The 144,179-nt window shown below is 39.3% G+C and overlaps 1 protein-coding gene across 1 annotated transcript; it reads left to right on the plus strand.

Moving 5' to 3' along the window:
* Nucleotides 1-10,405: 10,405 nt before the first annotated feature.
* Nucleotides 10,406-113,055, plus strand: CNTN6 (contactin 6). Its single transcript, XM_085235563.1, has 22 exons — nucleotides 10,406-10,460; nucleotides 33,492-33,618; nucleotides 41,086-41,261; nucleotides 55,535-55,630; nucleotides 62,194-62,397; nucleotides 63,738-63,840; nucleotides 70,401-70,585; nucleotides 73,010-73,146; nucleotides 76,431-76,560; nucleotides 77,547-77,697; nucleotides 92,063-92,190; nucleotides 97,235-97,410; nucleotides 97,751-97,868; nucleotides 98,391-98,549; nucleotides 98,636-98,785; nucleotides 102,900-102,970; nucleotides 105,332-105,566; nucleotides 106,111-106,226; nucleotides 107,181-107,367; nucleotides 110,826-110,938; nucleotides 112,171-112,339; nucleotides 112,955-113,055. The coding sequence occupies exons 1-22, from the start codon at nucleotides 10,406-10,408 to the stop codon at nucleotides 113,053-113,055; spliced, it is 3,087 nt and encodes a 1,028-aa protein (XP_085091689.1).
* The last annotated feature ends 31,124 nt before the right edge of the window (nucleotides 113,056-144,179 follow it).

Genomic DNA, 144,179 nt, shown 5'->3' on the forward strand with positions numbered 1-144,179 from the left:
TTTCTCCCTTGATGTGTTATCTGACTTCTCTCTCTTTTCCTTCTTCCCTATTCCACCAGCATCCAGATTTGCTATTCAAGCAAAACAGGTGAATAATTTGGATGTTTGTTCCTGTCTCCAGACCTTGTCTAGACACTAATACAATAACACTACTAATTCTACTTGGATGTATTCCCTATCTCAAAATACATAGATTATGCTGAATCAAGTCCAATTTCACATAGAAACCCACTTGATTATTTTCTTCTTTTCCTCTTTATCAAAGAGATTCTAAATGATAGTGATAAACAGAAATAACATCATCAGGGAGGAAGGGAATGGTAAGGATCATCATTTCATGCTGAATCATTTACTTGTTAAACACTAAGCCCTGAAATTAACTTTCCCTTCTGACACACGTGCACATATGCATGCAAATAAAATGATTAGAGACTTCATCTTAGGCAAAAATAATGGCCGTGTATGGTTCAGCTAATCTTAAAGTCACCCTGGCATTACAGTCCTGCCTGGTTCCTATTTACATTATTTAGTATTCAACATAGTCTCATTGCCAGCTGGTCTAAATCTATCTAGCCTATGGGTATTTGTATCCTCCTAGGTCAGCAGAGAAATAGTCCTAGTCTCCTTACTTATTGCTGTACAGCAACTTACAGCTATTACAAAATCTGAAGTATTTCCTGACAACTCTCTAAGGAAATCTAAGGTTAATAATTTACATTCATAGTGCCATTAATACTTTCTGCCAGGCTGAAGACTAGTTGCTAATAAGTTGGCAGTTTCCATGTTCTTGTCTAAAATCAGCTTTGGTTTCATTTTTTGCTTTGTTTACAAATAAAAACTCTCATCCATGAATGCCCAAGGCAGAAGTGATGGGCATCCCTGTTCCCCTTCTAGTATCCTTGTTCTTCTGAAGGACTGTGTCCAAGCCCCTGCTTTAAAAGGACTTTTCTCCCTCACTTCCAAAAGGACTGAGTTCCACTGGCGTTTACCTGACTGCACACTTGCTTTACGAATAGGTTTTAGTGGACTTATGGGAGACTCTGGGAATGGTGTGCAACCACATTGCTCTGGTCATGTGAACCCCATTGAGTCCACAAAACAAACTTATCATTTCAAGTGTAGCATTTAATATTTATTCAGTACCACTCGCTGCATGTCATGTCCTGCATTCTTTCATACTTTGTGCCTGGCATGTTTTGCATGCAAAACGCATCATTCCTCCCTTTTCTTCTCCAGAATGGAGAATATGAAAATGAATAGTTTCTTAATAAACTGTCCATAACAGTATTTTTTTTTAAGTGGGAGAAGATGCTAACCAGGTGGTGCTGCTATGATGAGAAGCTGGTGCCTGTGCTGGGTTTGGGAGCCTGGCATTCGGTTCTGGCTGACTATAATTGTGGGGAATAACAAACAATGAGCAACAATGAAATGAGAAAGAGAGATCATTTCAGATGTTAGAGCAATAAACTGCAAATGAGATCCCATGCCTGTAAATATACAATATATCAAGAAGCCAAGAACGGTAAAAAAAAAAAAAAAAAATGGGACTCCCTCAGTGAGCAGTAAATTCCTGCTACCTGCTGATCAAAGGAGGTTTGTGAGCCATTGCGTGGAAGTCCTGTGTGCCAGGCTCCAGGTAAAGGCACCAGCAGGGTGTCTGTCATTGAGGATGGTGTAGGCTTGTTGCTGTATTTCTGTCTAGCAGTAGTTTGACCGTAGCTGGAAAAATGGGAACCAAATGAGGTGATGTGACTGCATCTCAGAATTGTCATCCCCTCCAAAGCCGCCAGTTGGAGGTGTAGAGGTGTAAGAAATGCAGGAGGAAGAGCTTTCCTACCTGAAGGATATTATTTTGTTTGAAAGGAGAGCACCATAAAGATATCACAATACCTTTAATATGGATTTTAATAAAAAGATCTGGGATATTAAATATGAGGCAAGCGAAAGATAAAAATGAGAACTCTGAATAGCGGACTTCACAGTGGCACAAATTAAAGCATTCCTCTGATACTGGCTCATATTGAAACAACCGCAGTGTGAGATCTTGAAAGAGGTGAAGTCTTCAAGATAGCATTGTAAAGGTTTATCAGCAGTTCATTTAATAACATCCCTATCCTTGAAGAAACCTGCATAGTATCTTTTGATGACGTTCTAATTTTGATCTTATTTTACTGAAGAAATGGGAATTTTTCTATTGACTTCAGTTGGAATAGAATCATAGTTTTTATCATTATTACACTGATCATATTCGGAAGGCAGTTTTCTTGAGTTCAGAGCCTTCGCTCACAAACATTAAGTAGATATTAAACTTTTTATTTGTGAAGAATATCCGCTCTTAGTTTATGAGTAACATTTAGACATTTCGTGTTTGTGACCATGTTAAAAAATGTGGTAATTAATTCACAAATTATTCTTTTAGGTTTGGTGAATTTAATGCTTTCAGATCTCTCACTTTATTTCATAATGTATTGCATTGAAAATTGGTCTACACCTCAACCAAACCTTTCAAGTCTTTCTTATCAGACCTCTTGTATCTCAGTGTTTGTTCAGTAATTACTATAGACTGTATTGAGTGATTGGTATTGAAACTTCTAATTGTTGGAAATTACTTATATGTTGGTAACTTCTAACCTGTAATTCATGTGGACATTGTTCTCTTCTGTGGCTTGCAGAAATATCTGAAGTTTAGACTGAGGTTCCCATGTCATCTTGATGCCTTCTGGACATAGGCTGTGACTGAGTTACACACCTGGACCAGGAATATAACATATTCTTAGGTCTAGCAACATATTTCATGCATTTTGCTTTTTCTGTTTTTATTTATACTGCCTATTATGCAGTGGAAGACTTAAATTGCACACAAACATAGAAGTGAAGTGGAAAATTGTATATGAGTTTAATTCTTCCAGCATGCCTGCAGGACCTGTGTTTCTGCAAATGCAAAGAGATCAGGTCAGTAGCACATAATCTTTTGGCAAACCACTGTAAATATTGCCTACAGAAACTTCTAAGGTTAAATTAGTTTTGCCTTCCTTCAGTCGCTGGAAACATGGCAGACATTGCTAAATGCTGCTATCATCTGCTGCAAATCTCTCTTTAAGGTTATCCATTTTGCCCCAGGAAGCTTTTGTGGCTGACATTTTTCTTACTATCAAGCAAGATAAGATAAATAATTACTCTGCTTTGCTTCACTCTGCTTTTGCCTCACTTCTGTTAGTTTATGAAAGGAGTTACAGGGCTAGCAAGGCAGTGTCAAAAGCACCTATGCTCATCCTACTACAAAATCACTGTAAAAAACACATTTTCCTGAAATCAGAAGCAATAATTTCTGCTAGGAGCAGAGAACACCGAGCAGATAACCGGAACTGAAGCACAACTGTGGAGGGGTAGGAGACCTTGTGTTTCTTGATATCACATTTCAGGATCGTGAAGATGAGGAGCTTACCCATTGTAAATGGATGCTGATCCTCACTGCCCCCAGGAATATCAGTAATGAATACTGATCTTCATGACTTGTATTTCTAAACTACTTCAACTGATACAATTGCTTTTTACATTATGGAGGGCAAAGGGAAGTGGCTAACTAACAGAAAGCAATTGTTCGCTGAATATTTTAAGAGACACATACAATGTTTTGCCTCACTTAAGTGCTAAATATTTTATGCTGTCGTCAATTTGGGCAGTCTTACATATCAATGACATTCCAGCAGGTAATCTTTCATGTGCTGTAGAGACTGTAGGAGTGCAGAATATAAGTTGGTTTTGTAACCATACATTGTCTTCCATTGACTTGAGCCCAAGAGTGTCTATATACAACTCCAGTTAACTGGAAATGGAAATTATGGAGAGTGACTTATAAAGGGGAATGCAATTACTGGAATTTTATTTATAATGAATTCAGGGCTCATGGCTCCAGTAGTGGGTTAAGCAGTTTATTTGAATGCCATTTAGTGTTCTGGGCGGTGTTAGCCTGAATTGATAGAGTATTTTAATTTCATCATTTCCCTGAAAGATATTTGGAGATGCATCTGGACTGAGGCCAGCAACTGGCACAGCCCAGCGTCGTTCTTGAAAGGCTGCAGGTGTGAAGATGTACCCTGAAAGGAGGTATATTGCCTGCTAACATTACCCACACTGACTAATATGTCTCAAAGTAAGAGACCAGTACAGGAGACAGAGCTGGTAATGAATAGAAAAGCCTTCACCACTCTTCAAGTGAAACCAATTTCTGTGCTGGTTTTATCCCACGGCACCACAATGAGATATTTCTGTCTGTATTTATCATACGTATCACTGCAGAGAATACCAATAGCACTGTAATCTCATATGTCAAAAAACTGACTACAGTAGAGTTGATTGAATCAAATTATACCTTTATTTGTGCTGTGTGTATATACACAGACCTACGTACATATATACATATGGACACATGCATATATAAAAACCTAATACATCTACATCTTGTAAGTTACAAGGAAACATGACCAGCAATGCTGAAATGTGAGAATGTGCAGCAAAACTTTATACTGCCCAATAGACAATGCTTTCAAAATGATTACTGGTATTGCATACAGTATAAACTGAAAGAAAAAAAATCAAAGTACTAGTAAGTAATCTTCATGGTTCACATGAGGTAACTGCACCTTTAGTGTGCTTTTTTAAGACTTGGCTAAACACAAGGGCTGTAGTTGTATTACAATGGTTACATTCCTTATGACTTAAGCAGTTTACTGTTGAAAGACGTTTTTATGCCAGTTTGTCAGCCACGCACTAGGGTTTATATCTTTCAGTCTTCATGTTTGGGTTAAATACAACAAATTCCTGCATTGCCTCTTTCCTACAGAGGCACAGTTACTTGCAGATGTGAACGTCCATGCAAATGGCTGTGCTATTGCATTACATCAGTGCACATACCCCCAGTGTTCCAGTGAAAGTGGACTCACTGACATCTTCCCAGGGCATTGCCTCAGTGATGCTCGTGGGACAGAGCACTACTGCAGTGCATTGCTGGGAAAGGAGTGTGTCTGTTTCCAAGCACATCCAGGTAGTTTATGATTCCACTGCAGTCCTCGTTGGACAGTATTCAAAGACATGGTGTAAAGCTTTATAATTGTTGAAGAAATCCTGCTGCATCTTGTATTCATGTGTTAGAAGAAGGGGTGAATTCTCTGAAGTATCCTTCATTGTGGGATGATGAATAGGTTCATCTGATGGAGGGCTGGTGGATCCTTTTTGGCAGCTTGCTCAGCCCAAGCCTTTTGCCCATACACTTCACAGGACTACCAGCATGCCTTTATTCAGTAAGCCAGTTGTGGCCATCACATCTGCTTCTTTTAATACCAGTGAATCTATCTGAGGAGCTGAGATGAGCCATCACAGATACCAGTGTATAGTCCAGTCCATTGCACCTCTTAGACCAATGTGATGCCTTAAGGCAGAGATAAGGAACCAGAACATCCATACCATCACATGGTATATTGATCTCAGTATCACCTGAAATACAATGAGCTGGTTTAGGAAGATGTTTTGAAGATCCAAGATTTGAAGCCCCCAAAAGGTTTTATGTTCTGAATTTGAATTAAAAATAAGCTTCAGTATTTTCTGTTTCCCTAGGAAAAGTAAGCAATAGCTGTGAGAAGTGAAAAACAAATGACAATTCCTGTCCTTCTGTGAGAAAAGGCACATGGAAGTCATCAGTATCAAACGCCTCAGTTAAATACAGTGGGGTACTTTTCTCCTTTGAAATACAGTTCAGTAATTTTAAATAAGTAGTAAGCACTACAACAGCACAGGTAAATCTTGCTGGAGCCTGTAAAACTGGTCTCTTCTCCTTCTGCTCTGGTAGATACACGTATTTGCTATTCAGTCTGTTACGGATATCTGGAAAATAGTTTGAGTGCAGAAAGTGCCTCAGGGATAAAAAGTTTGAAAAGAAAAATGTAGCTGTATATCATTGGCATTCATGAGAAAATTCACATTAGATGACTTCAAATCAGGTGCTCTGGAGACAATATAGAGATCAGGAGCTACGGTGTGCCAAGAATGCAAGCCTAGCTGGGACAGACTCAGCTTATTTCCTGGCAGATGAAGAGTACAAAAGTCTGTAAGACCAAATTCAAAAGATAATATAGATGTGTTGAAGCTGGTAGGAGGGAAAGCTGGAGCTGCAGAATAAAAAGTCTGCTTGCACTGTAGTATAGCCTCTTATCTTCACGTTTTTGTACCTTTCCTCCTACATGCATTTGCATACATGTTTCTATAGCTATTTACACCAATACACCAGTCCTGGAATGAAGTTCTACTGAGCACCACCGTTACATTTGGCCCCAACTCCCTGTTGTTAAACACTGCTGCTTTCACCAGGTCAAGAAGTTACTCCTCCTGCAAACACAGATACATTTTGCCACAGGTAAAAATGTCAATTTGTTTGAATTTAGCTAAGAGCAAAATCTCATCTTTCCCACTGCCTGACAACCTCAGAAAGATGTCAGTTTGCCACCTGAACTGACTCCTTTTTGCTTTTACGAAAGCAGCAGACAGCTGTGGCAGAAATGTGAAATGTTGCATGTTTGCATGAAAACTCCGGTGATGCCAGAAGTGTGTTTTCCTCTTCATCACGGACTTGATCTTCTGAATGTTTTGTTACTCAAAAATGAGCAGTAGAAGAAAGTCTAGATCTCAAAATCTAATGCCAAGGCAATACTTTAAACCTTGACTCCAACACTGAAAGAATGGACAGCATATTGGCACTTATGTCAATGTGTTAAATATGTCAGACAACTTCGTTAATAAATGAATTTTCACCTTAGCTCTTCTGGATCACATTTTCAGGGAAAAAAAAGCAATAAAATTGCAAGCTTAGGACACATGCTATAAAAGCTTTCCCTCTGTGTGCTAAGTGCAGTGCCACCAAGTCAATGCATGTACTCATATCCCATGTTTTGACTGCAGTTGTCAATCTTCCAGACATCCTCAAAGGAATGTTTGCTGTATGCAATATTTTTGTGCCATTTCTTTCCAATAACGTTAGCTGTGGCATTTGCAATGGGAAGTGGCTGCTGCATGACCCCAGCAGGCAGCGTGGTAGCCAGCCAGTGGTTTTCCCTGAAACTCATTGCAGCCACCTTATTTCCATCTGTTCATCTCAAACATGCATCTGTATGTCCCACACTTCACACGTGGATGTCTCAGGAATATGTATGTTTCTTTCCCCTGCAAATAAGAGGAAGAAATCACAGCCAAAATATATCTGAGACTTGATTCCTTTCCTACCGACTTGTTTTCCCTAATGGAAAACCAACAACAAATGATGCTGTAACGACCATTTTTGTGTAAATTACACACTGTTGACAAGCGGATGTGCAATCAGTATTTTTAGGGGAAAATGTAATATTTCCCCTATGATAATATTTAACATACTTTGTGTTCCATCTATCTATCTAGACCGACGGTTCAAACTGTGGCATAACAATTATAATAAGTGATAGTGTTACATCCAGCAAACAAAGAGTATGATGGCACAATTTATCTTGTTACATTTCTTGATTTAATGCCAGTCTGGGGTTTCTAGTCTGAACCAGATTTTTCTTGTGTCATAAATATTTCAGTTTTTTCATTTGTTCTTGATTTAGTTTGACAGTAAATAATCCCATGGAAGCTGCTGTTGGAAAGGCGCTGTAAAAATTATTAAGTGCCTACTTGCCAGTTAGGTCCTTGTGTTTGTCAGGGTGAAATAAGTAAAATAGTTGAGTTACTTAAAGGACATGTAAATATATATACATACATACTTATATATTTATATATCTGCAATAATGCCCAAAAATTTGTGACCTTAGTAGAAGGGAAATTGCGATTCTGGGGATTAATCAATAGCTTATATGAATACAACGATTTTTGGAAATATATTCTGGATACTGTCAGCAGGAGGTATTTGCTTCTTGGTTTCAAAAAACTAATGTATAATTCAGAGAGAGGACAAGAGCAAACAAGGAGCTTTTTGGAAGGAACTGTTCTTGTAAGAAGGGTCAAGTGTCTTGGAAGAGGACACTTGTGATCGATCAGTTGGGTTCCACTGGTGATTTCTTTGTGGTTCAGGATATTCAGAAAGCATGTGTGACATTGAAGAGTTTAAGTCTTTTTTTCTTTTGAACATAATTAGTACCTTTGGTACCATTGCTTGGGGTGTCTTCTGACAGATAACAGACTCTTCCTGCCACTCTAGATAAAACTGGGAGGCCGGGGAAGGTGGGGACTTAAGGACTTACATGGGAAGAATTAACATGAAATCCTGGTAAAAAACTCTCCCTTAACTGGCAAACAAAAACAGATAACTGAATTGCCATGTCTACAGTATTGATCGGAAGGAGTACATTCTCTTTAGGAAGGACAAGGGAAAAAAAGATAAGAATTTTTTCTAGCCTTAAATATCAGTGATGTGTACACCAATTTTGAGATAAATATTGACAAACAGAAGAAAGCGTGTGAAAAAAATATGATGCAATTCAATAAGGAAAAGTACAAGGTTTCACACTTAGGTAGAAATAATCAATACACACCTTCAGCATAGGCAGGAGGTTTAAAGAAGAGGTTAGAGTGGAGCCTGAACTGAATGCAAGTATAAAAAGCTAGCGATCCTCATTTGGGACTGTGGGAATAGCAAACAGCAGATTGGCACAGGTTGTCTCAGCCTGAGGGCTGAGCACAGCTCTGGGCAGTGTGCTGGAAGAAAAGGACCTGCAGTGCCAGAGGGCTCCAGCAGAGACAAGGATGAAAAGCAGTGCTCTAACTAGGATGGACGATATACAGATTGGGAATCCTCTCTTCCAAGACAGAATCGTACTTTTCAAACATGGAAAGGTATGCAGAGGAATCCATGTCTATTGAGAGTAGATAAATACAGGCACTTCAAACTGAAGTTAGGAATAACGTCTAAACTGACTGAGAATATTATCAGGGTTTTCTAAGGAAGTCATGGAAAGCCTTGCATTACTTTAAGTCTTAAAAGGTAGTAAATATTTGCTGAGGACTTTTTAGGTACAGTTAATATTACTTGGGGCAGGATTATCTGATACATAAAGGTACCATCCAGCTCCATTTCTACTTCTGTAGAATTATCCAAACTTGGATTTCATTTTTTTTTTTAAAGAGTTCAAGCCATTTACACTTTTAAATGACACTAAAGTGGTTCTGTAGACCCCAGGTGTGTGTGAAGTAGGACCTTACAAAAGATTAAAAGAAAGATTAAAAAGAAACAGCTTTTTTCATCCTTTTTTTTTTCCCCAAAAACTTAGAAGCTTGTCAAGGTTTGATCATTCCCCATCTGAAATGGAAACTGGCAACAGTGCACCAGGTTGATCCGTGTCTCCTTTGAGACCACCTACGACTGTTAGGTGAAGCTTATAAAAACCTGTGAACAGAATGAGATTCCTTATAAAAGTGGGATGATTTCCACAAGGGCTGAATTTCTTCATTATCTAAAAAACATCTTTCCCATTCACATCAGCCAGAAGTTCCAAGGCAACCCTGTATGATTTTATTTTTTTTCATACTGGTATGAAAAATGAGACAAGAGGAAAGAGGATATGGTTCCATGAGCATGACTCATAAAGATAATTTCTCAGTGGAAATTTTTTAGCACTTAAAAGGTTTAGAATGATTTTATGATTTTGTAAACCCATTTTATTAAGTGACTTCTGGTTTCGGCTGTTTTATGAACTGATTCCCAACAGTAAATTACAAACTTACCCTTTGGGAGTAAAGGCCAAACACGTATTTTTTTCTTGGTTTAATTCATCATACGTTGACTGAAATGTCAAAGGAAATTAAAGCAAATTGTTATGTAAATCCTTGTGGGTACACGTTTCATTTCTGAAAAACAAACTTTATGACAAAAAAATGTATGTTTTCTTGTTTGATTTTTGTTGTTTTTATTAGTGCATGTAAAACATTATATTGCTTTTTCCTTGCATACAACAGCTACCATTCTGCTATTTACCTGTTAACACCATTCCTCCTAACCCAGCTGTGCTTGGTGAATGGACCATGGACAGGTTTTGCTTTCTTGCTTTTAGAAGCTCACCCCTTTGCCACATGGAGAGGATGAATGAGTCTCAGCTATTACATATGCTTACCACCAACCTCCTTTCCAGCTTTGTGTCATTTTGGGATTACTTTCACGTTGGGATGATCCTGATTAGATCATTTATTGCATCTTATGTTTCTAAGTCTTCAGTGGTGCAGTAGAACGTCGTTTTACATAGAGAAAATTGGGGCATTTATTTTGAATCTATACTTCAGTTACTCAATATCTCTTCCTGTTTTTACAGAATATCAAGGTAGTCACAGGAAGACACACTTTACTTTCCACTGATTGGATGGGAGGAATTTTTGACCTTGGAAAGTGGAGATGGTGTTGCTATGGAAACTAATAATTCTGCTGCCATTCATGAGCTGCAGCACAGGTAAAATGTTCTACTGTTTGTGTTTGTGATTGATAAATCTGTATCAGTATCATAATTCTTCTAGAAAGGCGAAGCAATTACCAAAACTAACAGTACTTATTCGCATGAACAAGTGATTAAGGAGCTTTTCATTAGGACATCCTTTAATTTTAAGCAACACCAGTTGCTGCCTTTGAACCAGGAAAGCATGTTTCAAGATCATAAGAAAAGTGTACTTCAGGTAATAGCTTTTAAAGTGAGGAAAAATTACAATTGTCGCTTTGCTAACAACATGCATGTGAAAGGCATTTCCTAGCCAAAGCACAATCAGGTCCCAAACCAGCAAGTTTAAAGAGCAGAACACCATTATGAGGTATATGGAAGTTTGGTGTCTACACTTAAAAAAAATACCACACCTTTATGTCTCATCTGCACTCATAAAGTGTCTTAAATCACATTTAAATTCATTGATGTATTCAAAAACTGGTGAGAATCACAGGACTGTCAAAACATAAATGCCAGAAATGAAGGGAAATCTTGCTTCTTGCTTACAGCAAATGCAGACATTTCTTCTTTCTTTGTCTCCAGTTGGCATGGTGATAGACCCTTGCACAACCCTTGTGGTCAGTGATCTAAAATCCAGGTTATCATCTCTATCCTCAGGTGGTATTCAGAGAAGAAAGTATGGTTGGAGGAGACATTCTCCTCCTTAAATATATCTTGTACTTAACTAAGTGAGTAACTTGTTGCTGATGTATTGTAAGGCAAAGCCTTCTTTTCTTCCTGGATGGCCATTGCTCACCACAAAGGTTCTCTATTCTGAGTTCATTTGGTTTTTTTTGAACCTTTCTTCTAATTTGAAACATGTAACTGGAAAATTCTGTTTCATAAAATCCTGTAAGTGGAATTAATACTTATGATTCATTACAGACCCATTTGAGACCAGGCTCCAAATGGTAACGTTGAGGTTATAATGAATTTGGGGCTGAACTGACCTTTCACACTGTCTGTGATAAAAACCATGACAACTGACTTTTCCCTGTAATTAATGTATTGAACTCTAAATAGCTGGTGTGTTACTCGTGTGCTTATGAAGAAATTGTGTTAAAGTAACCTCGAATGATACTGAAATTAATTATGTACTGCATGAGTCAGCAACTGTTTGAAATGAAGAAGCTACAGAAGCAGACTGCAGACTGCAGTGGTATTTTAAAATACTATTTAAATTAAACTGCACAGTATTTTCTCTATTAATAGATTCCAGGTGAAAATGTAAATCTCAGGACCTGACATTCTGTCAAATCAGTACTAAGTGCCTGTTCCAGTAACAAACAGCCAACATTTTGAGGACTTCGTAATACACAATTTGCAGATTTCAAATAAGCAGTCACTCATTTAATCCCAGATATGCTGAAGAAAACATAGTGGCAAGTTTATGAGCCCAATCTTCCCTTTAATTGCCTGCAATTGTAAGTACATTTGGAGCCCACTGCACTGCCACAGAGTTTACCTGCCCTACTTGGCTGCTTCTTACAGATTGCTTCCTTCTTTTCTCATCTAATTAAAGGTCTTATAGTGATTTTTTAGAGTGTAGGGCACCCCTATGATTCCTTGATTGCTTTTACCGTTGTGAAATAGATAGCAATCCTGAAATTTAAAACAGTGATGAGGCACAATATACCTTAGTGATGAACAAGATATTTAATACTCTCGTTTTATACTTCCAAATATAACCTTTCCCTTGGCTTTTTTTTCACAAAGCTTTCATTTTTAAACTTTTTGTCATCTTCATCTTTCTTGCTAGAGGATCATCTTTTAATGAGACCAGTATCCTGGGCCAACGGATCTAAAAGATATTAGGAGCTCTCATTTACGTTAATGTGTTCAGGTTTTTGAAGACTTAATAGCTAAAAATGTAAATGATCTATATTCCTAAGCACAACGAGCAGATCATGATGGCACCTGTGTCCTGATTTAGCTGTCAACTGAAGGAACTGCAAAGTGTCGACTGACTTCACGTAGATAAGTTAATTTGTACCTGAGTGTAAATTACTAATGTGGGCTTATGCTGATTTTTACTAGGTGGCACTCTGAAATATGCTTGATGGTAATAGTCAAAGTTGCAGTTATGGGTAAAACTTCTTTGATTTATTATATGGATGGTTCACATCAATGTAGTAGTGAGAGAACTGAGTGTGAAAATTTGAAACTAGTCACAGTGCCAGAGAGTCTTGTGGGCTGGGGCTTGAAGGTTAATTCAGGTTGTTAGATGACATTGGTCAGCCATTTCTTTCTTGTCTCTACCTCAGTTATACCAAACGTGTAGAATGAAAATGAAATTGACCCATCAATGAATTTTAAATCTAAGGATTGCATTCGCTGCACAGTAAAGCTAGATATTATTACCCCCCAGAATGGCAATTCAGCTACTCAGAAATCAAATTGCTCTCTCTATTTCTCAAATCTTTGGAAAGCTTGTAGAAAAAGTAATATTCCTTCCAACTTTTGTTTTCCAGCAGTACTTTATTATGTGACTCAACAAGGGTCTTGGGGGTTTTCTTGCAAGTGCCTTAAGGGATAAAATAAAACAAAGTAATGTATGCATGCCCAGTGACGCAGTGAGGGAACAGATTATACTTTTTTCACAACCCACTGCAATTTAAATGAGATAATCTGATCTAAGTGAAGGACCAGAAGCAAAAGGGTGCTGAAGATAAACACAGAGATCATTACTTTAAATTCTGTGTATTTGCTGAATGACAGCCATCTCCATACAACGTTGTTGAAATTTAAACATTGCTTGATACTAATGTGCTAAACAAGGGCGCTCACTTTATGTATTAAAGATGTAGACGGAATTGTGAGATGTTGATCTGAACAGAAGAGTGGCCTAAGCTTTCAAGAAAGAAAATAATTGAAGAGAAACAGGTGCTATTTGGTTTTCCCAGTGGATGATCTGAATACATGATACTGGGCGAATAAACAAGTCTGTTGGTAGCTCTCTGCACAGCACCGTATGTACAGTCCCACTTTGGCACCAATTTCACTGCAACTATCTCAGCTTCCCTGCTTCCTTCCTGCACTTCTCTGTGGCTCTTTACTGTTCGGGAAGAGGAGGAGAGCTATCTTATAATTATTTCTGCAGTTTCTCTCTTCTTCCTGGACTGCTTTTACAAAATTTGCTTGTATTTCCCATTCCCAAGGGCTACTGTGGTTCCCCTTTTCTCTGATTTCTGGTGGCTTCTGTGTTTGAAAAGCACACACTTCAGTGCAGAGATTGCTTTGTAACCATCCTTTGGTCTGCTAGTCATCTGGACTCCATCATGGAAGCAAGTAGATTTTCCAAGGTTAAAGATGAAGAAAACAGAAAGTGTCAGGCACTTAAAAATAGCTGTGGACAACATACGTATGAAAAGCCAACCAATTATTCTGAAGTTTTATTTGTTAATGAAGCAGTAATTATGTTTTTACAGTCTGTTGGCTTCTTAGACGAAATTCAATTGAAGATGCAACTACAACCTCCTGGGCTCTGTTTTGGCCCATCATTTTGAAACTGCTAAATTAGAGAGAGAAATTTCCTGATGTAAAGTATCCTGACGCTCCTTTGGGTCACAGCATGATGAATATTGAATACATCGCATCCCACGCTCTGCCTGCAGTCTCTTGCAGATTTATTGTTAGCATAACAGCACCTTTAGGAATGGAACAGCAGACCATATATTTTAAGACAAGTGACATCTTTGCTATTTTTAACAGCAAACTGTGGAGAAGAACTAGTCTAGCCCGAAAATGTTAGGGCGTTTCTGAACAACCCGAGGCATTCAGAGACCCACTGATGAGTCAGAGAAAGATAATAATTAGGTTTCCCTTGGACAGCATGGAAGTTCTGATGACTTTGGCAAGCAGTGACCCTGAAAGCTGTGTTTCTGTAAATGACTTCCAAGCATCTGGCAAGAGATGATGTCTGGTAATGCAGTGACCTTCTCAGGGGAGTGAAAAGTGACATTTAAAGAAAAACCTTTATTTCCATTTTATGGGATGCCATTTGGTTCAGCTTGTTTCCTGATTGCAGTGAACAGTAAACATACTCCGTTAGAACAAAGCCAGAAAATGAGAGCACCTAATGGCCCTGGAGCTGCAGAGACTGGGAGGGTGACAGACAGGTAGAGAGCCTGAGGAAGGTGACTAGTTCTTCCCTTGCTAGCATCGTCCCAGCTGAAATCCAGTATTCTGAGATCCACCACATGTGATGCAAAAGTAGGACATACTACTCTTTGAACTAGTAGAAAAAAAAAATAGACTCTTAAAAAAAAAAAAAAAAAGATATGAAAACGTGCAAGATAAAGGGAAAACATGACAGATAGGAAGGGAAAATAAGTTATTTTTCTAATCCATCGCCTGGTTTTGCAGACATAGCGTTTAGAAAATCTTACCGTAAATATTGCCTTAAGCTAGAGAGCAGGTGATTTGTGGAGAGTGAGCCGCTGTGCCTCTGTTCATTTCTAGAAGGGCTTACACGGAGCTGGTCTTTAATTTTAGGAATGAGAATGAACAATGTTATTATTTCCATTTCCTGTCTCTTATCAGAACTGCAAACTGCTACTAACTTGAGGGCAAAAAGGAGACAAAATAAGCCAGTATGTAAGAAAAGTGAATGTCTTCCTTCAACACAAGGCAATGTAAAGGATGAATCCTCTTGTGACTAAGAGGAGTGGTGCTCAGGAAGCCCGTGAGCAATTTCTAGCTCTACCATTTACTGGCTACAGGAGCAGGAGGATGTTATCATGCACCATGGAGTTATTTCCTTCATTGCTCAATTCCAAGAGAGATATATTCACAACAGTGTGTGGTTTCAGCTGCCATAATAACGAAGCACATGTAGAAAGGAATGATGATGCAGCAGTGATGGTAACATCAGTAAAGAAATGGCAACCGACATTAGCAGAGCTGAGGACACAGCTTTGGTATTTTTACGCTTCCACAGTTTGCACTGGAAATCTTATCTCTTGTTTTGAAAAGGGAAGGATTAGAGTAAGGCTGAGAACTTCTGAAAGCCTCGCCTATTATGTTTAAGGATTTTAAACATAGTTTTCATAGCTTTGCAGTAAAAAAACAGAAGCCCTCTTCCCAGGCAGCCTTTCTGAATGGACAACAAAGTGCATCACCATGATGCTTCCTGCGTGCACCGCGTTGTGTCAACCTGACTTGATGGATACAAGGGATGATATCATCTAATGTTACATAACGTGGGCTAGATTCGCGTTTTAGAAGCACCTTCCTTATTACATTTCCTTTCCAAGAAAAAATGTCTTTCTTGAATTCCCTCGAGTGCACACACGTATGGTGAAAAAGAGGTTAGAGCTCAGATGCTTCTTTGAGGGTCAATACACTTTCAAATTTTAGGTTGCATTGATTTAGCTGTCAGAAAGATGTTATTTACAGTTCCTGAAGTTAAGTGGAGCGTGCTAGAATTCATGGAAGCCATTACTGGAGGTTTATGTTTTCTCCAGTACAGAAGTTTTTCCTATAGCGTGAAAGGACTAACAGATTCTTATAGGGGTTTAAATAATTACTGCTTCCTAATCTCCTCAATTAGTTACTTTACATTAAAAAGAAATGTAATTTTTCTATATTGTGAATTTTACACGTTTTCTTTCTGTTTTATACCAAGTCATTTCATCTCTTCTTAAGAAAGGCTCATTAACTTCATACTGGTACTTTAGAAATACTTCTTCTTTTCACTGCCAAGAAGTTAGCAGGTAATTAAGCACTTAAAATATTTTAAGCACTGTCTTCACAAGCAATAGAAAATTTAAGTGAAGAAAAAAAAAAACCACCTTAAAATGACATGATAATATATCACTGTAGCAGTTGACTTACGTTAGAGACACATCACTGTTTTCAAGAGCAAATGAATATAGTTTGTATATTTAATATAAATCTTACTATCTATTTCAGAGGTGAAGGTGTGAATTTTCCTTCTGAAACTCCATACCAGCTCATATAAGCTCAAAACCAACAGCAATTGTGGATATGTTGTATTCTCCCATATTGCCCAAGACTTCTTCCTGGCATGAGGGTCATCCATTGCCTTTGTTCAAACCTAGAGACCTTTAGGAAGAAGGGGACAGTGGATTACTGGCCTCTTGCTTCTGTAACAATCTCACCATTAACGTAGCATATAAGACATTCTTTTGCTGAGGTTCATTATTTGAGCTGGGTGCTTTATTAAGGAATGTTCTGCTAAAACCCAGAGCTGGATTTTGAGATTCCCCATTTCGGAGTCGAAGTGGTGGCATCTTTCTCTGATATATAGTTACTGTAATCAAATCGTGGATTAATAATCAAATACTTTCTATTGTTGAAACCCATTCCTCAACTGGAATGAGTTCCAACTGGCGTGTGCAAGGTTAAATTTTAATATGCTCAGAGTGACAAATGTTCTTTATGAAATGAAGAGAACCGATTGTATTCTGTAACTTTCCACTAGTAGAAAAGTGCAGTAAATGGATAGTAAATACTGGAAGGATTTATTCAACTTTCGGAAAACAGACCTTGGAAGTGCAAAAAATGACTCAACATAGACATAGAAACCCTGATCTAATTTCCATGTGTCTTAGTATTCCCATCCAGCAGGTCTGCACAAGCTGACATGGATGAAGCCTTGCTCACCAGCTTTTAAGGGCTGTAACCATATCTGCTACTTCCACATAATCACAGGCTGATCATCCCTTCCATTGTTTGCAGAAGCTTGAAAATAAAATGTCTCTAGTTATTGATTTGCTACTTCTTTTTCATTTAGTGACTATTGATTGCTGTTTATGTGTGTGTGTTTCTTGTTGAGCAGAAATTAACACTGAAAACTCCTTGGAATTCACTGCACTAGGAATACCTGCTTGGCATTCCTAGGCAAAGCTTGCTCCTACAATCACTGTAACTGGGGTTTTCAAAAACCTGTTTCATTTTCTCCTCCGATCTCTGGCAGCAAAGAGAGATTTATATAAACAAATTTATTTTTTTAACTATTATTATTTTTGGTACTTGTCTGGGGCAGCAAATGAGATTGTCACAGAGTTTGAATCTGCAGAGTCATTTCAGATAATACAGTTTTATCTTGGCTGTGGTTCTCATGCCTGTGTTACCAACATAAACCTCCTAGGGTGTGTGGCATTTTTTTCATAACTATCTGGATGAGAAACTCCTGTGATTACCACTAAAATTGCTTGCTGTGTATGCATGGGAAGCCAACTCTGAGTCACATGCTGATCTGTAATTTGGGAAAAATATGGATGGATTAGTCTAGCAGGGCCATGTGTAAGAATGAAAATGTCTGAGATAGAGATGAGCCGTTGTTGACTGAAGCTATTACTTCTGTACCATCTGTAATGCAGTCCTCTCAATGGTCTTATTATATTCAGATCCTGTACTCTTTCTAGTTTTGTGCTATTAACTCAAAACACAATCAAAATCTCAAGCCACATTTGTATTTTCCATGGATTATACTCCTGAACCTTAAAATAATAATGCACGTAGATTCTTTTTATTTACCTTATGCTTGTTTTTAATTCTCCAGAACTCCCCTTTTCCATCTTCTCTCACCACATATAAGGAGTGGAATCTTTTTAAAACAAACCAAAAACCCTGAAACAAAGAAAGTGAAAGGCAGCTTTTCCCTCTCATGGCATTGGACAGATTCGAGAATGGTGTAAAAGAAGCACACTATTCAGGATCTGTGTTAACAATATAGTTATCATCATTAGCATCCATAGGTAAGGCTTTCTCAACAGGAGACCAGCAACCCCCACTTCTGCTTCCCAAGGTCTGTGTAAGGGCACTCCATGTGACAATCCTTGTCCCAATAGGTTGGCTGAAAGAGGAAAGAGTCAGGTCAGCTTTGCTGTAGGAGGTGAATCTGTGGATGTTCATACCAATATCTATACTTTTACTTTTATAAGCTTGATTTTTAGACTCATTTGGGATTTTGGCAATAGGATTCTTTTTCTCCAGTATAGTGTAATACCATGGTATTTTGTCCTTTGTTCAATATTAATATATGCTTTATTGTTCTACCCTAATTATGTTCTCATTATTAAAGGGGCAATATGTTTTCCTCTGACAGATATTGCATCTCATTGTTACTGGATATTGGTTATTCTGTGCCATTGTTATTAATAATTTGTAGCAATTGAATCAGTATTATAATATTACTCTTCTAAATCTCTTTTGCTGCTAATTAAGGCACTATCTGTGAAATTGTTTAGCTCCAAACACCATGCTCCTGCTTTTCAACCCACTATAATTGCCTGAAAGTCATTCATTTCTACTTACGTAAGTCAGATCTTTTAATCAAGGCTCCTGTGAGCTTTGCTATGGTGTGAGCTGCTGTCAGTAGGAATGGAAAGTTCTCATGGACAAAGATATTTTTGTAGTGACAAATGCACCTTTCACTGTAGTCCTGGAAGGCCTTAGAAATAGAATAATAGTACTTGATGGTTCCAAACTGGGCACAAAAGAAGACTGAGGGCTTAGAGGGAAAAGTGAAAGATTACTGAAGTAATCCAACTATAGGAGATATCAGCAAGGAATGTCACCGTAGCTTTGGGACATCTTCAAATATGTATATAAGATCACATCTATCAGACTGCGTTCTTAGGAACAGGGAACATCTCTGCTGTTCCCAAGCAGAAGACACAGATGGTATTCTTGAGCCACTAGGGAAAGTTCATTAATAGTTACGGGATTTATTGATGTACATCTAAAGTGAGCGGGACTCCCTTCTTGTGGTAGAACATCTGGCATTATCTGTATATTACAAACATTTTACACACATCCTTGAAAATCAAAACCACTGTGTCCAGTTCCTTCTGAAATCTTTTTGTCAGGGTGCAAAAAGACAGCAGACAGTGCTCCTGAAACCCGTGTGCCAGAGCAGTTCTGCAGGCACTTGCAGGTGTTACTTGTGCACACCAGTGCCATTGTTAGACGAAATTTGATTTCTGCATCTTCTTCAGTGCAGTGGCATTTCTGCACTGAGCAGCAGTGCTGTAGCTCCAGGCAGAGGCAGGCTGGGCTGTCCCATCTCACCTGCTGGCAGTGCCACCCTGACACGGAGAGGTGCACTGTTTGCTACGTGATCTCCTTAAAAACTAACTGATGCAAAGCTCGTTATCATTTGGGAGAATCATCTCCAAAAATAGGAGCATGTTATAAATGTAGAGAACAAACCCTTTCCATCAGAATGAGCTTTTGCTGGATTGCTGTGTGCTCTTGGACAGACCTTTGTTTCTGTTTCTTTATGGCCCTAGCAGACATTCAGGCTGCCATTCCTCCCAAACAGCAGCTTTGTCTCCATCTAATAGACTGTGCCCTGAACTCAACCTTAAAATGGCTTTGTAGTTTAGAGTAAAATCCATCCAAACTTTGATTCGTGCTTAGATGGCCTCTCCACCAACAGAGAAGTGATTTATGGAACACAATTTCTTCATCCTCTCATATTGTCTCACTTCATACACTTATGCCAAATAGTTTGTGATGATTGATTACTTTTCCTACAGCATATATTAAAAATGTATGCTGGAACAGGCAATGTGAAAAAAATCAGGGTTTAATCTCCACTAACATCTTGATGAGCATTAATCAGATTTATATTTCACTCATATTAGTCGAATGGTATTGAAATCACTGACGATAATGTAACTTAGACCAGAATATAACGTTATACCTCCAACTGCTGTTTCTAATTAGATTTATTCTATTTTATACAGAATGTAGTGGAAATAAAGGAGTTTTCTCAGTGTCTTTCTTGTAAACATTTGTAGTCTTCCAAAAAAAGTAATTGTTTGCTGCAGGGCAGAGTAAATACAGTCATTTCTGCAATAGATATTGAATTCATATTTGCCTGACGAGTGACCTTAGCAGCTATTACTTGTCATCTTCTAATTAGTGTACACTTATTTTTTTCACTAAATTAACCCCCAGCCTCTCTTAAAGATAAGCTGATGGTATACCAAATCCTGTGTGGTGTTGCAATTAAAATGGTGCTGCACATGTACTCCTCCAATTTGCCTTAAGAAAAGTACACCTCTATATAGAATTGATTATGAATTTGATAGGCAGTTAAAAAATAACCTCATAATGCTGAAAATAAATCGTGAAAGCTGGGGAATAGGAACACTTCCATGTTATTAAAAAAAATGTCTCGAAGTACAGAGAGCAAACAAGAAGCCAGGTCCTACTATTACTCCTGGATGTTTGCTTTTGAAAGAAATAAATATATATACTTCTCATAAAATCCAAAGCCACATGAAGTCTATGTGGGTTGCAAGTTCATTTTTGTTTCCATATGTATTTTCAAGACTTTCTATGACAAAATGTTTAAATTCCCAAATATTGAAGCGTTTATCCTCACTAAACCTCTGAGGGTGTTTCGTAGTGATATTTACTTTTACAAAGCTTTCTCAATTCAAAAGCAGTACAGTGGCTTAAGTAAGTAAGAAACAAAGGATAACACTCTGCTCTTGGTCAGCAACATGACAGCATCAAAATGGCCCTTTCTCAGTCAGATACTAAATGCAGTGTAAAATTGCGTCAGCTGCCAGTGCTTCCCATAACATCTGTATGACATGTAAGATCTATATGAAAGAAAGACTGAAACTCTAGGGACAATATCCAGCCCAGTTCCCATTTTGTCCCTTAAGACAGCTTGTCACTGCTTTTTTAACTAGAATACTAAAACGTATGATTTGAAAATCAGGCTGAAATTCACAAGTATTATAAGAAAACTTAACCTGAGCTAAGATTTCGTGTTGCAGTCTAATGAATACAAAACATACATAGCTATTTTATGGGTAAAGGATGAGAAAAGAGCACTTTGCCAGCCCAAAGTTGGATAGCACTTTTGCAGGCCAAGATAATAAACCAACAATATTTTATAATGCACTGACATTTAACTAAAATGTCCATACAGTTTCCAAGATGATAGAGATGTGAAAATACTACCAAGCAAAAAATAAACTCTTTTAAACAAGGTGGAATTCAATTGGCTGTAAATAGGAAGGAGAGGAAACAAAAGCACTATGCTTTGTTTCCTTTAAAACTCTGCACTGTAAACCTGCCTAAATAGACTGGTATCTATTGTTGATTGTATCACTCCCCAGAAATACAGCTTTCAGATGTTTTGTCATAACTCCATAGGTGATACCACATCACAGACACGTTAAGCATTAGTCAGGATCATACGATTTTCCAGCTACTACATGTCAAAAAATATATTCTCAGCCTGCTGGGACAACTGTGCCTGCAGATGGATGACACCAGGCTGTGATGGATGGGCTGCAGCACAGCAACCCCTCACACACCTTTGCAATGCTTCACCCTTATGGGGCAGACAGGTATTCCAAGGCCAAAACTCATAGAATTTGGGGGATCAAGAGCCTGAACTCAGTTCTGTCATTGCAGACTGGAATCCTCCACCTGCTCTCTCTCTTCTGATCACACAATCACAGAATCACAGAATGGCCAGGGTTGCAAGGGACCTCAAGGATCATGAAGCTCCAACCCCCCTGCCACATGCAGGGCCACCAACCTCCACATTTCGTAGCAGCCCAGGCTGCCCAGGGCCCCATCCAACTTGGCCTTGAACACGTCCAGGGATGGACGGGCCATCCACAGCCTCTCTGGGCAGCTGTTCCAGCATCTCAGCACTCTCTCTGTAAAGAACTTCCCCCTGACATCCAACCTAAATCTCCCCTCCTTCAGCTTAAAACCATTTCCCCTTATCCTGCTGTTATCAACCCTTTCAAAGAGTTGATTCCCCTCCCCTCTGTAGGCTCCCTTTAGGAATTGATGGCTGCAATGAGGTCACCCTGCAGCCTTCTTTTCTCAAAGCTGAACAAGCCCAGCTCCCTCAGCCTGTCTTCATAGGGGAGATGCTCCAGTCCCCTGATCATTTTCGTTTGGTTTGACAATGTTTTAATTTCATGTTACTTAATTCTTTCTGCTTTTGTGCCCCTGCATCATGACTGGTTTTTGCATTGCGTGTTAATGCTCGTATTATCCCTGTGATGGAATCCTCTCCACCCCACTTGTGTTGGTGGTGAGGAGGGACAACCCCTGCGCTGAGTGCACTCCTTCCTTTGGTGCATTACAAATCAAACTACTTTCCCCTTTTTTCGCATCTGCTTCAATTTGAATTTCACCACTGGCAGAGATGAAATGACTAATTTCTGTCTATGCAGAGAGTCCTCCTGCAGTTCTTTCTGCACATCTACTTTTTCCCTGAATAGTTGTCATTTAATGCCCCGTTATCTTAGATGGCACTCATTTAGTGGTTTATTAAGCAGTAATTTAGCAGCCTGTTATCAGTTCCTACTGTAGCTAGGAAAAATATGCAATCCAAGTCCACAAGATTTGTACAGAATTACAGCATTTTTGTGATTTTTGGATTAGAGAAAAATTACAGTAAAGGCATACATCTGAAATGTTTAGCCTGCATTTCGTTATTGTCTCTCCACTGAGGCCTCCAGCAGAATGTGGATTGCCCTGTCTTTATTTCTGCTTCCAGCCTGGGCAGTGACATTGTACAAAATTGTGCAGGTCTCGATGGACTGTGTTAAGCAGAAGGAGGCCCTAAGCCTGGCTTCTTCCCCCTGTGTTCTGACGTTTTTGGAATGTTTTCAGATGGGGAGAAAGCATAGGGCTTACATTAGTTTTTATGAGCTTCTTAAAAGAAAAAGGAAAATAGGAAGTTTAAATGAAAGCAAGGGCTAGAGCAGCAATCAGAGTGTGCCCTGGGCATTAATTGCAGAGGGATCAGTGTAACTCACAGCAGGAAAAAATTCAGTTTTGCAAAATAGTGTTGAGGGTAACAAAGCCTTGATTTGAAACTATAGCTTTCAAGATCTGGATAAAATAGAAATATTAATAATTTCTGATTCTTAAAATTGCCGGATTACAACAAGTATTTAAGTTAAAGATCAAATGAAGCAAGAACAAAGATAAAGAGGTGCCAGCCTGCTAAAATGAAAATGGTAATCAAGTAGATAGAAGTATAGATATAGATGTATTCTTTTATAGAAAAGCATTTCTGGTTGTGGTTTCCCCCTGGAAACATGCATCAGAGGCACAGAGGACAAATCTTACAAACTCTCCCCAAGTGGCAGAGCATCCCACGCTCCACCGGCTTGCACTTGGAAAAATGAACAGGGACACCCAGGAAAGATGGTTGGGCTCCCGTTTGTAAGAGCACAGCCCTGAAATGAAGCCATCGGGAGGGAAAAGGTGTAACAGAAGGCTTCTCCAGTTGACCACTTTTTCCCCAGGTTTTTCAGCCTGCTTACATCACCGGCTCTGTTTCCCCTTCATGCTCCTGGCCCGCAGCCTAGCAGTGGCTGGCATGGTTCCCCTGAGCCCTTCCCTTCCCATCTCTGCTCCACAGCAGAGTTTCAGGGCAGCCCTATCAGCCCATGTATATTTTCTCCATTCCGTTGTGTTTTGTTTTGCTATTTGTGCTGTCATTTTGTTGAGAATAGATTAGAGAAAGGTCATATTTTTTTTTCTTGAATGGAAGAGAACAGTAATTTGACAATGAAACATCCTTGGCTTTCCACACATCAAAAATGTTGATACTAGCCTCTTTAAAACAGAGACTAAGGACAAAAATTGTCCGAGAACTCCACTGCTAGCTATTCCTTTCCCAAACATGAGCATTTACGAAGTTACGTTTGTTGCTGCTGCTAAATTTTAGGATGCCGTTACTGGAATGGCTTTAACTTCATTTGTATTTGCTCAGAGAAAGATCATCATGAAGATACTAAATAGTCACAGAAGATGATGGCTTCAAATAGTGTCTTTTGGTTGATCTATAATCATTTGCTTTGGCAATTTTATTCAGGAACATTAGCACTGATCACTTATGCTGTGTTCCTAATTATTTCTGAAATATTGTGCTGTTGCTCATGCTGAAATGCATAACGAGCAAAGCAGTAGGTTAGTTTGGAATGCAATGTTCTAACCAGTTTTTAATCAATGAGTGATAATGATAGCTTGTGTTTTGACTTTTACTGTTTAATTGCCAGTAATAAAGCAAATCTTCATTGATGATATTTAGCAGAGTTCAGTTTCATTTATCTCTGTTTATCCTATTTATTGTAAAAGTGCCTGAAAGCTTTCAGTGCTTGACATAATAGCAAAATGCACAGTGCAATTTTTTTTTTTTTAGGTTGCCCAATATTTTCCACAATAGATGCGTTATGATACCCTTTTGTGGGGAAATACTGCACCTTCCTGTTATCAGCTGGTTTTCAGAATGCACTGAATGTCTCATGGTGGAGCTGCGTCCCATGAAATCCCAACCAGTTTTTTTTTCTGAGATAGAGGCTTTTTACATCACTATTTCTTTTCTGCTGTTTATGATACTCAGGATTTGTGTTTGTTTGTTTTTTCCTAGAATGCCAAAGTAATAATAATTAAATATAAGCGACCTAAGGATGAACCAGATCTGCAGGTGATTCTACAGAATACTGGTTCAATCAAAGGTGCATCCAACCCATCAAATGGCACTCAGACAAAAGCAGATACCTAGAAAAGAGTGAGAGAGCAGAGATGCTCTATAGCTGGAATACTGCATTACTTTCACACTACATACAAAGCAGCACAGAAGCAGAATGATTTTATTTGGGACTGTGAACACAGAGCAGAGGAGCATGTCATGCCCTTGCCCTGCACAGCCTGCAGCTGTTCTCAATCTGCATAGGAATACGAGGAGCTAGGAGCAACGTGGAGATAGTTCTGCTTGAGCCCTGAGTGTTTTGACCAGCCACTTAGAGTATTGAAATAAAAAAGACCTGATACCTAGTTTAATTTTAAGTTCCACGTTTAGTTTCAGTCTGCTAAAGTAGTGTCAATTCTGTGACAACACGCTTATGAGAACCAGTCATCACAGCCTATGTGAGATAATACCTTCCTTGATAAATGTAATTTAAATTAGGATCTTCCTTTGGTTTAGAAATGTTATAAACACCTCTTGTATTCCCCTTCAATTACATGTAAGAAAATAAAAACCCTTTTAATCTTGTCTGGCTTGACACTACCTTGATTGCTTAAGATGATTTTTTTCCCCAAGATTTTATTCCCCAATTATCAGTCGTTGGCCAACAGGGAGTGGCAGTCTGGGATTCCTTTCTCCTCTGTTCTAAAGAGTTCTGCCATGGTGATAATTTGTGCCAGACTTATAAATTCTCTCTGTATGGCTTTCTTTTATTCTCTTCATGATCTCTATTAAGTATTATTCCAGAATATGAACCTTCCTATATGCATACAGAATTGTTTCTGATGTCAAGTTCTTACAGCTAGTTCCTGCCTCATTCATGCCTGCTATTTAAGCCTTGGTGGGAAAAGCTAACATCTATGAAGCAGCCTCTTAGTTCCAGTTATTTAAAGTAAATAAGCAGAATTTAAATAACATGTACACACAGCTTAAACATCCACCTCCAATTCAGGTCCCCTATAATAGTGATTGTATCTAGCTTTGAACAAGGTCTGGGAGTCATAATACTGCAAAAAACAAAACACTGCTTCACATTACGACATGTTTCTTATTGAACATAAATGGGAATTACAAAGCATGCCCTCTGGAAACAAAAGAGGAATTGTTGTTTGCTTTAGTACATTCAGGCTACTTGCAAACTCGCCCTTTTCATCATTTCTTTTTCATTCTAATGTGGCTGGATTTTTGCTGCTAAGTATCTGCGTGAAAATAACGCAGCTGTCATTGATATCCAATAGCTCTTGGACACAGAATTGGTACTGCTTTTAAACACAAAAGTATTTAGTGAACCAATCATCATTTACTGCACATGATAAAGTCAGTACCAATAGAAGAGCAAAGATATATTCTTCCCTCTTTCCTTACAGTGTGCTTTTTTTTTTTCTTGTGAGACTCTGTGTACTATGTATGCATTTAAGTATAGGCTAAATGTAAGTTACGTAGCACAGTGTTTTCACACACACAGAGGACTGGAGCTTCAGTTGCACCTCTTCTGTTCATTAGGGATTGATTCACTGCCCACTGAAGTTCATGAAAGGCTTTCACTGACTTCAAAGCACTTTGGCTCGTAAGTTGACTCTCTAAATAGGAAAAGAAAAAGCTTGATGGGGCATGAAACTATATCTACTGCCAGCCATAAAACCGTTAGCCAAACTTAGCACCCATCAGGCTGCTGAGTGTTTTCTATGCTGGAATTACAGTCATGCTGGAGGAAAAAAAAAAAAGAAAAAAAAAAAAAAGACATTCTTATAAATGCAGTTGTATTTGATTTGTATTTTCCCAATAGATTACCCAAGTCTTTCTGCCATAGGGTGGGAAAGAAGAAAGGTGCCAGGAAAGATTTGTGTAAATGATCTTGAAGGTTTAAAGACTTGGTTGTCTCGGATACTTCAGCCAAGAACGTGGAGAGGGCGGGGAGCAGGGTAATAAAGCATTTCATTCCAAGTCCTTGAAACTGCTCATACAGTTTATCCTTACATAGAAAAAGGAGAAAAGAGAGACAGGACTATGCCTTCCCCAACACACGCTCAGGAGCTGCAGGAAGGAGTGGAGGAGCAATTCCTTTTTGTCTCTGTCTCCAGAGCCACTGGATGGGAATTAGGGATGCAAGGCAAGATGCTTAATGAAAAGACTGAAACGACTCTGAGCATAAAGTTTGGAAGCAATTTTTCACAAAGCAGTTGGGGTTTTTTGTTTGTTTTTCATGTTGAGCGTAAGAACTCTGTAGCTTGCTGAGTTGTTATGTACTCTTTGAAGCCAGTGATTCTTTCTCTTACAGTTTATACTGTGCATCTGTCAATAGGGGCAATGGAGCTTTGGGGTCATCACCAAAAAAAAGTGGAGCTGACCAACACTAGCAGTGGTTGGTAGTGGCTCACTGTCTGAGCTTAATTAAGACAGTAAATCATAGTTAAATTTTACACCAAAAAAAACAGTTGCAGAAAAACAAAGCGTTGGATTTGTTTAACAGGCAAGATAGTACACGATATAGCTGTTATCTTTTCCTGTATTGTGAATTATTGAATTAAGCCTTCAGTCAGTTTGGCAACAGTGCCAAATGAATATCACAGCAGTACAATGCAGCAAACAGTATCTGTCATTGAATCTAAGTCTCACTTATAACCGAAATTACAGTGAACAAAGTGCTTGTGCAGTAGATTGGAAAAGGTTCGTTATTATTTATTCATCTTGCCTAGTAACACAAAAACTAATGAAATTTCATTGAGAAGAGTGCACGTCAAGATTACTATACATCATAAAGACACATCCCTCTAACTTCATTGTGGATATTTGTCTCTGTAATTAGATGTCTGTTCCACAATAGTTCTGTATCTGAAGGACATGGCCAAGTTCATGACATAAAACAAATCACCTGCACAGATGAAAAGGCTTCCTTTATCTTGTCTACATCTTGCACGGTAGCACAAAAGCCTTCAGAAAATCTTTCCACAAAGGCCACAAAGTCATGCGTGGTTAGCAATTCTAACATTGTTCTTACCTGCTTGTTATTTTTAATTAAATATTGCGTTAAGATGGTTTCATACATTGTGGTATTTATATTCCCTATAACCCTATAATTTGGAGCACAGTGTTTTTACACATATCTAAATCTGTGTTCATCTCTAGCCAAGAGTAGAAATCAGCAAAACACCATTCAGAGTGCATCAGTTATGAGCAATTGTACAACACTGTATCTTAAACTTATGGAATAGAATATTTTGGGAATATTTTGCTTTTGAATTGAATGCGGTTAACATCATGTAAATGTGGGGTCAGGTTTGACTGCAGTACTCAGTAGGATATTATGAGAGACATCAAATTTGGCATTGTAGAGATCTATCATTAATTAATTTGAAATTAGAAGGCATTCATCTATTAAACCAAAATGCAGGTGGATAGTAAATTCACTGATACCCAATTATATTCAAAAAAAGTCTGCTTAAAAGTTAAATATGGTTATCATAATAAAACTGTAAAAAGTGTTTGAAGCTTTAGTTTTGGACAAAACTTTTGTCACTTGTGTATGGACAAGGCTCATAATTCAAGACTATAGTCATTTTTGCATAATAATTATTAGCTGCGATATATTACAGTCTCATTTCATATGTAAGGTTCTGGCAAATCTGTCAGCTGGCTGTTAGTAATTAATGTCATTTTTGCACATTTATTGTTTGTTTTCACACCCAAGTAACTAAGGAAAATGCAGAGTTGGAATATAACCTGAGAAAGGAGTCGGTGAATATTTTTCAAAGAATAAAGGTCAGGGGTATAGGATTGCTTTTAATGTTTCTGTACCATTTGCCAGGGCTGGAGGAGCTGCACGGCTCCTTTCACCTGCTTACATTCACTGTTTGTCTGCTGGCCCACAGAGCTTGTATCCCAGATGAAAGGGATGCCTTGCACCACTGGCTGTCATTTTATAGATGGCTTCATAAAGAAAACCTGGGCTCGAGCACCAAGCTTCAATTCATTACTGAGTTTTTCAGACTTCAGCAGGGCCAGGACTTCACCCCGCGTGCCACCCTGACGCCCACCTTTCTCCCCACATCACAGACAGATAAGTGTCTTTCTGGTTTGGGTGTCTGATAACAGAGACAATGTGGAATTTCACCACTACTCCCAGTTTGACTTTTTCAATAGAAGCTGCAACTTGAAAGGAACCCAATGTCTCTAGAGCTCTGCACATCAGTGTCTGAAAGGAGAAAACACATGAAAGTTGAAGGCCCTTTGGGAAAATCCTACAGGTTTTAGGTTGCTTCTGCCTGCTCAAACCTGTAACATCTCTTCTAATCTCATTTCTCTGTATATAAGTCTCCTGCTTCACTCTCTGATTAAGAAGTGAATGAGAGGGAAAGGAGAGTAGCCTGCTTCCCATTACCTGTAATACTGACAAGCTTTTTTCCTTTTTCTAGGAAAGCTTCCATGGCCCTTTTGTTCTTCTCATTTGTTTTCCCATCTTCTCTTTCAGTGCTGATATGATTCCTTGCACTGATGTACGTTATTTAAGTTCACGCTTTCCTGCTAACAAACAGCATCTCATCCATTACCTCTCATTTTGCATCAGTCATCCTCCTTAAAGTCCTTGAGCTACCAGATCCAAGCTTTGGATGACAAAAATAATCATTCCATTCAGCTTCTGTCAAGATTCAATCAAAAGCCCCAATGTTATTTGCCAGTAAAGAGTCAATCATATTTAAAGACCTGTGAGCTCTAAAAATTCCCCCCTCTTCCAATTAAAACTTATTGATGTCTTAAGTTTTGAAGAAAATTAGACAGATTTTGAAGTCATTTTGATTTTTCCTAGTTTTCTCTACTTATGCTGTCATTACAAGGAAGTCTCTAACTCACTCGCCCCATCCTTTATACTAGAACTGACAGGTGTTTTACTATCAAGCTGATTTAAAAGAGGCCTCTTAATCAGTTGTCAGCCTTGGCCCATAAAGTCATATTAATGTTTTGGATCAGATATGAGGCTCTATCTAAGGCACATTAAGAAAGATTCATTAGAAACTCACTACCCCTGGAATTTACAGCCTTCCTGGAACTTAATAGCCTGGATAAATTTCTCCTTATCTGGTTTGCTTATGTGAATTATGGCAGTTTTGCATTTAGAAGCTTTTTAGTCTACAAGTTTTACTGTTATTCTGGCCTCTTTTTTCTTACGATCTTCAGTAAGTATACACTAATATATCTGCCTAGGCAGCAGCACAACCCCTCCAAGCCTACTGCGTGGCTCCAAGCAAACAGTACTACAGAGATTCGTTTGTCATGCGTATCTTTGGAGAAATCATGGTGGCTTTCAGTGATTCTGGAGAATAGAGGGGAAATATATGGCCATTCTCTACACCAAATGCAAAAGGATGCATCAGGAAATTAGATATGACCGATCTGACCTTTCATATAAATAAGAGATGGACTTAAAGTACACCATTGGCTCTGAAAGTGCACATCATTTCTCACAAACTTGGTGGTATTCTCTGTTACGGATTAGGCAGCAAGAAAAGGATATTAAAAAGAAAACAGAATAATAGCATGAAGCCACCTTCACAGAAAGTCATAGACAATAATTCTGTGACAGATGCTGCAGCATGTCTGCCAAAAAGGAGCTGTCTGTTAGGGTAGATGGAAACCATGGTTCCTCATTCAGTACTGTGTTGCATTAAGGACTCTTAAAGGAGATAGACGAACTAAGATGTTCCAAAATGTGCAAAAACAGACAATAAAAAGACTTAGTGAGAAATAAAAGAAATTCTGGTTTGCTTTACAACCATTTGATTGGGAATTTGCAAAGCAGAGAAAAAATTGGAGTCTTGAATACATACTGGGAGATGTATAATCTTTCTGAACAACTTGTAGATACTGTGAGATATAAAACATTAATTTTTCCTGCAGAAACTTTCTCTAATACCATAGACTCCTGGAAGAAGAATATAAAGAAGTGTGAATTTAAACTCTAGGCTGAGCTAAGGGCTGAAATACAAGGCTGAAATTCTTATCTTTAGGTATTGAGTGACCCCATCATTTGCTAACAGCAAGGTAATATAGTGCCTTGAATATAGTTGAGTTAAAGCTTCTTTAATTGGGTTTGCTTCAAACTCTCCGAATGTCCAGTAGTTACAGATAAGTCAGAAAATATTTGGAGCCTACATTAAATTCACATATAGCCTACAAAGTTCAGTGGAATGAGAAAGTTATGGAAATGAATACTTTTTATGTGATTTAGTGCACTTTATGGTCTGTTATGTCACTTATAACATCACATATAATATTCAGCCTTCAAACCACTAGCTCATTTCAGATCTTTTACTAGCCAGACTTTATATCCTAAACAGAAAGGATGTATTTTCTCTTTCTGGCATGTCCATGCTATTTCCTATATAACATGAGATATTCTTAAAAAGAGATGTGCCCAGCCAAACAGCTATTGTATGGTATAAAACAAATCAATCTTTCTTGACTGCTACTTTGAATTTTACTTCAATTATTTTGAAGGATATTTCTCACAGATAGTGCTCATAAAATCACAGAACAGTGTTGACTTTCTGAGTTTCTGAAGGATACACATAGTAAATTGGGTAACGGGCATGTGGAAGTGGGTATGAATGTTAAAATGTGTAGAAAACATTGTGGTTATAAGGTGCCACTCTTAAAGAGGTCAAAAAAGCTTAGGTGCAAAAATTTTTTTGATCATCATTCAATATTTTTGCAAGATGTTCCTTCTTAGAGATCCAGTTTGACCACATTCATCAGTAGAAAACTATTTTACTTTTAGAAAAATGCCAGTGTTAACTTTTCAGTTTAGTTGAAAATATTTCAGAGATGAAATAAATATATTATAAAAAAAAAATTACATTTTGAAAGTAAAACTTCAGATGAATCCAATTATTCATACAATTCCAGGATTAGGACTCTCAGAAAAGCACTTAGTGTCAGAAAACGATGACAGCTGACAACAGTGCTGATCTGGCTTTTTTTTTTCAGATCTAGAGAAAATACATGGAAGTGGTTGAAAACTACAAAAGCGCTTGAATATGTATACAGCTGAAAGCTGATACAGAGGATCTGATTTTTGACGTGCAGTGTGTGCAGTCACTCCTGGCCCTGAAGAAGGCGCTTGGGTTGACGTGGTGCCAGTGATGAGCTGACCTGGCTGGGGTGAAGCTTGGAGAACTGCCTGGGGCACAAGCTGAGTTAATGCATCAGGACAGCTGCTGGTCTTCAGGGATGCAGGAAGAAACTCTGCTAGTGTCAGCTGAATAAGAGCTATTTGCAGCAGCTTAGAAAATCCTTTAGGGGTTACAGGGCTATAGAGCAAGAAGGTTGCAGTTGGCAAACCATGCTTGCAGTGAATCCAGAAGGTGGGGCGAAGCAGTGGCTGTGAGGAAATACGTTGTATGTTCCTTCTCTTGTTAGTGACAAACAGATAAAATAGGTGAATAAAACCAGACATGATTACTGCCAACATTTACGTTGCTTGCGGAACACAACTGAAGAGCTACCAATCTTTAGGTTCACGTCTCTCCCAGGGGACCTGCATAACTGTACTACAAACTTTCTGGGTTTCTTCAATTTGTGAAAACTGAGAAATAGAGGATGATCCAGTTGCTAAGCTTTACTCAAAGATTAGGGACCATTTCTTTGTTCTCTCACAAATCACTTCACCTCTGTGCAAGTTTTTCTGCAGGAACTGCTGAGACAAACAGGCCTTGCTGCAGGCCACGTCTGCTGTCCCTTTGTGATTTCAAACCCTAATTAGATTCTCTAGGTCAGCAACAGGAAGAGGTTCTAGTGGAAATGCATGATGAATGATCCAACTTTATTTTATGCTACCATTCTTCTAAAAGAGCCCAAAATTGAGGAAAAAAAAGTGTAGACCTGAAACGAAGGCAGATATATTATACAAAAATACTATTCAACCAAGACTAAGGAGAAGGAAATGATCTCACGGCCCCACTAACAGGAAGAGGCCAGAGATGGAAAGCCAGGGCCAGCACCACATGACATACTTCCATCCCAGAAGCTCTGCCACTCTGCAAGAGGTCCTGAGTATCCTTCCCTGTGTTCTCACAGAGCACAAGAACCTTAAACAAGGAGCAGCCTGCCTTTTGAAGCACTTCTTTGAAGCACTATTTGAGCAGAGAGATACAAGCTGCAAACACATAGAACACCATCCACTCCTGCTTCCAGTCTCAATCTAAGCCATATGTATGAGGTAGATGCAGAAGATTTAGTACATGGCTGTATAATTTCCATAGAAGACATGCAGAGAAGGTGGTTTTCACTGTCACTTGCTTAATAAATCACCTACACCTGGGATATGTGATTTTATTATCAATCAAGCTTGAAATATTTCCTCCTTAATGGCAAAATGTCTGGAGGTGCTCTCTCTGCTGAATATAATAGCAGATCTTAACTTTTGACCAAAAGGAAAAGACACCAAAGGACACTTTTATGTGTAAGGACATGCTAAAGTTGTCTAATCTTAAATTATTGTTTTTGTTTTGCAGGGGAAGAAACACTATATGGTCCTATTTTCATCCAAGAGCCATATGATATCACTTATTCCATGGGCTCAGTGAATCCAGAAGTCCTACTGAACTGTACAGCTAAAGGATATCCCCTCCCCAACTACAGGTGAAGTCAACTTTGGTAAAGTGTCATCTCACTGTAAATCTTTTAACCGTGTTTTTAATCAGAAGTAGACTTCATTGCGTGGCAAATTCTCAAGGCAAGCCAGGTGGTAGCAGGAAATCTTGACCCCGCAGCCACGTTTTGAGGCTGGGCTTGCTGCTTTTCCTTGGGACTGCTCATTTGCACTTGCAATTGAAATAAGCTCACATTTGTTGCTTTTATTTCAGAAAGTAATGTATATATATAAAATTATATAGGCACGACATCACATAATTTGAAGCCTACTTCGAAAGAACATCTGAGGGGAAGAGGAGGAAAATGGTGAAAATTTAACAGCTACTAGGGTAAAGAAAATGAAAGGAAAATATTTTTGCTAGTCTACTGTTAAGAAAATTGACAGAGGAAAATAAAGCCTAGCACTGAAAATTGTCCCCAAAGTATTTTAAAACCTACAAAATTACTTCTGAATCCACAGAATAGCTGTGAAAAATGGGAAAATGGAGATGCTGTGCATCTATATTTGCTAAAACTTGCTGCACATCTATAAATGCTATGAAAGCAAAAGAGCAACATCCTTGCCCATTCCTAATTCTAAGATTTCATGTATATATTTATAGTGTTTATCTAGAGAAACAGCAAGGCACAGCTCTGATATCTTGCTTACAACACTCCCTAGATTCACTTAATATAACCTTGGTACATAGGAATGTTTGTTTATTCAATAACTATGGACTCATCTTTTAAAATGTAGCTTGATGTACTTAGGGTTTGCAAGCCTGAGTCTAATAAGAAGAAAATGTGGATGTATGGAAAAGAAAGGACAGTGCTTTCTTCAGAAAAGAAGAGTAAACTAATGGACTGGGAAAAGGAAAGTGAAAAACAAGAACTAATTCATCCAGGATGTGAGAGAAAATTGTATGTCCTACCAAATATACTTAGACACTACTCCACTACTCCTTCTACAGCTTTTAATTGCTCACCGAAGAGTTTTCCCTGTACAGTACCACTACTAATTATGAACTTTTGTGCTTCATGTACTGGGTTGTTTCCAAGTATTGTGCCAGTAGAGAAATACTTTATCACCTTTTCCCAATGCTGCTTCTCTTTGTATGAGAAGAAATCCTCGTCCACATTCATTTTTGCAGTTTTCAACACTATCATCCATTGTTTCATGTCATCTGTCCATTTCATATCCAGTTATATAGGCAGCTTCCTCAGTGACATGTAGAAATTATTAATTTGTGCACTTCACCCACAGACTTTATGCATCCACAGTCAGTAGTAACAGTAGATTTCATTAAGTGGGTGAGCTGTGATGTCTCCTCTCATCAGGCATCCAATATTCCTGTTTCCCTTCCATTTTCTTATGCTCTCTATCAGTCCTCAAATTAATTCATTTTTTTCCTTTGCCTCAGTTGCTCTGGTAAGACCAGATCAACCTCTGGGGACGGATCCTGACCCATCTAGGTCAATTAGAAGTTATCAGACCATTACTGCTGTTACAACAGCTTGGGAGTTTTTTTACCAGGACTTGAAAGGAACAGGAAGTCTTCAGCACATTTCTTTGATTTCAGCAGAGCTAATGTCAGTTTTATCAGATAAGGATTGAGCCCATATATTTGAAGTTCCAACAATTTTAGATAAATCAAGCACAGTATGAAATTTTAATAATATCCTTTGCTGAGTGATAGAAAAGAACAGCAAGGACTACAGCAAGACTTTTCCTTGATTCATAAATATAAAAGCACTACAATAGGAATAAAGTTAAGCCCAAACTGATTTGCTATTTAGGAACTATTTGCACAAATAAACATTCTGATTAGAACCTTTCCTTTAAAGAAAAATGCTTAGCATTTCCTGAAAATCTTATTTTTTATGGACTGTATTACATTCTTCTTAAAGACTCATTAAATATATTGATGACCTTTTGCAACTTCGTTTCAAAATCCCACAAAATCACAATGCAAGAATCACATAGGGTTGAATCAGGCCTAAGGACAAAAAGAAAAGAGACACTGATTGCCTCTCCTGGAAATAACAGCAAATACAGATCAGATTACTAAGGAAACAAAAATAGAGAAACGTCTGAATTTTTTTGTGCATAGGTTGGGAAATCTAGATAAATATCCCGTTAAATACCATATAATCTATTATGATGTCTTCTGTGCCAAGTGTTTCTAATATCAGGTACATTATTTCAGCTCTTTCTCTGTGTGATACCAGTGGTAAATACAATCTTTCAAACTGGATTTATAATTTTGTGTACTGGAGCTGTTTTATTACAGTTGATCGAAAGCTTATCAGCTACCTTAAAAAATGAATTTTACCTTTTTTTTTCTGCTTACAGGCTATCCATGAACATTTCACCGCTGTTCCACATTTTTGTTCCATTCAGTCATTCCATTTAATAGGGCTAGCTTTCCTCTAATATGCTGCAGAAAAAGAGAGCTGGTGCCTAGAGCTCATGTTTTCTGTAATATTTTAACATTTCCTGTTTGTGTTCAGGTGATTAGTTTTAACTCCTCACGTTTTTTCTGAACTTAGGTTCAGAAGTAACTGAGTTCAGGTTCTGAGTAACGTAAACTAATATTTTCACAAAAGTTTGAAACCAAGTTTTTGGGTTTTCCTCCTCCAGATCTACACAGACAGCAATCAGTTGTACAAGAAAATTAAAAATCCAAGGATGGCTTGGATTAATTATAGAACAGTATTTGAATATTGAAGTGTAACTTTGAACAAGGCAGTAAAATAAGATAAAGAGTTTCAAATTCAATCCAAGTCACAGCGCCCCACAACAGAACTGTAACAGGCAAATAAAAGCAAAGAAGCATAACAGAAAGACTACAGTGATTGCAAATATCATAAAAGATATTTATAAAAATTGCATAGGATTGTAGAGTTATTCCTAGTAACTCAGGGCTTATTTTTTATCTCACTCATAACCTTGAAGAACCAATGCCAACCCTGTGGTGTGCTTGTTGAGCCAAATGCTGTCCCTTGACTCACTGTAGACTCTGCTTCAACACTGAAGTAGAACTAAAAATTTCTACAACCTCTATTTTCTGATTCAGCCAATAGTTTTTAAACTGTATATTATATATTTGGCCTCTATGGAAACAATATAAAAATCCAACTACTTTTCAGGAGACTTGGCAAGGCACTTTCTGTTAGAATGGAATTAGCTTTAGGAACATAGAACACTTCATGAATACTTTAAAAATATGTACTTTTGTTATAACAGTATCCTGAAAAGATTATTAGAAAATCATGCATGCATATTTCCATGCTGTATATGTGTTTTTATTTCAGTTTTACATTATTTTATGCAAACTAATATTGAGTACTGTCAATTTATTTTTATATTGATTACTTAATTGTTTTCACTAGTTCTCAGTTGAGAAAGGCACGTAAGATCCACTCAGTAATGAGTCAAGTGGTAATAGAGGGAAATAACTCTGAAGTGGGGATAAATTGAAAGTCCCAAATAACCTTTGTGACTCGAGGGGAAGATGCTGCTAAGGCTTCAGGATAGGCAAAGATTGGATTAAATAGAACAGAGTAGAGATAAGGACAGGGAGCTTGCAACCCTACCCAAAGCTCACTGAAATGAATGGAAGTACCATTGATTCTAAAATTCAGGTATTTTGAAGTTCTGTAAGAACAGAGGGCAGAGTAATGGAGCAATCAGTCAGGAGATTGATTCTATCCCACTCCATGTTCCTCTTTTGAAGACAAGGTTCTCATACTTTGGGGATCTTGGTTGTTGTCTGCTTACTATAGAAACTCTCTTCGGTTGGAAAAACAAAGTCTTTTAAGCCCACATAGAAGGATTTTCCTTTATTAAGTACTACTCTCAACAATCTTTCTTGATTTCCAAAAGCCCTGATGTGCTTTCCTCTCCCTTATTTTTACCAGAAATAATTCTGTTTGAAACAATCAGGTCAGAAATGATCTTTCTATTGTTCCTAGGGAGACAATGAGCTATGCCTCCCAAATGTCAATCAGCCTAAGGTAAATATTTCTTCCTCAAAGTAGAGCTCCACCAAGCATTAAAATAATAATTTGAGGGATCTGATTTAACAATCCCCATAGAGATTACTCTATCAAAGGAGTATTTCCACCTCAATAAATATCTGAATTAGATATCTGTTTTTGTTGATCCGCACAAAGCAGCAGTGGAGATGTAATGATCAGAAGAAATATGTGATGGTTCACACATTGCCCTGTTTTGTTTTGTTTTTTATTGATGAAAATAATGTTTCTTCCTTCCAATGGCTTACGTTTCTGAGAATTGTGAGAAAGAAAAATATCTTCTTCTCTATATCATAGAGAAGGCAGTTCAAAATTAGGGAAAGGTACAAATATGAACTTCCTGCTGTGATTGGTACAAAATCATGGCACGACCATGCATGCTTTGCAAAACATCTAGAATTTTACATGTAGAGCTGGAGAAAGCATTTTGTCTTTCAGCAGCAAATTCTTATAGTCCTATCTTTATGATATCTTATAGTCCTATCTTTATGATATCTTATAGTCCTATGTGCCTGACAAGAAAAGCAGATTAATGAAAGATTATATTTGAATATTTGCGCATTGTCTAAAAAGAATCTTATACCAATTCCTTAATTGCTTCAACAAGCCCACATTGATTGTTTTACCAAAACTGGTGCACCTTGAAATTTCATTTTCATGACATAGAATTCCATTTCCATTGCATAGAATTGTATTTCTCAGAAAACATAATCTCATGTCAAAAACCATTTTTTTTTACAACTAAAATAACAAAGATCATAGGTTACCAAATTTATGTCACTGAAGCAGATTTCATACTCTGAAGAATGTTGGCATTGTGGTACATTCAAATATCAGAATAAATTGATAATGGAACAATTTAAGAAAGGAGAACAAGAGAAATCAAACTATCACCTGAGGTCTTTAAATCAAAATGGGATGAATGTGGTGGTGCTCCACTTATATGCTTCTGAAACAGTTAATTCAATGAGGGATTTATTGGGAATATTTTATGACTGTTTCAAAAAGTGGGATTTTAAAACAGAGAGAACATAACAATCAATTCTATTAATTCATAAAACACATAGAGCATATTTTTACTGTTGTTTTTTAATACCTAGACTGGGGTTTGAGAAGTCATATATTCCCAGAGAACTACAGAACTGAATTCAAAACAGAGCACATTTTTAAAAGTTTGGATTCTGTAATGATTGGTCTAGGATGCATTTCCTGTAATTGATTAAAAGTATTTTGCAATGGTAGCATGAAGAATCTCAAGAAAATACATAGGCAACATGTGCCTTAACATGAACCTGTTAAAATTCTCTTCAAATAATTCTTCAAAGAATTTTTTTTTTCTGTCTTTTAGACCCCATACTGCGGAACGCAGAAAGTCATTAAATCGTTGCCTATCACATGAATTCATTAATTCTGTTCTTTTAGTGATGTAAACATATTAATTAGGAAAAAGCCCACTCCGGGAGATGAACCCCTGATCTATATGCACAGTTTAATAATCATTGTACCATGGTGATTAGAATGATTATTGGGATACTGTGAAGAATTCATTTGCGACAACTAAGCCAACAACTTTGCATGTGTTTTGAAAAACAATTATAGAGCTTAATTGGGAGCCATGTAATGATGACAGCAGTTATTTCAGTGATTGATTCAGAAATTAAAGAGAAATGGCAAACTAAATACCAGAATATCCCATCTTAGAGAACTGAAAACAGAGAGAGCATGCATTGTATGCAAATTGTGAAATGCTGCAAAATCCTCCCACTGCTTTATAAAAGAGGCACACAGAGGGGCACTGGCTGAGATTTTTCTCTTCTTGGGGAGAAAAATAAATAAATAAAAGGAGACACAAATAAAAGAAACCAAAACAGCAACAATAACACAGGCCAAGTAGAGGAAAACATTAACAAAAAAAAAAAAACAAACAAACCAAAAAGTAAATTAATAAATAAAAGGAGTAGAGCAGTGGTACACAAGGGTCAGAAATCAGCTGCAGTTGGTAGAAAGAATTACCCATACTCCACTGCTGCTTCTAAATTTCTTAATGCGTTCATGAAAGAGGAAGCAGTAATTGGGAGACCTGGAAAAATTTTTTAATTAGAATTTCTTCGTTTAGAATTTGTTTCGTTAGAATTTGTAAACAGAAGTCAACTGATATCCCATTTTAATTAGTTATTTTTTGGTCTTTGGAAACAAGTGCCCACTTCAAAGGTCAAGATCTTTGCTTCCTCTATACAAGTTCATCAAGATTTCCCTTGGAACACAGCACTGTTTTTCCATCTGATGAAGTGGCCACCTGCACAGTCTGGCTGTTGAGAAAGGTCTCTGATTGTGAGAAGCAAAGCACTGTGCTGTGTACCCAGGTCAGATCTTCCAGGACTATAGTTATAATGCAGGTTTGCTTCAAGTTGTTAACTCTGCAAACAAGTCTGCCGTGCTTCCCTCTCTGTCTGTAAGTTCATCTCTGTACAGAAAAAGAAATAAACATACATTTTTTCCACTATGATCCTTCTGACAGCTAACAAGGAGACAATTCTGCTCCTCTGTGGACTCTTCTGTGGTCTTTGCATCCTACAGAGGGGTCAGCATCACACTCTTGTAGGCCAACAGCACTGACATGGGCTGAAGACATGCTATCAAATTGGGAGAAAAAAATACTTGGTTATGGAGCATTAAGGCTGCTCACAACATAAAACGTGGCACAAACATGCTCAAAGCTTGCAGACATCGGTGACTGAGGACCTTTATTTTTCCTTTGGGCCTCACTTGGGCAAGGAGAGGTCAGCCCTTGCATAAATAATGGTAAAGCCACATTTTTTTCCAATTTAAAACAGATAATGATTATTTTCTTTGTAATATAAACATCATTTTTACATCTGTAATGTTGCAGACACCATCCATTTTCTACTTAACGCTGAGACAAATCAAGTTTTGTAATCATCATTAAACTATCTATCTTAAATTTGCAGCAAGAAAACTTCTGCTTGTTTTCCTCTGTCCTCTGAAGTATAATCCTTCCTGACTTATATCTTCACATCGTTTCTGTAACCAAATTTATGACATCATTTGTAAAGACTGTAAAACATATTTGGGTATCATTTATGTCCTAAAAAATATGGTAGCTTCAGTGAAGGAATATGCCATAATATCAGTCTGATGGGTAACTTAGTTTCTATAATTGAGTTATAATTACTTTTTGTAGACATTTGGATGAACACTGGTGACTAGCACAAAAGCAGTAAAGATTTTTTCTCAAAGGACAGAATTATTGACATGATCAAGATTGATATAAGCAGCAGTCTTGTGTGAAAAATGATATAATTTTCTGATATTTAACTACATTTTTATCATTACAGGTGTGCTACAGCACGCTACTTAAGATAAATATGAATAGGCTCTGTAAATTATAAGCATAATTTGATTTTTTTCCCCTCAAAGGTGGAAGCAAAATGGCACAGATATTGATCTTACCATGAGTTATCACTACAGGTTGGTTGGAGGCAGCTTGGCAATCAATAACCCACGTAAAAAACAGGATATTGGAACATACCAGTGTTTGGCCACAAATTCATTTGGAACAATTCTGAGCAGGAAGGCAAAGCTTCAATTTGCATGTAAGTTGGGAAGATCATATTTATTAGAGCATTGTTTTCTGATTAATTTTGTGCATGAATGGTAATATATTGGATAATTAAAGAATCGTTGACGATTCTGTTCAAAAGGTTTGGCCTGGTTCAGCAGTGCTTATTCTTTAAAAAAAATCATTTCTAGTAAATGTTATTAACAAAACCAGACATCTGATAGCTGCTAGCCCTCAGGAACAAGAGTAACTTTTAGAAAATTGAAAGCTAAAGAAAGATGAATGCAGTTATTTTCACTTAGTAGAGGTGTTTCCACGTTTTAAAGACTAGTTTCTGTGCTGCATTGCAGGTAAGAACAGTTGTGTGGGGGGAATGTGTCTGAAAGTTAGGCTTAGCATGAGGAGGTCCGTAAGGAAGGGTACAAAACACTGTTCCCCTAATTGCCACACTGACATTTTGTTATATTAACAGAGTAAAACTCTGTTACACCGCATGCAAAATGATGCTGCTAGGCTCTGCAGCTCAGTTGGTCAGAGCACGTATGCTGTCTTGAGCCAGTTTACATCTTATTTCAGCCTTGCTCCCCATTTCACTTCCTCACGACTTCACAACCTTTTCTGCACCACTTACATGTGGCAACTGAGTTGTGTTGATGCCCTGGGGAAACAAAACTGAAGAAAACAACAGATAAATAAATAAATAACCCACCTCTGAAAAACTGATATTGCTTCCACTCCGATTTCTTCAGTATCAAAGTCTGAGCTATCTGTTGCTGGGAGAAAGCAATTGTTGTCAACCTCATTAATAAAACATGTGCCGAAAGCCAACCTTGTTGCCGCTATTTCAGACACCAGAAAATGTATTAATTATTAATCTTCTTCCATTACTCATAGCAAATCTCGTGTCACAGGGGTTATACAAAGGAGACATTAGAGGTCAGGGTGGTTCACAGACTCTCTTTTAGTAGAGCAGATCAAATGGTATATCACTGGTGTCTTGTCTAATAATGCTTTACCCTGAATTTCTCGAAGAGCTTTTGATTCCCAGAAGCTGGTCAGATGGAAAGCAAAATTTTGATTCATTATTTTTCCACTTTTTCTGAAGCATCTTTGTAAGCCACTTCTCTATATGGGAAATGATTTCGAGGCCCGAAGATAAGAAGTGTTTAGTGACAGAACAAATCCTGTTTTAGTTCTAAAGAAGAATGGGTGGCCTCAGGATTAACTGTGGAATCTGTAACCCACAAGGAAGCATGAGAGGTCAGGAAGGAGTGGGGAAAAGACTTAAAGAGAATGAACACCTTCACATGAAGACTCAGAGAAGAAAAAAGAAGAAAAAAAAAAATCTTAAGAAAAAAAAAAAAAAAAGGAATATCCATGAAAAGTGGAAGATGAGAAGGTTCTGGTCATTATTCAGCATCTCACATTCCTCACTAATTTCAACTTCTTCTGGAAAAATCTGTCCCTGACTCAAACGCCCAGAAGCACTTTGGTTTACCTGTGGATTTCTAGCCATCCTGAGGCAAAGTGTATTCCAACATCATTCAATCAATGCTCCTGAGCAACTAGAGAAACTCTTTGCTAGAAAATGGACTTTGTCAGTGGCCTGAAGTATTTTCAGCTGTTAAAGACCATTTCTTTAATACTCCATGCTGGTGAAGCATTCCCTCTGAAGCACGTAACTCCCCAGTATCTCAGTGTCTCACGCCAATACAGGACAGTCAAATGGGCTAAATATCAAGTAGTTCCTTTTCTTAGGCTCCATGTTCCCACCAAGACTCTTCCCAAAGTTATTGCAGGGAGCAGTTCACAACAAAATGGGGTCTCGTTTGTCCATGGCAGCAGACAAACCTACAGCTCCCATCCTGCTTTGATCCTCTAGCTGCATAGCAGTAAAAATATCCCATTTCCAAGAAGTATGCAATTTTTCCATTGCCAGAGACTGAAGTGTTCATCCTTTCCCATATCAAAGAGATTGGACAGATGAATTGAAATGTCATTTACATTTGCAAACCAAAGTATACAGAAAAATGCTTCAGTTCAGTGATACCACTTTGAAAGTATGAGTCTTTACTTGTCTTACAAGAGAAAAAAAAACACAGTACATAGAAAATGCTAAAGTGACCTGATAACAATAGTGGAACAAATTACCTTGAAAGAGTTATTTCACAGTTAACATTTCCTTGTTTCTTATTTTCATGTTGACATCCAATTTACATGTTTGCTTCACCCAGTACTACAGATTACATCTTAAAATCTGGGCAGGCAGGCATGTTGTTATTATGACACTTCTATTCAGTACCAAACAAAATGGGACTTTTCCCTGAATGGGACTGGCATGTTACAGCAGTCACCATGATAAATAATTGAATCAAGCCTATTATCTGGGTAACAGCATTTATGCATTTGTCTTCTTATTACAAGGTAACTTTGAGTTGGAGTTTGAATTAATGATACCCTTGGAAACCTATTGTACGTCTCAATATGTGAAAAATACTTTTTCCTTTCTTCAAGATAGCAAGCTCTCTGAGAAGCAAAATAAATGCTATATGAGATTAGAAATATGTCTTGAGATTCAGCTAGAGTTTCATGCTTATCCTCTATTAAAAACAGAGCTGTCAAATGAAAGCTGCAGGAGGAATATTGTACAGAAGGAAGTGGCATAGATTATTAAAGCTACAGGCTGAAAATGAGAGACAGCACCAGCAAGAGAGAGCAGAGCAGGAGCACATAAATGCATTTGCAGGATGCATAGCATGGCAGCCCTGTGTTACTCGTACTTCCCGGTGAAGGTTTGTTTTGTCATAAATAAAGTTGAAAGCTCCCTATAAATCCTGTGCATCTCCAGCTACCCAAGCAGTACATTTTGAAAAGCTAATGTGTGTCCCGCCAGCAATGAAGTTGGTGATCTAGATCTGCAGGTTGGATAAGAAACATGGATGTCAAACCTTGTGAAGCCAGAACCTGGCACTGAAGCCTCACCCAAATGTGCTCCCAAGTCACAACCACCACCTGCACTGTGCTTTTCCATCTCCACACTTGTTACTGGAATCCAGCACAAGGGCACCAGTGGAGCTTCAACTCAGAGTAAAAGAGAGGGCAAAGACAACCAAGCTGTACCTGCATGTATATTGATGAGGTGTTTTGCATAAATCTGTTCTTATTAATGTAGGTCTTCTAAATTGCATTTCACACCTTAATAAAAAGACAAACAAACCTGTTACAGAGAACTGCTTAAATACTGCTGCAACCAGAATTGTATTGCAGGCACACAGGGGACTTGTTTTAATTATTTCATCAGTTTTAAGTAAAAGTAACTGTATGCAAGCAATTGGTCTTGAGGGAAATCTCCATAACTAGTTGCAGTAAAACAGGCTGTCCTGGCCAGTTAGTAACTCTTTTAGTTCTCATATGTGTCTGTGATAGAGACATTAAGAGATGGATAGCAGGAATAAGAAGTGCAGTTGAACAAACTAGAAAAACAGTACTCTCCCATGAGAAAGAATCATATGTGAACCTGATCCATAAGCATTCAGGACATAAGCCCAGAAAATTCAGTACTTATTGAAAACATTTGGTTGGCTGGGGATCTTAAATGAGATTCTCGGTCCCATTGTTCTAGTATTGCTGGTAGACTGTCGTGATGATTGTAGCTTTCTCAGACCTCGGGTCTCATTAATTAAACATGAATTCTGAGAAACAATGACAACAATTTAAATTCAAGAATAGGTTTAGTCATTTTGTCCTGAACAATACAGGACAATAGAGCTCTTATAAACATAGTTTTTTTTCCCCAGTGCTATGGAGTAAGGAAGGACTGTTCCTTGGCATTTTTGGGATGCAGTCATACTCTCATGGCTTTCAGTGGAGTGGTCAGGGGTTTTGCTTTTGCCTTTTTCTAAGTAGTGTTTTTCTAAGTACATACATCCTCCCTCCTCTTGGCCAGTGAGGATGTGCTCAGGGCAGCATGAATGAGAATGATGGTTTTGGAGCACTTGGAAGAAACCTGGAGATCCCAAGTGGCTTTTATCACATAGACAAATGATGACACAGTTTTGCTGAAATCACAAATTGAAGAGGCAATAATTCCTCCTGGACAGAGTTTTTCCATTCTGAGAAGAAAAATAATAATCTGTTGGTAGTATTTAACCATTTTAGGGGAAAGATTAAAAGCAATCAAGTCCATTTAGTCTTTGCTAGGTTATGACAGTCTGAGGCATTTGCAAAGCCCTTTTAGAATGACTATCTGTGAGATGCTCAGCTAGCATGAAAGCTCACTTTTCATCTGATTACTTCATCATGTTATTTACCTTTGACTGCACACAAATTACACAAACATCACAAAGCAATACAGCATGCCTCAAAATGTCATAACCCTTTTTACTTGTAGCATATGCTTTGAAATAGAAAATGGAAAAATCAATGCACTTAAATCAGATCAGATAGTCTGAATTTGCAAAGTCTGCACAAGCATGGATTCTAGTCTAAATAGCACATACTTTTCTGCATTGGCTGTACCTCAGTGTTGTGTGTGCCCAGACATCCCCCTGTAACAATTGTATTTGCTTAGAAGGTGTGCAAGATGTTGTAACTACCACCCTGAGCAAAGCTGTCTCAATCCTTAACCTGAGTGTTAATTCATCAGCCCAAGCAGAGCTGCCATGCTGATCGGGCTGCCTCGCAGCTCGTGCTGAAGAGTGAGCACTGCAACTTCTTGCTGATTCAAAAGTGCTCCTCAACGTAGCACCGAGAAGTGCTGCAGGGATGGCAAACTGCTCACTGAACAACTTCTTCCTGATGTACTGCATTCCCTTGTCCTCTCTAGGGACACTGCAAATGCACAGTAATACAGCTTACCTCTCAGTCTTGAAAGTCTGCCTTACACATAGTGCAGAAGCACATCTCGACGTGCAGATGCGTGGACAATCAGAGAGAGAGCAGTGGCTCACACAGCCCTGCCAATGGCCCCGGCAACACCTCACAATCTGCATCTTTCTGTGGGTAGGTGAGAATAAAATGCAGCTTGCAGTAGCAGCAATCCTGTCTGGAGGATGGAAATGCTACTGTCATCCCTCCTGTGTAAATAGGCTTACAGCTCAAAATTGCCTTCTGGGCTCCTAACCAGTCAAACAGTGCAACACAGCTACAGCAGCAGCATTTGCTTTTCCCTTTGTACAGCAGGTGGAGAGCAAGCTTCTGAATAAAATGAATCATACTTAGTATACCATCAGATTATTACTTGGAAATACATCCCATATTTTCTCAGAACTCAGCCTGGAGTAAAAACAAACTGAACTTTCATTTATCAGCTCTGATTGCTATGGACACTTTGTGCCAGTTCTCCAACATTCATTGCAGCAGCTCTGCACCAAGGCCTTTGACTTAATGGATGCTCTCCATGGAGCAGACCAAGCAACCTCAGGCTTTCTTTTATCTTTTTTTTTTTTTTTTTCCCCTCCTCCTCCTCAAGTCTGCACAAAATTAGGAAAGACATGATGGGATCCTGCCATGCTTTGCTTCAAAATGGGCCAATGCACTGCTCCAACCACCTTGAATCTGGGCATTGTGTTTCCTTAAAAGGTTGCTTTAAGCAAAATTCTTGCGGAGAACTGACTATAACTGATGCAGCATCCTTGCACAAAGACCAAAAACCATGCCAGAACTCGCTGTGTTCATCTGTTTGTCTGCTAAGATTTCCAGCGTTTATTCTTCACAGCATTCTATGCACACTCAGGCTCAAAGAGTCATCAGCCACCCTTCAGCAGTGATGAAGTAGGAGGCTGGGACAGGTTCCCCGGCTTGCTGACAGGATCAGGCAGGCTAATGATAGCATTTCTGTTCTAAAGCTCAGCTACTACAAGAATAGCATTATGCAAACATCCGGATGTTCCTGAAGACGCAAAGAACACCTTGAAATCTTAAAACCAGAAGATAAGGGGATGTCTACATAGTAGAGAGCTTTTATTTTGTCAGATGTTTCCCTAAAGGTTTGAGTCCTATGTGTTCCCGGAGCCCATCTCAAGGGAATCAACATCACACACAGTCACATCCTCCCCTTTCTCATTAAACACTTGAACCAGAGCTGATAGCAGCAACATTCTGCTTTCGTTTGATGGCACCAGACCAGGCAGCATCACAGACCCGAGATGCATTTTTCTCTCTCAAATGCTTTTAAACTCATCTCTCTCAGTGACTCTAACCACCATTCAAGGCTGTGCTGCATCAGCACTCTTTGTGAAAGCTCTTTCATCCTATCAGGTTGAGATGCACCGGTGTCTAATTTTTAGTTGCTTAAACTTCTATTATACCTGTATCTCACTCCTTTCATACAGGAATTTTTTTATCTTTAAAATGGAGACATCCATTACAGAGATGTTGGAAGGAGCTTTACAGGCAGAAAGCTACTCAGATAAAGTAGTATTATGGAATGCATAGGTATTTGAAGATTATCTTTTAGTTATATATTACTCACTATTCTGCGGTTCCTATAAAAGTGGTTATCCTAAATCAGCCCACTGGAAATTGTATTGGAAAAGCAATATATGTGATTGAGATGTGGTAGGGAAAAAAAGCAGTGGCAGGTCCGAAAGATGTTAGATTCTGATTAATAAAATTTAATATTTTTGAAGGATGAAACCAGTCTGTACTTGCAGTCTGGGTGATTTTCTTTTTATCTGCCCTACTTCCATTGCAGACAATATGACTTAAATTCCAGTAAGTTATTGAATGAAACATTCATAGTGTCCACATCAACTCCCTCATTCTTCAGTCTGATAAAAAACCCCAAAAATTAGAGATTGAAGCTCGAGAGAACAAGAACATACGTATTAAATTGATTGGAATCACTGACTAAAAGTAATGCAATAAACTAGTTATTTTTGTGATGAAGGTTGATCCTAAACAAAAGTTTTGAGGCATGTGATGAAAGAAGCCAACGTTGGATATCGTCAGCACCTCTGCCATAAGGTGGATGAACACAGGGGGCCCAGGCAACCCCCAGTGTGGGTCAGTCAAAGCAGCACAGCTCTGTCAGGGAGAAATCTGGCCCATGAGATTTACACTGGAGAGAGAAATCTGTTTTTAAGAGCACTCCAATCTGGAGAAAACTCACACAGACGGCGAAGTGACTCTGTGATGACAGGTGACAAATGAACTCTGCTGTGACAAGTGAGTAAACTGTTTGGGAATAAAATATTAAAAAATGAATTTCTTATGTCCCCCTCCCTGTGAGAGGGCCGGATCCTTCACTGTGCCTCCGGGCTGCAGCTGGAGTTTAGCGTAAGAGCCCTAAGGCTGCAGCAACACTTACTGCTCTGTGCGATGCCTGTGTTCGGATCAAAAGAAAGCTTGAATATTTTATGCTGCTAAATCTCTAAAAGGGGGAAAAAATAACAAAAAGCAGATGTAGACCAGCAGCACAGCTTCACGGCATATGTTTCTTCGCCCTGGATTCTTGGTGCCTGAACAAAAACCAAGTTGGGATTTTTCCCCCTCATTCTCTCCGTTTAATTTAATTGTGACCTTCCATTTTTTCCTCTAGAGAAGCTTGATATTACTTTGTAAAGGGCATTTTCACTCTTTAATTGAAAAAGACAATCAGGCTGTGGCAGAAATTATTGTTCTCCACCTTGAAAATTAGTGCCTGGATTGGCTATTCATACCATTTAAGCTGAATTGAAGACCTGGGGCCAGCGTGCATCCTAATGCGTAAATTACAGCTCCGCTCCCCTTAGAAGCTCCAAAGCAATTTAACTAAATAAAGAAGCCCTGATGAAGGTCCTTGGTCGATTATGCAGCATTGGAAAAGGACAAGACCTGGTGACTGCACATTTCATTCTGCGTTTGGCAGCAGGGCTCTGCTGGTGGCCTTCTCTTCTCAGCAGAATGGGATGCACAGGGGAACAGCTAAAAAGAAAAGAGTGAATTATGGCTGAATTTTAACCTGTCCTGATGAAAGGGGACATTCAGGTCCTTCAAGTCCTGCAGTCCCTGCGATGCTTCAGCACTGACAGAGCAGAGGTTTTCACACGTTTCAGTAGGAAGGAACTGAACTTATTACGTGTTTAGTGGAAAACACAAGTATTTAAAAATCAGGAAATGGGAAATGCTAAGCAGCTTTCAGACACCTTAATTAGAGATAACACAGCTCTTAATTGTAGAATTGAATTCATGGAAAATCAATTAGAACATATAAAAATTGAGATTAGATGGTAGAGGGAAATGATTAATAGTATTGACACTATTATCAGGACAAAGGAATTGTTGGAGGATTTGTTTAGCAAGTTTACTACAGATCTAAAAGCTGAGAAGAGAGTTTACTTAACAGTGAAAGTTGCAGAAAGTGAGAGTGACCGTTCCCTTGGGAAGCATTTGGAGAAAGATTTCCTTAACACACTCTACTGGTAACTAAATTAACAGAGATTTGTGCTAATCTCCTAACGAGCTATTCAGTACCACAGGACTGAGCAGAAACAAGGGACTTCTGAATGCAGAAGTTCTCCTGGAGAGATCTGAGAAAGATTATCACAATCTTTTGGTAAAGAGCACAGTTTGTATCTAAAGCATTTTAGTTCATTGTATGCAAAAGAAAATAACAACACAAAAACAAAATATGTCCAAATATGAGATAGCCTAGAAGTTGAGATAAGGATGCAAGAAGGATTTCTACTTGCACCTACAGCAGACCTTATGCCTCTGAATCAGGCCTGGAGTTCAAGCCAAGAATTACCAACGGGCCCCTTAATTTATTACAGTCAAGGGAAAGTGAAGGTAACTAATTGTCAGCCCATAACACAGGTGTTAGAAATGCTTATAGCAAATCATAACAATGAGCTTCTTTTAAAAACTGCTGAGGTCATAATTTTATCCCATTTCGCTGCAAGAGAATTTCTATTGTGATACATCACATCCAGTAACACCGATCCTATTGCAATATATCACAGCCAATAGGAGAAGCAGAAGAAATAGGAATAGAAGCAATACATCACAATTTGACAGAGCCCCACCGAAACGTGGAAAAGTCTATTGATTCATCCTCAGGAGCAGAGCTGATTTATAAAGTGTTCTTGCATCTAGTGCCTTAGCATTCATTGCACATTTCAATAACAAGCAGTTCCAACTATAATAGTTGGGATTATGTAATGACAAAACACTTATGGAAAAAAAATCAAAAATTCAAGAAAGCATGAAATTACAATAATTCAGATGAATTGTTAGTAATTATGTAAGATGATGAATTGAACTTTTTCTAATTGTCTGTAACAATTTTATATATTAAAATATCCCACCTTCCTTGTTTATTATTCAGTGAAATGAAGATGTCCTATGCCCATCCTTAAGCCAGACCAATCAAGAAGGGTTACACCAATCCCTGAGCAAACTGAGGAACTTGAAACACACAGCGAAGATGCTGAAAGGAATGAGCTGTTACTTGCAATTACTTTTTGTTCCTGTGATAGAAGTTTAAAAAGTGATTCTCAAATGCCAGGAAAACCATTCCTGCTTTTACACATGCTGGTGTACAAGTTGAACTCTTTAAAGATAGTTTTATATTAAGAAAAAAAATGCAGACATGTGAGTGTATGGTAACTGTTGAGTCTACCTGAACCACTGATTGAACATCTGGGAAAAGGACCCAGTCAGGCTCCCAGTCAGCCCTGGGAGCACAGCTGAAGGCAATTCAGCTCTGTGAGCAGAAGGGGTGCAGCCTGGCTGCATATCTCTTAGACCTCATTTAAGAGCTGACTGCCACTAGGGAAAGCTATCTGGTTGGAGATCCCTCCCTTGTGGAGTTCCCCTTGTGAACCTAGATCTTCAGAGACAGGTGACCGCTTTTCCTTTGTAACACCTTTCCATCACAGCAGTCTTTTTATTGTTACCCCATCTGTATTGCCATTCCACTGCACTGATCTTTCTGGCTGTTATAATGAATAATAGTTGGGGAGAAATTAGAAGAGCGATCTTTTCACTACCCAAGCAGCAATTAGCTCAGTGTTCATCAGTGCTGAGTTTTAAGATTAAATAAAGAAAATTCACATTTTCCAGGTATGGCTGAACCTACCAATTAACCTACTAACAGAAATACTTGAACAGGAAATATTTCTGTTTATCTGTTACACTGATGCCTAGCAGTCCCTGCAGATCAGCATCCTTCACTTGAGGGAAGCACCACACCATACTTGTGCAGGTGCTTGGCCTCTCATTGCAGCTCAGTGCTCACTAGAGCTGTGGTGATGGTCAGCCTTGCCTATAAGCAGTGTTCCTGTCGCTTCCTGGTTTTATTGTAATTGAGTACCTACAGTGAAAACTTGCAAGCCATACCCTCTGCTAGCATAAATCAGCATCGTTTCCCTCACCTCAGTGGGGTTCTAATGATTTACACCAGCTGAAACAAGCTGTGGCCCATTACTCCTCCCTACCCCTGCATTCATATCAGGTGAGGAGCTGCATGCCTCCACCCCAACTATTCCCACCTCCATCAGAGGAAGCCTTGTCATTCTCTGATCCACATTCCACAAAATAACAGATGTTTCCCATGCTCCAGGCACGTACCTTTCCTGCTTAGGTCTGCAAATGTTCCCAGCTGAAGATGATGACTCTTTGCCACACACAGCTGAGTTCATATATTTCCACTCCTCCTGTGAAGAATCATTTGTTCACCTGAGCATTTTGCTTAGCCTACATGACCTCGTTATCGCATCCAACTGATTAATTGTGCTACACTGATAGTAATCTGCCAACATGTGCTGTGCTGAACAAAGTTTTGTTTGTTAAGCTTGTAGCTGATAGAGCAGTGAGGACACTCATTGTTCATAAAGTGAGATAAATGCAAAGAATAGAGGAACTAGGTGATAATTTATTTATAGATCTCTGCAGAAACACTGAAGTTAGCAAGTATACCATCTGTTAAGTAGTCACACTATTCCTAAGTGCATATTAGCAATCTAAATGTGTGCCAAACACCTGATCTTAGCTATCTTTTGATAGTCTTTTTGACAAGCAGCATTATGCTTTATTAGGTTATGTCATGTTACGTTACAGAGCTATGCTAGGTAACAGTAACAGGGAGGATGGGGTGGTTGTGCACTGTTGGTGTAACCCTGCACTTGGGGCAAAGATGTGGTTTTGGGAAGCAGCCAGATATTCAGAATAACAAGAGCAAATATAAATATTGCATTTTTATTCATCTTCAAGTTCTTTTCTTTGCTTAGCACACTTTAGGCTGCTATTAATCATTGCAAATACACACATACACAAAGAGGGGAAATAGATGCAAAAATCTTTTGAGCAAAAAGACCGCTTCCAGCCAAAAGAAATGTTTTTCCTGATGGTCTGTCTCGTTCCTGGTTGTCACCCTGGGCTACGTATTGAAGACAGACAATTCTGTAACTCATTACTGAGAACTTTCTGAATGAGGTGTCGCAGTATTTCATGGGAGATGAAGAAGGTCCCTTAAAGATGAAGAATGAAAGAAGAATGACTCCTATAATGAGTCATTTTTACTTTTGTTTTGTTTTGCTCTTTCAGGGATTTTTTATATGCAATGATTCCTTATTAGACAGACATTGATTATTTTGTACAATTATCTATCAAAAATGACCTGAGGTAGAGGAAGAAAAGGATCATTCCTGTTTAGATTTATTACAAGTCTGGGAGTGAGAGCTGCTTGTAATGTGATGAGTCCAGAGCCAAGCACTGGAATGGATCATCTAAAGGAAATGTCTGTCCCTAGGAGTCTAATAGGCTAGATAATCTGAGGTTAGATATCTGTTTGGAAGGATATATGCGTATTCAAACCTGTGATGGACTTGATGAGTGGATTAAATGATCACTAGTGTGTCCCCATAACATGTTTTATACCTGCCATTTGCTATTGACCATAAGAGGACAAAAATCTCTCCAGCAGCAGGAAAAGATGGGCTGCTGTGTATAACCAAAGTATAAGCATGCTATGGAAGTGATAGTGCTCCTGCATGCAGAATTGGGTGCTTCAGAGATTAAAAAGACAAAGTCAAATTTTTCACCACATATAATCTGAATTAGTCCTGCTAATTATAAAATAACACAACCCGTGAGCCATCTAGTACTTCTACTGATTCAGTGCTTAAACCAGGAATACTTGCCATTATCTTAATGGGTGAACATGGACAGGTGACAGTTTCTTAAATGGGCAAAATGATACCTTGACATATTGTGTCATTAAACTAAGAATTGCTACTAGCAACTTATTACTTTCCAGAAACTATGCCAGTTTCAGACTAAAGTATCCCATAGTTAATTCTGAACTGTCATGAAAACCTTTTGTTAACTGCAGCACCGGACTTCCTTTTTCATTCTTTCTTTCCCAGTAAAATTTTGTTCTCAGCAGAAATGTAGATCTGATTAACCGTAATGAACACCCCTGGTTGTGCTACATATATTTGTCATACGAGTGTAGAGATTTGCAATTATTTTTAATCTGTTTTTTCTGTAGGAACTGCACAACGTGTTACATTAGCAAATCAAGGAAAGGAATGTGATAGGAACGGGAGATGCAACTGTTTTCATTGCTAGCTTCTGAATGTTCTGACTTTTCCCCATCTTTTTTCTAACTCCTCTAACACATATGGAGCTGACTTCTTTTCCCACAGCACACGTGCCTTGGGCAGTTCCCCTGTGCTGACTTGCCATTAGGTCCAGGGACCAATATTTGTTCCGGTCTTTTCCTTCTCAGAAATAATTTAACCCGCAGGAAAGAAAAGAAAAAGAAATACGATCAGTTTTTCTCAGAGTGAATTTTCAGAACAGGTAAATAAATCAATCCACACATTCAGAGGTTGGATAAGTATATTTTAGATACGAATCAAAACTCTTACAAAGGCATGCTATTGTTTTCTTTCCCAATTAGTATTAAAGGGAGGCAGAAAAATGTTTATAGTTTCACTCCATTCATCTCTCTCTTTTTTGGTGTCCCTCTGGATTACCTGGACTGCAAGGCCAGTCTAGCTAGCGGGCAATTAAAAGAACATGAGAGTTTAAAACACTTTCCTGTGTATTGACAGGTACCATCTATTGTGGCTATGACAGTGTGAGGAGGTGCCACCACTGCCTAATTCAATTCAGTCACCTCTGAGTAGACAGCGTCTTCATAGGAGACGAATATATAGGAGATGAAGAGGAGAAAAAGAAAAACTTACTCTATTAGGTTCAACTAAGGGAGAGAAAATTGATATATTGACATAAATAGCTGAGGCTGGACAGGTAGTAATCATGATGGCTTTGACCAATGAGAACTGTTTCTTTCTATTGAACTTTGGATCAGGTAGTTGTTCAGTTGATGAAAAACGGAACAATTGTTTGAAACAAGAACCTGCAGCACACCACCTTGACTTAAGATTTAAGGGGAAGCTGCTGCTGTTTATTTTATTAAAACATTTTGAATTTATTTCAAACAATTGCTTCCCAAAGTGCTCTGAGTGAGTCAGCTCATCAGGGTGAGAACTGGATCAAAAAGGAATCTGTTTTTAAAGAACATCTGTTACATCATGTCCTGAAACTGAACTGTTTTTCTTTTTTTTTTTTTAAACAATGAGGCTGAGAGACTTCCACATTTTAGTGAAATGGGAGAAAGTAGAAAATACTGTATTAGATTAGTAAAAATAATTTAAAAATTGACAAGCATACATGAAAATCATCCATGGGAGTCCAGGCATCAGTGTTTTTGCACCAATTTCCCTGGGGCATCATGTGATTTTTCTCATTGAAAGTGTTCTCATCCTCCCCTTTGAAACCAGTGCTAAGGTTCATTCAAGTCAATTGAAAACATGCCTGCTTACCACAGACAGCTTTAGGAAAGAATGTGCTCATTGAAAATATGGCACACTTTTATCACTTAAACACACACCCTGTGGGAGTTCTGATGAGGTTTAATTATCATTTATACTTACAGAAACACACACCTGTGTTTAATTGATATAAAAAGGAAACAACCCAAAATGTTTTTTTTGCATTCATGCAGATTAAGACTAATTCTGATGTATCACTAGAAAAACTCACAGAATACACTAGCTTTACAAAGAGGATTGTAATTAATATAAAAATCACTTGTTAAGATTTAAGTGCTTCATAAATAATTATTTTGTAATTGCTGAAGGACCAGGTAGGAGGCTGGGTGAGCTATTTGTCCATACAGTACTTCAGTTCACATAGTGAGATTTTATACCACTGAAATATATATTCTTGAGTTATCTATGAGCTCTGCATATTTTGGGATATAGCTCGGAGTAAATCTGACTATAACACAGTTTTGTTTTCTCCTTCTCTCTTCAGATCTTGAGAATTTTGAAATGAAAACCAGAAGCACAGTGTCAGTCAGAGAAGGACAAGGAGTGGTTCTGCTCTGTGGTCCTCCACCACATCATGGAGGTAGGTGGAGTAGCTCTGAGTCAGGTGCAGCCCAAACAAAGAATGGATTTGGGCTGTTCTTCTGTTACCATTGCTGCTATTGCTCTGGACAAGGTAGAGTTCTGGGGACATGCAATGAGCTAATAGTGCCTTTCACGTGATGTTTCTGATTTCTTTAATGTAAGCTATCCTTAAACCAAGGGCACATTATTCGTATCCTCTCCTATGTAGCTACAATCCACCTACAACATCAGTGTTTTCAGAGCAATACAAAGGCTTGAGCATGTATGTGGACTATCGTTGGAGCAGTACCATTTCTCATTAACCCCACCTTTTGCATCTGATAGAAGCAAGAAGCTCTCGAGAGCTATTTTTTGAGATTTTTTTTTTTCCCCCAACAGTGATTTTTACAAGTTCTGAGCCACCTGCATTTTCAAATTCTATTTTGGAGGTGCCAGAACTCACAATGTAACTGCTTGTCTTGTGAGGTTCAGAGCAATGACTATAGTTTTCTAACATAACCAGCTGAAGATGATTAGAAATCTTATCCTGGAAAAATAGATCCTCGTTAAAGAGGTGTAAATCATCAACAGTACGGTTTACTGGATTGAGGGAATCAGCAGTTCTTGTAACACTCACCTCCTGTTTTCAGCTATAACCACACACCCACAGGAGAAGGAGCATGCTGTGAGCCAGCACCAACGTCCTGCTCTCAGTACTGTTTTCTCAATCCTTCTTAAGAAATAGCTGTTCCCATAAGAAGGTGGTAAACTGTGATCTATAAGGAGGATGCAGTATATCAAAGAAGTAGAGAAACCCATCAGTCAATTTAAAACCCACAAGTCTTGAACGGAAAGGAAACATCAGTTCACTTAGTGCTTGCGGCTGTATGAAAGAGGTATGTAATCAAGGAGATGAAGTGAAACGTGGCTCTTAAGGGCAGAGAAAGCTTCAAAGAGTTCCTGAAGTGTATCAATGGGACAAAGACAATACATCCATCCTTGAGCGAGTAAACTGTATGTCTTCTTCCTGCTGATAGATAAAATTATGATTTGGCAAAGCAAGAATGAGTATGTCAATAGTAAGTGAGCTTACTTCAGGTTAATTGCATGAAAAAAAAAAAAAACAGCACCCTGTCCATAAACAACACCTCTGTCACTAGGTTTAAGCTAGAGGTGGGATCTGTTGACTAACAGACCAAAATAAATAAATAGAACAGTAATTTAAACAATCACACACCCCAGCTCTTATTTCCTGCACACCTCCCCTCTTGCCCATTTATGCACCTGCTGCTCTTCAGCCTCAGCTGTTGTTATTTATGAGGCTCATTAACACACCTTATAGAGTTCAGCATCTGACCCTTCTCTGCTTGTTAGTGAGGCTCTAGGGTGTAAGGGTGGGGGAGGTAAGCTGTATTTCCCTCTTTGGGATACATCTACAGCTAAAGTTCTTTAGGTCAGCATTTTTTTTTTCCTCTGTATCATCAACATATGCTGTTTCTTTATTACTTACAAGAAAGAGAGAAGCATCTTATACAGAGTTAAGTGTTGAAATGCACCTGTGAGGGAGGAAGAAAGCTTGAAGAAGCTTTCAGTTCTGTAGCTGAGTATGAGCCTGACCTGCCTGTGATAGAGGAGTTGTTCCCTAAGTGGTAATACTTGACACAGAACTATGGGCTGGGCTGTTCTTCATTTATTTTGTTAGAGGTGAAGTGTGATATAAGGCTTGTTTCCTCCAAGCTGGATCCCTGCAGAGCCTTAAGAAAGTTGCTAATCTTGTTAGAAGCAGCAGGATCACTTGTGCATTTGCATTTACTCATGCATGAGGGCTGCTGGGGCTCAAAGCTGGGATGCTGACTCAGTGGGCTTTTTCTGTACTGCTGTAACAACAGCAGAGCTGGATTAAAAAACCAAAAAGGCTCTTAAAGAAGTGAGAGCTCTGAAGCCTGCTCAGTGGAGACAAATGTTGAGTCCTCAGCTGGCAGAAGGGCATAGGGGACAGGGGAGTGGGTATGTGGAGATGAGATGAGCAGTGCTTTTCTGTGTAAAAGGCTCTTTGACTGCTCCCTCATGTTGTTTCTGCATTTTGTATTAAACAACCATCTGATAACGTGCATAATTTCCAAGTGATGGATTGATGTGTATCTCCCTTTACAAAGCTGAGTGCCTTAATCACTGCTTTAGAGCAGCTTTCCCTCTGCTCCTGTTTCTGAGCTCTCCTATGAATCTTTAATCCTTCCCTGAGACCATCCTGTGCTCTCCTCCTGCAGAACCAGCAATATTGATCTGAATTTGGTTGGGCTGAGGAGGAGAGCTCTGAAATGTTATATTCCCCAGACTGATAAATCAGAGATGGTTATCAGCTGCCCCCCTTCCCAGCTGTGCCCTGAGCTGGCAGCTGAGCTGGGCTCACTGCTTGGGGCCTGGGTGAGGAGTGAGACAAACCCTGCACAGTCACCTGTCTTCAATTAAGGTCCAAACAATTAGGGTTGCAGCACTAATAAAAAAGCCTATGAGCAGGCATGTGCATAATGAAGTCTACTTTGCTGTAATTATCCCTTGGCTGCCACACGGCCCCTTTGAAGTAAATGCAGTTCTGTGCACTCAAGGCACCTTCTTCCCACAGAGTCAATAATGGCACCAGGATTACTTTAGAGAGCAAATATCATTTTCCAGTGTTCAGAGCTCAAACGTGTTAATTTGGGCTAAGGCCAATCAGCTGCACAAGTGAAAAAGGAGCTGTAGTGCAGTATTTATTAGGCAGTAGCTGGGCAGAATTAAGAAATTAATTACATGAAGGTGATTGATGTTTTCTAAGCTTTTCTGTGAGACCAACACAAGTGTTAAATTAAAAAATTGAGGATAGAAATGGTATAAATTTTACTTAATTCTCTCTCTTGTTGGAGTTTTTCTGAACTAAATCTTGAAATTTGTATAGTGCTATGAATGCTGTATTCTGTCATTATTTGTAGGAAGTGGGATCATTTCTGGCTGTAAGGCTGCCATAAGGTTAGCAGAGTTCTTGTCCAACCCAGGAGGGGATGATACTCATTTTTCCTGACTTTAGAACAGGTCTGACATTACTGTATGTGATTTCCTTCAGAAGATTGAAACAAAACTGTGATCAACTTCTGCTGTTTTGGTCCTTACCTAAAGCACTCCTGAACAGAGACTGCCCAAATGTGCTTCAGCTTGTTTCTCTCTGCACATGGTGACAGAGTGCTCAGGGTAACATTTTGCTGATTTTGGTACAAACAATTTCAGGATGCAGCAAAACAAGGGGAGGAGATGTTTGCCTGCTGGTAGTAGCATCATCTAACCCACGTTCCAGGTTTTGGAAGTTATGTATTCATTTCAGGATAGCAAAAGGCATTTCTAAAGATGCTTTTATATTTATATAAAACTTGGCTAACTTTCATAGAATCATAGAATGGCCTGGGTTGAAAAGGACCACAATGCTCATCCAGTCCCATACCCGACCCTGCTATGTGCAGGTTGCCAGCCAGCAGCCCAGGCTGCCCAGAGCCACATCCAGGCTGGCCTTGAATGCCTCCAGGGATGGGGCATCCACAACCTCCTTGGGCAACCTGTTCCAGTGCCTCACCACCCTCTGAGTGAAAAACTTCCTCCTAATATCCAACCTAAAGCTCCCCTGTCTCCCCTTTGGGGCACTGGTGGATGTTTATCTATGCAGTCTTAGCACGTGAGGAAAGGACTAGTTAGTTGTAAGGTCCTGGGATTTCCTGCTTTTTGTGAAGTGGAAGAATCAACCTCATAGACTGTAGAAGGAGCTAACCCTATGCAGGGGCCTCCAGAAGATCTCTCTTCCCCAGCCTTTTTTCTCCTTCCTGTACATCCATATAGTTTACTGTTCTAAAGCATCACAGGTTAACCACAGTGAAAAGAGAATTAAAAAAAATTGGACTAATTGGTCTCCTACAAAAAATTTTCTGCTCCCTTACTTTGAAGCATGTTGATTTGTTTTCAGCATCATATAAGTAGTCAAGCTAGAGGCAAAGTGGCAGATATACGAGGCTCTGTGCAAGGGGAAAATGAATTGGGAACAAAAAAATAATTGGTGCTGATAACGGTGAAGGCTTGTGTAAGACCCTTACTGAAGCCTTTTCATAGCAGCCTCTGAAATTCAACAGCTCTGGATTTGTGCTGGGGATGTGAAGCCAGCAGCTCTTATTTTCAGAAATTCTATGGCTAAATGGAAAGCAAAATAAACTTTAGAAAGGTAACTTCTTATTCCTCACTTAAATAGCTGGTGGCAGCAATTTTCAAGTCTATTTTAGCTAGACTTCATTAGCAGGTTACTACATTTTTTTTACATAATTTCCCTTCTATGTCTCTGCTACCTTCTGTTCACCATTACTTTCACCAGAGCCTTCCCAGCTGCTGATTTACTCATGTAAATGAGTATAACCCAAAAGTGATGGCATGGGCCTTGTATCAGAGCCATTAAATGAGGAAAAAGAAAGGAGCACAAATCAGATCTATTCCAAGTGACCCCAAATGGAAACATTTAAGTAAAAGTAACTCCTTCTTTAATGTAATATTACATTTTCCAGTCTATTAAATCTATTAATATTTTTTGCTTATCATAGCTTTCTGTGAAAAGACGCTGTGTGAGGGAGTATCCTGCTGGGGCTGTGCTTTAGAAGAGGAAAAAAGTTTGATCTCCAAAGTTTGGATCTTTTTCTTGAGATTTCATTCAGCTCCCACTGAAGTCAATTAAAATTAGAGCTTCTACAAAGTTTAGTGGATCTGAATTAGGCTCTAGACAAGTAAGGTCTGGGAGCTGGTGATGATGAGCCTGCAGTGAGGAGAGTGGCAATGTTTATACGCCTCGTTCTAGGGAGAGAGGGAATTGAAATTTGAAAAGAAGAGGCCTGAACTCATTCCTAGTTAATGGGAATATTAATAGACACTGAGGCAATGGTTCAGTACAGACAGAACGTAATGGAGACTGCAAGATCGTCAGGTGGAAACCCCTGTGCTGAAATCATAAGAGATGAGAACTGGCTGTTCTACCTACTGATACATAGATTGAACAAGCTCTGTGCAGCATAAAGCTACTTTTAATAGGTTTGCATTAAGGTTTGTACACCCTGTTGTACGTGGAGAAGCTTGCTGCACCTCTGGGTGGTGCAGCAGCCACCAGCAGGGTTTGGATGGTGTGCCATAGGATGACCTAGAAGTCTTCCATGGTGCCTTGTTCATAGGTCAGGGTTCTCATCAGCCCTGTAACTGCTAGCACTAGAACTGGAGTCTAGGAAGTGAACCATCAAACCCATTTTTCCTATTTAACTCACTTTTGGGTTACTTGTCTTGTCATGGAAAGCCTGATGGGTGTCCAGCAACGCTGTTCAATCATGTACACACATGTATTACACTGCTTTATGACCTGTTGCATCTTCTGGGCTAACTGTATGTCAAAAATAATAATAATTAAAAAAGAATACTGTAATAAAACAGAGCCTATTACAGAATTTAGCCAAGGATACAAAGTGTCATTGATTGCTCCCTGGAGACGTGTCATTTCTAATGAGAGTTCTAAAATGTTAGAAGATGATAGCATAAAACTCCACAAAACTACTGGAGTTTGCAGAATTATTATCATCCTGTACCTATGCTGCAACTGAGGGAGGGGAAAGAAATGTAAATAATCTTTTTCAAATGCTATATTTGATAGGGGAAATGTGCAAAAATGAAGCTGTTGGCAGAGCTCTGTTAGCTTATGAATTATACATTTAATTAGAGGGAGCTAAACTAGTAGATTTTTGGAAGTTCTGATTTACTGGGCCTTGTTAATGACAGAATTTCTGTCCTGCTGCTGCCACTGCAGAGCTGAATACTGCAGCCCAGTATTGGGCATGGGGTGGGCATGAAATGTCTGGCATTGATGGAAACACGGGGTTGGGGTAGCAGGGTCTTTGGACGGCAGGCTCATAGAGCTCTGTCCTGCTGGTCAAATAAACTAGTTTTAAAGTGGCTAGGCCATGGATGTATCGTTTTATAGCGTGAAATGCTATGGAAGAAGGCAGCAGAGTAGGGTTAGGAAGTCAGAACAGGACAAGAAGTATGGAGCAGTTGCAAGTATGGAAGATAAGGAGAAAAGCAGAGAAGGAGTGATGTGATCTCCCAGATGTTTGGATGCAGCAGAGTTCTTTCCCTCAATGAGAATCTGATGATGTTCTGTTACCTGTTTCTCCATGTGTGGAGTGGAGAAAGGAGCAGTAGTGCTGCATGATCGGCAATTGGCTCTCAGTATTGAGAGGGAAGTTGCTATAGATAGGAATTATTTACTAAGCCAGCTTTCTCATGGCATTGCAGCACTGCCATTTCTACCTAAAAATTGGCTGAAACATGAAAATGAAAAGCAGCAAGGGACAGAAACTTCTGTGACCTTCTGAAGTGGCTCAAAGTAAGTTTAGAACTGAAGCAGTGCTTATCCTGCCTGTGCTAATTTGTGCATCCCCAGTGGTCTGCCCTGTAACTGGCTCGTTCTTTCAACCAGCAAAAGCATTACCAAGAAGCAAGCAAATCTGAGGACGCATGATGTATATTGCTCTTTCCTAGGCTTGTCTTTTGCATGGACCTTCAACAAGAACACCTTATACGTTCAGGAGGACAGACGGCGTTTTGTTTCACAAGAAACGGGGAATCTGTACATTGCCAAAGTAGAGCCGTGGGATGTGGGCAATTACACCTGTGTGGTGACCAACTCCAAGGCTGGGCAGAGTGTTCAGGGGCCGCCCACTCCCCTCACCCTGCGCAGTGATGGTAAGCTCTCTTGGCACGCTCAGTATTATTAGGTACAGCTCAACTATCAGATCTAGAAAGCTGTTCTGAGTGAATTCCTGAGGTGAGAGACTCACCTGCACGTATACAAATACCTTTTCAGCGATGCCTCTAAATAAATGTTTGCATGGAGAAGTTTGCACACCTGGGAGATCTTCACACAAAGTTGGTTTTTGTAAGTTTGCTCGCCTACATTTCAATGTATTTGTGCTGCTTGCAAAGCAGCAGTGACAAGTTGTTACTGAAGTCAGTACAGTGTTATATTTCTGGTATAAATAAAACTCAACTGTGCATCATTGCATAATACTCTCACTGAGAGACTATGCTGCTCTATAACATTCCATCTGATCACGCTAAATGAAGTTATAATTCCCAAAATCGAAAGTTAATAATTTGGTATCGCATGTAAATGCTTTAGATCTTTTATGCCTATTTTCTTCTGTCTCATCATTGTGCTTTATTCCTTTTCTCAGTCTCATCAGTCTCTTAATCTTTTCCTACTCTCTTTGGTAGCCTCTGGATTGAGTCCTAAGCAGGCAGTCTCAAGGGAACCGTACAAAATAGCACATGCAGCGTTAGCTGGGCCCCCATTCAATGTAAAATAAGAACCAGTTCATTTTTCTGTGTAAGATCTGGGCTAAGACTCTATCTGAGGGAGACTGATATTCATCATTCCTGATTCAATGAGTTATACTGAAAGATTAATGCATTTTTTAAGAATTTCAGCTAAAAATTTTCTAAAGCAATCCCAAACCTGCTGCAAGGTCAAATGCCCTTAAACTGATACTGGATTATCTGGTTTATCAGATGCTTGATGAGATCTGGGGATGTGATCACTGTATCCAATTACATCAGCCTTTCTCAAGCCCGGAGTTCACATCTGGTTATTTTTAAGAAGCTTTAAGTGTTTTGTAATTGGTTTGGACGAAGAACCCCTTAATTTTCTCTTGTGTTCAGAACTACCTGGTGTCCTTAGAAGTGGCAACTTAGTGGCAAATGTCATAGACATTGCTTACTAGCAGCTAAAAAGAGGTGTGAACCCTGAATTCTCCCTAAAATCCTAATGCACATAGATACTGCACTTGCACATGCTTCACCACTCACATGTAAAGAATTTGCACATTTCGCATTAACTTTTCAGCATAGATTTGGATTTCACCCAGACACTCAAAACTAGTCTTCAGACATCACATGTGGATGTCCATGGGTGGAGCATAAGGCTCTAACACTATTAATGCCATCCTTTCTTTTACACTGAAATTCTGTTGTGCTAGACAGGTCTGAAGCTCAACTGGAGTGCTAGCTGTTTTGATGTTCAACAGGTGTGATGGGAGAGTATGAACCAAAGATTGAAGCACGTTTTCCAGAAACAACATACGCAGCAAAGGGCTCATCTGTTAAACTGGAATGTTTTGCCCTTGGAAAGTAAGATTCCTGTTTTTTATTAATTGCGGTTTCTAACATAGTTGTACAGTGAGAAATTGCTTCTTTGTAAGTGGCATAGCAGATTTTTTGTCAGAACATGAAAATGTAAAGTGTTTTTTAACCTCATCTTGGTTTGTTTCTGTGCGATGTGTTCCCAAGACTTTCTGGAATGGGTCCCACATGGCTCTCATCACCCTTTTCTACAAAGAGATGCTGAGGAGCCTGGGAAGCTACAATCTAGCATGCATTGTGCCTGAGCTCCTTACATGGGTGAACTCCTTTGCAGAAGCAGTAGAGTGCTCAAAGGAAAGAGATGCTCTGTATTCTGAGAGCAGATGGTTAGCTGAATGTGTAACTCGCCTTTCCAATGTGTCCCTTTTTCCATGGAAGAGCTAAAATAGCCTTAAATTGCTGACCTCTAGCTTAAGTTCGCTTTGACAATCCTTTTTAAGGCTTTTAAAGTGTTTAGAGTTTTTCCAGAGGTTAAAAGCCTAACTTGCAGGCAGCGCAAATTAATCAAAAGTTCCTGTGGAACCTATGCTGAGAAGTAGAAAAATGAAGAAAATAAAGCTAGTAAGATGAGATATGGCCTTGCCTTATGGATGAGGTTTTTATAGAAATGAAAATTAGCCCCCAAGTCAGTTGGACAAAAAATATTTCTGAAGTCATATTCAAAAGCATATGAATTTCTTGGCCCTAAACAAGTCCCAGACTGGAACATTCCTTCTAAATCTGGTTTTCCTTTCCAAACAATCAAGCTACTTCTCTTTAAATACCTCTTTAATTCAGCGTGAGTCAGTGCAGGCTTTACACCACAAGTTGTCACTATAGATTTCCATCTGTTGCACGGGAAGCATTTAGCAGTGGTATATTGACTACACAAAGTCATTTCAAAACCAGAAAATAATACGTACAAAACAGAGCCTTCCCAATGAAGGGATAAAGACAGGTCATGTTAGCTTTGCTGTTTTAACAACATTATAAGTATGGGCAATGTGTGTAAAGGATATGGATAATGAAATATCTCAGCCAACACATCACCTCTTGTCTGTGTAGGTGCACCTGCTGTATGGACGGAAAGGCTCTTGCTAGAGTGCTGGAGAATTTCTCCTTTCCAGCCTTTTCTAGCAGATTAGATGTCTCCAGTTTTTCATCTGAGTTTTTTCTCTGAACAGAGCTTTGAAGTACATTTTCAGTCAGTGGGGAAAAAGCGTTATTTCAGAGCTGAAATTTGTATGTGAATAAAGCAAGAAAAACAGATTACAGGTGAAATACTCTTAACTCATTAGTGAGGCCAGCTTTTTAAAGGTATGTAGGTAATTAGTGGTGGTGTTCAATCTCTAAGCTTCCTACCTCCAGCTGTTTGCAATTGTAGTCAGGCACTCACAAGTGCAGCGATGCGGTCATCTGCACCTTTACATGCCTCAATTCCACCAAAACTCTAGCCTCTACTATTGTCTGTTTATGTTAAAATCAATTCAGCTCAGCATTTGTTGAACTATACCTCTGATCTGCCACAAGCACTAACGGTTATTATCTCTCTTGGATTTCAGAACTGCTTTCCCATTATCCATAATTTTCTATATTCATACTGTTAGTCCACTGGTTCAGACAAAGCTGGCAGCTGCTGCTGCCTTGCACTTTGAATAACAGAAATCTTTCACATCTAAGGCAGATTATAGGCAACCTGCTGCGGTTTTGGTCTCCAAAAGTCTTAAATGAAAGTACTTTCACGGTATTTAGAGAAATAGCATCTCTTTTCTATACGGAACAGCAAATCATACCTCTTGGATGTTGCTTAAAAAGCACTTCTGCATTTAAAACACAAGTAGAGGAGGCCAGACCGAAGGCTGAGTTTTATGCCCTTTTTACCTGAGGGAGCTCCAAGTCAACCAACTAAGCACAACCAGACCATAGGGTGCCCAGAGGTAGTGCATTCCATGCACCTCTTGAGGATGCTTTTGGGGAGCTCAACACTTACTGCACCCTACTGGCACGAAGCATTTGTGGTCCTCCCCACTGCAATCTGTTGCAAAGCTCTGTTCATGCATTTTGCATGGAAATGCGGATGTCACACAGCCCTTGCCTGTTTGATGAAAATAAATATAGGGAGGCCAAAGAGATGCTGTTTATTCCTGGAGAGACAGTTTGGAGGAATGGATCTCAAATGGACAAAACGCTTGGGCAAGTTCTTCTTGTAGTACAGACACTGTGAATAGCAGCTTTGGAGAAGTAAATTATTCCTCACTGTGATGCTATGTGGCTGCACAAAAGGAGTGTGAGTAGCATGCATCTCTATGGTGATTGGCATGGAAAACTCAAACAGAACACAAATCCATTTTATAGCTTAATTCTTTGAAGAGGGAAAACTGAAATATGAAATACTAATGTGACCATCTCAGATGCTGCGATCTGTGGCAATTTATTAGAAGAGATGAGACTTTGTGTTCTGCAATAAGATTCATTATGTTGACAGTGTTTAATACTATGCCAGTATTAAAAGTCATGTTTTGGATCAAGCTATATTAATCATGCCATATATCTAAATTATGGCTCACTGTCTGAGTGGACTGATGCCATGGAAGGAGTTGCTCACAGATTAGCTCAGCTGACTTACTGTGCTTTTCTATAGATTTCTTCTCAAGTAACTTTTTTCTCGTGTACTAATAGAAAAAGTTTCAGTGTTGGCTGTGCACAGTTATTAAATTGTGCCTGCATTTAATTTGTTAAGATAAGGAGATAATCTGTTCAGAATCCTTGCAGATGGGTCATTGGTAGCTGAGGTTGTAGAAAGCATACTGAATAATACAAAACAGGATTTCTTTTAACCCAAAATACTCTATTTTTTTCTTTCCAGGGGAAGATGCCACATCTTCCTATTGTTTAGATATTCAGAGCTGAGCTTTTCGTGAGGCTGTTAGTACAGATATACAACGCAGCCACAAGTGGGTTCCAAATAACCATCTTTACTAAATTGACATCACAACTCCAGGCTTCACTTCTTTTATAAACATCTTTAAGATTTTATGCAAGAGGCTGTAGAGGGATCAAGCACAGAATTCTAAAAACCATATATCATATGAAGCAGTTTTTCTACTACAAGTGAAATTTGCTACTTTCAGCCCGCATTCCTGATAGAATAAATACCAGAGAATTTGTACCTTAAGAGAAGAGTGGACAGCTCTGCAAGAGCCAATCTCACAGGAGTTAATGTGAATGGCCTGTGACCGCAGGAGAAGGAAAGATGATATCAGATTTCAGAGAACGTGGATTCTTCGTTGTTTCCAAAGTAATACATCAAGTCAAATAGAAGCATTTGTTTAACGAGGCATTGTCTTCATTACTGAAGCTGGAGATTTCATTATTGAAGCCAGTTGGTGGCCTTGCCTGTGGCAGAGGGTTGGAACTTGATGATCCTTGGGGTCCCTTCCAACCCAAGCCATTCTGTGATTTAATGTTTTTGTGAAGTGCCCTCAGATGCACAGGGCTAAAGCTGTGGCCCAGGTGCCATGCAAGAGCTGACTGCTGAGCCTCTGCCACAGGACAGTGGGACTGTCCTCTTGGTGTGGGGCGTATTGCTATGGAGGGATTAATCTGATGTTCAGTATGACAAGACTTGTCACTAACCAAAAAATATTTTCCATCTCCTTTTCTTTCAAAGTTAGTAACTTATGGTTTTGTGATCCCGCCGTCTGTATGGTAGAGTATAAATTAAACTAGTAGCTGAGCTCAGTACTTCTGGATGCTCTGAAGACTTCAAATATACTATAGATTTATGTACAGAGACACTCGAATATTTATGCACTGTTTTCTTATTTACTCAGGTGAAAGCAAGACTTGCCTGTGAAGTGTAATAAATAAGTACACTCATTATTTCTTTACACATTCAGAAACTTCCTAGCCCCAAGCAATTACTTAATTCTCCATCTAATTTGGTTGTTAGTAACCACTACAAAAAGCAGACACCCCAAATCTGCACGGGAAAGTACCTACCAGTCTGTGTTGGAATATCAGATCATGACCTTCAATAGAGTAGTTATGAGAAGTACAATCATAAAATGCCTTGGGTTGGAAGAGACCTTAAATATCATCTACTTCCAACCTCCATGCATCATCCTGCAGAAGCTCACAAGGGTGTATTTCTGAAGCTAGGCAAAATCATTGAAGTAAATTCTACATTCATTCTTTTTAAAGCCATTCAGATTTTCTCAGCTTGAAAGGTTTCAAACACCCTGTAATACCAGTGCTGGTATATATATATTTAAATAAAGTATATACTGACTTTGGAAGAAGGTGAAACCACCCCAAACCCTGCCTTTTGCAAAACAGTGATTAAAGCTCCTGGAAGCCCTAAGGTGAGGAGGGATGTATTGCAGAGGCAGCGAAGAAATGCAGACCTCCTCCAGCCCCATGGTACCAAAGGCCCAGCCATGACTCCTCCTGCAGCTGCTTTGCTGAAGCTTTAGTTTGGTGAGGAGCTGCTCTCCTGACAAATGTCTTCCTTATTCTGACAAAACTAGGCCGCTCAGCACACACTTTCCCAGAAGAAAAAAGCGCAGTAAAGTATTTATTGCAATTATGCATTTAAAGACAGTCAAGTTGCTAACCCAAACTCGGCTTTCTATGTCATCTTGCTGCAGCTGGCATCAGAGGCAGCCTTGTTAGGAAGGATGGGGCTGACAAGGAGGAGAGTTTGTCTTGAATCATCCCCAAGGATGTCATTATAAGTATCTGGTGTGGAGAAGGAAAACAGGACAACATTTTCAGTGCCAGCTCTGGTAAACTTGAGTTGACAAGTTGACGGAGGGGCCTTTTTCCACAGAGCCCTGCCTCTGGCTTTCGTGTCAGTGCAGGCTTCCCTTCATTCATGGTCATGCTATGGAAAATAAACTCATAGAATAGGGAATATTTAGATGAGGGATTTTCAGATAGCAGGATATAAATGAATATCTAATTGTTTTTCCTTCTCCTGCATAAACATTAGCTTCTTTTAATCTGGGAAAAAATTATGGGGGAAAAAAAGATATCCAGAAGAGGTGCTTTTAAAGTAAGCTGTTAAGATTCTGGCATTCAGAGTACTGCAGGATTCCATTATACAGCAGCTATTCACCCATTGTTTAATATGCAGTAGTGTTTTAAAGCCAACAACGCTCTCCTTCATGTTGTCAGTGGTCTGTGTCAGTCCATCACGAGGCTGCAGAGTACCTGTGGCTGTTTTCCTGGCTTGATCATGGCAGCAATGGGATGGGCCTGTTCTACACGAGAGTTTTCTTTTAAATGACTAAAAAAACTCTTTTTAGAGAAATTTTGCATGAGAAACATCACACAAAGGTTGATGGGGGAGATGGCACTTTCTACCACGCTGACCGGTGTGTTTGACAAACAGTCAATCCCTTCAGAGTTCCTAGTAGGGAATAATGCTAAGCAAATTTGCGTTTGCTATGGGCTCTAGTCTCAAAGCACAGGAGCTAGACCTGAGTTTACAGCGTTTAAGTACTTTTTCCATTACATATTGGTGACTTGATTTCCTTGGTCAATAAAAAAGAGTTTGAGCCAGGGACCTAAATAATTCAAAATATGAGCAGTTATGGTCTCTGTTAAAAATGCTTTGTACATCAGTGCTGCAGGCCAGAAACCTCAGGGACTGATAGGTGAGGGCAGCGTGAGCTTCTGATTTCTATGGACGTCATGCTTTAAAGTTCAGCACCAAGTGTTTGTTGTTGATGTTACTTCCGATGGAATAGATGGAGCCTTAATCAAAACCACTGGAAGAAGCTGTTCAAAATGTCACTGCTTGTTTGCTTAGAAAAAAGCAGCTTACTTTGGTTTGCTGTAACAGAAGGCAACTGTGAAATCCAACACTATTAATATTTCAAAGTGTTCTGGTGACATAATAGATCACGATAGCGAGGCTTGTATGGTGTATAATATTATCAGGAATCCAAGAATTATTTGTAGCCTTCTTTACACTTGCCTGTTTTTATCATGTAGAATACATTGATCTAAATGTAAATGAAAATGAAAACATGAAACAAGAAATATTCTCTTTAGACTCTATCTCCTTTCAGCCTCTCATGCTTCCCACTTCCTTGCTCAACTGTCTTCCTGTCCTCCTATACTTCAGATCCCATTTTTTATACCTAGATTTATTGGTCTTTTTAGCTTCTTTGAATTCTTGTGCAATGTTTCCTACTTTGAGGAGTGAAAATACCTCTATTGCCAGAGGGAATTTGTTTTCTCCAAAACAAGTCAATTATTCTGTGTTTCTGTGGTGTTTTTTTGGATCTCTAGAATTGTCCCTTCACCGAACTCTCACAGTTACTGTGGGGAAAATAAAAATTGGCTTTACAAGCAATCATTGAGGGCTTCACATCACAGTTAGGTTGTGCCCCTAAATTGGTTGGGTGAGTTATAAAACCTCAATCTTATGAACCTCTGCAAATCACTCTTAGAAACTGAAATGATTTCTTTTCTGAAATATGATTCTACAAAGGGATTTCACATTATCTTTTCTTCTATAACGAACGCTCACTCTTTCTCTAACAAATATAATTATTTAGCCCGGTCCCTAATATCAGCTGGAGGAGGTCTGATGGAAGCTCACTGACAAAGAAAATCGAACGTGACAAAAACAAAGGAGTTCTTGAAATCCCAGATGTTCAGCAAGAAGATGAAGGCTCTTATGAGTGCATTGCAGAAAACATTCAAGGCAGAAACATTGCAAGAGGTCAATTATTCGTCTATGGTAAGCAGATTGATTAATTTCTTCTTCTTCTTCTTTTTTTTTTTCTCTACAGGGCCTGATAACATTCAGATGTATTTTGTAGATGAAGTCTATTAGCCCCTTACTGGAGATATGAAATGTAGTTCAGGTTAAGCTGATTAAAAAATGATTGCAGGTCTGCAGTGACCTTCACTGAATTATATCCTCAGCAAATAAAGATATTTTGCATTAAAACTCAGATTGAAAATGTGGGCTGTGCCATGATGAAGTTGTAAAGGTTAATACCAAGCAGAAAAAAAAAATCCCTGGTACATTTACATGAAACATTAAGGGCAGGCAAAAAGATTTACTCTCAGTAGCTCACAGCAGCAGAAAACTGTGCTGCCCCTGATGCAGATTAGGGAAGGATTCATGAGATTTTGGTTCATATGAATTCTAGCTGAACAATGTTTCTCCAGAAACTGATGAGGGCAAAGCAGGGGAAACTCATCTTGTTGCCTCCCTCTCCTTCCTCCTTGTGTAAAAGCAGGCAATAATATTTCTCTGAAACTGTTCTCCCATTTCCCTTCCCATCCTACGCATTAATTTCCTGTGGTCCAAGTTATGCATGATGTTCCACTGTATCCAAAGCAAATTATATACTGTTTAGTCCCGTTTTTAATACTCGAGGAAAAAAGCAATGTTTGTGCGTGAGTAAGAGATATGAGGTCTTTTCCTTACCTTATGGGTCTTTGAAAATAAGAGAAAAAATAAAACTTCTTAATAAAAAAGGAATTACAGAAAAGCTAGACTATGTGCCTACAATTAATATCTGGTGAGAAGACCTTGGCGAAAAAAGCAATGCAAGCTTTGCTAATAAGCTACCACTCCTGCTGCCATGGCTAATATCAAGATCTATGCTGGGAATAGAGCAGTCTGCTGCTGCTTTGAATATTTAATTATTTCTTTGCTTTTAATGTACACATTGTAATGTGCTTTTAATGCACGCATTGCTCACTAATTTTCACAGAATATCAAAGAATTCCAGTAAAAGTAAGTTCACTAAACTACCTGGACGTGACTGTTAAGAACATAGGCAACTACAAAATTTTAATCAATTACAATTTGAAAGAATATACTCATTAATTGTGCTTTGTAAATTAATGGCTGTTCATAGTAAATATGTAAACAGAAAGTGTGAATAATTTGCACAAGAATTTGTATCGTGTTAGGAGTGCACTTGCATATTATCTACATAATTGACTTCCTCTTAGTTTATGTGCTGCTGTGTTTTACTCACTCTGTGAGCAGCTCATCTTTAGGAAATAGGGTTTCTTTGTTGGGCACTGGATGCTGCTTTGTGCATGTGTCTTAGGCTTTGAGAGCAATAAAGAAAACATGTAATTAGAGTAACTTTGGAGCGTGGAGAGGTCTGTCTTTAGTAGACTTTCATGCCCTGTGAAATGTTGGCATTGTAGTAATGTCAGGGTGATTCGTTGGGGCACAGCCATGGGATATCCCCATAGGGTTGTGCTATGGAGGTAGGTTTATTTAATGATTATTTTTTAGAAGCTTGTTCTGCTCATCTTAAAAGATAACAAATCTCTTCCTGAAATGAAATTACTGTATATAAGAAATTGGAGTATACGCACACAAAAGTCTGCAGATTTATGACTTAACCTAGCCAAGAATCTTTCATGGGATGCTGAGACATCAGCCACTCACCTGAGACACAGGGGGATGCAATGTAGAACCACACTTGCCAGTGACTTTGGTGTATCTCAGAGCCTGCTGGGCATTGGTCATTCTCCCTGGCTCTCATATTCACCAATATATTACAACTGTTTTGTATGTCAGCCTCGTGCTAACTCCTCCTCAGCTCCATCCTTCTGTGTTTATTTACAGAGCTTCTTTGTGATTCTTGCATATTCTGTTTGCTTGTTTGTTTGTTTTTATAAAGTAATACCTTTATGTCAGTGCATCACAAGTGTTCAGAAGCTCTTAGAATAACCTTAATTCCTTTATAGTGTCTGTTGTAAGTTATACCTGAAGAACCTATGATGTAAAACCATCATCTCAGGTACCTGTGTAAAACACAGTGGGTAGCACTTACATCTGTGAATTTGATTAGCTACTGACTCATAGTTTGGATTTTTCTACTTTTGGTACACAGATTATAGAACCTGGAGAGGAGCGTCCAGACTTCTGGGTATCTAAAATAACCATTTCTGCAAATTTTGGCCATAAAAAACAATGTCTAAACTGAATCTCTTGACTACTTAATTTCTAACATCTTCTAACTGAAGTTCAATGCCAGGAGATCTGTTGTGCAGAATTTACTTGTAAGGCAACGTGAATGTTTTGCTCAAATACTAATTAGCTTAGCTCAGTTCATTAATTAACAGCAGCATATTTCCAGCAAAATCATTTTTTCTCCTGCTTAAATGGTTTGCATGTTCTTTTCAGCACTCCCTGAATGGGATAAAAAAATCGAAAATGCCTTTCTGTCTCTCTATGACAGTTTGTTTTGGGAATGCAAGGCAAAAGGAAAACCAACCCCTTCCTACAGCTGGTTAAAAAATGGCCAGCCTCTCATGTCAGAGGTAAGGTTCTGTCTTTTTAACTTCTTGTCTTATTTTTACAGGGTTTAGTTATGACGTTCATTGTAAAATATGTTACTAGTTTCATAAATGTAATAAGTTTCAGAAAGGATAATTAGTGTAACATCATAAACCTTGCAACATAAAGCCTCAGTACTTTGAGTTCATATATATTGAAAATGTCAGTTATAATTTATCTTGCAAAGCATCTGAGTGCTACAAGGTATGACACTAAGTATAGATGGGTTAATAAATCACCATTATAACTGTTGAAATAAGGGTCTGTCCATAAATACTGAATGCATGTGGAGGCCACGTGTAGTTTGGGAAGCCTGCAGGATGCCTGTCCTAATTGCTGGCTGTGGAAGAGTATTTCAGAGCAATATGATCAGCCCAATAACTACTTGGTTCGGTGGCTTCTGCTCTTAACCTGGAGGCTGGATGGACCTTTGGTCTGAAGCAGTATGGCTGTTCTTGTGCATATTAATCCTTTAACTGAATTAGCCATGAAAATCAGTTATTAACTGATTGAGTTTAGTATACAGCTGACACCCAGTAGTGGAATAGCAGACCAAAGAAGACCATATGAAGTTATAAGCATCATAGAATGATAGGTTGGAAAAGACCTTAAAGATCATTGAGTCCAACCACAACGTAACTAGAAAAAGGGGAATAAATGAAAAATCTCACTTAAAGGACATAGAAGGACCAAAGGGGAGAAGGAAGCAGTAGAGTGGTAGGAGTGGGGGATGAGAGAGGAAATCAATCGAAGTTCAGGCATTTAAAAGAGCTGATCAGTTACTTGTGCAGTTTGGTTTCTGAGAACTCAGCTTTGGCTCTTTCAGAGCAGTATAATTATTCTTTTGTGGCGGCCAAGCTTTGGTACATCCATCTTCCAGTCTTCTGACTTCTGTGACAAGAGATTCTTTGCTGCATTTGTGTTCTGCTGAGGCCAAGTTTCCCTTTTCGTTAGCATCCGTGCAGCAGCTATTGAGCGTGAAATGGCGTGGCTCATTTGTAATGCATTTTTTACTTGATAGGAAAAAAAATAATACTGTGATTAGTTTCTGTCTAACAAGAGCAGATACAGAAGCACTTCCAAAATAAATGTGTTCTGTACCTGCTAGGGTGCAGAACTTACACTTGTTTGATTTACTGGTGCTTATTTGAAAGAATTGGAAGGGGGTCCCATCTTCCATGTGATCTTCTTTTGGATTAGTCCTAAACAGAGCTCAACCAGCACCTGAAAAGGCTTGCCAGAATTTACTTGGATTGCAGTTTTTCAGAACCCAGTAATTTCACTCATATTGTTGCCTGTTCCTACACAAGATTATCTAGTTTCTCTCTTTGAAGACAGTGATATTTAAAGCCTGCCACTCTACAATTGCATCGTTTCAGTAAAAAAAAAAAAAAAAAGGATAAAACTCTACAGAAACATTTTCACAGTGCTTACAGTATATTGTAAATGGAATACTTCAGGCAACAAAATACTGAATGTTATTGCTCAATGGACAAAATGGATAGTTTGAAGGTGAAAGTACAAGAGATGTGTAATAAAATATTCAGACCATCACAGCACCCTGCTTGTTGGAAATACGATGCTTTCCATCTCGGGACTGATTCTGTGGGTATCGTCTGCTTTCTGTAAAACCCTTTCCCCTGACCACCTGGTTGGTCATCTCTGCAGTATTCCTGCTTGTGTACATGGTGTGCTTTATTTTTCTCTTTGTCTGTGTAGTTCAAAAGAGCCAGCTGAGAATGGAGGGGGATTCAGCATGTGTATGAAATGCAAGTGTTGCTTCAGAAGGGGGTTTTGTATTCAAAGGATGTTTGTAAAAATAGAATGCGCCAAGAGGATAGCAAACAGCCTGAAGGTAAAACTAAGTACGCAGAAGATATTTGTAGCAAGAGCCTAAAAAATTAACAGTAGATAAGTAATGTAATGTTGTTAATTAGCTTGCAATACACCAACCATACAGCCGCAGGCTGTGATCACATCAAATTTCTGAGCTGAGCAAGGTTGGACTCAGTCAGTTCTTGGTTGGGAGACCTCCAAAGAAAAGACAGAGCACTGAAACACAGAGCTCCCTGGCTCAGTAGGTGGCACCCTCCTCACTGCAAGCACAGAGAGAAATCTCCCCGCAGGGATGCAAAGGGCTAATCTGTTCTGTGCTTCACAGAGAGGTTGTAGATGCTTCTAGCTGTTCAGCAAAGGACTGTACTGCTTAACAACGTATGTTCCCATTACTGTTTCAGAGGCAGTGGAGCCAGACTAAAGAAGAGGCATAATAATAATAGCAATATCTGTTATTTCAGATTTGCACTTGGTGATGGAATTTATATTCCCTGTTGTGGGCTTCTTCCTTACAGATCAGTTTTGGAGAACATACTTTCTCTTCCTTCTCAGTGTTACACTTTGCAATGGAGCCGGAGCTCTCCCGAGGCTAGTAATAGTTAAATCACAGAATATTTGGCTTTGTATCACGAAACAGGCTTTTTAATTTGCCAAAATAACTTAGTACACAAAAATCAACCTCTTGTCCGAATTTACCTACTGTGCAGTTTCCACTATTTCAGCAGAATTACGCCAAAGCAGTGTGCTGTAAATAGAAATTCAAGCCATGAGAAACATGTTGCTCCTCTGAGCTGAACAGCTGCCTATGGGCTCCAATAGGAATTTAGGAGTCGGCTTTCAGCAGAGAGCTTTTTCACACAGAGGGTGGTGATGCACTGGAACAGGTTGCCCAAGGAGGTTGTGGATGCCCCATCCCTGCAGGCATTCAAGGCCAGGCTGGATGTGGCTCTGGGCAGCCTGGGCTGCTGGTTGGTGACCTGCACACAGCAGGGGGTTGGAACTGGATGAGCATTGTGGGCCTTTTCAACCCAGGCCATTCTATGATTCAGAACATTTTCAATGGACCGTATTTTTTTTCCATGACATATAGATCCAATGATACTTCAGACTTTTTGGCTATTTGAATACCACTGTCATCTGGAGAGGTTTTCTGATCACCTTCAATTATGATCATTGGATTAATAGAACAGGGGGGTTTAGACAGTGAGTTAGGAGGTCTGGAAAGATAACAACTATTGTAACTGATGTATGCATCACTTGTCCATGCAATTTTAAAAGAAAATAACATCTCTACTCCTGAATTATGATCAGGTGCAACAGTGTGATACCAAAAATGTTTGGGATTGTATGCTTATTAGCTCTGTTAATCTTTTTTTCTTTTTCTTTTTTCTTTTTTTTTTTTTCTTTTTTTGATTGTTTTTCCCTTTATCAGGAGAGAATTCAAGTGGAAAATGGAACTCTTATCATACCGATGGTGAATATGTCAGACTCTGGCCTCTATCAATGTGTGGCAGAAAACAAGTACGATACTATTTATGCCAGTGCTGAATTGAGGGTCATAGGTGAGTAAATGGCATTAAAATGGCATGTAATGGGACACTCCCTTTAAAGATCTGAGATCAAGAAATGACTAAATTTTACCAGGCAATTCAAGGTTATTCATATTTTTTTGCTACTTGAATTTCATGAACTGTATGTAAATGTTTATTGGTTTCATGGATGTTTTGGGGGAAATTTCTAATCCCATGTGTGATCTTTTCCAAGTTTAAATAATGCTTCTCACTTTGTATTTTGAGCTATTCATAGCTATTTTGCAGCTTTAAAAATAATTTCATAAAGTGGGAAAAGTTTTAATATTACCTAAAGAACATATGGCATATGTGTATATAAAAAAATAACACAACAAATAATGTCATGGAGAATTACCAGAGATGCACATAAAATGGGATTCTTTGATTCTTTCACAAACTGTGCAAAGTATTCCAGTGTAGATATCAAAACATAAAGGCTGTTCTACAGCTAAGTGCCACTGAAAGCAGTGAAACGCTGATTTTGGGAGCACCTTACTGTTGTACAGGACTCGTTTTCTCTTCCTCTGAGAGAATTTCCCCATAGATTACTGGATGGATCTGTGCATAATGCTTTCAGAAAACAGATGAACTGACTGAAAGTCACTGAAAAATGGCATTTGTAGTTGAGTCCTCTAAACATCATGGATGAAGAGCAGTGACTGGGATGAGGAGTGAGCTCTGTCCCTACTGCTGATGTGGCTCAGGAGCCTCCCTTACCACAGACAGACATGTTGTCCCAGTCTACAGAGAATCCCAAGGAGAGATGTCACACTAGAGAGTTCAGAACAGCAGTGTAAATAAGACTCAACGAATTCCATGCTTTTTTACTCAGATATATTCCTCATGTTTGACACATCTGCTTTTCAGAAACCCAAAAAGCAAAGCAATTACTGAATTCACCTACTGTGTCACTCAAAAAGAATTCAGCAAGTTCGTTTAATACTCATCAGCTGCATTCTGCTCTTCTTCATTCTTAGCGGCAGCCCCCGATTTTTCCAAAAATCCCGTGAAAAAAACATCTGTTGTTCAAGTTGGTGGTGAAGTCACCATTGCTTGTAGACCAAGTGCTTCTCCCAGAGCAGCTATTGACTGGAGAAAGGGCCCCGAGGTGCTGCGCCTGAACAAAAGGTACTGTAATAAAGCAGCTGCTGGATTGTTGGGTGTTCTCTGTTTTAATATCATTTAAACATCACCGCAACATGGCTGAGTTAGTATTGCTTTTGACAGCTTAGTGATGGAAAGCTTTGATGCCAGAGGCCTATTCTTCTTTAGCAGTAGCCATACAGTCCTGCAGATAGAAAGCTGATTGAGAACAAAGACAAACTGAATACACTGGGGTAATTGTATGATACATACGTTTGTGTTCATCAGCAGTTAACTCGCTGCAACGCTATTAAAGCCAACTGTTTGCCACGTGCAAAAGCCTGAGTGAATCAGCTTCATGTAGGAGACATCAGTGGAGGCTTCAGGGAAGTGGAACGTACCCCCAGGCTGCAGCATAATTGCTTGGCATCTGTACAGGTTGTACAACAACCCATGCCTAAATCATCCTCCATATCCTCTGTGCTGTTCAGGCAGGACTGAGCCACTGGATCAGGATGCCAGAGTGCTCCCTTACACACTGATATGTGGCAACATGGTCTTGTGCAGGGCTTTGCTGACGTGGGGGCTGCCCTGGCTAATAGCTGGCTTGTGAGTTGCCACAAACTCACTACAGTATTACCTGCTGATATCAATTAAACACTAAAGTATCAAAACTAAATGTAACTTACAGACCTGAGTAAGTTGTGAATAGCAGACATGGTGTAAAACAATACTATCCCCATATATTTCTATTCTATTATAAATATAATAGATATTCCTATTATATAGAAATGAAGGCAAACAGGCAGAATAGGCATTGGTGTCTAAGAAGTGAAATCTTCCTCAGCAGCTCCTTCAGTTCACAAATGTAACAGCAACACCATTCTATCACATCATCACTTTCGAAGGCTAAAACCAGAGCTAGTAATTCATAAAGTTCTGGGCATCAAACACCAAGTTTTGCAGACAGTACCAGTGTTCAAAGATGCTACTTTGGGTCACACATGGAATATCACTTCAGTTCTTTAAAACAACTTTATCTCAAACTGTGATGCAAAGAAGTATTTTCCTATCCCATACTGCTGTGGTGTACAATGCTGATAAAAGTAAATTTAAGCTGTGTGCAAGAAAGTGCAAAGTTGAGGAGAGATTTCACTCAGGCACTTGCAGCGAAACAGAAAAAACTGGGCAAGCAATCTGTGCTAGAGAATGTAGAGAAATTTCCAGTGGTTTTTCCATCTCTTCAGTAATGTCAGTTTTATTTTCCATTTAACTACTCAGCTATTAACTAAGAACACTTTTCTAACTAGTGCTCCCTCAGATATTCCTATTTGCATTTTGATTGCATGGTCTATCTGACAAAAATGCCTATTCTTTCCTATTGGATGTGGTCTACCACAGTATATACTGCATGCTCAGTTATGTAGTTTGCCGTGAGTAAGCTCTGAATTTTCTGATATCAGGCAACAGGAGTGAGGAGAGCATCTAAAACTTGCAATTCAAATCACTGAATTAAGCCTAGACCTTGAAGTTCCAGCACCGTGATATTCCCCATCTGATCTACTCATAAAAAATATTCACATACTGTGTACAGTATTTACTTCTAACTCCTGTATTTATTTACTAACAATAATTATAAGCACGCTGTAATTTTTAAGCATCCCATAAGGCCTTTGCTGCTGAGCAAAAGTAAACAAAAGGAGCAGGATTTGCACTGAAGTGAATGGGAGGATTTTAGAACGCTCCATGTGCAAAGCATTATTGCCTGTGTGTCCACTGGTGCGGGGTAGAATTTGAGGCTTTGGGATTATTAAATGACAAAATAGATAATGCCACAGCTTTAGAGAAGGTAAAGTAAATCATCTGTATGGTGTTTTTCACAGACATCTTTGTGATAGAAAGCAGAAATGAAAAGAGGTTTTGTATGGCTGTAACTCCTCTTCACAGCTAATTAAAGTACTAAAATCACACATTTTTACTCATAAAAACAGAGAGAACCTGCTTTGACTTACTTGTGTGTATGATTAAATCCTGCCATGTCAGACACACTGTTTTAACTAAACCTTTGCTTATATCAGTTCTCATGTTATTATGCAGCGCTTGTAATCTCTGTGGATTCCTCTTCTAGCATTTTTTTATTTTTTTAAGTCAGGTTGGGCTATGTATGCTGGAGGAAAAAAGAAAGAAAATACAAGAAAATACCAATCCCACGTGGTTCTGACAGCAGAACTGTGATGGACACGTTGCAAAATAAGTCAAACCCCATAGCTTCCTGGGAATGACTTGGACAAATTTGATCTTTTGTTACAGAAATACTGCAACTAGGCTTGTTTCACCCTAAGAGGAAAAGGATATTCTTTCTTTTTCACCTTCCTCCTTCCACTCCTAACAGTTTATTTGTGATGGTTTTGGCATATATGATCACTGCTGTGTTTGATCCTATGAGCTCTTCAAGCAGTGTTACCTTGCGATATTATATTAATGTCAGTTTAAGTACATAAGTAGAAGTGTGCTAACTAGGAAGAGTTAAAAAAACCCATCCATCATATGAATATAAGCACTGTGAAATATTTTATACTTGATTTCCTCTTTGTTGGCCAAGCAGCAGAGCTTGGTGAAGGTCCTCAGCCTACAGCCCTCTTCCCAGGGCACAGATAGCTTTCTTCAGCCCCACTTCTCTTTCCCAACTTCTCTGTAGCTCAAAAACATTCTTGCCAGGTCGTCTTTTGTGCTCTTGCTTATACAGAATACTTTATTACCTTTGAATCATGTACAAAAATCCTTCAAAACATTCCCACATTAATAAATTTTCACGTTAGATGGCAAAGCAAACTAACTGTACCTCTATCAGATCTGCTTCCTGATCCTTATCTGATTAAGTACTCTATTTCAAGATTCTCTAACATAATTGAAATCCACTGTCAGGAGTCACTCCCTGAATGGTGGGGTTTATCCTTGCCTCATGCAGCTGGCTGCTTTAGAGACAGAACTTGAGGTTATCAAATACGGGAATCAAAAGGAAATCCTGCAGCTGACTAATCCAAGCTCTTTCTACGCGCTCTCGCCTTCCTGTGATCCCCAACCTGCTCCTCTGGATCATGCCAAGCTGTGGAGTTTGACACAGCGTGAGCTGTTTTGATGTTAGCTATTCTCAGTAAGTCCAAAGGGAGTTTTCTTCATCTCACACCTCACTGCTATCATCTCACGTGCCCTCAGAGGAAAAGTAGAGAGAAAGTACGTAAAGGGAGAGCAATTAATGTCTTAAACACAGCAAATTTTCTATCTAGATACCGATCTCATCATGAATGCTTGTCTTATTAGTGCCGTTGGTGGGAGCCTCATGGCAAACATATTCCTGAAAAATTCTTTTTGATTGGAGCATTTTAATAAACGGGAATTGGAACCCTACGTACTTACCAGGGAGAGGTGCTATTCCCTCAGCATGAGATGAGGATCCCCAAACACTGTAGTGAATGCATATAAACATATGATTCACTCCACTCAGAATTTAAATGAAGACTGCTTAGGGAAAACAGAGAAATGAGGTAGGCTGAAAAAATGCATTAGTCATATACAGCACTTTCCATGCATTAATAATCAGTAATAAGTAAATATTCATAATTTAAATCCTTTCCTGAGGACCGGGCAAGAAGTACGTCAATAAAACATGCTCAATACTTGTAGGCTCCAGGTCTTGCATGCAGGACCGTGTTCAGCCCTATCTCAATGAAGGATGGTAATTGATTCTTGGCCATAAGAAAAGCTGCTCTACCCTGGCATATTCTCTCTCCCATGCAACACTTGCTGCTGGTATTTTGTATTCAAGTTATTGCCATTTCTCAAAGGAAATATGGAAGAACGGTTGAAACAGCTGAAATGAAAAGCTGTGTTGCAAGAATTTTATGTGATTCTGAGCAGATGTTGTGGCTGGAGCCAACCATTATGAGGGCAGAAAGATGATCTGCTAATTGCTAAGGTCTTACAGCTGCCTCTTGGAGGTTCAAGCTGGGGGGATTCTCCTGCTCTCAGGTGAGATGCAGCAACCTAGCAGGTTGCATTAGCTGAAGGGTTGGCTCCTCTCATAGCCACGTGCTGCATCTGAGCTGCTTGTGGGTCTCTTGAGCACAATTGCTCTTCTTCAGCCTTTCCAGTGTGCCCAGCTGCTGCCTGCTGCTGCTCTTTTTCTGCTGCTCTACTGTTGAGAGTCAGATCCCCATCTCAAAAATACGTGTGTATATACATATTTTTAAAACTTCTTTGGTTATTTGCAAGAAAGAAAATAAATAAAGGCTGTCTTCTTGTGGGCTACTGGTGGAATTAGAGAAATGAGGATTTAAAAAAAAATGAGGAAAACTAATTGGTAAACATGAGAAGTCCTCAATCTACTGCTCAAATACTACACAGAAAGCATATTGTACTGTGAAATAGCATTTCAGCTTGAACCAATTTGAGAAGAAATGTGTCAGGGCAGTTCAACAAACTGCAATGAAACATTTCAATTACCAGAATGTCAGCATTGTTTGTTTAGCTTGCATCGAAACCTTCCAGAATATCCATTATTTAAAAAAAATAAATAAATAAAAATCCTGCTTGGGGAGGGATCATGACAAAACAGACTGAAAATTCCAAGTTTTGCTCTACTAACAAAGGAGGAGATTGATGTTACTTAACTTTTATTTAGTTGAAGTCAATATGCAGTGTAAGGTAGTTATTTACTTTTTCTTGGCAGGCACCTCCATCTCAAATGAGATGCCAAACTTTCAGATGAACAAAGCTGGGGAATGAAACATCCACAGTGTTTGAAAAAAGAGCGTGTACTGAAGTCACACCAGTTGCACAGTACAGACAAAGAGAAGCTTTGCTTGTCGTGCTGCTTAGTGCCACAAACTGCCCTGATTTATGCATTCATTGTTTGCAGATAAAGGTAGTGCAGACATTTGTATGCTAGTAGCAAGTTTTACATGCACCACATTTTCTTATACTATTCCAGCACTTAGCATTCTATTCCCAGCTTTCTACATCGATGTGGCTAGATGAATAGGAATGGGATATGAATGTTGCTATTATTTTATTTTTAAGTCCACTTTTTGAAGCCTGGATTAGGTGTATTCCATTTTATCCCTTTTGCTTTTCCATCACAAGAGGCTTTGCATAGCTTTGATGATATGCCTTAACCCCTCTATCTTATCGTCGTGTGCTTGTAAAGAAGTTCATTTCCTATTTTAGCTTTAAAATAGAGCACTTGAAGTGTGGGCATCAGCAATCAGAGCAATTCTAGATATCTTAGACACTATCGCTGTAAGTCAACATGAATACAAATTAAGCTTCTCTCTTGATGAAATTCTAATTTTGCTTAGGGACCCAATGAAATTGATTCCACATCTGCTAAATTTGATTAATCACTTCAGTTCCATTCCTTGCTAACAACTAGACTGACAGAAATCAAAGGCGTGAATTTACCTGCCTACTTTCACTGTGTTTGGTCTGAACTTGCATATTAAGATATGAAAACTCCTGCAAAACCTGAGATTGCTGTGTAGAATGCTTTGGATTTTCAACTCTCTAGCTGTGCTACTGCTACGTATTCAGTGGCAACCAGACAAAACCCATTGTTACACCCTTCCCAAGGGAGAGTGAAAGTTTCAGGGAGTGTTCTACATTCTGGCTAAAAATATCTTATTCTCAGATTATAATGGTTTCTGTTTCTACATGAATGGTTGAAAAGATATTGTGAAAGACCAGTAAAAGTAGGAAAAATATAGTTCTAGGATATTTGTTTGCTAACAGCCATGCTATTTTTCTGTTTCCATTGCTGGGTGGAAACGTAAGCATGCAAGCTTTTTCCCATCTTTTTCCCAATTCTTGATAATGTCGTCAAATCTATCAGGACCATAAAACATTGCAATACACGCTGATGAGTGAGTAAACACGAGCAGAAACTTTTGGTGATCTGGCAAAAATGATAAGAAAAATTCTACCATCACAGGAATGCTAGAAAATGTCTGACTGACCTGCAGTACCTTCACATTTCCTTCATGTTTTTTGTGTTTACAGTTATTTCTGCCTTCACCTTGAGATGAGAGGAAAGGCCGGGGAGTAGAAAGCATATGACTGAGTGAAAGATGAGGAAGGAGATACAGAGAGAAGGAAGAATGAGCACAGAGGAGGGGAAGAAAAAGACAGTATTTTAATTTTCTTCTTAATCTTATCTTGCTTTGTTTTTCCCCTTTCTTCTTTCTCTGTTATCTTTTCATTTGAAGTCGATCCACTGTAAAATAATGAGAAGACAAAAGGGGCCCCCCGTTGCTGCTTGACCCAATGGAACTCTGTCGGGCAGCAGGCAGAATATTAGTGCAGTGGAAGACAGAGGAAAAGAGCTTTTCTTTCCTTTTCTCTTCTCTCTCCTTAGGGAGTTCCATAATGGAACAAGCCAATAAACTTAATTTCATCATGTATTACTTACTACTTAATGCAATAGAGTTTAGCACATCAGATAGCATGAGCATCAAGTAAGCAAATGAACCATATGTTCTCACATTCAACCAAGAATGACAACCTGCACAATACTGGATTTATTACAATTTCCCTCCTGTATGACATCTCTGTAATACAATTTTAAATCGTTCCTAGACCGCTCCTGGGAACCTTGTTAAGGTGAGCCTTTCTGAGGGGCTGTTCCTACATGCTGAGATGTCCCAAGCAATCTGTCACTCTTCTATGTCATATGGAGTTGTAATAAACTAAGCCCCAGTGAGTGTCAGTGTTGTGCCCTCTCTCCCTTTCAGTTCATGTTCTATCCCTGCTTCATGCACATATTCTGATTGATGTTTAGGATTTGATCCAGAGCCAGCTCATCTCACTGGAGCTTTTCCATTGACTTCAATAGGCTCTGAATCAAGGTTCCTAATTAGGAGTTTGCAAAAAAAATAATAATGAGAGAATGCAACCTTCTGTGCTCCTCTCCTAGTCCAAGTTGTACTGCCATGTGCATCATTACTGCTGCACTTATTCTTGTGCATATTGCCGTTGCATACAGAAATAATAGTAATGGGTGGAAAACATGCTGTGCCACACTGCGCAAGGATCAAATAAAAGATTCCTGATTGAAAAAGTTTTGCCATAAAAATAATGTTAAGAAGCAACAGATAGATCGTGGTATGGTTGGAGATGTTGAAAGATGCAATAGAGTGATACTGATTAGCATGACAGGCAAGTGGTGCACAGAGTTAAGATGGGTCATTGGTGTGGAGGCTGAGATCAACAAAGATGAATGCAGTCAGGCTGAGTAGAGCAGAGGGATTCAGGGGATGAGCTCAGAGAGAAAGTCAGTGGTAAAGCAGCAGCCAGAGCTCCTCAGTGGAGGAGAACATGGTTTTGGGGCTTTCTCTTTTTGCCGTCTTAGGAATAGTTCACCTGTTCACTAGGGATTTAGAACAACTCATTCCAAAACCCCTTTCCTGATTTGATTGTTAAAAATTAATCGCTTCAACATTAGAGCATGCTGCAGCAAGAGCATCCCCAGCCACTGCAGATCTATTATGTTTGAGCGTGCACACAAACATGCTGCTTCAGGATCTGTAAAAGCCAGCACCACATTGTGTACCTGGTGTCACTTGCCACTCCTATATACAAAACAATTTAAAGTTAACTGCAGGTTTTATTGTACTTTTATTTTTGAAATACATTCTGACAAGCAGAGAGGGAAGAAGATTCCTCTAAGTGAATTAAACTCCCACACAGAGGGTAATTCAGGGCCTTATGTACTGTTTAAATTCTACTTAAGTCCCACATTAAGGGCTTAGTTTTACATCTGGAGTGAATTTGGTTGTATGAATGACTGTCTATGATAAGATCTGAATCATAAAAATAATGATTAATGGTGGGATTAGATAGATACTATTAGTGTGGGCATACCATCCTGTGCTGGAAGAACTTTTCTCTGATGTAAAGGTCTCTTAAAAGCAACAGAACTTGCCGGCAAATAGAAAATATGGCAATCTTTTTTCTCTGATAATTCAGTTTAATTTCTACGTGGATTCTCACCACAGAATTTCTGAAAGTCTGGTTCCTGGTCCTTTCCTTTCTACTGTATTTCTTTATCACTATATTTTTGTCAGCTATGACTGTCAGGTCGATGTACAGCTATGTAAATGCTACGTTTCATGACGCCCTGCCCACGAGGTAGACCTATATCCAAGAAATATCTCTTCTTGGCTGTGCTTGCTGGGGTGCAGCTCGTGTCTCAGTCAGGTTTATCTGACATCTCATGGCACTTTAGATGCAAATTTCAAACAGGACAAGGACAGACATAGGAGAGAAGAGCCATAAATGAGCCATATCTTGTAATACGACATGAGTCCCATTTCTCCATGTGGAGGAAGACCAGAACACTGCATGTTTATTTGGTGCAGCAGACTGGGGATAAAAGGGCTCACGAGCAGCTTAAAACTATCGCAGTGATTTAGAAAGCTGGAAGAATGGAAGCGGTTTTGGCGTTGATCTTTTGTTTTCTTTCCTTACTAACCCAGTTACTTGGTTGGCACATCTTTCTTTCCCATAGGGGTGCTGCTGCCCAGGATTCCTCAGCTACAAGTCTGGAGACACAGTAATGCAATAGCTTCAGACAGAGCTGCAGACTGATGGTTTTGCTGCTTTTTTTCCTTTGACTGTCACATCTGCCTCCCATTTAGCACTCAAGTATCTTAAAAACAGGGCCTAGCAACCATAACTATTTTATGCTAATGGGAATGCCATCTCCTGAAAATATTATAATTTGTCTTGAAGCTTCATGATGGCATAAAATTCAGTTCAGATGCCTGTATATATTTGAATAACATAAATATGTGCAATCTCAAATAGCAGAGATTCTATGCAAAAATAATGTTTGTTTTTAGGAACAGTGAGAGATTTTGGAAAATAGCAACAGTGTTTTGCTGACACCTTCTACCATTGCTAATGGCATTCTTTTCTAAAATATCTCAATAAGATTATTCAGCTTGATTGTGTAATTTTGTTTTGATCTAAACAGTTAACATGGATTTTAATGGTATTTATTTTATTTCCAATTAATTGTCAATCAACTTCGAAGCTGTGCAGATAAGGAAGATCTTCGTTTAAGCGTAGTTTATTAAATGGCAGTACTATTAGCATACAAATTACACTCTGAATAGATAAACAGGTACAAAGATCATTAACATATAATACAGACAGTTGGATCTCAGATGGGACTCGGTGGGACCTTTTCAAAAATACCAGAGCTGTCATCCGCAGGTACAATTCATTCACTCAGTCAAACTTTACTCACATTTACATCTGCATAAATCAGTAGGAACTGAGTCACTGGAGAGCTGCGCTCGTGCGTCTGCCCCTCGCTTGCTTCCCCCTGTACTTTTTAATTCAGCCTCCCTCATGCTTTACCAATCTTTGCAAAATTGGAAGAGTCAGTTATCGTCTCGGTGACTGCTGGCATACCCGCTAGAAATGTATAAACAATGTGGCTTTTCAGAGCCTATGAAATCAGGAGTGGTTTTGCTCTCGAGCGCCAAAGTGAGACTGAGAAGATATAGTTACAAATAGGATCTCTCAGATAATAAAAATTACTTTGCCTCTGATTTCATCAGATCCAGCGTGTTCCTTTTTATCTGCACAGTGCCACAATGATGGCTTCAATAACATTACGAGGTGTCAGACACTTGATGTTGGAGGCAGACAGGAGAAAAGAAGGGTGAATCTGTACATCAAGTATCAGGGTTACTTTATTTGGAGAGGAATTATTTTATGCCCTTGAAGAGATAACTATAATACTGGCAGCGCTGAAATCTGCAGGCATAGGCTTGAATCACCCCTGCTATTACACCAATGCAGCTTAACTGATTTTGATGGGGATTTCAAAGACATTTGCTGTATTGAATTAATGCAATTCATATCCATGAATTAGAATCATACCTCTCTAACATGGATTGGCTGAACAATACAGCTATGTGCAAAATTACCTCTGCTGCTCTTTAAAATCTAATGAGTTGACACCTCTTTCTTTTCTCAGATTTTATTTTTCTATCAGCCTTGTTAAATACATATTATTCTTTTATGCCCTTAAGATCAAAGCAAATAGCCATCAACAATCTTTTGTTCACATGAGACAACGCTTTCAGAGATGGTTTGTTTGGCCTGGTTAATTAAAAGCTGTATCTATCGTCCCTGCCTGATTTCTCAAGTTCTTTACCTAAAAAGTATGTGTGACAATTTTAATGAGCTTTCACTTCTTCCCAGCCTCGTGTCTTCTGCAGAAGCTATGCTGTCTCTTCTTTTTGAACATGACAGAGTTTTGACTCTTGAGCCTCCTGTTTGTTTTCCCTTCTCACTTCTGCACTTATCTTGCATGTTAATGGAGTCACTCAAGGAGGACGAGGACACGGATCAATCCCATGAAATTAGTAGATTAAAAACAAACAAAAGGACATCACTGTGCTTAATAAACTGGGGAGAAATTTCTCCCAAACTGGTACGTGATTGAAGGTTGACAAGAGATGCAAGGAGCTGTGGATCCCCTCTTGAAGGTGGTTTTCATCCTGCTGGGAAAGGCACTGCTGCTGGAACCAAACCTGTATTGCAGCCCACCTGGTGCTGGGACAGCACTGTGAGGCCCTGCCCTCACCTCTTCCATGGGAATGGCTGCAGAATTGGAGAGCTGTGTCCTGGAACTGGGCTTTATGGCTGTCTTATGTTCTCATGATCCACTGGAAGCAAACTTCATCCACAATCCATCTCTGTGGGGTAGGTTCCCAGGCTTGTTACAGGGGGGATGATATTTCTGAGTATTTCCGACCAGCCCTTGTGTGCTGGAACTTTCTACAAGTATGTATCACTGAATTTTCTATTTGTCTTTTCCTCATAGCATCTTTGCTTGATTGAGCTATTTACCTAGAGATAAAACCTGCATAATTCAGGCAGAAATACCAGCATTAGAGCACTCTCTGTTAAGTACTTAAGCACTTTGTAAGTCAGAGATGCCAGTTTAGACCTAGGCTTGCTGCAGCAGGACTTGATGAGCAGCAGTGTCTCAAGCAGTTCACTGCATTTCCTCCTCCATAGCAGGGACACATTCAGCAGATTCACTGCAGACCTTTCAACTTTTGTCCCTTGGCAAACCCTTGTTTGCTTACTGAGTAAAGTCCCATTTTCCTGGCAGAGAAAATATTCCACTGGCATTATATCCAACAAGTTAAACTTTTCTATCTTGTCTCATTACTTGAAATTACCTTGTCTCCCGATGCAAGTGGTAAGAATTATTATCCATAGCCTTCACACAGTGCAAAATGTTGTGAAAAGTAGCGGTTTTCAGCAAGCCTTTCAGCAGGTGAGACATGCATTTCACAGCTTCTTCTTAAATTGTTTGTTAGAGCCTGATCCGAAGCCCATTAAAGGAAACATTCCCATCGCGGTCAGAAGCGCAGTGCTGTAATTTGAAAGACAAATGGAAGAGGACAAAGTGAAGCCCCTCTGAACCCACCCACAGCATAAAGTCGTGGCTTGGAGGAAGTTTATGGCAGCTTTGCAATACGTGGCAATGGGGTCAGTGTTTCACAGAGCTTTTTCCCTTGTATTCAAAGTGCATCATGTTGATTTTCTGCTGTGCTTTGTTTTCTCATCCCTCTCTTGACACAGACCTCAGTACATCTGTAAATCACTTTTTTCTTTGTTTTGCTTTAATTCCCTTCTCTGTCAGCCAATTACTCCAGATTCCATTCTGCTTTTACATAAATTCTGCCCAAGCATCATATGTACTACTATCTCTCTAATTGTCTTCAGGTAACGTGACCTCTGCCAGGTTTCACACTGCTCTGAAGCTTTTATTAGCTCCTGGCTCATCTCTGCCAAGCTCTGTTTTGATCCAATGAAAGAACCATTCTATCTCAACTCACCCGGTTGTGGAAGTATTGTTTCAGAACAACAATTCTACAGATCAAACACTGCCTTGTCAGCACTTGAGTACCAACCCCTGGTAGTGGGTAAAACCACAAAGCTGTGAATTATTCAGATCCCAGCTCCTAACAAAGAATACACAAAAAGAAATCTGAGCCAGACATCACTAAACTTCGGTGGAAAAGCCATAACCAGTAATCCATAGAGGACTCAGCACAGAGCCTGTGCTTTCAGACTTTCTTCCTTTATTGTTCTGCATTTCTACAAACTGTTTTTCCCAGATATTTACAGTAGAAAATTTTGGAGACTGGCGTTGTCTTCTTTTCCTCATTCCCACTTCTAGATTCCAGTTTGTGCCTAATGCTTTTACATACAGCTGCAGTTAAAACAACAGGACATCAGCATTCGGAGGTGAGACAGACACTACATTGGCTCATTATAGCTTATACATCAGGTATCCAATCTGTGAACATTTGCTGATCACATCTGAGTACCTGTTGGTGCTGTATGATGAAGCCACCATACATCAACCAACCAGTGCACCAAGGAGATGCACTCCTAGCCCCTGGTTTGATGAACAGCACCTTGATGCCATTGGAAAGGTTAAATTCTTTCTTGCTTATTCATCCATATCTGAAAATGTTATTTGGTTGAGTCATGGTTATATTGAAGAATGTATTTCATTGCTCTTCTCCCATTTAATATGGATATATGATAGATTATTAAACCCCAACTTATTTTCTCATCAGATTCCAAATTGCAGGCGAGCAACCACTGCAGTACTGGTGATTATTGCCAAGGTAACAAAGATTTTTCGTTCCAACTTGAATCCTTTTTCCTCTCAGCTCCTCTCCCCATCGCCCCTCATCAGATGGGCACTACATCACCTCTGTTCAGCCCCCGCTCTGCATCCCTGGCACAATGCAGGATGGGTTGGCCCCATTGCTCCAGGACAGGTTCTGAAACCCACATCTGGCACTTCTTCAGCTGAGGCTGAAAACAGGTAATGGGAAGAAGAACAAGGCCTGATGTGTGTAATGCATATAGCTACAAGCATGTAAATACAAGAGAGGAATACAGAAAGGTGCTGTGATGGTTTTTGTGATTTAACAGCTATGATACTACTGCCAGCTTCAACTACTGCTCTTGTTATTGTTCGTTTCCTTTAATAATTCATTGCATCATCCAATCTTATGTTGTCAGTAATAAATATTAAATACCCAAGTTGTGATGCATGAATTAGATATTTTCTTTTTATAAAAGAATTCTTGTGTTAGATTTAAATGTCAATTAAAAGGGGAATATAAAAGAATAATGCAGTGCTTCTGTGAGCTCTGGAATGAATGAAACATCTTTTCCTGGGGATTTATGACTTACGTCTGGATTCTGTCAGATCCAGCAAAGCGTGATGTTGAGTGCAGCTCATCCCTGTGCAGTGCAGATTCTCTGATGCCTACTAAAGAGTGTGCACACACAGGGGCCTTACTAGCAGGAAAGGCTGTGCACTGAAACCCCGACCCCATTTTCATGAGATTCAAGGATCTTTCAGCCCACTGTCCTTCTGAACTCAAAAAAATTGTCAAAAGCTTCAACATCTACCAGGAGCAATAGCTGGATGGAAGAACTGACATCGAATTAAGAAAATCTTATGGAATAATGTCATTCTGACCTAAAGCTCGTTGCCTAACAATTCCATTTCTGTATATTCATGAAACAAATCCCTGAGTTGTGAATTGTTGTCCGCATATGTAACAGGAAGAGGTCCCAGGCCTAATGTGAAAGCCTACCTACAGAAAACTACCTACAGAAAATTCACGCTGAGCACTGCACTGGCATGCATCCGAAAGGCATCTCATTGACATGAAGAGGCATGTAAACAACCTTAAAAACTAATTTTGTCCTCAAAACTCAGGAGTGGTTCTGAAATTACTATTAAATGCAATTTACCCAATCCTCTGCAAACTTATGTGAACAATATAGTGACTAACAAGGTGATTTGAGGGCCCTGGGAGAGAACAGCCTATCTGATTTGGCTCCTTGGCTTGTGAGATGGCATTTCAGCATCTCAGCTACTCTGCTAATGTCTTTTAATAATCCTGACAAAATTGCACAGGCAGCTGGCCTCAGACATAACATTAGTATAGCATCTTAGCATTGGGATCTGGAAAAATAGCCCCCCATGGTAAAATACAGGACAATTAGATAAAAAGTTGGGTCTTCCTTCTTTCTCTTGAGACTCCTAATTTTACTACAAGCGATCTGGATAAGTTAATGGTCAATTTCAGTACGTCAATATAACATTCTCAATATAGAAATCAATAACGAGCAGAGGTGAAAATTAGTTGCTGCATATCCAGCAGAGAAAAGAAACATAATGGAAGCATTTAAATATTAAAAGAAGCATTGCATTTTTATTGCAGTTCCTGTAACAGAAGCCTTTTTTTTCTTATTCTCCTTTTATTGCTTGTTTGTTTGTTTGTTTTCCCAGGGCCCTCTTACTGGAGGATGGCAGTCTCAGGCTCTACAACATCACCAAATCAGATGCTGGGGTGTACACTTGTATAGCAACAAATCAGTTTGGAGTTGCCAGAAATTCAGGGAACCTGATTGTGAAAGGTATTTTAGTATATTCCTTTGTGCTTTACGAATAGTAGAAAGTGTGGGGTTTTGTTTTGTTTTGTTTTTGCTGGGATGCTCAAGACTATACCAATCACTGTTGCTATCAAAAGGTTTTTCCTTGCAGTTTACAGCTGAGAATGAGCGACGTCACCTGTAGCAAAGAAACCTCATGAGCACAGCAGACTGACAATCACTGTGTTTATCAGAGAGGTCTCTCAAGATACCAACTGAAATCCACAGTAACATTAATGGTGATATTTGCACTGCAGTACTATTTAGAAGTTGCAGGCATTGGGCAGCCTGAGGTTAGCACAACACAGGACCAATATGATGTCCCTGTTGCATGTGTTTATTCTGCTCATTTTTAACTTCTGTCACATCTGAGGCTGCAGAAGAGACTGTAAAATGAAATAAGGCATTAGGAATTAATCTGAATATTAGGTGCTTTTATTTCCTTCATCATGACACAGATATGTGTTGCACTTGTTGCATCCCTGCAGATCCTGAAGCCACCCACTCAGCTGCTGGGTGCTACTTTGGCACCCTTACAAAGAGAGCATCTCTTTGAGGCTTTCAGTATGGGCAGTTATGAGAGGCTGGGGCTGCTGGTGTGACTTCACACCCTGGCTGTGCTCCCAGGGCAGTGCTGCTCCACACGGGTTACCTCCCTGCAGCAGTTTCTACCCTTCTTTGAAACACAGATAAATGCATTGTGGAAGACATAACAGTCCATTACATCCAAGCAGCCTTTTGCTTCAAGTTTTTGCAGCACTGATGGATGGTCCATCTCCATTAGTAAAAAGTGCTAGTACCAACTTATCTCTCAGGTGGGCCAGTCCAGAGCTGAAGGACATAAAAAGAGATATTGTTTGTGTAGCTGTTCCTGTGAGCAGCATGTGTAATGACTGTGCTCTGTATCCTCTGATGTCTGATCAATGAGGGGAAGAAAAGAAGGAAAACTAAGGCAAACGGTGTCTTTTCTTTCTCTTTTTTCCTGAATGATCTTTTTGGTACTGATATTTTCTTATGCAAGTATTCATATTTGTTGATTTTAAATGAGAAAGAAAAGTTAAAGTGTGGAACTTGTGAGATTATAGTAAACATATTTCAGTTTTGCAAAAGAGCTAACATTAATAATGAGTGCAGTTACAAGGAGAGCACATTATTACATGCAGTTTATAACTGCCTTTTTTCTTAATATTTTCATTTTCAATGAATTCAGAATATTCACTCTAGCCTGCAGGAACGTCCTTCTTCCTAACCCACTGCAGTTGTCTAAAACTGTTTTCATACTATGAAAGAGCAATTAGCATTGATGCGGTGCAATGTGTAATCTGAGCTGATGTTACAGCACAACTAGCAGTGAATGCACTGAGAACTTTAGGGTTTAGGTGGCTCTGATTTCATTGAAGTTAGACACCATTACAGCTACCCCATGTATACAGCTTAATGGAGCAATATGAAAAAATCCCATTGAAAAAAAAATGAAAAAAATATTTTGTTTGGCATTTAGGAAGTTTATTAAAACACTGAGTAACAACATGTTATAAAACTGATCTTGTTTGCAGGGAACATTTGTTTTTGTTTCCCCTCTGGAGAAGTTTTGGTTGTTCAATTATAGGCCTCGTTGCTTCAGCATTATTTTCAACTGAAATGTCAGAACTTGGAAAAGCATATCTAATGTGCAAATTAAGTTTATTGCTGCTCATTGAGTTGTTTATTCTTTGTGTGAGAAATCTTTATTATACCTCAAGCACTCACACCATCTTAGCTGTTTTCTCCTTTGGAATGGGTCTTGCCATTTAATACACATCTAATGTTGCTAAACAAGATAGATAGATAATGAAGAGCCATGTGCCTGTAAGAAGCTTTTCAAAGTATTTGAGGTGGTCGTCTTAAAGACAGCTCCACAAAGGAAGCAGAAAATAACACACAAGTGAACAACTCTGCATGCAAAGCTACTGGTTATGAGCAGGCTAGAACAGAAGACACAACAGGATGATAATCCCACAAGAAAAGAGGGTAGTTTTTTTTTGCTAGCTCCTAAAAAACTCCTACAAAGGAGGAATTCAATAGGTTTTAACATGATCTCTGGGATTTTCAATTCATCTAATACTGTTTCATAACAGGATTGCGTTTATCTCATTTCAGATCTCTTCGAAGTAAAATCAAATGGCACAAGAAATAATGTTACTGACCTTATGAGGCAATCAGAATAATTTTGGAACTTCCTGATTAAAAAATTGTCAAAAAGTTCCCACCCAGCAAACTGATGGCCCCTTCCTACATTATAAACAGTTGTCTCTGGAGGAGTCTTAAATATTTTACTGCGTGGAGCACCTTTTTCTATTTGTATTCTGTGGGTTTCAGAACATAACCGTTGAATCTGATTATAAATTCTATGCAATCCTGTTGCTATCATTCTTGCTTAGTTTTGCTCCAACTTTTCCATAGAAATAAAATTGATTTCATTTGTAGTGTTTTACTTATTTATAGACTGCTGTAATTGTGCACAGTGCATAGCAGAAGAGTTAAAATGCACCAATCTTGGTGACCAGCCATCCAATGCAGAGAAGTAGGAGTTACAAATTGAGGTAGTGTTAACTCTTCTGGCAACAGAGGTGAGATGGGGCTTGTGAAGGGCAGGTATTTTAAAGACAGGGATAGGGAGTATTTGACATGGAAACTTAAATAGTGGTGCAAAGCTTTATTAAAGCTTAATGGACCAAAGCAAAGAAAGTGAATTTCATCCCTGCAGTAGGCGCTGTGGTTGGGAGCTTTGCTGTGGTGACAGAATTCAGGGGTACCTCCAGGCTGCCACCAATGCAATGCAGATCAGGCACACTCATGTCAGCTTTAAGCAGGACAGATAAAATACCAGCAGCAGTTCATACCAGTCAGCAGAGAACTCATCTGGGACCTGGGAGTCTCTCTGAGCAGCCTGGGAACCTGAAGCCTGTAACAACCATTCAGTCTTATCCAGATATTAATGTTTCTTTACTTCCCTGCTTATTTGCTTTCAACAGCTCAGTGTAAAGATGCACAGAGTTTATAAGCTTAAGGACGGAGAGATTGTCACAGGATGGCCTTGCAGGATGAAATGATGGGCTTGAGGGCCACCTTAGGCCAGATCATGCTTCTCCATCTGCAGGTGGCAAAGGACAGTTCCAGCTATCACAAAACCAGCTTTCCAGTTTTTATCTTATACCAAGGAATTCTTTCTTTCTTTCTTTCTTCTTCTTTTAATGTACACAGCATTACTTCAGTTCTTACCTCAAAGTGTTATTCATGGTAATCTATTTCAGTTGTGGGAAAAAGAAGCGCTGGAGAATAAAAGCAAGAAAGTAAAAGTTTGTGGAGGCTTTCTGTAGTTCTTAGATACTTTTCAACATTATTCTGTAAAAGTTAACTGTACTTCACAATGGAATTACTTCGCTTGAGATTTATGGAGCCATGTTCTTTGCCAGTGTGTGCTGAAATCAGTGGAGTTGTGCCAACAGAGAATATGGCCCTTGAATCATCTGGAATTTATTGCAACTGACACTCTGCTTCCAGGGAGAGGGAGAGATTGCTTTAACTTAATGATCAAGTATCTTCAAGACAGTCATCTGAGGCCTTCACATTTCTGCAGTCCTTGACTTCAGACAAACGGATGGATCTGCTATGATGGTGGTTTTGCATGAAGAGCAATCAGAGTACAGAGGGAAATCCAATAAAGTGTTCTAAATCTGGGCTCCAGATGATGGGAACTTCTGACAGTCAGCTTCTCAGCGATTCCAGAAAAAAAAGTCACCTAATTGGCCTATAGCAATAGAAATCAGACAAACTGTTTTCCTTTGATAACGGTATGTGGTATCTACTGCAGGCATGTCATTGAAACTGGAGATTTTTGTTTTAAAAGGTTGGCAGAATATGCATCACCCAACCTTGCTGTTTCTCGACCACTGCTGTAACAGTCACTCCAACAGTGCAGCTCAGATGCTGGGAAGAAGCCCATCAAGCTTCAGTCCATATTACCTGCCTGCACCTACCTATTATTTGGTTACTACAATGGTGGTAACAATCTGAACAAAAATGTACTTGAAGGTGAAGTACTGGATGCCCTATCTGCACCAATCCCTTGGAACCATAGCCTTGGTAACTAAAATTCTGAATTTTTGAATGCATTTATTACAGATAGAGTTAAGCCAGCATGAACACTAAACTAATACGACTCCTGCAAGGTTTCTTCTCCTCCTCTCATGTTATTTTCGGAACGCATTAATATTGTTGAATAGATTCTGCTCTCATTTTATTCATGCGCCTCTCAATTCTCACCATTTTATAACATTTTCATGCACAAAAGCTTTATTCAATGGAATTGCTACAACAAAGTGGTTGTTATCTCTAATCTATCTGCCAGTCATAACAACAAAAATGAAGCCATATAAACCCCTTTCTTTCCCCTTCAGCAAACTACTAGTTCCCTTAATAAGATCTACAGCTTTATTTCTCAGTCTAAGGGGTTAAAAAAGATTACATAGATATTTTTTCTCTCTGTTGAGATAGCTTTCTTGAGTCTGTAATGTAAGCAACTCTACAGTAAACTACTGCTAAGAATGTGGATTAAAGATCTCACTGTATTAAGCGGAGATGGACACCAATTTTGTTTTTGCTGCAGTTTCCTATAAGGAAGCATTTTCAAACCTGGAGAACTGTGGGTATATTTCTAACAGTCTCAATAATTAATTCTGCACGTTTTAAGCTGAAGTCATATCTATCGACTATGGGATTTACAAAGTAACATATGACTAATTTAGCGTGTTGCCTCTGACATCTGCTCACTCTCAAAGCACACAGAGTGCTCGTATGGATACTGCAGAAGTAATAGGCTGCACATGGGTGAGAGTGTTCTGAAGTCATCACCATATTAGATATAATCTTCTTTATTATGGAACATCTGCGCCAATTTTACATCATTTCGCCAATGGCACAAAGCTCATTCAAGATCTACTATTTTTATAAGCATTTTAATAAAAAGGAAATTGTTTTGTCTCCACAGAAAGGACTGTAATTACTATTCCACCTTCTAACATGGATGTAACAGTTGGAGAAAGCATAGTCCTTCCATGCCAGGTTTCTCATGACCCCTCCATTGCTGTGGTGTTCACGTGGTCATTCAATGGCAACAAAATTGACTTCAAAAGAGAAATGCATCATTTTGAGAGAATTGGAGGAGTAAGTTTTTAAAACTCTTTAGTGCTTAATGAATCTATTTGCCACAGTCATTAGGTCACACAAGCATTTTTCATAACTCTTCCATCACTATTTATATGCGTGGCAAGTCTCTGTTTCTTTAAAAGGATTGCAGCCATTTATTTTTCTTTCTTAGATTTCATAAAGGCACTTGAGTTATTTGTGAAGCCATAATAAAAATGTCCACATGAGAAAAACTGATGATAGCTATGAATATTTTAATTTAAAAGCTGGATTTTTTATTAATATTGAGCAATTTATAAAAATGTCCAGTATGAAAAGCACGTTGTGAGTGATTAGTTTACTTTCTTTGTATCTCCAGGAATCTGTTGGAGATTTGATGATAAGAAATATTCAACTTCATCATACTGGGAAATATGTGTGCATGGTGCAAACAACTTTAGACAGTCAATCTACAGCAGTAGATGTAATTGTAAGAGGTAAGTTTATTAAATGTAGACACATATCTTCTGGAGAAATTAGTATTTCTTAGCATCAGCTGTTGTTTAAAAAGTCCTAGGATGACAGTCTAAGATTTCGGTAACTCAGGGGGAGATCTGTGCAATTGTGCCTTGGCGTTTTTTGGAGGTTATTCTTTCTTGCTATGCAGTTCAGCAGAGCAGGGAATAGGGAAGCACTCCTCTTTCAAAAGAACGGTGTCACCTGCTCCTTGCTGGGCATCTCTGCGTCATGATATAGGCAAAAATCAAGAGACCAGGTCTCTTTCCACTCTTTGAAGATAATATGAAAGATCACTTTCTATGATCAACTAAGTGATAAGATTGAAATTTTAGCTAATCCTTCTACTATCAACAGCAAAAGAAATTCTTTGATGGGAGTAAATCCTGTAGCCACTAGTAGAAATCAGATGTCTGTACAAGGCACCGCCTTGCACTCTCAATTATCCTCAGTTGTTGTCTTCTATTTTAAATACATTTATATTAAAATATTTTTTGCTTTAGGTCCCCCAGGCCCGCCAGAGAATGTTAGAGTTGAACATATTTCTAGCACTACTGCTGTGTTATCTTGGAAATCTGGAATAGATAACAATAGTCCAGTCCAGATCTACAGCATTCAGACAAGGACTCCTTTCTCAGTTGGATGGCAGGCAGTTTCAACAAGTGAGTGATTTGAGAGTTGCCTTGTATTTTGTGCATATAACATTAATTACTCCAAAAATATTGTTTTATTGACATGTTTATTTTAGTTCCTGAAGTCCTCAGTGGTAGGACTCACAAAGCAACAGTGGTTGACTTAAGCCCTTGGGTTGAGTATGAGTTCCGTGTGGTTGCCAGCAACAGTGTTGGAACTGGGGAGCCAAGCAAGCCATCAGCTCTACTGAAAACCAAAGCAGCAGGTAAGTCCCTGGTTTCTCCTAGTTTTTCAGCACAGTACGTTGCTCGTTTGCTATTGTGAGAGGTTTGTGGAAGCAAAGCCTCTCTACTTCAGAGTTTCTTAAATATATCTTTGGTGTTTTACCAATTTGTGGCTCTTATATCTCCTTGACCTGCAATACCAATGCGAGTGATGCTTGGACATGCCTTAGATACCACGTGCATTTCTCTCCAGCTACAAGATCACCTGAGCCAGCAACAAAGGCTGGAGCTGGGCTGTGCTTTTATACATCCCCAAGTGTGCCTAATGCCCATGCATGAATGCAAGCTTTCATTGAAGCAATTGTGGAGCAACTTCTGTTTTCCTCCTATTATAGCTGTACTTATACTCTGCTCAGAGACTTGAACAGAAAATGATAAAGCCAGCTCTCTGGCGTACCCTAGCATGAGCACATAAAGCCTTTGCTGCTTAGGCTGCTTGATATCTGAACATCAGTGGGGACAGGATATTGGCTTTAACCGGAGGAAATAAATTACAACATCCAAAGCCCAGTGAGGCTAATAGCTTCTACTGACTCCAGGACAGGATCTTTCCTATCAGTCTGTCTAACCTTTACACATTTATCTTCCGGGACTTGGAACCTCATGGGAAGAAAGCTCATTCTTGGATGACCAACACTGTCAGTCCTTTAACCTTCTCTGTTTGGTACAATTTATTTGAAGCCCAAACCTTTGCTTTGTTTTATGTTTCTCTCAGCCCCCTGCGTATCAGCTCTCTCCCACCCATAAAACCAACAACTGTAGGATGGAGAGCAGTGAAATGGAAGCAGCTTTTACAATCCACTTTCTCCTCTCTTTTTATTTCATTTGCCATGTGCTGAAGTAAGTTGCATTTCAAGATTGAACTCAAAATTTAATACTGTAGATTATATAGTAGAAAATGCGAGAGCTGCTCCAAAAGTAATGCCTCCTATTTTATTATCTTGCTCCATGACATCAGAGGCAGATGTTGGTGATATGGCAGCAGAGGTTGAACCTTCCCACCAGCATTCTGTTACATTTTATTCCCACGTGGCAGATGGCAGCAGAGGGGCAGTCTGACAGAATGGTGTGTATGAAGCAAAGGTCTGTGAAATGCAGAAAAAATGACACTCATTGACTTTCATGAACGCTTGGTGAACATTTATGGAGACAAACAGTGGATGTGACCACAGCGAAGGGAGGGTGGTGTGTTTGAGCAGTGTGACAGCAACAATGGTCACCTCTGCTGGTGGAGGATTTGATAAGCACATGCAAGCTCATGTTCATCACAGGCAAAAAAATACACAGCTAGAGGCAGTGATTGTCTTGAAAAAAATTTTTTTTTATGTGAGATGTTGCTCTATCAAGTAGTCTTATTGTGCTCTTTGTAGCTGTTGTATTTTCCATAAAAAGAAATAGGAGGCATTTCTTTTGGAGCAATTTAAACACATACAGTCTTGGAGAGGCAGATTCATCTATTTATCAGAATACCCACTACATTATTTGTCTTCGTGCCATATTTTTCCCAAGACAGAATTGCTTCAAAATGTATTAAATCAGTTGATTTAAATTAATAAGAAAGGTTGTTTTTTTTTCCTATTGTTGAAGTAAAAGATTCTTCTGAGTACTGGTGCCAGAAAAAACTATTTGAACGTTAGAACACCAATTTTGATAGATTTTGTCTGCTTGCCAGGTGCAGAGGGAGAAATCAAATGAGGCTCATTAGCAGTCAGGACCACCTGGCCAGTATGGCAATGCAGAGGGTTGCAGGCTGCTCACCAGCACAAGGCTGGAGAGCTCTCAGCCTGCAGCAGGGACCAATCCTGTGCTCAGGTGGAGAGGGGATGTGTGCCCAAGTGGCACAAACCTTCCTTCCTCAGGAGAACCCCAGGAAGCTTTCACGTGGGAGAAATAAGGGCAATGTGGAAACGGAAGGCTAAAGAAAAGCTGCGGACAGGAAGAGGCTGAATTTTCTGTATTTCCCCGCAGAGCATCAGAGATATATGCTTTCCAACACACAATTGATCATGGAGTCAAAATTAGTCTTGAGAGGGTCTTTCTCACTGATGCTGCCTTGGGGCTTTGTGAAGTGTGGTGTTCCAAACCACCTTTGCAATCAGTAACAGCTCTCATCAGTTCTATTGGGAGGATTCACAAGGCTGGGGCTAGAAAGAGAAAAAAACAATAAAATTACTATTATTTATCATGGCAGTAGCATAAAGAGCATTATTTCCTTACAGTGTAGTGCAAGCTGAAGCTCAGCAAAGGGAACAGAAAAATTCACATCAGGTCTCCTTTACTCAATCCCTTCACTGCTGTCCATTGCTCTGCCTCTAAGCATCTCTGTGCAGTAGGAGTCTTCAATTCTTAATAGACTAGGGAACTGCATGCAGCACCCCTGTGTGGAGAGCAAAAGACCAGCAGCGAAGGGAGAATTTCAACTTTGCTGTTACAGTGGCTATTTTGCCAGCTAGAATCTAAGCATTAGTAGATCTGTGGGTGCAAATGAGCCGCTGTTTGCTCCATTAAGATGGAGCAGAGAATTAATCGAGGCTCTTTTGGTGCACTCAACTGTAATTTTTCATCTGTTTCTCACCTGTGGCCCAGCTGAGGCTCTGCTGAGCAGTAGCACCAGTTTTTTTCCCATGCAAAGGTAGAAAGTGCTGAACACATTTAACAAGTGAACTGAATTTGTCTAAGCTGACTCGTGAAACAGCAAAGTAGTAGTCTAGAATGTCCATTTTGTTATTTTTTTCTCCTTTAATGTTCTTTTCAGTCTCAGGTTATTTATCTCTGATGTGCACAAAGACATGGATCGCGAGTGACAAAATGGAACACCTGCACTAAACTCCCAAAGGAAGGTCCATTTGCACCTTCACTCTCTTTTCTGACTGCACAACAAAATCACCTTAAAATCTCTACTTTTCTAGAGAGAATGAAGTCAGGTAAAGATTTAGTTGGGGGTTTCAGCCAAGAAGTGGCAGCCAGTTCACCTACCTTTCTGGGAATGTGAAGAGCTGTTGCCTTTATTGCTCCTCCTGGAGCTGTGCTTAGCACCAGGAGGAAGACTTGGGGAAGGGCAGGCAGTCATGGCAAAACTTGCCAGAGCTGCTGAAAAAGTTTTGGCCTCATCTCAGCACCATTTTTAGCAGTGGAAGCTGGCTGAAGGTAAGAACAATCTTGAAACATCAGGAAATAATAGCAAAGGTTTGGAGGTGGCAAACAATATAAATGCCCTCTTATGGGGTTTTTTGCCTCTTTAAGTTGTGCAGCTGTCCTTTTTTTTTATATACTTCTCCAGTAGCAGAAAAACAGCATGACATCATCCTCACAAGTAAATTTATTGCAAATTATACTATAGGAACAAAGCTGCTTTGTCTAAATCCCATCCATCACATCACAATTCAGTGTCCAGAAAGCAGAAATGTTTATAGGCTGATGAGGTGAGTATGTGTATTGAGATACAGAGCAAGAGGCAAGAAATACTTTCCTGGCATCTCCACCAAGAGCCATTAGACAAATGAAAGTCCCTTCAGCCTGCAACAGCAACATATTTGACCTCCCCCATGGACCTATGCAGCCACACACTTGGAGCACCAATGGGGAAATCAGGCTCAAATCAGTGCACATTGGGTCTCTTGCAATACTGGCAGAAGGAGAACAGCAAATTACGAGTTTTGAATTTCCTAAGGAAAGCATGCAGCCAATTAAAAGAAATTAATATATTGCTCCAACAAGGTGTTTACTGAACAAATGCACAATTAGTAAATCAGTAGTGTTGCAGCTACAGTCTGAATGGAACAGCATTTTGCCAATTAGTTGATGAGGCATAATAATGTCAGATACTCGATGCTACTAGCTTCTTTAATTAATTTTTTGAACCAGGGTACTCGTGTATCAAATACATCTGTGGCTTCAGCCTTAGAAACCTGAAAATGTGCAAACATTATTTCAGTTCACTTAAAATGCACTGTAATAGAATGCAGCCCTTGTTGCACATGTTGAGTGGCAGAGTAGCTGCATGTGAGAGGAGCTGGGAGGAAGGCTTTATTCTTGCAGTAGAGGAGACCCCCAGCTGTGGTGGCTGTTGCAGCCCTGGTGTTTTTTGTCCTCCAGTTCCCACAGTGGCACCAACGAACGTCAGCGGAGGAGGAGGGAGCCGTTCTGAGCTGGTCATCACGTGGGAGGTAATTGGTAACTCAATTAACTTAAGCTGTCTGATGGGGGATTCTATGGGCTCAATCACAGCCCTGCTGAAATTCAGAGCCTTTCAGCTATTGGCTTGGGCTGAGCCTGAGATTCATCCTGCATCTGGAGAGGAAACAGTCTGTAAGATACACAGCAAGTTTTCTGTGTTATAGTGAACCATTTATAAAAATAAACAGCTTAAGAAGCATGTTATAAAGATGTTTAGAAGTCTGTATAACCCTCTTATCTCCATTGTACAGGAGGTGCTTAACACACTAATCTGCTTGGCCATTTTCTGCATTAACGTTTTTCATACTTTTGTTTACATGTTTTTCATTCTGGAGCACTGTGCTGACAAGGCATATCCTATTATGCGTTAAAGGAGATGAACCCTTTAATTCTCCAGCACTCCAGCAAGAGGAGAGAATATACAATTTCAGAACCGTTAGCACCATCCTGCAAGTTGCAGTGAGGGAGTGGAGTGCAGGTCAATGAGGAGAGCAGAAAGAAGAAAGTTGCCCTCCTTCTCCAGCCAACAACTAACGTACAACCTCTGTGTTTTTCATTACTTAAAAGTTGTGTGTCTCGAGCTGCATGTGGTCATCAATTCATTCTCAATTGGGGCCATGGCTTCAAAACTACCACACTCCCTTCATAAGTCATGGAAAATGTTTATTCATTAAAAAAAAATGTTCTTTTCCTTGACTTCATTATTTTTCAAAAGAAAAGCCAACCTTGTGTCCAGAGTTTACAGGAAAGGAAAATAAATTAATTCATTCTAAAAGTGATGTTATTTATCAGCTGAGTGATCTGCCTGTGTTGTCCTGTATGCTGATAACTTTCCCATTTAACCAATGTGACAGGAAGGGAAGTGACAGAGGAAAAAAATGAAATCCCAAATCCCCACAAGATAAATAATAGTGCCATGCTTTCCCCTTTCCATTGTCCAAGCAGCGAAACTTCGCTTTTATTGAACTGAGTTTTCCTCCATATGCATCTTTCTCTGTTGTGTTTCATCTTCTCCTCCACCAATCTATTCTTTGGGAGCAGAATGTGAAAATCGAAAAACAGCCTGAGAGATCTCAATCAAATTATCCTGTTCGACTCCACGGCGTGTCCTGAAAAATAGTTGGAAAAAATACTAATTAATAAGTGAACAACATTGAATGCGACTCTCTGGCTTTCTGTGATGAACTCACTAAACATTCTGATTAAATCTGAGGTCACGGAGGCCTCAAAAACAACCTAAATGCTCTAGAAAGTAGCTTGAGCTCTTATCAATCCCCACTGCACCCTCAGCCCTCACGTTTAACTCTCTTGGGTCTGGATAGGAAGTAGAAGGAGCAGATTGATGAATTAATGACTGTAAAACACTTAAGAGATGACAACATTTGTTAAGTATGTCAGATCGGGGTTATAATCTTACTATCACATTAAAAGTAATTTATGAAGAAATAAATAAATTCAGTGCTCTGAAATCGACTGATGTTTCCCCAATTTTTCCCTCCCACCTTCTCACACCAGTAGCACTCCAGGACCCACCTCAGGGGCAGCAGTTCTGCCCTATGTACCATTTTTCCTGACTGTTTTTCTGGGCTTTGATGAAAGCATCCAAATTAAATGAAATTTTGCTGGCAAAACTTCCTTCCTCCATGTACTGCTGTTCTTTTCTTGTTTTACAAATGTTCTCTTGCCTTGAAAAGCCAGCATAGAAGTACTTCTTTTTCCCAAGAAAATAGAAGTGTTCATTCTGGATACAGTCTTGATGTAATTGCCTGTTCGGTATGAGTCATTAATACATATCTTGACATGAGATTTTATTAATAGAAACATTAATTTTGTCATGTTAGCTTGCAATAACATTTCTGTTCTAAACAAACTTAAATAAGAAAACGTTTGTGCGCTCCAAACTCTCCCTTGTTCTAAGAAAATATATGTGCTCTACACATGCACAAGCAATTATACAGCTGACATGCGCCTCTACATACATTTGCTCCTTTCCCATCTCTTTCCTTCTTTTAAAATCATTTAAAATTAGTGTTCCTACGCCCCTTGGGGGAAAAATTTCAGCTATAAAGTGAGTTGAGTGAATTGCTTTTAATTTTGAAAACTTCATGCCTGAAAGAGAATAACTTTAATGGAGCTGATCAGATCTTTTGTTTCTAAATTGATTGCCTCAATAGATTTATTATTTTGATTTTTATTTCAATATTACATTGACTGATGGAGCAAACATTATTATCTTCTCTAAGGCACAGTCAACTGAATCAATACTCCTAAAATATTCTGAGAAAATGAAGATTCAATTAAAACAGTGTATACTTGCAAATGCTTATTGACTGACTGCCCTGTCACTACAGCCTGTGTCAGAAGAACTACAAAATGGAGAAGGTTTTGGCTATATTGTTATGTTTCGTCCTCTTGGCTCAACAACGTGGACAAAAGCAGCGGTGGCTCCCGTAGAAGCAAGTAAATATGTTTACAGGAATGAAAGCATTACACCTCTGTCTCCTTTCGAAGTGAAAGTTGGCGTCTACAACAATGAAGGAGAAGGGACCCTGAGCTCTGTATCCATTGTCTACTCTGGAGAAGATGGTAAAGTGTGTTACTCTTGCTAGTAGTGGTTGTGTACAGCCTATGGGTCCCAGGTGTGATAATGTAGGTCTCTATAGGGGTGGTAAGAAATCTGTTCAAAGCTGCTCATTGCAGATTCTCAGGAGACACGGGACAGAGGATGGGAATTTGGAGGGAATGAAGGCAAGGAAAAGATTTTCAGAGTTACTTTAAGTAGATGGCATGTTTCAATACACTTGTCTCAGGAGCTCCCACTGAGCAGAATGAGAACAAGCAGGAGACATTCAGAACATTTTATCTATAGAGAACCCAAACCACTCAGTACAGATGATCTCTAAAAATCTGTCCCAGATTACAGGTTATGACCAATTTTGGAAAATTACAGTTTTGCTACTGTTCCACAATAAACGGGCAGCAAAACTAAAGATTCACACCAGGTTTCCCAATCCTCTCCGTGCTGCTTCCACCAAGTCTTGATTTCTTCTTGAATCTCTCTAACTTTCTGATGCAACACCCTTTTGATACTACAAATGCTCCACTTGCTGCCTTTTCTCTCATGATCCAGAGCCACAGATAGCACCAGCAGGCACTTCAGCACTGAGCATCTCGGCGGCAGAGGTGGAGGTGTCCTGGCAGCCCGTTGCATGGAACAGGCACACAGGCAGGGTGCTGGGCTATGAGGTGAGGTAGCAGCTGCTGCTGCTGCTGCTGTTGTTGGGGTGGGATGGGGGTTGGGGCTGGGATTGGGCACTTTGCAGACATCCTTTCCCCAGCCACATTGGTATTCTGGTTCTTCTTCCCTTGCTGCCAAGTCAGCAGATAATGCAGCTCTTCACCTGACTCTCATTAACAGCATTTCACCTGAGATAATCACAAGCATTTACAGACCAGGACTGTAGTTCTCACCCAGCCTTTTTGTAATGTAAATTAAAACCTCAAGATTAATCATTTGTGATGGCCACTGTAGAAGGACTTGTGCTTGTTCTTGATTCCACAAAACAAGGTTGATCCTCCCTCCTCTTACACAGCCTTAGCACTGCCTGAGCGTGATGGGGGAAGCTGATATTTAGCAGACATGCACATGACCTCCATCATTCCTTTTAGAAGAGAACGCACATTATTACCACCCAAAGCTTCTGCTGCGGTGTGTTTGAAAGGCTTTGAGCTTCTCATTCCTGTTTACAGTGAGCAGCAATACCCAAACCTTCCAAATCAAATATTCATTAAAAACAAAGAATGTCTAAATGGCTGTCACAGAGAGAAAATTAGACAGGATGCAAAATAATTAAAATCTTCTTAGATGATGTAGATAAGTGTTTCTTTGTATCTTTTAAAAAATTTTTTCTTTAATCTGCTCAAACTTAAAAACCAAAAAGCTTTTAAAATATCTTATGTTATCAAAGTTTTCCTTTTGGACTTCTATAAGGATTTCATTTGCTTTCTTAATTCGTATTCCGTTTCTAAAATTTTATTTCTTCTCTATAAATATTCATGCTTGGTTTTATTTCCTGCTAGTTTTGTATACGAAAAATCCAGTACTCCTTGAAATCTTCACTCACAGCTTGTCTACTTGCCAGCCAAACCAGTACTTGATTTAAAACAATGAATTGCTTTTTCTTTGTTTTGGCTCTTCAGGTTTTATATTGGACCGATGATCCCAAGGAAAGCACAGCTGGTAAAGTCAGAGTCAATGGGAACATAACAGCCCAAAATATCACAGGCCTAAAAGCTAACACAGTGTATTTTGCAACAGTTCGGGCTTACAACACAGCAGGGATGGGGCCCTCCAGTGCCCCGGTAAATGTCACCACTAAAAAGTCACGTGAGTATTCAATTTTATACAACAAATGTTGCAGACTCCCAGGTGGGATAGTGACATTTCAGCTTACCATGACCCAGCTTGCTAAATGTTGCAGTACCAAGGAAAATGGGATCCCAAATTTCTTCATAAAATTAAGCAGTGAAGTCTGTGACTGAGAAATTTCTCTTTCTCTTCTTTGTTTCTTAATTTTGTGGTCAACGTTGAGTTTGCTCAGATTCTGGTATGCAAGATGTTAATGTAGTATTTAGGTTGGCGTTCAGTTCTGTCTCAGTGGAAGCTACAATTCCCAGTGACTGAAATCAGCCCTGAGCTTATTTCTTTTACCCTGTTCTTCATACGTGCTCAGGTAATTCTCTATACTTGCAAAACTAGATAACACGGGTGTTTTTGTTCCTACAGCAGTAGCAATAATTAGAAAGGATCTTCTTTTCAAATGCAACAGTGTGCCACTTGCTTTCAGGAAATTTCAAAAGAGATTCAAAGTCAATTAAGGAAAGATATTCCACAGGTCAAACTGTACGTTTGGGTATGGGATTATGGCTTCTATTTTTTTTTTATTTTTCTTTTAAGGAAACTTAAATTCTCTAGATATTTCTGGGGTCCTCTAAACTGTGCCATGCAGAGGGGAATGTATGTGACACATTCACTTAAATACTATTTAATCAGTAACTGCTTAAATTCCCTGCAATTTTAGAAGCAAAAACACGTGCTTTTCTACTTGTGAGAATAAAAGCTACGTGAAATGTAGGCTTTCATGGGGCCATCCTCTGAGATAATACAGGAGTGCTGTTCTGCGGGATAGAACCTGTAAAGGAAATGCTCGCTAACAGAAAAATAGTCATAAACAGGAAATCTTGCTAATCTGCTATATACCCACAAGCCCTACTTTTTTTATACTTTCAGTGGACTATGTTTTCCCAATTTATCAACACTTTTGCACAAAAAAGGAATCTTCTGTCTCTCCTCATTTGTCTTCTTATCCATGTATTACTCTAGCTTATTACTTTAAAGTGCTAGACAGGAGCTAACGACTTAAATGAGTTCCTGATAAAATTTAATGTAGACAGCATAAACCAAAATAAAGCCAAAGAAAATATTTTGTAAAATTTCAAAGAAGGCTTTTCTCATTGACAATGTAAAATGGACTCATCTCTGGAAATGATTCTCTGTATTTGTATGTGTATTTGTATGAAAGAAAAGATAAAGACACATCAGTCAAGAAGCAAAACAAAAACGGGACAAATTTGATTTTGATTTACATGGATTTCATCTTCTGTCAAACTCAGGATGGTGCTAATAGTTCATTTAAAAATTAAAGTCAAAACAACCTATTTAATACTCAAAAGCATATATTAAAATTTTAAGCTCTCATTTCTGAAAGATGCAGGCATCTTCAATATGAGAAGAGATAGTACATCAAGAGCATTTAAACGATACATGTCTACAGCAGGAGCTTTGGCTTCAAGCAAATAGCTCTGTCTTCACACTCATTGCCGAAGATTCCTAGCGTTCTGTACGTGGCATTATTGTGTAGACTAAGCAAAACTTAAGAGGGCAATGGGCCTTCAGCCAAATAGGTGCAGTTCTGATTGAAACTTATCGAAGATCAGTTTAATGTCTAAGTTGATATCGCAGTGTAAGTTTACTGCTTTTTTGTACTGAAAGTACAAATGATGAATACTGCTCCACAAGGAAGTGTTAGAAGGCTCAGCTATTCTGCTTATTTTATTTATATGTCATCATGGTTTTAAGGGATTTCACTGCTTTTTAATTACTAATGCATATTTCAACAGATGTACATATTAGAAATACTTTGCAAGTGTAAACTTCAACTCAAAAAACCTGCGAGGGTTTCCTAAAACATGAGTAACTTCATTAACTTGATTTACTTAAGACTATCAAATGTTCTTGAAAAGGTTGATAAGTTAGTTGTGGAAAGGATTGGTCGTTTTAAATCTAAGGAGCTGTTCACAATGTTCATGTTTATGCATATCACTGTGGGATTGGGAAAGGACTATCCATTACTGCCTATTCTGGTCCTTGACTGTAGATGTAAACCAGATAATTCAGCTTAGGAAGTCACCCAATGGTGTTTTTTTTCAACCTAAAGTTTGGGAATTTAGATGGTTTTAAGTATTATGTTAAAAGAGTTTGAATATGATGATATTCACTCATACTTGAGGGCATCAGCTTTCAAAGTACCCAATCAATGAAAAATTTTACATCCTTTATATCTTACAAATGTTTTGTGTCCAAATTCCTTACCTAAAACATTTTATGAAAGCAGCAAAGAAGTTTCAAACAAAAATTTAAGTAAATTTGTGGTTTTATGCATGTGAGTGCACTCAAAACAAAAGGAATCTTTATCCAGTATGGACTTAAGGTTCATGGAAGGACATCTGCTTAGATTCACCTGAATGACCCAGTAACACTTCCTTTTCCAGACAGTGAGGTGGATTAAACTTTTCCACAGTCCAGAAGCAGATAGATACATAACAGACACCACTGATTCATTCTCTCCGTGTGGGCAATAAACAGATGGTGGAAGTATTACCAAGTCAGTAGTACCTTCTGAGTTATGTATGCTAACCATCAATATGCAGGAATTGTAGGGAGTGAAGAAGAATCCCAGAAGTTTAACATTTTAAAGTCAGGCCTGGGACCCTTACAAACCAGAAGCCCGTTCTCCAGATCTCTCCTCTCTTTTCTCAATTATTTTCAAATCCTTACTTCCTCTGACACCCCTGGCACTCTCCTCCCAGGCAGGATTTGGGGAGCACACCATGGAGATGGAGATGATGTAAATCTGAGACAGTCAGTTCAAAGGCACAGTTTCAACTTCACACATTCACACAGGATTCGATTTCTGTCACTCGTAGGCAAATTTTCAAAGTCCTAGCATTTAGGCATAAAAAACCTTTGAAAATCTACCCTCGGCCTATTATACTGAGAATTTATAAAATCCTGCAACGTTTCATGATGGATCACATGGAGACTTTAATGTGTAACTCTTTGTAGCCTATTCTCATGGCCGATGAAAATCGAGCCTTTTGTATTCTGCTCCTAGTTTCTAATTTTTTTCTGAAATCCATACAGCAAAACATTCTCTAGTCCATTAAAAGATAGATAGGAACAACATAATACTTAAATAAAATCTATCAAATGTAACTTGAACTGTCAGGCACTGTCAGGCTTTGCCTAATTTCCAAAATGAACTCACAGTAAGTGGTTCTGTGCTATGAATAGATCTTTATTCTGACTAATAAGAGAGCAATGATGAACTGGAAAATATTTTTCACTCTTTTAGACTTGAATCACCCATGCATTTGCTACTTCCATGTCAGAGTCTCATTCAATTACACTATGCAAATTAATATGAAGTTGTATCTTGCGATTATGTAATATAAAGTTGTATCTTGTGATTATCATCATCTCTTTTTTTTTTTTTTTTTTTAAAGCTCCCAGTCAACCTCCAGCAAATATTGCATGGAAACTGACAAATTCCAAAATCTGCTTGAATTGGGAACACGTGAAAACAATGGAGAATGAATCAGAGGTGCTAGGATACAAAGTAAGTCATTGCTTTATCTCATTAATCATACACGTTTTTAATAGAGGTGAAAAAAGAGAGTTGTAGGAATGTGTCTATTCATTACTCATGAAAAGGTGAATTTTCTGGAGTCACTGGGATGGTTGGCTGACATTTATACGAAGCATGGAAGAATATCTCATTTGGAGTTGGACGTCTTTATTCCAACACGAGAGTTTTCTATTCCCATTACTGGACTCCTCTTCTTCCTTTTCCCTTGTAATCTTTCTTGTATAATGTTCTTGCATTGAAGGAGTTTCACACGCCTGTAAGAAATAGAGAACAGCCTCTTTAAGAATTCAAGAGATGTTATAAAATATGTTTAAAAGTCCTTACTCTGACAATTCATAATCATAACTTTGAAAATAGAATAGAAGATACTCACAGAAAGATCAATGTGGGTGAAGTAAAAAACAGTTCTATAAATTTGCTTTTTAAGGACAGGAACATTTAGTTTAAAGTTTGTTTGCAGTGTCTTTAACCCCCAAAGACTTTCTGAAAGACCAGAAAAGTGGTCAGAATGGCTGTGGAGAGCACTTAAATGGGGAAAGGTTGTCAGGATCAAGATCCTTGTGTTGCTCAGCATTTAAGTGTCTATGAAGGAGGGAGGGAGGAAAAGGACAAAAAAAAATATTCTACCTTGTAATTTTTCTTGATATCACATCCTCTTACAGCCTAGTTAGTGTGCTTGAATAGCCCCACATACTGGGGAAGACATTAAAATCAGACTTTTAAGCTCTTTTCCCTTCTATCTAACATACCTGCTTCTCGGTTATAACTGCCTGTTATATTTTGTTGTGGAGAGAGTGCTTAAAGTTCTCAACACAGTATTTTCCATACAGTCTCCATTAACTCTATTTCTCCTTCTGCTCTGCTCTTCAATTGCTCTTTTTATCATAACTATGTAAAAAGTTTGTCAAACATGCTAATAAAGAAGAAAGGCTTCTAGAAGGCCCAGTCTGTAGGATCTCCATCTCCCCAGGGCATATGGGCTCAAGGCTGCTCCACACATTGTCCCAGAGATAAATTAGTGAAGAGACTATGTGCAGGCAGGCACTGGGTCCATCATATTTAATTGCAGAAACGTGCTTTCTAAGTGGAAACCCAGATGTTACTGTCCAAACTCCTGTCCTTTCATTTCTCAGCCATGTAAAGAACAACATAAAACTTGAAGTAATCGAGTAACCTCTGTTCTCTAATCCTTTTTTGTTTAGATTTTGTACAGACAAAACAGACACAGCAAAGCTCATATACTGGAGACAAACAATACTTCAGCTGAACTCCGGGTGCCATTTGAAGAAGATTATCTCATAGAAATAAGAACCGTCAGTGATGGTGGGGATGGCAGCAGCAGCGAGGAAATTAGGATCCCAAAAATATCGAGTACGTGAGATTGTATTTCCTTTCTCTGAATATCAGTGTGTAATAAGAAATCCACGTGCCTCTAAAAAGGATTAGCAGAGTTTTTGCTACCATTGTTGACCTCCCTTTGTACTACTGGGTGAACGTAGATTAGTCTCCAGTTTTCTCATGTTCATTAGTGGAGAAACTATTTCACGACACCTAGATGTGACCTTATCTGTAATGCTTTTCAGAGACGTAAGCTTTCTTACTGAACTCAGCTCTGCAGCTTTTGTGTACACTGCAGATTTTAATCCGATCTGGAGCTGCTGCATGCACCAAGGTAGATCTCCTCAGCTGCACTCCACAGCTCGTGCAGGTGCCCAGGCTCTGCTCTTATTACTCATGCAGAATGCATCCCTGGATTATAATTTACCAATCCAAACCCTCCTGCAAGCAGATATCTATGTGGAGGCATGGGAAGGTCATTTAAAACTCCCTAGAATTGCTGCTACGACTTAAAAGTGAATAAGAAGAAGCCATTTTTTGGATATTTTATTTTGCAGATATTTTTAAAAAGAGCATTGTTAGACTAGACCGAATAGGAAAATGTTTTTGGACAGAAATTTCCTTATTTTTATGCTTATATCTTTACAGGTTTAAGCTCCAGAGGAATAAAATTGTCTCCAAGAGAACTGTATATGTTGCCATCTGGGATCCTACTCTTGAGTTTTGTTCTTACATACTCTTTTCCTTGATGACTGAAGCAATGGACTCTAAAAATTGAACTACCTGTAGATTCTGTCTTAATACTTTATCACAACCAAAATTTCCAGTAAAGAAAAATAGTGGGGATGGGGGAGGGAGACAGAGATTGTACACATATAAGGAAATGTAAATATTCATAATGCATTAACTAAAAATATAAGCTTTGAAATTCATAGATAAATGTATAGGCTTTAATTAAATAGAGTGCTACCAAATATAACTTGAAATTGTGAAAAGAGCGATCTCAATTTTTTTTACTAATTCTTATTGAAACTCCAATTTAATGGTATGGTAAATGTGGAAGATTTGTGCCAGGAGGAAACTGAGAAGAGACTTGAAGTTGCTTGTGATGTGGATATTAATTATCTCACGTTCTTCAATGCAACCTCTAAACAAAAACCACCAAAAACATTTCAAATAAATAAGTTAGTTGTTTACTTTTTGTATTACAGGAACCACCACAGAATGCATTTTAGGAAGTGTATTTGTAGGGGAACTGTTAGTTCAGGGCTTCGACTGGTAATTGAACACTTGGTGAAGGGGTGTGCCTGGCCCAGACAACAGGCAAATTGTTTGCTCCTGTGCTCCCCACTTAACCAGGGGGTAGAGGCCCCCTGGACTCAGGTAAGGGCCAGCTGCTGGAAGGAGAGCATCTCTTGGACCTAGGCTGCTTCCTGAGGAGATGTGCTGCCTAGACAGGGATCCCTTTCACCAACTGGGTGAGTTCAGTTCTTTTTTCTATACGTGGCTGTTGGCTTATCTCTGAATGCTTTGGCTGGTATTTCTAAGACCCTGTCAAAAGCAATTTTGCTTCTTTATGAGCAGAACAATGCTTTACTGTTTTCTTCTGAAAAGATACGCTGTGTTAAAAGGAGGTATATGGATCAACCCCAAACCTTTGAATTTAAGAGAGTTTCAATGGTACCAGCAAGCCTTGAATCAGGTTTGGACAAGGCAGAACCTTTTATGATTTGAGATATACATTTTAAAAGGTTGTTTGATACAAAGGCTGTTCTGATCAACAACTTTTTTAAGGAGAGATTAAAACATATCTGTCTTCTATCACGTTTAGTTATTCTTCAGCTGGTATTGTTGCTCTTCACTGTAGGTTGAAAGTGTAGATTCATCTCTGGTATGGGTGTGAAGGTAAATGAGAACACTGATTTTCATCTTCTTGAAATATAAATAAAAGCATCTAATTAAACCCTTCAATCTATTGAGTTATTAGAATGTCAAATTAAACACCAGAGTGAGCATGACTTTCGAGTGAATAGATAGAGCTCAAAACATGAAGTCACACTGCTGTCAGCTTTAACAACATCCTATGAAAGTTGTTTGTTGTCTCACATCACTACTAGGGGACCTTCTCATCCTTCCCACTACGTTCTGATGTCTGTTTTCTTTTCGTTACTGACAAATGTATTATCTCATCTTTGTAACCATTTGCAACAACAAATTAATCAAATTCCTTCCCTATCCCTATGCTTCTGAAAAAAAGAAGGGCTCAAAGGGAGATGACTCTGAGTAAGCACATGAATGAGCAGAAGAATATGCTTTAACCTGTGCGTGATAGTCTTCTAAGAAGCTTAAGAAAAGATATTTCACATCCACAGGTATGGGAAGCTAAGGTGGAAGCAAGAGTCTTAATCATAGGATAGCTTAAGTTGGAAGGGGTCTTAAACATCACCCAGTTCCAATCTCTTGCTGTGGGGTGGCTGGCCCCCAGCTCAGGCTGCCTCGGGCCTCATCCATGGCCTTGGGCTCCCCCAGAGATGGGATGCCCACATATCTGAGTGAAGAATTTCTTCCTAGCATCTAACCTAGACCTCCCCTCTTTTAGTTTAAAGCCATTCCCCCAAAGCCTATTGCTATCAGACCGTGCAATTAATTGCTCTGCTCCTGTTTATAAGCTCCCCTTGAGTACAGAAAGGCCTCAGTGAGGTCTCCCTGGAGCCTTCTTTTCTCCAAGCTAAATGAGCCCAACTCCCTCAGCCTTTCTTCTTTGATATTGCCCTTAAAATATTAAGTTGTATGGGAAGTTACCAAAATTTTGATGCCTGGGATTACTGACGTGCTGACAGAACTCCACGTGCTCTGACATAAAGTAAAACCATAAATAATAAACACGTAGCAAGAGCATGCATTATGAAACGATGTTCAGTTTTGATTTAAGTACTCCAGAGGATGAAAAGGATATTAAATCCCTAGGACAAGGTATTTCACTAGGAATTGCACTCTCTGTTACATATTTGCTTTTTCTGTTGATGCTATCAAAGCCAGAAGAGTGTATTTCATGTTCTTGTGGCTACAGAATTGAGTATAGAAATGTGGGCTTTTCTTTATTGTGGATAAGCAAATTTTACTTGCATCTGGTGATATTCAATTATCCTCCTACTGAATTCAATATAGTGTTTCAAAAAGATGACCGCTGCAGTGGAGCTCTGACAGAGCTTTTTGCATTATTCCATCCCAGCAGGTCTCTAGCAGCAGCTTGTTGCTACCATTGCAGCTTGCGTGCATGCAGATTTTCTATCATCCAATAAGGAAGGGCTATTTATTTATTTTTTTTTTTTCAGTAAATGTAACTTAAACTCTTATATTTTATAACATACATGTGATTCTTTCACTAAGTTTAAAGAAAAAGGTTCTTTTCATTCAAGGAAAGAAATATTTTCTGCAGAGCGGTTGTGTAGAACTATATAGGAGGCCTGATAGATGATTAATTACAGGGAGGTTCTAAAAATATAATGCTGCTTTTAGAAGCCTGCCTCTGAGATTTCTACAAAGATACTAATCGCAGGAGTTACTAGGAAGAGGTTTAACACAGCTTTCAATAGAAAAGAACAGTGTAGAATGAGGTGGATATGGTATTAAGAAATGTTGTTAATACCCTAATGACAAATATTTTCCTTTATAGTGAAGCTAAACAAGGAAATGTTTTCTTAAGATTTGTTTTCATTTCTGCATGCATTACTGATTTTCCTTGCAAGGTGTTTTTCCCTTTCTCTAAAAGGTCATTTTCAAATCAGTCTCTTTCCCTGTGTTTGACCTCATAATTCCTACGTTTGTCTTATTCTGTTATTTCCATGGGAGAATCCCCTTTTAAATCAAGGGAAAACCCTAGGACATGGAAGATTGCTGACTTGAATAAAACAGTTCTTTTGCTGAGCTTCCTTACAGCTGGAACATAAGTGGATTGCCAACTAACTATTCTGCCTAGCAACTTCCAGTTGAGGAATATGCACATGTATTTACACAAGAAGGACCCTTGAAAAATCAAGGCAATAATCAGTGATCGTTACAGCTTCTGTTTCCTAGCTTTTCCGTGAGCCACCGTATGGACAGTGTCTGTTGTAGAACTCTGCTCCACCACTGTGGCCAAGTGCTCTCCTCTCTGCCTGGGGGAGTCAGGTGTTTGGCATCATAACCACTAAAACTAAGCAAGACATGCAGCTCTAGCAAATAATCTTTTCATTCTTTCCCTTAGGAGATGTTTACTTCAGCAAACAGAACTTAAATTGATCTAATTCACTATTTTGTTCTGCTGCTGTGCTTCCTAAAGTAGATTTACCTAGCGTTGAGAAACTCAAACAAGAGAAGAATGCCTTAAAACACAGCTTCTAAGCAGTCTTAAAGAGAATACCATTAAATAATAATATGACCCTCCCTTAATAAATGAAGTTTGAAGTTTGTTAAATTGTGGAGGCTCATGTTCTCTTCTTCCCTATCATTGTTTTTTGTTTCACTAAAATAGATGTCCAAATGAAACTGGACTCGTCAATCTACAGAACAGTGTTGAAAAGGCCGGGTAGCCAGCTTAAATGATTTCATCTTATATCTTTATAAAATGTTATTAAGACATCTGGTGCTGAAATAGAAAGAGTTTGGTTGACTGGAAGAGGGGGGGGAGGGGGGAAAGTTGGAAAAATAGTTTTGTTACTTGCAGTTATAGAAAACATTTGAAAATAAAAATATAAACTCCCTAAAACTAGAAATCAAGAGGAAGACAACGGAGAAGGGAAAGGAAAGACGAAAACAACCCCAGTTATTTGCCCTGTACTGGAAATGCTGGATGCAGTCCTCCCAGATTTCAGAGCATAGGATCAAATCCAAGACATGACTGAGATTTCCAACAGCAGGAAGAGTAATATCTATTGTATTTTGATGACATAAGCAACGTAGCAAAAAACTAAAACCAGTCACAGTCAGATTTTCATTTTAAATTTAATACATCAACAAAATATTTGTCCCTTAGGGAAAAAAAAAAAAGCAATTTTGAGTCTATCCAAATGTTTCAGTTGGTTCCAAATGCAATGTTTCACTGTGATTTAAGATCATTTAAACTTTCTTTAATGCCTCCTCCCTTCTTTATAGAGCAATTTCTGAATATGAATGCCAAGAAACTAAATAAAATAGCCCATGTGTGCTATTGTACCAACCCCTAAATCAGCATTACCGTGATGTGCAGAAACACCCTGTGTTTTTTGCAGGTCATTGGAATGCAATGCTAGAGAGGACTTGACACAGAGCTCTAAATCACACTTATGTATAAATACATTGCAAAAGCAGAGAAAGATTTTATTAATATCTGAATGTACTGCAGTCACAGAGAATTTCCCACAACGATTTGCTGTGCAGAAGCCAGAATCAATCTGCTCAGAGAGGCTTTTGCATGCACTGAGCTGGTGGCTGAGGATGCTGACACAGGTTTTATCTATTTAGTCTTAAAAGAGAACTTGTGTCCAAGTGCTCTTTGCACTTCCCTGGGTAAGAGCTATCCAGAATCTTGCTCTACAATAAGTATCCCTAATGCCTTTCTTCCACTCTGGTACCTGCATGTCCAAGGTACCCTCCTGTGCATCTCTTGAATATCAGTTGTCTGGAAGCTTGCATTGCTTCATGTAGATGCAGCTCTACTGTGGCCTTTGGGTGAATGTGGTTTGAGGTATGATAATACTTGTAGTGGACTGTTGAAACGTTGGTACAAGTGTGGTGAGATCTTCAAAGTGTGGGCAGTATGGAACTACTGCCTTTGCGTTATTTATCCTGAGGAGTGGCTCTGTTGGGCTCAGATGTCTGTGTGCTGTCTTCTGCCACTGAGAGTGGATTATTGGAGTGCTGCCACTTAGCAAAGGATTGTTATGGAAAAACAGTATAGCTTTCATGCATTTGTACATATGCTTTCAGAAATATCTCTCTACCTAAAAACATAGGCAAGTTGCTGAGACTGGACATGTAATGCCCCAGTCATCTTCAGAGTATGTATAAAGATGTGGCATTTCTCTTGATTTGACCATTATCTAATCCCAAAACCATGAGGTGTGGGGGGGTGAAACATTGCTATTAAAATAGCTTGTATAAAATCTTTCTTGGTTAAATTTACCATGTAGAAAAGGTCACTTGGACATTTTGACAGCATGGTACAATAAAGGCTTCTAAATGGCTTCAATCATTCAGGCTTTTTCAGTATGAACTTTTTTTATCAGTTCATAGCACTTAGTACTTGAAAATGTGTGTGCTGTAGCAATTAGAATGTCATATTAATAATGCTGCTATGTATGATTTCTTTGCTTAACCTATTCTATGTATGCCAATATATTTCAGTGCTGAAAAGTGTCTATAGATTTATCCTGTCCTTAAAAAATGAATTGGAATAACTGAGACACAAAGAGTGAGATACCAAAAAAACCCCACCCTGGATTTCATGAGACATCTTCAAGATTTTAAAGAGAAACGTGGCAAATCTTTCACGTGTCCCTCTGCCCTCAGTAGATTTAAGACCTTTGCAGTTTGAGGGGGGTTTGGGATTTATTTGAGGGCCTTCTTACACCAGTACAATTTATCCCGAGATCAGCAGTTTACATTGCATTGATTAATGCGGTTATTGATTTATTCTGTGATTGTACTGGCCTGGTATACAAGGACTGCAAAGTGCTGTTTTCTAAGAGTGATTGACTCCATCCTTTATTGACTAAAATGAGCTGATAAAAATCATCCTCTGGCTGAGCTGGAACTACTTTTCTGTGTTCCTGCTCCTAGCAGAGGAAGCAGGAGGCAGAATGGGGGATGGAAGTTCCAGGTTTGATTCCTTCTGCATAACTGTGGCTGATAGGGAGGAAAGTGTCTGCTTCCCTACACCCTCTCCCATCCCAATGTGCACACATGCAGCTTTATGCTGCCTTACAGGGTAATAACATTTGTTAAACCTTATTAGAAATAAGGAAGTTTTTCTGATACCTCCAAAAAGAATGGTTCTGAATAAGTTTTTTGCACCATTCTCTGTCTCGTGCTCGTTTGCAGTTGTAAGAAATCTCAGAATTATGTATGGGGTGGAACATTTTAAATCTTATTTCATGTAATCTGTTCAGCATGAGGTTTACAAGGCAGCGTTACTATACCTATTTGTGTATATGTGCTATGTGGTGAAATCTGTAAAGTAAAATCATCATGGCCCAAAAAATATCTTCTGTAGAGAACATCTATGAGCACCCAGTTCCAATTGGAGATGCTCTCTATTGGAGAGATCCTCTCAGGCTCCTTTGTCACACGTGGCTTTTGAATTAGCTTCCTAAAGTCTAAACTCCCCAAAGAATCCCTTTTTCTCCTGGTTAATACGCAGACCTTTCTCCCCTAAGCATCTAGGAGAGAAGCACTCTATTCTGTGCCTGTTGTGTTGGTTGGCAAACACTGAAGTCTATTGCATTAAGTCATGCATTTATTGAAGAAAAGGGTTTGGTTTTATGGAGTTAAAGTAGGCTTCGTTCTCAGAATAAATATACCACTCCAAAAGCAGCGTGGGTGCAGCTGCCCACTGGTAGCTGGGTGTGGAGCAGCGCTGGGGCACCAGCATTTCCCACACATACAGGAGATGAGTGCACTCAGTAGCAAGGAAATTAAAAATAAAAGCTGGTAACTAAGCGTGCATATCTATGCACATGTAGATACAGACATAAACGCATATATAAGGAGCAGAAAATAGAAAGCTGTGTAATGAAAAGAGTAATACATTTTTCATTTTCCCTTCTCTCCCTGAGAAGAAAAATCAAAAGGCTGATTCTGCAGCAGGCAGTGTATAGCAGCAGACACTGGTATCTAGGGCCCATAATAATTTATCTAATTTAGCTATGGCACTATATTCATAAGTATGAGCTCCCAGTCATTTCTCTACATTAGGAGTGGTGTGTGCTTCTCCATTTTCCCCCCTCCTCAGTCACTGGAAGATTTCTTCTATAAATATATCCCTCTATAAATACCTGGCTGACTTTCCAGCTTATTAGTTGTTCCGAGGAAATAAAATGATAACACACCTTGTACTTTAAAACTTGTATATAAAACATCTCAACAAAATAACTCAAAGGCACCTGTAAAATGAAATCACGGCCATGGTTATCATCACCCCATCCCTACAACTTAGTCCTTTTTTTTTTTTTCTTTTCCTAAACTAAAGATATCAACTGAAATATGGTCACTTTGTGGCACTTCCCAACTTGAAATAAAATGAGCCTGCCAGCAATTATTGATTCATAAGCACTCTGATCTGTGCTGGTACACATCTTGGCAGTTAATAAAATTAAATGTCCCCGGTCAAATTACACCATTGGTTTTTAATCACTGCAATCTCGAGCGTTTCTTAAGGCTTCCAGCATCACTTGTGGTGGCCTGGAGCTGTGTGCTTCTCTCAGCCCTGCAGGCAATGGCAGGAAGACATCTGTCCTCCAAGGAAGGGAGATATCAGCATAGGAAGCACACCATGTACTGCTTTACCAGAGGTACCTGATTTGTCTGGCACTCTTCTGAGGAATTGCACTAAAACACCCATGTATTTTCCAAGCAAAGTTTGCTTTAGAGCAGTTTACTTGCTAACCAAATAACTGCCAAGGCTCTCAGGTGGAATTGCTCTTAAAGAGCTGTCATAAACATAGGTCCCAACTGGGGATGTGCAGAAATGTTTTTAGTGCTTTCCAGTTTTCAAGTTATTTTTTCTGATTTAGAACAAAACCTAAATATTTCTATGCTTTCTAGCAAATAATGTTCACTTTCAGGCTTTAATACTGGCATAATAATTTGCATTTAGGCAGTGCAAGATTCAGTAGATGTTTTAAACAAAAAAAAAAAGAACATTTTTTTGGGGTGCTAAAGTATGTATGTGTTGTCCTTTTACAATTAGTAACACTTTTGTTCTGCTTTACCACTATGATGCAACTCTTCTTGCAGAAGACAGGCTCCGGCAAATTCTGCTAACCAGATTTTCATAGCTCTGCATTCACTGGAGCATTTTCCTCCAAAGAAGGCAGCCAAAGCTCTCTGAGTCCCTCTGTGTTGCACTCACCATGCGGGAGCAGCCCTGGTTGGTTGAGGAGATGCACGCTGCTCCATCCCAGAGCAGAGTTTTATCTGGGCTGCTGGAGGTGGCCGTGTTCTCAGTGGAAGCTGATAAAACTCTGTAGGCAGATGCCAGCAGCACCCTCAGTATGGACATGGCCTGGGGGAGTGGGCAGCAAGCACTTCAGCAACCCCAGCAGTGGGACAGATTGGTCCACAAGCTCTCAAGTTAAAGATATTCCTTGTTAATCCTGGAGTTTTTTTTTTTTCCTGCTTTGCTATTTGCTTTGACTTTTGTTTAATGCCACGAGTACAGAGTGATTCAACTCCTGTTTGTGAGGGCTTTCAGGTGACTTTGGAGCATGAGGGCAGCGTGGCTGGGTTGAGTTCTTTGGGGCATTGGAGCTGCCAACCCCATCATCCCATCTTCCCTGCTGGGTTTTCACAGGCATCAGTATACTCAGACTCTTCACTTGAATGTAACATACCTGTAATTAAATCAACAGCTGCTTAGTCCAGCTATTTACAGCTTTACAGTAAAACTCGTTTGTTGATGAACTTGTAATTTGTAGATGGAGAGATTTGCGGGTTGCTTCTGTTAGGGAGAGAAAAACAATAGCTTTCTTTGGCAATACCTTCTTACTTAGGGAAATCAGTCATAAGCAGTAAGTAACAGTGCTGTTTGCTAATGCACAACAGGATCAGACACTGGCAGCTACTTTTTCTCAAGACTCTTAGACCTCCGTAGGTCTAAGCTGCTTCATTTCCTTCTTGATCCTATTTTCAGCCTTGCATGCCTCTGCACTGCTTCATCTCTTCCCATGTCACTCCTGTACGTAGACTTACAAAAACTACTCCTGGATACGTACAAGCCTTCAGCACATAATTGAAGAAACCTCTTCTTTGACACAGGGCAATACCAATGGCTCTTCAACACTATTTTCTTTGAATCACACTCTGTTCCCGAGGCATAGTTGTGGTTTCCCCACTGATCCCTTTTGTTTCTATTTTCTGACGACTAAACTAAGGCTTTTGTAACCTCACCTCCCTCCCTGGGCTGAACAGTGGCCATCACATCCCATGACTTTCTGAAGTTTTTACCTTAGTTTACTTCTTGGCTATACAAATACGACAGATGTCAGAATCTTGCATTTAATGCATCCCCAAAGGAAGAAGTACGTTTAGGCTATAACAATACTGCAGATGGTGTTATTTCTTATAGAAAAGACTCCAGGAGAGCATTCAAGTGCCAGTTAGAAAGCTCAGTATAATTTTTTAAACAGTAATGGATTTTATTAATGAGAAAAAGTTGAACTCCGGCATAACTCTTCCAGCAGGTACTGTCGTTGTTTGTGTTTCACATAATTACTAATTTTGTATTCAGCATATCAGAACTGTTAATTCAGATTTAGTCTGCAGCTGAATAAGCCAGATTGCTTAGGAAAATAAACGTCTCTATTACTTTTTATAGTGTTGAAATTAATTTACAGTTCCAGATTGTGATAACTAAAATTGAGAATTAAAACTATATTTGCTACCTGAGATTTCCCAGAGATTAGCATTCACGAGGCTGTAAAAATATTAACTACTTTAAATAATGCTTGCAGTATTTCTAGCGTTATAAAGCACCTTCCCTTAGCTCACTTTAATTTATTTAGCATCTACATCTTTAAACCTTCCTTTTAGAATATTCACACTGCCGAAAGATTAAACTGAGATTATTGCATTAAGAGAAATGCTGTTTACGGTGATGACGTGTAATACAATATGTATTTCCAGGGGCTTTGAAAGGCATGGAAATAAAACTCTTAATGATGTCTTTAAGGGCTCTCGGAACTGCTTTTGTGCTATTGGAAAAGCTGAGGTTGAGCAGAATTTCTGAAGCAGAATGGCATCAAGTCAACAGCAGAGCAGATAAAATCTTTATAAGAAAGGGGGAACTTGAGGAAAAACTCACAAAAAGGCAACTTTATTTCCGGATTAATCTCTGAGAATTGTGAGGAGTGCAAAAGAGAGAGATGGGTGAACAAGGAGCAGTGAATGTGTTTGCTCAGAGCAGGTCTTCCTCCAGCAAAGCCAACAGATGCTGAATTGTTTCTCTGTTAGTGTTCCATTCCCCTCTGAAATACTCAACGTCTTCACTGTCAGTGGCATTCAAAAATCACGGTTTCTCCCCCCAAAATGAGCAATAATTTTAACAGTTGTGTATGTAGGGGTTTTTGAGCCTTTAGTGTGTACCCAAGTCAAGGCTGGACTTCAGCTCTGCTGAAATGAATAGCTGAGCTCCTTATGCAACTGGTTGATGCAGAAAGCTGGAGCTTAAAGAAAACCATTGAATTTCATAAGAAAATTGGATGAGTTGGACATGGTACCATTGCAGGATTATGTTCTCAGCCAATAATGTCTGTTCTAATACCTCCTTTGTAGAAAGAAGAAAATGGGATTTAATTTTAAATCCATAGATTCAGCAAGAAACAGAGCAGCAGATTCATAGTTTGTGTGGTGCAGTACTGCCTTGGATGTTTGGGTAAATTCTGGCTTGGTTTAGGTATCGACTGCTTTAATGAAATATCTGCCTAATTGTGTCAGCGTGCGGAAAGGGCAGAACTGAGCAGCCACTAACAGCAGATCTTACCTTTTGCTTGATTGTCTAAACTTTAATTTTGAATTGAGTGGCGTAGAAGCACTGACTGGAAGGATATTTTGTCAAGGGAGCTGCAAGGGAAAGCTCTCAAGTGCTATTAAGACGATGTGTGATGGCAAATCATGTTGCAGATGTCCTGCAGTAACAGGTTTTTTAAAAGCTCATCGCTTGACTATCTTGCCATATAGAGATCATTTCCTTTGGGTACCACTGGAGAAGAAATCACTTTCCCAAAGACTCTTCCTTTGCTTACCTGAATGCTAATTTTTATTATTTCACATCAGAGTTCCTTGCGTAAGTGATTTTTAGGATGGTAACACCACAAGCTGAGATTTCAATACCTGAATTCCTACTCTGAAACCACGGAAACAGAACTGCCTCATTTTCCATTTCCTCCCTTTTTTTTTTTTTTTTTTTTCCTCAAGAAAATATACTGTTCTTAATTCTGAAGGCAAGAATCCAAATGCCTGAGTGTCATTTTATGAGAATTGCCCTTACATCATGAGTGAATCTCCAGTGTTCCATGGCTGTGCTTTTGCAATAATGGTTTAAAATGGAAACGTTTATTTTCCCCCAGTTTTTAGTAGCTACAGAAGAAGCAGGGGGCTAATTACCCACACTGAGCTGTGAGGGTCAGATCCAGAGGAAAAAAATGAAACTAAATGTTTCAGAAAATAGGTGAAGGATCCCGCTGTGGCAAATGTGGATGATTTAGCCTAACGCTGTGGCTCCCAACCTCCCCCCCTCCCATAACCCCTAAGTTATAGTAGAGCCCATGCTTTTGGTGCATCACACTGGACCTAGAAACTGCACATAAACAGATGCAATCAGGACCAGAAAAAAAAGAGTTATTAAATTGAAGACTGTTTTTTCCTCTCATTAAAAATAATGCATATTTAAGTAAAATCAGAAACTGAGGATATAGAGATCCATTCAAAATAGAAACGTATGTCAGTTTTCAGCAGCAGCTTCCATTCCTATTGCTCTTTCATTGCAGGCAGGATGTCTGCTTAAAGAGAAGTACCTGAAATAGGTCACTGGAAGAGAAAAGGACTGAGTTTAAAGTTATTTTCTTATTCAGTTATGCGTCCACATTGTCCTAAGATCTAGGCAGGTGAAACTACCCGGAAGGCATCATTTGGGAAGGACTCATTTTGATGTAGTACAAAGAACATTACAAAATATTAGGGTCCATCCAGACTCAAAAATTAAATTAAGACCATGCAGAAGCACTCCCCTTCCACTTTGCTGGGGATTTGTTCTTTTCTGTGGATGTCATAGCACGATCCTTTCTATCAGACACAAGAAAGCAATGGGCAATTAATCAGCATAGCATTGGTGGCATAAATGAGATTAAACACCCCCACACATCAACAAATTTAAAGCAAATAGAAAATTTGGGGGAAATCAGTCCTCAGGGCACACTAGAATCTGTGTTGTTTTGTGTTTTCCATTTGACTTTCCAGAAAACACTGATTAAAAGGTCCCCTTCGTTATGGTTGTAGCATCTTACTGCAGTCGTAGAACGGCAGGCACTAAGAAGTTCTCAGAAGAAATAAAGAAGTTGAGAAAATCATTTTATTGCCTGACAGAAGGGGAGGCTGCCTTAATTTTGTTGTCACTGGGAGTCTAAATGCAAAAGGACAGCTGCTGTGCTCAAGCAACAATGCAATCAGTTAATGCTTTCAGCAGGGAGACATTAGCTGCTTCTCCCTCCTGCCAGGCAGGGAGAAACAAAGTTTATAAAAAAGAAGGGGAAAAAAAGGAAACTTTCAGACTTCTTTCTTTCTTTCTTTCTTTTTTTTCTGTGCTCGTTTGAAGGGAAAACAAGGGCTGCACCAGAACAGAGAATGTCTTTTAGGATGCTCCCACTACTGTGTCTTGGTGATACTGTTATGATGTATGCGTTGGCTGTGGCACGTTTCTGTGATAACTGCAGTAAAGCCACGTAATGACAACCATTGAAGAGCACACAAGACGGATCAGGTAGATTGTTGCCAAAGCTACTTTTATTACTGACCAAAAAAAGAGATCAAGCAAGAAAGCGTTGAATCAGACATGGATTGAAGCCATGCAACCAGGAGGAATTTGCTCTACATAGTGATGAAATTAACATAAACCATAAACAAAATGAAGACACTTGCTATTTTTACATTCCCATTTTGAAATGAAAGTGAAGCAGAACAAACAAGAAACTAAAATCGTATGTAAAGTCTACAGTGTGTTTCTGCCTCAGAGCTGCAATAATGAAGGCTCCTTCTTCTAAAGGAGCAACCTTCAGCAGCTTCGTATGTTTGACCCTGACTAAGTTTTGCAGTGATGAAAAGAAGAAACAGAGGAGCCTCAGCCTTACCTTGGCATAATGATCTGTTTTCAGGCTTTTCATGAAGATCTAGAACCACCAAAAGTAGGAGAGGGAAAAGGCAAGAGAGGAAAGAGATGAGAAAAGAGAAGAGGTGAGAGATAGTTAGGCACCACCAATCCCTTTCATGTTAGGTCAGTTAAGAGTGGGATGGACTGGGATTTTAACAAACTTAGTTATATTTCCTGTGCTCTTCCACGCTCCACTTAAAATTGTGTTTTCAGAAATGCAGATTTCTTCTCTAATAGCCTGATGGGGGGAAGCTGAGCAGGGCTAAGAGGCAGGACGTGGCTCCCATCCTCTGCAGAACTGGGAAGCCAAAAGACCCGAGGGCACTCCTAAACCCAGAGCTCAAAACAGCATCCCAAAGAGCAATGCTTTACAGGTAAATTGATCAGGCAAAGCTCAGATTCTTTAGCCATCAAGGCTGAAGTAAAATAAGAGCATGTTGAGAAGAACAGTCAAGAAAAGAATATTTAATTACAAAGGGACAGCGACAAAACCATTGGAAAGAAAACAGGTGGATTTGAGAACTCTCCTGCTCTTGGTGCATCACCTGCTGAAATAAAAGAAAAAAAAATTTTAAGTTGCTGTAAGCTCGGTCTTAGACATCATTATTAAATGCTGAAAGTTTAATGTTTCATATAGATGGGATGAAAAGATTGCAAGAGAAACTGAATAACCTCCATAGACTTCTGAAAACATTGAGACCAAATCTACCCTGAAAGGAAATGAATGCTAAAACTATATTGTTGAATTAAATCCCATATTTATAGCATTTGTCTTAATTTCAGAGATTTATTGAAAGGGGATTTGAAGAAGATGAATTAATAGTAAGAAATGACAGACTAATCCTTTCCTTGGGACCAGTGATTGTATGAAGGTGTATTGAAAACAGCAGAGAGAATGCTAGGTGCTCTTGCTGGATGGATACTACATTCAGTTTAGACATTAATCTGCAAAAGTGGATTAAGAAAATCAGATGGTGAGACATTTTCACAAGGGTTTTGTTCAGTCATGGGAACTACATCTACAAAGAATACTCTTTATAGCTCTGAGAAATCACCAGGGAAGGGGGTTGGAAAACAGATTTCAATTCATTTAAAAAGATTAAACACCGCCATAAAGTAATCTAATTAGTTTTATTCTTTGTTCTGCTCTGGACATCTTCAGAGCTGTCTGTTTTATTCTGCTGCTGCTATGCTGTCTTTGCCCCCATGGAAGGGGCTCTCCCTGCACCACTGGGCTCCAAAACATAGCTTTGAGAGCACCAGAAAAGGTCACTGCAGAGATCAAATGAAGCTGTATAATGAGACTTTTAAAGATAATGTTAATTAAAAGACGAAAACTTGAGCCCAGTCATGTTTCCAATCAAAACAAAGAAAGTTTTGCAGTCACTTGAACGGCAGCCAGATCGTATTTCTGGTAATATTGATCAAACATCAAATGCAAGAGGGCAGAATGGTAAGTGTGAGAGTCAGGAAGGCAGCAAGCAGAGAACCTGCTTGTTGGGCATTGGCCTGCTGATATGATTTGCTCGGCTAATTAAGGGCAATCTTCAGAAACTTATCATTCTTAATTTGCTTTCATGATAATAATAACGTATTACTGCGTGTTTGTCAAAGACACTTTATTGTGCAGTTGCCTTTCAAGGCCAAGCTCGAGGCAAGCTGTTAGAGAGGAGGCACGGAGCAGCACGGATCTGGTGTGCAAGCTGGAAAGGATTAGCTGAGAGAGGACTAAAATGAGCTGTCAAATGCTTTCGTTTAAGCATTCTGGAGAGGATTCTTAAGTCATTGAGCTCTAAATACACTGAAAAAAAAATGGAGCCAGATGAAGATGCAAGTAAATGAAATCGGGAGGCTATTTTAAAACAGAATGTGAGATTATAAATAGTATAATAACAGAATATTTTTATGAAAATCAGGAAAATATGTCAAAAACAGAAAGAAAATTAACTATGACCAAGCAGAAAATACAGTCACTTACTGTGAACAGCAGATATTAGATCTGAAGGAAAAATAATCTATACAATTCTCTTTTCTCCTGAATAAAGCTGACACACCATTTTGTCTCCTAATCTGCTTTCCCATGATGCAACAGTATTCTAAATTATCTAATATAATCACTTTATCCTGTTTGAAATTATCGTGTCACATTCCTGTGAACAGCTCAGGAGGTGCCTCAGACCAGTGAAATGAAAGCAAGCCAATGAATGAAGAAATGAAGGGCCATCAATCTATTTCTTTTAATCAATTAACATTTTTTTCTTATCTTTGTGTGTTCAATGTAATATAACAATTTAAGACCATTTTCTAAGCAGAAATGATGAAGGAGGCTGTGGATGCCCCATCCCTGCAGGCATTCAAGGCCAAGCTGGATGTGGCTCTGGGCAGCCTGGTCTACTGGTTGGTGACCCTGCACATAGCAGGGAGTTGATCATTGTGGTCCTTTTCAACCCAGGCCATTCTATGACCAGACAGATGGTTTATAAAGACTCTTGCTGTGTTCAGGACTTTTTTTTTTCCCAGTGGATAAATAAAATAAATATCACAGATGATGGGATTGAGTGCACTCAGCAAGTCTGTGTAGGGTGTGCTTCTGACTTGATAGAAGGAAGGGATGCCATCCAGAGCGACCCAGACAGGCTGGAAAAGTTGGCTCACATGAACCTCATGACATTTAAAAAGACCAAGTACGAGGTGCTGCATCTTTCAGTAAGGAGGTGGCCATTTTTGCAGTATCTGTCTTTCATTGGAACTCTGAAGAGAAGCAGCAGACTCCCAAAGTATCTGTTAAAAAGCCCAAGCGATTCATGTTGAAGGGAATTGCAGAAGGCTGTTTATACATCTTCAATTCCTGAAACGTTATTTGAACTTAAATAAATTAAGTTAAACATAGAAAATATCCTCCAGTTCTATAAAACCTCCTAGACTGGGTTTGGCCCTTCCCACTTTCAAAGAAAGGTTCATAGTGACAGAATTGTTCTTTGAGCATAGCTGGTAGTTTATAATTAGATGATGTAGAAAAAAAAAAAAAAAGAAAAACTTTTCACTATCTCTTCTTAAAGAATTCAGTTGTGCTGAAATTTCCTGAAGAGATTTAATTTAAATGCTTTACCTTGAACAGCATCTTTAAGAGAGATTGTAGGACTGGAGAAGTTGAACCACTGTATCCTGTTTTTAACCTGTGTTTACAACTCTTTCTATTTTCTGCATTCAGATCTAAAAAGAAGGAATGGCCAATTCCCAGCAGGTGATACTGCTTCCATTCCTTTGGAGCTGATTCAAATTTTTGGCAAATTTTATCTCAGTTCTCCTCTCCATAGAAAACAAGAATTTTTCTTCTTTCAAATGAGAGCTGAGGAATATACAAATGAGAGGAGATGCCAACTTCAGTTTCTCTCGTCTGAGGTGCTTTGAAATTATTTCCCTTGAACTTCCATCTTTAAAAGAGCAGATGACTTTAAAGAACCCTTAGAACTCAATAGAGGCATCTATAAAATGTTTTTTTTCCCATGCAATCAAAGGCAGAAGTCGTTTGTTAGTCAAATCCTATGATAAATAAAGGACTCTGACTTTATATATGTGTACAAGTAGATCACTCTGAAAGTAATGCCTCCTATTTCTATGGACATGACAACAGATAGAGCAAATCCTCAGCTACAAAGCACTGTTTTTCAACATAGTCACCACCATTAACTTTCACCACTGATGAACTTCAAATGACTCAGGTTTATGTTCATTTGTTTATCCCTCGCCCCTGGTACAAATCTTGCCCTACAGAACCCTGCATTAAAAACTAAATGAGTGCTTCTTAAAGTTCAATCTTATTGATTTGCATTTTATATGAGACAGTAAATTAAATTTATGCTAATATGATACATATATTCTTCCCTGAACCATTAAGGGGGAGGTGGGGCTATACAGTGCAATAGTCTATATAATTGTGTCTGTCAGTCACAATGACTCAAACCATCATGCTGATCAAAGTTCTCAGCATCTTGCATATAAGACCCTCAAAGTTCCTCAGAAGAAGCTTGGAACATCAGGAAAAGCTGAAAGTAAAATGTTACAGTTTAAAAAGGGTTCTGCTGAGTTTGTGGATTTTTTTAATGCTTTCCACAATAGGTTCAGGAAAGAAATAGAATGGGCGGAAGATTGCTTTCATTTTGTTTCATTATCCTATAAACAGAATACCATAAAATGAGATATTTGAATACAGATTTTTAAAAATCAAATGACCTGGAGCTGAAGGGTTCTGCAGCACCTTACTGGAACGGAGAGTAGCTAGTTGGAGTTGATGATCTTTAAGGTCTTTTCCAACCTGAGCAATTCTATGATTCTAGTTCACTCGTACCTAAATTCAGTTAAAGAATTGATAATTTTTTGTATGAACATACTACGTCTCCAGTATAGTTGGTGTTATCCTTTTGAACGTGTGGCTGATGGAATAATGTAAAAGAATCCTTTGAAATATAAAGGTAAAACCAGATTATTCAGTGCTCGCAGTATTTTTAGTTTGCGCTTGCCTTTCATTTCCAGCACTGAAGCTACTCTATGGCCACAATAATAGAGGTCACAGGGAGGAACATCCAAAAATCAGGTCTTAAACTATACACTGGCAGAAACTATGATTCAACAATCCAAAACAGTGACCTCTAGCGAGTGGCAGGCAAAGATATCTGCATCCTAATTCCATACCATTCCCTGCAGGGAGGATGGATCTTTGTGATGGCAATTACTTGTATGAATGAGAGTCTCCGCTCAACTCTGTGACTGAAATTGTTGCGTGTTAAAAGCAAGCCACAGTAAAGATTTCTGTGGTACTTTGCACTCTTATGGTGCTGCATACGTTTTCAAAAACAGCAAGGGAAAAGAAATGGAAATGGGATTAATGCCAGCACAGAATTCCCAGGTCTGAAGAGCTTCCAGTCAGTGCCTCTGCTTTCCCCATAGGCAGCTCTAATGAGGGTCCGGGTAGACAAAGACATCCTTAAGCCAAACTTTCAGTTTGAATCCATTTGGAGATAATGGACTAATGTGAGGGGAGAGAATATCCTGAAAAGGCTTTGAGTAGATACGGTTCCAGGTGGTGGTGAAAGCTGAACAGCCTGCAGAGCACTGCTGAGCACTGTGCTACACGGTCAGACTGCAGTGCTGCGGGAAGAGATCTCTGTGCCTTAAAAAGTACTCCATCAAGTATCTTAGGGTAAGGATGAGAAAGTAATAAACTATCTACAAGAGTAGATAGTGGCAGAACAAGGGAAAGTGGTTTTAAGTTGAAGGAGGGAAGATTTAGGTTGGATATCAGGTGGAAGTTCTTTGCTATGAGAGCGGTGAGGTGCTGGAACAGCTGCCCAGAGAGGCTGTGGGTGCCCCATCCATCCCTGGAGGTGTTCAAGGCCAGGTTGGATGGGGCTCTGGGCAACCTGGTCTGGTATTAAATGTGGAGGTTGGTTGCCCTGCCTGCAGCTGGGGGGTTGGAGCTTCGTGATCCTTGAGGTCCCTTCCAATCCAAACCATTCTGTGATCTGAATATAATATTATAAACTTTCTTACATTTTAACCATCTCTGAACTCTACAGTGTACACGTTTTGCATGTCAGTTCTCTCACTTGCATCTGAATCTTTGTTCTCTGACATTTAGCATCACTCCTCCCTAGCAAAGGTTGTTGCTTTTTTTTTTTTTTTTTTCCCCAATGCCTTTCTGACCTGTCTTTAAAGTCAGCACTCCCATCATTCTCGGCTGACATACAGAAAACAGTGACATATTGACTTTTACAAGAGGTGACACAACGTGAATAGATGAAAACTTGGCACTGGTTTTTCCATATGAAAGGAAGTGTCAACAAAACAAACAAAAGTCCCCACGCTTCATCCAGTTAATGAATCACCATTGTCTGTGAAGGTGCATATATTCAATGCTCTGTGGAATATATCTCCTGAGATAAACTTGCAAACTGCAGTCTAAAAACAAAAAATGAACTTTTATAAGCATGAAAGCTCATTTCTTACTAAGATCCTTGAAAATAAGGAAAAGTTGGGCTGATTTGAGTTGTGTGAAGAGTCGAGATAAAGAAATGCAACCTGCTTTCTGATCAAGATTCAGCCCAACATTTCTTAGAGTTTCAAAAAGCTGTGAAATGTCCTTCTCCTCCCACTTCTTAGTGGCATGGGATAAATGAGACCAGAAGGTACCTCAGCAGGTTCCTAGTCCAACAGTGGGCTGCAGGCAAGTTGGATGTCCCTTCAGTGTTTTGGTCTCACAAAAAAGGAGGTATATTTACCATCGTTGCCATTATCCATATGTGAGATACCCTTCACATTCCCCAAAGCATCCAGGATGAGCCCAATTCCAGAGGCAATAGGCAACCAGACCAAAGGTGTGGTGAAGACCCTGTGTTTTATAGACCTTCAGTTTACAGATTATGGTGAAAACTTAGAGAAGTGTCCTGAATTTCAAGCACAGAAACAAGGCATTTCTAGAAAAGTTCCTTTCCCATTTCTTAGCTGCTTTCTTGTCCCAAAGAGTCACCCAGTGCTGTCATACACTGAACAAATCCGTGGCAGGAGCACTAATTGACTTTGGCTGATTAACAGCTGACAACTACTCAGTGGCACACTGAACAGAAACTCGTAGCTGGCTTCAGAATTACAAATGCTAAAATCTACTAGAACTATCATTAGCAGAACTTCTCACTGACAGCCCCAGTGCAGGAGTCAAAAAACTTGCCCCTCTAGGACAAGGGAAATGGTAAATCATCATGAGGAGCTGCTCATTTTTACTGCTCTGTTGATTTCTGGCCTCTAGGAATAGATGTTTCTGTGATGTGCATAGACAAATTTCCATAACATCACATATTCTTTCAATACTGGGTGCCAGCCATACCATACATGCATTATTTCCTTTCAAGAGTTATCATGCATAGAATTATTTATTATTGTATAGAAATGTTATAATGAAATAAGGGTTGCTGCAATGCCCCAAAGCTATAGGGTCATTTAAATGCAACTGTCAGATTAAATGAAAAGCTACATGCTGCTTATAAAACTGCTTGTTAGATTAACATTTCAGTCTTCTGAATTGAAAAAGTAGACTTGAGAACCGAATTGAATATAGAGAAATTGGAGGTTGAGAGCAGCACAGTATTTATGAAATGTCATTTCCCCCTTAGAAATATAGACACTCGGCTCTGAGTGCTCCAAACACTAACTGCTTACTTCCCTCTCCCATTTCTGAGGGCGAGCAGGGCAGAGCTCCGTGCTCTGGTGGCATTTGGAAAAGCTTTGGGGCATTTCTGTAGCATTCACCCATTGCACTGCAGCAGCAGAAGCTGGGGTCTGCGGCTGGGCTGAGACAAATGCCACAAATTCTACAACAAGGCCTGCAAACCTGATCACACCTTTTGCCCTTTGCATCCTGGAAGCAAAGCAGCCACTGATTGCTGCGGTCGTGCATCCACGTGGGCAGAGGCAGGGGGCAGAGGGAGGGTGAGGACATCTCACCCCAAAACAACAATCAGTTCCTTTTAGCTGCCCCGTCACGGTGCTCTTTTATTTGTTCCTTTGTTTCCAGCGCCGCAGATGAGTGGGGATAACATTTTTCCCCCAGAGGTTAGCACCGAAATGAGGTTTTGTCATTTATCCACCTTCCCGTCGTAATGAATCGCATTTGTTAAAACTGGAACAGAAAGGGGAGAAAGAAACCTGAACAACAACTCGGCTGTTGTTCTTTTGATCAGCCTGACCCTGTAGCTTCATGGGAATGGATTTGTGTCCTATCAGATCAAAAGCAAAGTCACTCCTGCTGCAAAGCCCTTCCCTCTGCACAAGGAGCAGAGCCCATGCCGGGGATACCTGCCATGTGTACAGCCCACACCGGGGCTTCAGGACAAATTTAACAACTAAAAGAAGAATGTTGACTGCTTAATATTTTAAAAGAAGTTTAATATTTCAGATGGTAAAATTCTTCCTGTTGCTAAAACCAATATTGAAGCAAGATAGAAGCTACTTGCCAGAACTCTGTCACAGAGATCATTGAAAACTGGTGGAAAAAAGTCATGTAAGCTGTCCATCCAGCCATGCTGCAGAGCACTGGGGGCAGCGGGTACGATGTATTCCTGCAATGAAGATGCTGTGTTTGCTGAAGTTTTCCACCACAGGCTTTACACATCTGCCAGGTGTTGGGCAGTGTCACCCTGATGGCAGTCAGCCACGGGCTGTGCTTTCTTCCTGTTCTACATCTCCTGTTTAAATGCACTCAGCACAAAGTGTTCCCTGTGATACCAAGCACTGAGATGGAAATAATTCCTCTGGTATCTTCCAGTTAAAGAATATCTTCAGCCATTTTCCTGATGTTAGTTAATGTTAGCATCAAGGGAGCCTGTGTTTAAACTGATCTGGGGTCTGCCAATGAGCACAGCTGCCTGCAGGTAGGAACCAGGCAACGGGAAAACATTTCTTACATCCTACATCATGACACATTCTGTTCCTGATAATCCTCTGCAGTGTTTCACCTCCTTTAAATGTTCAAACCATTCTAACTGAGTCATTCTGACTTTTCCTTCGTATTTTTTCTGCATTTTCTTTTCCTGTTGAATGCTGGTTTTGGTGCATGAACCCATCCCAAGGCTATAGCAATACCTTGGCAACCAACATATACCTGCTGGGCATGTTTCAAGAATCTTACCTTTTCTACTTGCAGTGACTGTTCGACTGCTAGAACTGCTAGAACCAAGTCAAATTTAGCTTGCCACTTAAAATGTAATAATTTGTTTTGATTACATGAGGACAAAAACACCTGAAAATAAATGCTTGTCTTTTACCATTACAGTCCATTGGAAACCAAACTGTTAACTCCATGCAAGCATCATTTGTATGTAAACGTAAAATGGGAACAGCAGTAAGTGGTTTCTTGTTAACAAACAAATACACAAGACAAGATCAATTAGTCAAAATGATGTGACTAATCTGTCATTTACACAAGGCTGCAGAGAAACCCATCCACACAAGATTTCTGTTCTCTATCTGAGGACTTGGCCTTGCTTTGCTCACTGCTCTTGAAAAGATACGTTTAAAATCAAACAACTCAACAATCGGTATATTCAGTAAGCCCTGTTAGAAAGAATCAAGGGGAAAGTTGCTCCCTGTGTATTCAACATATTTTCTTCCAACTGAAATAGCTGCATTAGTCATCTCCACATTGTCCGAATCCCTGTGAGTGTGATACCAAATTGGCCTTCTGAGAATCTTCTCTTTCTGGTCTCTGTGGTATCTTTAGAAGGAGAAAAGCAACAAAATGAAAAACCTTACAGCAGAGACAGAGCAGCAGTGGATATTCAGGTGTCTAACTAAACTGTATCCTCAGCATCATGCTGAAGTAGAATTTGTTTTAATTAATCCATTTCAATAAGTAATGTCTCTCTTTGGGCTTTCTCCCTATTACCTCCAAGTAAAGCAGTTGTTACAATGCCTCATATTATGTATAACACATTCTTTCATATGTTCAATCCAGCTAATTCGTTTTCATTTAAGAAAGAAATCTGAGAGCCAAATGGCTTCAGTTTTGCTCTACTGTGCAACCTTCCTCTTCAGGAGCAGCTTCACGAGCTGAAACCCATGTATTTTCCAAATTCCCATCTGAGTTCCCTCTGAGCCTTCTTTCTCCCAAAAAGATAGGCTGGCCGTTCATGTAACCACACTGCAGGCACTTGATTCACCTCCAGATACCTTTTATAATATTCCACTACACTTCTCTGGAGGCTGAGGCTCCCGTTCCTTCATTTCTATGGCAAACTCTGAGCAGGAGCAGAAGCAAGCTGTTTATCTTGATAAACAGATACACAAGGCACGATCGGTTAGTCTAAATGATATGACTCATTCATCATTAACTCGGTCCTGCGGGGACGCTCATCCACACAAGGGCTTTGCTCATCATCTGAATATTTATTTAATCACGCATGAGCTGCTCAACGTCAAACCTGTGACCCACGGGCAGTGCTGTAAATCAGGGACGCATGGTGCTTCAGCCAGCAGCATCCACACTGATTTTGCTGAAAGATGAGATTTAGACTCATGCTAACGAAGCAGGGAAAGAGCAAGAGCATGAACAGGAGGCTGCTCGGGTGGGTGTACAAACTCTCTGAAATGAGAACGAATTTGTTTGTTGGGATTCGTGGCAGCACAGCCACAGATTTCATACCGCAAATTGGCAAAACGATCTGAGTTGTCTTCCAGATCCTCACAGTGATTTGCCATGGAAGTTTACGTACCCAGACGTCTGCCTTACTGTGTCGCATCTCCCACTTTCGCTCTTCATGATGACAGCTGACATGACAACAACACTGCATCATCAAGGAGGGATGCCCGGGCAGAAGACCTCCAGTTGGTGGAACAGGAGAGGGGACGTTCAGCGGGACCCTGAGCACAGGGCATTTGTCCACTCCGTGGGATTCTGTCACCTCTGCAACTGTTCGTTAGCAGAAGAAGCTTCAAATAATCTTTTTTTCCTTTAAACCTGCTGTCAAAATAAGGATTGTAATGAGCAGCCAGGAACAGCCATTTTCACCTGTATGAGTCTTGGCCGCAGAGCTCAGTGACAGGTGTGACTGCAGTACGACTCTGTGGGAGGTTTGCCTGAATGGAGATTAGGGGAGACTGCAGGGTCACAGCCATAGTGCTCCATTTCAGTTTTGCTGAGTCACACAGTCCAAACACATCCATTTTCACTTTCAAGCCTTTCTCCCAGGACTGGAGGGAGAGCAGAAATTTCATTTTCCTAAAGTGATAACTTTATACGCTGGAAAATATGACACATTGTTTTTCAGGAAATCTTTGTGAATATCCCAAATCTTGTGGATATCTTAAAGGCACAGCATCCCCACGTCCATGGATTCCTGTCGCCCCAGGCTATCACTCTGACATGTCATTAAAACACAATAACAGCACATCTTGCAGAGGAGCCTCAGCATCTAGCTCCCTTGAAGCCTGCAAGCTAAATGCCGTTCCCACAGGGCTCACTGCTAATTGCAAGAGTGGAGTTGCAAATATCCTTCAAGTTAATGGAAAGGGAGTTTGCTTGGAAGTTGCTGCCTCCGAAGTTTTCAGAGCTGTCCTGGGAACTCAAGCAGGCAGCCTTCATGTTGTGGGACCACTGGTCTGTTCTCATTGCTCACTGCAGCTGGAAACAGGCAGCCAATGGTTACTGGAAGGCTTTGCTGCTACAAGGCTGTGTTCTGAATCATAGTTGTGTTAGCTGGGATAGGGTGCAAGTGGTGTTACTCACCATCTGTAGGATATCTGCTACCTTTTGTTACACCCACCTGAATACACTACTGTTAACTTACCAGCAGCCAGAAGAGAAAGCACAAAAAATTTAAGACTGCATCGTGATAGAGGTTCCTCAGTATATTTATCTACCAAGTGACCTGAAAATGCCAAATAAATATGTTTCAAAATAGTTTTATCTATGGTCTCATTCTTGTCACTTCTATATATCCCCAGACCTCTTTGCCTACCTTATGTGACTCACACCCCGAGCTTGTTCAGTTCAAACCCCTCACAGCTGGGGGAGGAGGTTACTCTGATTTCCCATTGCCTGAAGCAGAGATGTTTGGCCACTGCTGCATACAGGTATCCTGCAGCACAACCAGCTGCTTCCTGGCACAGTGACACTGCAGCCCTGCAGTGAATGACTAGCATTGCTGTCCTGGCTACAGCTGATCTCACCAGGGACTGGTGCACAAACCACCACCACTGTCTGAACGTCTCCTGCTTTGGACATACAGTCAGCAGCTCTTCAACAAGCTTTCTCACAGCCATGGGCAGACACGTGCTACCCAGAGCTAGGTAGGAGGGTTTATAACTGCCCAGCTGATGCCCTGTGGAAATAAAATCACGATTGTGTTACTGTGAAGGAGTTAGGAGAAAATCTCACGCTAGTGTTTACAGACAAAGGCAAAACCAGATAATAATTACAGATTTCAGCCTGACTAAGGGCATTATATAATAAGGGAAAAACATTTATAGAGAACATCTTATTACTATTCCAACAATAAGAAAAAGAATGTGATTGATAGGGAGGATTCAAAAGGCCAGAAAATGCTTGAGGAAGATGGAAAAAAAAACAAGTGAAAAATCAATACAGTAAAATGTCCTCTATTCCACTCTCTTTATGCTCCTAAAACTACATGAGCAAGGTTCTCTCGCTCTGACATCTAGAGCAGAGATGACAGCAAACAAGGCACAAACTACAGTACTCTTTGGGACCCACCTTGAATTACAGTACTAATCAAAAAAATCATTTTGACTATCTCCCTAGCAACACACTTGCCAACCGTATTGAGCCATTAATTGCATAATTGTTCAACCACCACTTACTGACTTTAAGACTATCAAAGGAAGAATAAGAAGCCCTGCTAACAGCATCATACAGTATTAGTTTAATTAAACAGAAATGCATGGAGAAAAATCATAGCTGAAATCCCACAGGTAAGCTGTTGGGATGTGATATTTGTTGTGATTATTCCCATTCCCCTTTCAATATCTGATGAGTCTGGATCAGTATTCCACATACATGTGCTTGTCAGAGAAATTTCTGACCTTATCTAACAAAGTTTTAACCTCTTTCCTGATATCACAGAGGCATTTTCTAGGGTAAGACAATCTCTGAATAAAGAAGAAATGATCAACCAGCAATTAGGGTAGGATTATACATTCTGTTAGTTCTATGTAGCTAGGGAAAAATGAGAAAAAATACATAAACTCCCTGGCACAAAGAAGATAATTAAAATATTACCCACTATATTAACAGTTTTCCCTCCCTTAAAACAATCAAATTAATTTAGCAAGGTTTGAAAGAACCTTGGTTTTGTGGTCATCTCAATGTATGTAGAAATGAGTTCAGTCTTCGGTCTCGTGACAGGTTCATTTTGTGACCCTGGGCAAACTCTGCAGGCTAGATCCTGGCAGAAAGACCAAAGGAGACCTCCTGCCATCCCCAGGCTCCCACTACAAAAATCAGACAAGAACAGATGAGTAACAGCTCAGTTTTGCTCTTCTGCATTACCTGAATCTCATGTATTTTTAACAATCTTTCTGTCATTTTGGAAATGTTCTGTTAATCATAATGATTGTTTACAAGTACACTCATCATTTTATCCCAAAATCTGAAGGTATCACAAATATATGTAACCTACGCTGTCTGATAAACCACCTGGCAATCCAGCCATGTAGGTGAGGCAGGCTCCAAACACAAGAACCTCAGAATTCTGCTTTAAGTGCCCAGCACTGCTCCTCCTCTATTATGCTCCCATGTTGATGGACACATCTCCACTGAGCTTCAGGGAATATATTTTGAGCCCATAACACAGAATGCCTACATAAGGCTTGTCTCTTGGTATTACCTGGCAGATCACTTTGTCATATACCAGAATAATAGGAAAACAGCCTGACCTCAAGGGTTCTCAGGGAACTGTCTTACATGCTGCATTGTGAAAAGATGTTAAAAAAAAAAAACACCTATTCCATCAATTTAAAATTCTGTCAAATATACTACCCATGGTCAGCAATGGTCTAATTATTAGATAACTAAAATTGGCAACACGTTGCGCTCACCTCTGAGGATGTCACTTGCTGTTTCTCTGTGCTCTGCTTCTCTTTAAATAGTGGGAAAACAGTGCTTCCTTCTAACTCTTTGTTGTTCACTTGGGCTGCACACTTCATGCCAGGTAATTTGTCATGCTGTGTGTTTGTACAGCATGCAGAGCAAAGGGCTGGGTCTCTGCTGGACCCTGTGGTGAGCCCTGCCCTTAAGGAAAGTACAAAGTGGCCCCAGATCCAGTGCAGTGGGGACCAGTGGGTCTTTGGCCAACCATGAGAAGGGATGCGGAACCATTCCAAGGCTCTTCTGGTTTTAACACCCAAAGGCAGCTCTGCATTGATGGCACCTCGAGGGGGAGCCTGGATGGGCCCCTAATTTATAATCATCTCTCAGAAGAAGCAAACCTCCTGAATCTGCAGAGAAACAACAATCTCTTGTCCTCACTGGGGCTTCCCTACAGGACCTAGACTGAATTATTGCTCGTGGAGGGGAATGTGTCACTTCACAAATGTAGCTCCAATTTCTCCTCCTTTTGGGTATTCTGTCTTACAGGACAGTAAGAGTTATTTCCATCACTGTTTGCATAGCACCTACTGTAACAGAGCTCTGATCACCACTGGGTTTATTGCAGCACCACCATGGAAGCAGTAATAGCACCATGAATTCAAGGACCATCTGTCCAAGCATAATTCATTCCCCTGCCCACTCGGTTCCACAGTCTGTCAAAATCATCCAGGTTGAAAAAAGAAATGAAAAGCCTCTACTATTAGAAGTGCTCAAATTAACTGGATCGTTTTGACAGAACTGGGTTGAGGAACAATTACATCTGCAATGTGGAAGATCTGGAGGAATAGAACATCCTGTTGAATGGTGGTGCTGGATGCTTGGAGGACATGGAGTGAGGGCAAACTCTTCACAGGTAAACCACTGTCCCAATACAGGAGCTGGGGAGGCCCCCAGTGCCATTGGGAGCTAGGAGGAGAACACTGCTTTGCTTTGGAGCTGAGATGGTCAGACTTCTCTGTTCCCAACTCTTCCATCTTCATGTTGTTTCACAGAAGGGAAAAAGCACCTTCAACAACTCTACTTCTTTTATAACTGCCCATACAAGCTAAAACAACTTGTTTTTTTTTACTCCCCCAAAAATGTTTAAAAGGCAGTGAAATGTTAAAAGGAAAACAAAACAATGAAACAGACAGGTCCTTCATCACTGAGTACGGATCAGGTCAGTCTGTGAACCAGCTTATCTTTTCTATTTTGACAAATATTCTGGACTTTCATTATTTTCTGTCACAATGGATATGCTCTTCTTTTTTTTTTTTTTTTTTTTTTTTTTCTTTTTTCTTTTTTCTTTTTTCTTTTTTCTTTTTTTTTTTTTCTTTTTTCTTTTTTCTTTTTCCCTTTGGAGGGACATACAACATTGTTTTAGATTTCTCTTCCAATTTTATTAAATTTACCTTTACTACTGAACAATGTCCCTGGAGGTGCTCAAGTCCCTATGCAGCATGATGTAGCTCTTGATCTACTGGCTGGCAACTCTGCCCATGGCAGGCATGTTGGAACTAGTTAATCTTTGAGGTCCCTTCCAAACCAAGCCATTCTGTGATTGTATAGGACTGATGCTGGTTTAGTACAGGCTGTGGTGCCCCATGCTGGTGGTCACAGCAAGCAATATACAGCCACAGAAGGTGGAAGAGTATCTTCTCAGGCAGAAACATTGATGGACTTTACCTTTCTCTCCCCTCCCCGCTCCTTTGACTCCTTGCTCTTGTCATAATGCAGGGGCTGTGCTGTAAATTGGATCAGAGAATGATCAGAGTTAAAAAAGAATAACCTGAAGATCTGTTGTGCTTTGAGTTTCTTAATCTGGATAATTACATCTGTCCTTCTCCCAGCACAGCCCCCAAAATGAGTGCAATCCGCACCATGGAGACTGGCAGCTGCAGCTGGAGGGAAGGCAGGGAAGGAGCCAGCAGGGAAGGAGCCAGCAGGAAAGGCTTAGGGCAGCTTTGCTAATGGAAAGAAGTGTTTGTGCAGCTTTAACCTGAATTTTGAAGCTACATTAAAACTCCGTCATCAGTGCAATTCTTAATTATTTGCACTTCAGTGCATTATGCATACAAACTCATCAGCACTTGAGACGCTTCCATCATCTGCTCACATGTCAATTTGAGATTTTTGAAACTGAAGTGGGTCTTCCCACACTGAAACCAGTGACTCGTTAGCAAGGGCAGATTCAGCCTTCTCCTAAAGAAATCAGTCATTCCTGTGAACCTGAAGGCTTCTGCAGGCTAGCTGTTATTGCAAGCTGGCTGTCAGTGGCATGCTGGATTTCAGTTGCTCATTTCAGTTCCTTCCTCTCTCCATGGGGAGCTTTTTCGTTATAAGTACATGAAAATTAGAAAAGAAATCTGCCTCAATTAAAGATGCCATTTCTCTGCCATCCATGCTCTTTCATCAGTAAAATACAAGACGTGACTCCTTCCTACAGAGCAGGGTGTGGTTATGAACCACATAAAAATGGCATCTTTTAATTTTTCTTCTAATAGTATTGCTTGACATCATTCCAGACATTTCTCTGCCTTGTAATTTATTGGAGAGCCTTTTTGGTTTGTGCGTTCTGAGGGGGAGAACAGCAAAACTAAATTGAATTTTGTGATCCTGTTTTTTTTTTTAATCCCAATTCAGGCAATCTCTTTGTTAAATAAAAACTTCTCCATTAACACACAGGAAGATTCCACTTCTGGAAACATCACTTAAATATAGTTAGAATCTATCCTAATGGTGAGCTACCAGTATTGGTCTGCTGTATGACATGCAGGATAAGTCGCTTTGTATGAGGACAATTATTTGCAATTACAAGTAAAAATTAAAGAAGGTAGGACCCTGTACAGTGTTTGCCTCTCCCGTTTAACTTGTAATTGCTTTTATTGACAAGTTCTTCTTACTTCCCTGGAGTAGTGAGGTTATTAAGCAAATCTGTCTTTTTTGTACAAAATGATAATTTAACTGATTAAAACCGTTTCAGTGTCAATACGTTTTCATATAAGACTCTAATCCTGCATTCCACACTGGGACTTTTTTCCATGTAAAGACATCTTAGACTGCATAATGACAAATGGGGCACGATTGGCTTTTTTTTCCCCCCTTGGATTTCGCAGCCATCTCTTTAGAAAATTACAGCTGTTGTCATTAAAAATGCAATACATCTCTCTACAATAGCTGCTGTCATAATATTACTTTTTCTGAGCAGGCATTATCAGTTTTACAGCATCGCTTGCAGATTACACAAACATTTGGTGACACATGCAGATGGTTTAAGCTCTCTGCCTCAAGACCCGTGTTTGAGATTTCCCACCGGTTTGCTGGGAGTCCATGGAGGTAGCTCTCCAACAAGGTAATGCTCCCTGCAGGGACTTTGACCATCTGAATTCAATGTACCAGCAGCCTTACAAACAGAGGGAGACTTTCAGAAGCAAGGCAATTAGCACAGACTTGGTGATTCCCAGTGTTGGGGGTCTTTGCTGAGCCACTGCACTTAGATGCAGCTGATCAAAAATCCCTTCTTTCTGTAGCTGTGACACGATTTTCACCTCTGCTACCCATTTTTTTCTCCAAATTTTCATCTCTTCCATTTCTTAAAAGAACAGCAAGTTATTGCTCTCGTTTCCTTTTCTTTTTCTCCGTTCTTTATAATCTATTAAAAGTATTTTGTGAAGCAAGTGGGGGATCTCCTGCATTGTTACTTCATTTCTAGCAAAGCTCCCAAACAAGGGGAAGGTACATTAGGTATGCTCAGTGAGGTTCATTTAAATTGAAAACTTTTCATGCCCTGTTGTTTTACTTCAAGTCATGAAGTATCTGAATCTAATTTATACACATTTTCCCAAACTTCTGAAGTATTTTTCAACACTCTTTCAAACTCCTTTTTCTTTACCTAAGTGTATCTCATGTCCCATTTGTAATAGGCTGCTGAATTCATTAGATACTGGGAACCATCTGTTAAAAATTTGCCCAGAACAAATCCAGTTTGAGAAAGATAAGGAGGCATAACTGTGACTTTCTCTGAGCTAATAGCTTGATTTTTGTGAAAGGGTTTGAATCAGATGCACTTGAGATTTTCCCCTTATTTTGAGAAGATAGAAGCGTTGGTTAATTAAAATAAGAAGATATTTCCTTAGTCT

Source organism: Meleagris gallopavo, chromosome 14 (assembly GCF_905368555.1).
Source record: "Meleagris gallopavo chromosome 14, MGAL_WU_HG_1.1, whole genome shotgun sequence".
Lineage (NCBI taxonomy): Eukaryota > Metazoa > Chordata > Aves > Galliformes > Phasianidae > Meleagris > Meleagris gallopavo.

Bases quoted from the DNA above. Each gene is read 5' to 3' on its own strand.
- CNTN6 (XM_085235563.1), top strand. From the start codon at position 10,406: ATGGTGTTGCTATGGAAACTAATAATTCTGCTGCCATTCATGAGCTGC. The intron at 77,698-92,062 runs GTACTGTAATAA...TTGTTTTCCCAG, and splicing joins GTGCTGCGCCTGAACAAAAG to GGCCCTCTTACTGGAGGATG. The intron at 102,971-105,331 runs GTAATTGGTAAC...CTGTCACTACAG, and splicing joins AGCTGGTCATCACGTGGGAG to CCTGTGTCAGAAGAACTACA.